The sequence below is a fragment of the Sinohyriopsis cumingii genome, chromosome 4 (genome assembly GCF_028554795.1).
Source record: "Sinohyriopsis cumingii isolate HCF-2022 chromosome 4, ASM2855479v2, whole genome shotgun sequence".
Taxonomy (NCBI): domain Eukaryota; kingdom Metazoa; phylum Mollusca; class Bivalvia; order Unionida; family Unionidae; genus Sinohyriopsis; species Sinohyriopsis cumingii.
The window spans coordinates 23,000,667-23,133,658 of NC_142964.1; the positions used below are offsets into that span (position 1 = coordinate 23,000,667).

At 36.8% G+C, this 132,992-nt stretch overlaps 2 protein-coding genes across 4 annotated transcripts; both read right to left on the reverse strand.

Annotated features, from left to right (window-relative positions):
* Positions 1-4,194: 4,194 nt before the first annotated feature.
* On the reverse strand, positions 4,195-101,193 carry LOC149800809 (uncharacterized). Of its 3 annotated transcripts, none has more exons than XM_089954801.1 (19): positions 100,987-101,193; positions 98,394-98,510; positions 93,647-93,774; positions 86,017-86,045; positions 84,779-85,342; positions 81,219-81,314; positions 60,642-60,758; positions 59,629-59,754; positions 44,578-44,646; positions 37,719-37,843; positions 33,591-33,677; positions 30,351-30,440; positions 26,024-26,116; positions 24,505-24,582; positions 20,781-20,994; positions 17,108-17,251; positions 11,642-11,727; positions 6,962-7,032; positions 4,195-4,844 (listed from the first exon to the last, which is right to left on the reverse strand). In XM_089954801.1, exons 2-19 carry the CDS (start codon positions 98,442-98,444, stop codon positions 4,655-4,657), a joined length of 2,358 nt encoding a protein of 785 aa, XP_089810927.1. In that variant the 5' UTR covers positions 98,445-98,510; positions 100,987-101,193; the 3' UTR covers positions 4,195-4,654. The 3 variants fall into 3 exon arrangements, with proteins under 3 accessions (XP_089810927.1, XP_089810929.1, XP_089810930.1); XM_089954803.1 differs by lacking the exon at positions 100,987-101,193 and adding an exon at positions 100,391-100,806; XM_089954804.1 differs by lacking the exons at positions 4,195-4,844; positions 6,962-7,032 and adding an exon at positions 7,132-7,197.
* On the reverse strand, positions 56,447-59,618 carry LOC149800810 (uncharacterized). Its single transcript, XM_089954805.1, has 2 exons — positions 58,734-59,618; positions 56,447-58,127 (listed from the first exon to the last, which is right to left on the reverse strand). Exons 1-2 carry the CDS (start codon positions 58,758-58,760, stop codon positions 57,747-57,749), a joined length of 408 nt encoding a protein of 135 aa, XP_089810931.1. The 5' UTR covers positions 58,761-59,618; the 3' UTR covers positions 56,447-57,746.
* Positions 101,194-132,992: the final 31,799 nt, after the last annotated feature.

A 132,992-nucleotide genomic window follows, 5' to 3' on the forward strand; every position in this document is an offset into this window, starting at 1 on the left:
TACTGTTCCATTGGTACAGTGTACAAGGCTGTATTACAGCACCATCCTCAATAGTAAATGCATTGAGTTTTGATACATACAGAAAGCCAAAGGGACTGAGGAAATGAATCACGCAGGTGTTTCTGGTTTCACCTATAACATAAGCGGCTTTTAAACCAGGTTTCTTGTCATATAATCGCATCAAGACAAATGGTTGTGGTTGTTTAAAACTTAAAGCTTTAATGACATTTACAGAGGAAGGGCCTGAATGTAAGGATTTTTATCCTAAACCCCATGTGGAGAAATATGGTCATTTGTTTCTTCTTCCAGTGTCTTGGAAAATTCATTTATCTCAAATTTAATTAAGGTAACTGAGTAAATTAATATATATATATATATATATATATATATATATATATATATATATATATATATATATATATATATATATGAAAGTCTATTTTCTTCCTTAATTCCTTGTAGCTGCACACAAATTAATGAATGCAAGGTCAAGGCACTGAGAATTGTTATTGTTGTAAAATCACAAAGAATCACAATTATCATTGTTATCAACTGTATTAATTTTTCATTTGTTTATTATAATACTCAATGTTTACCAATGAATGAACATTATCAATCTGATTACATATATACTGCACTGCAAGGGAAACTAATATCATTATTGGGTCTGCAAGTTTCTGCTGGGACAGCAACTATTTTTAATGAAGCAGTTTTGGATAGCAATGTTCAAATCCTGTGGAGAACCCTGAAGTGTAGATACAAGTAATATTAAATTGGGAGATTTTACAGTAGTACCTTGGTCTGATTTTCTGTGTGGCAATCTTCTTGATGATCTTAATGACGATGCCTCGGATGTTAAATCTGCAGACACAGTAACCAATGAAGAACACTGTCTTCCATAGTCTTCTGCTGCAGAGTTCCACATCGGATGCCAGCACCAATTAAAATCAAAGGACAAATTGCCATTGTGGATATTAATTCCCATATTTTCCATCACTTAACTAAATATTACAATACCCGAGTTGAGAAAAGTTGCTTTTTTAGAGATGGACAATGTTATCTTGTTATTCAGATAGGAATGTTCTATTGCTTCAGGTGGTGCTCTACAGTTTCATATTTTGCATAGGGTTAGAATTTTCAAGAAAAAGAATTTCCCCAGGTTTCATCACTGGTTATGACTGGCTGTTTAAAAAAGACCTTGTGTATGTTAGGTATTGTTCAAAGAACCTTTAACTCTTTAACTACTGATGCCAGATTTATCCGCCATGTAAATATGAGTTGTCTCGAGAGTGACTGATTCATCAGCCGCTTAAGAAATCCAGTACTGGTCCTGGTGACCGGTACTTACGCAGCCATTGTTTTGCTTTCTGTACCTGCATGACAGATAGGTCTACACTGTATGTTCATGTTACAATCGGTCTTATTGGTCAATACTTGGAGGGAAAAGAACATTCAACCAATCAAAGTAGAGTTAACAAATGAATGTTCTTACCAAATCTGGGGATTTTTTGCAATGTTATAGTGCCATTTTGTTAATACATATGTTTAAAGTTTACAGTGGCAACGATGGTGTCTGCTTACGAGAGTGATTCAGGTTCTGAATTTTCAGGAGTTTTGGAAGATGAATCTGACATAAAACACAACTGTTTCATTAGATGCCATGAGGAAATACTCGGGAAATAGTAGAATATAGTGACTAATTAAATATTTTTTTGTAATTACATATATATATATTTGACCAATAACTTCCTATACAAAACTGACATATAAATTTTAGGGTTTACAAATTGTTTTGTGTTGTATATTCATGGATTTTATATCAATATTGTGGATGTTATAAGGATACAGGAATCAAACAGACGTAGTTACAGCATTTATTTATGCATGGTTTTAGTCTATAAATCAGCTTATTATACAGAAAATAACTGAAACAATTAGTCCATATCCCCACATCATCAACTGAAAAGTTATCATTTGGCTGCAGCAGCATTAGGCTCTGGTAGTCAGCCCACAAATCAGATACAGTAGGCTGCAGTAGTTACCCCAGCAGCTAGGTATAGCCAGGCCACAAATCAGATACAGTGGGCTGCAGTAGTTACCCCAGCAGCTAGGTATAGCCAGGCCACAAATCAGATACAGTAGGCTGCATTAGTTACCCCAGCAGCTAGGTATAGCCAGGCAGAGTAGTGAGCTATACACTAGTACCAGTAGTTAAAGAATTAATTCCCTTTATGATTGATGGGAGTAATATGGGTTATGGAGTACACAGCTTGGCCTTACTCCAGATGTGCACATTTCAAAAAAGTGCTAGCTCCACTTGGTCATTTTCACTTCCTGAACTTAGAGGTAAATTGTATAATAAAGAGCCGATAACTTTTATTTTATATATTTGGTAATTTATTCATTGCACTTTCAGAAGCTAATATTGTCTAGTCTTGCAAAATTCATTTTCCCTATTTTAATAGCTGCTACATATAGTGTACTTTAGACTAATTCAGGGGGATTTATTTTAGCACAAGGGAGCAGTCATTTTAGTTAGCAGTGTGCTTAGATCATATACAATTTCCAAAAGTACAATATCCAAAGAAATGTCAGCCACATTACATCAAAGTAGCATAGAGGTATGCCAACATTCTCTCCACTGTGCATGTTTTAAATGCAAACAACTTCAACTTTCATATGTCACACTCACTAAAGTATGTAATAACTGGTGAGCACCCCCTCAGGAAGGGATAATGTTATCTTGCTATTCAAACTGGCATAATATTATCTTGCTATTTGGGGAGAAATAATGTTATCTTTCTATATAGAATAGACAGGGATAATACTACCTTGCTTTTCAGGGAGGAATGATGTCATTTTACTATTCAGAATAGGATAATATTGCTATTAGGGAGGGATAATGTTATCTTGCTATTCAAGGAGGGATATTGTTATCCTGCAATTCAGCCAGAAATAATGTTAACCTGCTGCACAGGGAGGGATAATGTTATCTTGCTATTCGGTGAGGACTAACTATACAAGTAAAATCATATTAGTTGGTTCCCTACGCCACGAATGCCATGGAGTAGAAACTCACCAATATGTACCTGTTAATAATTGAATTACACTTATATTAGGAGTCTTTTTAATTTTGTTATTATGATAAGTGTTAGAGGCTTGCATGTACATAAAATAATTATAGCCTGAACTTCATGTGAAGCTGCTTAGGCTCTCCATGCAAGTACCTAAATGAGTGATGATGACAAAGTGTTAGCAAATTGTAAAGGCAGAACTCTGTTGGCATAGACAGAAGAAATTTTGTTAAATATAAATGGAGTATAGTTTCCTCAGAAGTGAAAAACTCTTCCAACTTGTAATGGTAAATTATCCACATAGATTCTGGCTTTTGTGAGGCCTCTCATGACGAGAGTGTACTTCTTGGCAAGAGCAGAAGTAGTAACTGAGAGGTTCATGGTTTCTGCTGCTAATCCTTATACCTAAGGGGAGATCACTCTGCCTGACTGCCATCTAGGTTGGCAGACAACTTTTGCTCGTTTTAGCTAAAACTGCTAGCTGGATTTGCAAGGCAGTGGTAGTTCTCATAAAGTATTATGATTAGTTAGCATATTTAAAGGTGAAACATTCGTAAAGAACATTTTAATAATATTGCTAAAAAATTCAGCTTGATTTAATCTCATTTATGTGAACAAGTTGTAACAACAAAGCATTACAAATAAATTAAATTAGGCACATGAAATCTTTTTCAAGAAATGGAAATAAAAATTCTTGTAGCCAAATATTTTGCTGATAAAAGATTGAATATTAGAAACTTTAATATGAAGTAAATGGAGCATGACTTACATTTATTCATGTATGGTTTAATTTCAACTCTGAAATGTGACAAAATCAAGCTTATAACTCTTTGTTAAATAAAGTTTTTTAATTACTGGACAAAAACAAAATATCTAAAATTTATAGAAAACATATAATGGATCTATTGATTTTAATAAATAAAAAAGAAAAACTGAATATCTTCCATGCAGAGGCTAGCTCAATACAAAATTTATGAGTAACTCTCTCTCCCTCTCTAATCAGTATCAGGATTTTTCTATGTTTAATAGTATCATAAGAAGCTAAAACTAAGGCCACCCAAGTGGACATAACATTTTCTACCGGAAAATGAGTAGTCGTAAAAAATAAGTTACAAACATATTCTATTTAGAAATGTACTTTAATGTATAATTCAAAGTTTTATTTTGCATTTATTTTTTTTCTCCATTGTGCAGTAAATCTGACAATGTTCTCATGTGTTTAGTACAGTAACACATTAAGTGAGAAATGTAAGGGATGAGTTGAAATCATCTCATCTGATGACTCGGTGATATCAACTCATACATCCTTTACAGTTCCCTCTGTTTGTTGTTACTGCAATGGAACAAATCAATAATTTCCACTGATCACATTCATTACATTTGCCTTAAAAAGTGGTGTTACCGCAATATAATGCAATCATATCTATCATCTAGTTTCTAGTGAAATTAAAATTAACACTGAGTGAAATACATGTATGTAACAGTATATCTGTATATTTTCATATTGTTTGAATATATAACAGTATAAAAGTCACCTGTTTACCCTTTTTACATATACTACAAGCTACAGTAGTGATCTCTCATGAAAAAAGTGTTCTCACTTGGGAACTTTTGTTTGTCAAATTTTTGTTCTTATTGGCTACATTTTGGCTAGAACGGTTTGCAGAAGCTGATGACAATCCTCCCTGACCTCCAAACCTAGATGCAGTTGAGTTGGTTGCTGATGCAAGGTCTCTTAAAGTGTGACCTTGACCTCCAAACCTGGGGGTACTGTAAACAAAAAGAACAAGATGATTAGGGGGTAAGAGGAATGTGGTAAATGGTAGAAGAGATTGACTACAACTGCTCTTGACAAAAACAGAGTGTCCCATAACAGTTTACACGAGATTGACTACAACTGCTCTTGACAAAAACAGTGTCCCAAAACAGTTTACACGAGATTGACTACAACTGCTCTTGACAAAAACAGAGTGTCCCATAACAGTTTACACGAGATTGACTACAACTGCTCTTGACAAAAACAGTGTCCCATAACAGTTTACATGAGATTGACTACAACTGCTCTTGATAAAAACAGTGTCCCATAACAGTTTACATGAGATTGACTACAACTGCTCTTGACAAAAACAGTGTCCCATAATAGTTTACACGAGACTGACTATAACTTCTCTTGACAAAAACAGAGTGTCCCGTAACAGTTTACATGAAATTGACTACAACTGCTCTTGACAAAAACAGAGTGTCCCATAACAGTTCACAGCATTCATTGACATGTAAAGTCTTTGATATTACCCTTTTCCACACCATGTTCTTCATCAACTTGCTGAAATAATGATATCTTTTAAAACAATGTGACCATTCAAAACTGTGACATTATGGTAACCATGCAAGCTATTCAAAACTTTGACATTATGGTAACCATGCAAGCCAATGTTTGAATTTCAGATGATTTTGCAGGCTGAAGTTGTTCCCTTGTAAACTAATTCAATGATGCATAGTTTAGATTTTGCCTTGTTTGTTTCTTTTACAAAATGCTGCCTTGGTAAGCCAGTGAATATCAGAATACCAATTTTCTATTTTAACATGCACAAATATGTATTCTGATTCAAATGTCTGGTTATTTGTTTCAGTTCTAATCTGCACACTGCAAACAGTTTTAAGACACACACACACACATGCAATTTCCATCATCTAACTGTGAGCCCTTGTTAATCAAGTTTTAAGAGTGTAATTATTTAAAAATGACAAATATTTTTTAAATGAGCAGATTTGCAAACTTTTTTATATCAAAGACTGAATTCACATTCATTTGTGGCATACAGTATATACTTGCTCATCAGTTGGACCCAACTTCAAACTGCACACACCTATATCTACCATCACATAAAGTGATGGTAGATTTGGGTCTATGCAATTTTATTTGGGAATAATCAGTAGAACAAACAAACAGACCCTGATCTGCTGGTACATTTTGTGACAGCATACCAGGATCAATGATTTTTTTAACATAAAAGTGAGTATACCAATCCCTTGATAACTCGCGCCCTGATATCTCATGAACCAGCTTATAATGTTGGGTCAGTCATGGATCCCATTTTTTAAACTAGAAAGTACAAACAATATCACCTTATTTGTTGAAAATGAAAAAAAATCACGATCAAAGTTGGTGTCTGAAAACTTGATATATCTATCATTTTATAATTAAAAATAGTTGATATGACCTGTAAATTTGAATCAACATTATGAAATTATCAACTTTTAATAAGAAGTCATGTATTTTGTTAAAATTTCTTTCCAAACAACATTCTTGGTGCACCATAAATAACATTATGCAACAAAACTTGGATCAATGAAATTACACTAATGCCATCTTGAGGCAGCACTTTAATTTTCATTCAACATATGCATCAAGTGCAAGAGATTTTGGAGATAATAAAAACACTGACTTTAATCCTGCGACATATTTAGACCATTTATATTACTGACCATCTTGCTATACTGTTACGCATATGAACTTCGGCAGAGGTGATGTACCATGTAGCTTGGATATGATTATACCCAAGATTTTCATATCACATGTCTCAGCTTAGAATTTTAATATCATAGATTTACCATCTTCTGCAGACCCAGCCAATATATATTCCTCTAAAATATCCACTATCAAGTTTGTAACTGCTGCATCAAGGGAATTGGTAAGTGTAATTAGCATAATAATAAGAATATCACTAATATTAATGTAAACTACTATGACTTATATTACTAAAAATACTAATTATTTTATTAATGGAAACTGAATTCATCCAAGACTAAACTCTCTTGAGGCCGTTGTTGATAAATTAAAGAGGAAAAATGTATGCATAATGACCAAAGTTTAATCACATACTTACCAAATCTCCAGATCAAAACATCCATCATCTCCGAATCTGTAGTATGCTTTGGATCTGTCAGGCCATCTAACCTGATTAATAAATATGCATGCTTACAATAACTTTGGATCTGTCATGCCATCGAATCTGATTAATAGATAAGCATGCTTACAATAACTTTGGATCTGTCAGGCTATCTAATCTAATTAATAAATATGCATGTTTACAATAACTTTGGATCTGTCAGGCCATCTAACCTGATTAATAGATATGCATGCTTACAATAACTTTGGATCTGTCATGCCATCGAATCTGATTAATAGATATGCATGCTTACAATAACTTTGGATCTGTCAGGCCATCTAATCTAATTAATAGATAAAATATATGCATGCTTACAATAACTTGCAGAGTTAAACATTATCTCTATGTCGAAACTCACTTCTAACCCATGGTGGCCAATAACTTTTTCTCCTGTGCTGACCTTAACTTCTAATTGTTTAGTCCATGGTGACCATGACAGCTCATGACAACCTTTTGGCCTGTAGTGACCATGACTTCTAATAATTTTAAACATGGTTAACTTACTTCTAATCTATTTGCCTGTTATGATGGACTTTTTTCTAATCTATTAGCCTGTTATGATGGGCTTTATTCTAATCTATTAGCCTGTTATGATGGGCTTTTTTCTAATCTATTTGCCTGTTATGATGGGCTTTTTTCTAATCTATTAGCCTGTTATGATGGGCTTTTTTCTAATCTATTTGCCTGTTATGATGGGCTTTTTTCTAATCTATTTGCCTGTTATGATGGGATTTTTTCTAATCTATTAGCCTGTTATCATCGGCTTTTTTCTAATCTATTAGCCCATGACGACTATAACTTTTAACTTTTTGGTGACCTTGACATCTGGCCTTTTGCATCAGAACAACCATAACTTATAACCTTTTGACTTGTAGTGAGTATTACCCTGACCTAATGACCTACTGTGACCTTAACATCTAACCTTTTAGCATTCCAATCAACATGGATCATTGTAATAATGTAAAGTTGTATGATCAGTCTTTGACTACTAACTAAAATGAACTTACTTCTTTGACAACGATGACAAAAATGCTGTGATGCATTGCTGATTCAGCCCTGCATTCTTTTCAGATAGAGTCAATTAGTTTACAAAATGGCAAAAATTGAATTTACTGCGACTGATTAGGTCAACCAAATCCTATCGCTTTCTTAAATCATGTATATTTAAATAATCAGGCTACAAAAGAGGGAATTTATGAAAAAGGGGTGGGGAATGGGTGTTTTGCTGAAGAGGGAGTCTAATCTTGTTAATTTTTATTCTGGAGCAAGTTTGGATTATAATTAAAAAGAAAATTCTCTTTTCCTGCATAAATACAAGATATATTTTATCTTGTGGTACCCAAAACTATATATATATATTAATTCATGGCTTCACGACTCATTAAAATATCAAGTTTTTGGTACCACACAAAGAAATATATCCAGTATATATCTAGTATTAACATAGAAGATATCCTAAATGTATCTGTCAGATTTATTCTTACAAACAAAAGAAATTGCCTTTTGATATGTTCAGATAAAAATATGTAAGACATCTGCCTTTCAAAATTGTTTTCTGTCAAATTTGGTCAAATTCACTTTAAGGTGTTTTGAGAAAAAGTCACTTGAAGGTTTCCCTTATTTTTAAAATGGCGACCATATTTAACAGCAGACCGGAATTTTTATTTCTAGTTATGGTGGCCATTTTTGATGGGTGGTTTAACATTAATTGTACAAACCTGAAAGCACTCTATGCCAAAATACTATTTGTCAAAATGTAAAATTCTGTTGAGCTGTTTTTAAGAAGGTATTTAAAGGTTTGTCTATTTTTAGTAACAGTGACAATACTTGATGAGGATCAACATATTGTATATAAATCGGAAAGGTCTTTATGCCTGGATGCTTTCTGTCAAGCTAATCAAGTTCTACTGTCAGTTTTGGAGAATTCATTTAAAATTTTACTGATTTTAGTAATGGTGCTCATATCTGATTGCAGATCAGTATTATTTGTATAAATCTGAAAGTCTTCATGCCAGAATGTTTTCTGTTAAGTTTTGACAATTCTACTTGACAGTCTTGAGAATGAATCATTTAAAGGTTTTCTATATTTAGTAACAGTGACCATATTTGATTAGCATCAGTACTGTTTTACAAACTTGAAATACCAGGATACTATCTTGAGAAGAAGTAATTTAATGGTTAGTTTTAGTAATGGTGGCCATATTTGATAGTGGAGCAATATTATTTCCAAAGCCTTTAAAGTTCTTCATGCCAGGTTGCTTTCTGTCAAGTTTGTCAGATTCTATCCATTAGTTTTGGAGAAGCCATTTAAATGTTTTCATAATTTTAATAATAGTAGCTTTTCTACTTTTTGTAACAGCAGCCATATTAGAAGAGAGATCAGCAAGATTTGTGCAAGATTAAAACATCTTCTTGCCAGGATGCTTTCTGTCAAATTTGATGATTCAGTTGGGTTTGTGAGGAAGCCATTGAAAGCCTTTCATGTCAGATGCTTTCTGTCAAATTTGATGATTCAGCTGGGTTTGTGAGGAAGCCATTGAAAGCCTTTCATGTCAGGATGCTGTCAAATTTGATGATTCAGCTGGGTTTGTGAGGAAGCCATTGAAAGTCTTTCATGTCGGGATGCTTTCTGTCAAATTTGATGATTCAGCTGGGTTGTGAGAAAGTCACTGAAAGCCTTTCATGTCAGGATGCTTTCTGTCAAATTTGATGATTTAATTGGGTCTGTCAGGAAGCCACTGAAAGCGTTTCTTGTCAGGATGATTTCTGTCCAATTTGATGATTCAGCTGGGTTTGTGAGGAAGCCATTGAAAGCCTTTCATGTCGGATGCTTTCTGTCAAATTTGATGATTCAGTTTGGTCTGTGAGGAAGCCATTGAAAGCCTTTCATGTCAGGATGATTTCTGTCAAATTTGATGATTCAGCTGGGTTTGTGAGGAAGCCATTGAAAGCCTTTCATGTCAGATGCTTTCTGTCAAATTTGATGATTCAGCTGGGTTTGTGAGGAAGCCACTGAAAGCCTTTCATGTCGGATGCTTTCTGTCAAATTTGATGATTCAGCTGAGTTTGTGAGGAAGCCATTGAAAGCCTTTCAAGTCGGATACTTTCTGTCAAATTTGATGATTCAGCTGGGTTTGTGAGGAAGCCATTGAAAGCCTTTCATGTCGGATGCTTTCTTTCAAATTTGATGATTCAGCTGGGTTTGTGAGGAAGCCATTGAAAGCCTTTCATGTCAGGATGCTTTCTGTCAAATTTGATGATTCAATTGGGTTTGTGAGGAAGCCATTGAAAGCCTTTCATGTCAGGATGCTTTCTGTCAAATTTGATGATTCAGCTGGGTTTGTGAGGAAGCCACTGAAAGCCTTTCATGTCGGATACTTTCTGTCAAATTTGATGAATCAGCTGGGTTTGTGAGGAAGCCATTCAAAGCCTTTCATGTTGGATGCTTTCTGTCAAATTTAAAGAATTCAGCTGGGTTTGTGAGGAAGCCATTGAAAGCCTTTTATGTTGGATGCTTTCTGTCAAATTTGATGATTCAGCTGGGTTTGTGAGGAAGCCATTGAAACTTTTCATGTCGGATGCTTTCTGTCAAATTTGATAATTCAGCTGGTTTTGTGAGGAAGCCATTGAAAACCTTTCTTGTCAGGATGATTTCTGTCAAATTTGATGATTTAGCTGGGTTTGTGAGGAAGCCATTGAAAGCCTTTCATGTCAGGATGATTTCTGTCAAATTTGATGATTCAGCTGGGTTTGTGAGGAAGCCATTCAAAGCCTTTCATGTCGGATACTTTCTGTCAAATTTGATGAATCAGCTGTGTTTGTGAGGAAGCCATTGAAAGCCTTTGATGTTGGATGCTTTCTGTCAAATTTAAAGAATTCAGCTGGGTTTGTGAGGAAGCCATTGAAAGCCTTTCATGTCAGGATGATTTCTGTCAAATTTGATGATTCAGCTGGTTTTGTGAGGAAGCCATTGAAAGCCTTTCATGCCAGGATGCTTTCTGTCAAATCTGATGATTCAGCTGGGTTTGTGAGGAAGCCATTGAAAGCCTTTCATGTCAGGTACTTTCTGTCAAATTTGATGAATCAGCTGGGTCTGTGAGGAAGCTATTGAAAGCCTTTCATGTCAGGATGATTTCTGTCAAATTTGATGATTCAGCTGGGTTTGTGAGGAAGCCATTGAAAGCCTTTCATGTCGGATGCTTTCTGTCAAATTTGATGATTCAGCTGGGTTTGTGAGGAAGCCATTGAAAGCCTTTCATATCGGATGCTTTCTGTCAAATTTGATGATTCAGCTGGTTTTGTGAGGAAGCCATTGAAAGTCTTTCTTGTCAGGATGCTCTGTGCCAAATCTGGTCATAAATGATCAGATCGCATTTAGAAAAATTCATAAAAGCAATAGCAAATGCTAACAAATGCAAGATGAATACAGTGCATAACAGACACCAAAAATACAAATGGCCTTATGGACAGGTGAGCTAACAATAGGTATTACTAAAAGTCTGCATTCAATAAATCTGTTCTTGTTGGAGATAAAAAAGCTTTTGTATAATGAAAGTAAAAAAAATTATATTGTGCTTCTTTAATCTTGTGATCATTAACTCAAAATGAATTTCTTACAATAACTCGTCCTTCTTTCAAAACACGAAGGACAACTCCTTTAGCCCCAGGTGCTCCATCCTGATCTCCATATCTCCAATCTTGACCTGAAACATTAAGACAGATAATAAGACAGCCATGTGGGTCTGATATTGTTCACCTGGCTCAATGTGCAGGTGTCAAATATAATCAAACTCATCAATGATCTCAATGATATGAGATTATATTCAAAGTCCAGCCTCCAACATGGCAAGTTTGGTCACCTGGATCGTCTCTTTAATATTACTGTATATCTATTATCATCAATCTCTCCCAAGTTTTGAATGACACAAGTATACCAATTTTGAGAAAATCTGAACATGACTTTATGATAGGTAGCAAGCCAAGCCATTCACACGCAAGATCAAATCATTCATTTCTGGATGTCACTCATAATCCATGTCATCAAAGATTTTTATAGTATAAGCCCCAGTACCAAGTTTGATCAAAATCTATTCAGAAATGAGTGTTCACAATTACAACCAATCACAAATGTAAAAAAATTAATAGTGTAATAAAATTTAATTACATCATTTAAATATTACAACAAATCTGTCATTAAATTGCATTGGTCTTTTTCATTCAGACTTATAATGTTTTTGTCCAAAAAAAGTATAACAGTTAACCAAATGTGTAAAACCAAAAATAGATGTGAAGTAACAGTCACCAGAACCTACTGAGGTTTTCAGACCCACTCAAACTATCTAAATAACCAATCTCATCTGGTTTGGCTAGATAGTTATTTTTAGATATCATGCTTATGGGTTAAGAGTAAAACAGATTTTGGTCAAATAAGTCCAGAAAGTTGTAAAAAATGTTTAAAAAGAAATTGAAAATATGCTACAATGACCTAAAAATTCAATCAGTTCATCTATTCGGCAATATAAATTTGCCCACAAAATTATTTTTGTCTACCTCACTTTTCCTTCATCAAGCTGTAATCAAGCTTATTTTGCAAAAGAATCTCCAGAAAAAACAACAAAAATGTGTTAAAAAATTAAAAATACAGTCACAGAAGACCTAAAAAGATTCTTGGACCCACTCAAGATATCTAAACATTCAAACTGATCTAGGTTGACTCAGTAGTTGAGAAACTATGCTACAAAATATACATATATATATATATATATAAAAATGACATGGCCTGGATTGCTGCTCAAAAACAAAACACAAACCTGCCAATCACACACAAAGGAATCACTGAAAGAGTAGAATGAATACCCTGTGGAAAATTATGATTTGTGTTAAGGTGAAACACACAAATAAAACAGATTGATGGTGACTAGTTGTGTGAATATACCTTATATAATGAATAATGTTTGTCTTTTCATACACTTTATGTAACTTTGTTGGATCATTTACATCTCTCTAAACACAAAAAAAAACTTTTAAGCACGTGGATCAAAGTAAAGAAAACATCAATAGACGTCTAGCTAAAATGTGATTTGGAAGAATGGGATTTGGTAAAAATGATTACTGAGACAAAATCTGCATCAAATATGTTTGAGCAATAAACAAGGATATAAGTGATGCACCGTGTAAGTACTGTACTATAGTACAGATTTCCCTGTAAACTCGATAAGTGACCCATGAACTATGAAGCCTTTATTTACCTTTAGTTTATTTCATGTTGGAAAAGTCTGAAAATATTTATATGCAAAATAATAATATGAAATCAATCACATTAGTTTGTAACAGTTTACTGATCTTGCCAAATTTGTCTGGAAATTTGTTGTGTCTTAAAGTGTTGACACCAAAAATGAAATACTTTTTACATGCATATAAGTCTTGGGACACACAAAAAATTGTTATTATTTGTGCTGCAAGAGTTATAGTCATACAAGTATACTGTTATATGTGAGATTGCATTATACTGTGGTATGTTATACAAAATTCTATGCAAGGGAGCCATAAACGTATACTGTGTTATATGTGAGATTGCATTATACTGTGGTATGTTATACAAAATTCTATGCAAGGGAGCCATAAAAGTATAATGTGTTATATCTGTGATTGCATTATACTGTGGTGTACTATATACAAAATTCTATGCAAAGGAGCCATAAAAGTATACTGTGTTACATGTGAGATTGCATTATACTGTGGTATGTTATACAAAATTCTATGCAAGGGAGGCATAAAAGTATAATGTGTTATATGTGTGATTGCATTATACACTGGTGTACTATATACAAAATTCTATGCAAAGGAGCCATAAAAGTATACTGTGTTACATGTGAGATTGCATTATACTGTGGTATGTTATACAAAATTCTATGCAAGGGAGCCATAAAAGTATAATGCATTACATGTGAGATTGCATTATACTGTGGTACGTTATACAAAATTCTATGCAAGGGAGCCATGAAAGTATAATGCATTATATGTGAGATTGCATTATACTGTGGTATGTTATACAAAATTCTATGCAAGGGAGCCATAAAAGTATACTGTGTTATATGTGTGATTGCATTATACTGTGGTGTACTATATACAAAATTCTATGCAAAGGAGCCATAAAAGTATAATGTGTTATATGTGTGATTGCATTATACTGTGGTATGTTATACAAAATTCTATGCAAGGGAGCCATAAAAGTATAATGCATTATATGTGAGATTGCATTATACTGTGGTATGTTATACAAAATTCTATGCAAGGGAGCCATAAAAGTATAATGTGCTATATGTGTGATTGCATTATACTGTGGTGTACTATATACAAAATTCTATGCAAGGGAGCCATAAAAGTATAATGCATTACATGTGAGATTGCATTATACTGTGGTATGTTATACAAAATTCTATGCAAGGGAGCCATAAAAGTATACTGTGTTATATGTGTGATTGCATTATACTGTGGTGTACTATATACAAAATTCTATGCAAAGGAGCCATAAAAGTATACTGTGTCACATGTGAGATTGCATTATACTGTGGTATACTATATACAAAATTCTATGCAAGGGAGCCATAAAAGTATAATGTGTTATATGTGTGATTGCATTATACTGTGGTGTACTATATACAAAATTCTATGCAAGGGAGCCATAAAAGTATAATGCAGTATATGTGAGATTGCATTATACTGTGGTATGTCATACAAAATTCTATGCAAGGGAGCCATAAAAGTATACTGTGTTATATGTGAGATTGCATTATACTGTGGTATGTCATACAAAATTCTATGCAAGGGAGCCATAAAAGTAAAATGCATTATATGTGAGATTGCATTATACTGTGGTATGTTACACAAAATTCTATGCAAGGGAGCCATAAAAGTATACTGTGTTACATGTGAGATTGCATTATACTGTGGTATGTTATACAAAATCCTATGCAAGGGAGCCATAAAAGTATACTGTGTTACATGTGAGATTGCATTATACTGTGGTATGTTATACGAAATTCTATGCAAGGGAGCCATAAAAGTATACTGTGTTATATGTGTGATTGCATTATACTGTGGTATGTTATACAAAATTCTATGCAAGGGAGCAATAAAAGTATAATGCATTATATGTGAGATTGCATTATACTGTGGTGTACTATATACAAAATTCTATGCAAGGGAGCCATGAAAGTATAATGCATTATATGTGAGATTGCATTATACTGTGGTATGTTATACAAAATTCTATGCAAGGGAGCCATAAAAGTATACTGTGTTACATGTGAGATTGCATTATACTGTGGTATGTCATACAAAATTCTATGCAAGGGAGCCATAAAAGTATAATGCATTACATGTGAGATTGCATTATACTGTGGTATGTTATACAAAATTCTATGCAAGGGAGCCATAAAAATATACTGTGTTATATGTGTGATTGCATTATACTGTGGTGTACTATATACAAAATTCTATGCAAGGGAGCCATAAAAGTATACTGTGTTATATGTGTGATTGCATTATACTGTGGTGTACTATATACAAAATTCTATGCAAGGGAGCCATAAAAGTATAATGTGTTATATGTGTGATTGCATTATACTGTGGTGTACTATATACAAAATTCTATGCAAGGGAGCCATAAAAGTATAATGCATTGCATGTGAGATTGCATTATACTGTGGTATGTTATATAAAATTCTATGCAAGGGAGCCATAAAAGTATACTGTGTTATATGTGTGATTGCATTATACTGTGGTGTACTATATACAAAATTCTATGCAAAGGAGCCATAAAAGTATACTGTGTCACATGTGAGATTGCATTATACTGTGGTATACTATATACAAAATTCTATGCAAGGGAGCCATAAAAGTATAATGTGTTATATGTGTGATTGCATTATACTGTGGTATGTTATACAAAATTCTATGCAAGGGAGCCATAAAAGTATACTGTGTTATATGTGAGATTGCATTATACTGTGGTATGTTATACAAAATTCTATGCAAGGCAGCCATAAAAGTATACTGTGTTACATGTGAGATTGCATTATACTGTGGTATGTTATGTTATACAAAATTCTATTCAAGGAAGCCATAAAAGTATAATGCATTACATGTGAGATTGCCTTGGCTGTGGTATGTTATACAAGAATCTATTTGAGGGAGCCAAAAAAGTATACTGTGTTACATGTGAGATTGCCTTGACTGTGGTATGTTATACAAGAATCTATTTGTTGTTGTTGTTGTTGTTGTTGTTGTAGTGTTTAACGCCATTTTTCAGCACACGATAGGCTATACATGGCGGCCAGTATTAATGGTGGAGGAAGAACCCTGAAAAACCCAGGAAAGAACCACCGACCCACGAGAAGCTACTGACAGGCTTTCCCACGTACCCACGCTAGCCGAGCCTTGGACTCGAACCCACGCAGACAGAGAATCTATTTGAGGGAGCCATAAAAGTATACTGTGTCACATGTGAGATTGCCTTGACTGTGGTAAGTTATACAAGAATCTATTGGAGGGAGCCAAAAAAGTATACTGTGTCACATGTGAGATTGCCTTGACTGTGGTATGTTATACAAGAATCTATTTGAGGGAGCCAAAAAAGTATACTGTGTTACATGTGAGACTGCCTTGACTGTGGTGTGTTATACAAGAATCTATTTGAGGGAGCCAAAAAAGTATACTGTGTTATGTGAGATTGCCTTGACTGTTGTATGTTATACAAGAATCTATTTGAGGGAGCCATAAAAGTATACTGTGTCACATGTGAGATTGCCTTGACTGTGGTATGTTATACAAGAATCTATTTGAGGGAGCCATAAAAGTATACTGTGTTACATGTGAGATTGCCTCTATGTTATACAGTGTCATATTCTGATATAATGAAATGAGATCTATGACTAAATCTGCCTCACAATATGGGACAGTTTAATTTTGCAGTGTCTCACAGTAGGGGATTTGCTGACTAAAGTATCCAAACTCCCAATTATCCAAATAGCTTTCATCTTTCCAAACAAGTCTGACTAATGGATGTTCCACTGTACTTACCTCTTTTAACTAAACAGCCAACTTGAATTAACTCATTTTCCTTTAGCACTCTAGGTTCGTCAACCACCAAGACATCATACTTTCCACCGTCACCACAGCGATAACTGCTAACTGTGTCATTATTATCCCAAGTAACATAAACACCTGGAAGGAAAAGAAAATCTTGTAAGATTTCTTTCATATTATGCAGTGATATAAACTTGCATGCTAAGAAAACTGCCAAAAAAGAGAATAACTCGCTTTCTGTTAACTTAAACAATTATACTGCATCATCAAAGACTTCAGGTTGCATCTTGATTTGGTTATACATGTCTGCCATTCTTTTGTATGTGTGTAACTTCCTTAAGTCCTCAACTATTTAATGCAGACAAATAAAATTTGGTCTTATGCACATGACCTGTGCTGGAAGCATCTATCTCTCCTTAAGAGGGCCTCATGGAAGAATAATCCTTGACTAATGAGTCACCCTCTATAAATAAAGCATTATTATTATTATTATTATTATTATCCAAATCTACCAATTTATTTTTATGGATGTACTTTAACCTCCATCTGTCCAAATCTACCAATTCATTTTTATGGATGCACTTTAACCTCCATCTGTCCAAATCTACCAATTCATTTTTATGGATGTACTTCAACCTCCATCTGTCCAAATCTACCAATTCATTTTTATGGACGCACTTTAACCTCCATCTGTCCAAATCTACCAATTCAATCATTTTTATGGATGTACTTTAACCTCCATCTGTCCAAATCTACCAATTCATTTTTATGGATGTACTTTAACCTCCATCTGTCCAAATCTACCAATTCATTTTTATGGATGTACTTTAACCTCCATCTGTCCAAATCTACCAATTCATTTTTATGGATGTACTTTAACCTCCATATATGACAGAGCCCAAGGAATTTCCAAAATCATCTCACCATAAACCTAGAAAAATATCACATAAAATGCCAGATGGGATCCTGCACATCATCACAAGCAATGAGTGAAAATCCACCATGCTCTCTTTTCACCAGCGGCTGTCAGCAATTTGATTTCATTGTTTCTCATGATTACGCTCAAACCTACTTAACAAATGACTGTGGACCAGAATCAAATTTTCTTGGAAGGTTGACCCAACATATCTTTCATGCTAAACAAGTGAGCCAATCAGATTTTCTCTTCCAAATGCAGTCAATTATTGACTGACAAGAGGTCACTTCCATTTAGATATAAAAACTTGTTTCCTTGGCTCATGATGATACCACATTCAGCACCTAAAAGTTAACAATTCACTTTCACCTAACACACCACCTCGACCTAAGCAATACAAGTCCTATACTTCAATAACTTTATTTCCAACACCTTCCTCCTCGGGAATCAATCACCTCTGAATCCCTTGATTATCTGGTTTTACATTAAGTCTGGTATGAAATCTTAAATGTGTTTGTCTATGTAATTGTAAAAGTAATATAAAAAAAATGGTGAGAAATTGTGTAAAGACCCTAAATTATACACAAGTCTCCAAATGATTTGTACAAATATGTCACAGGTCTTCAACCGATTTGTACAAATATGTCACAGGTTTTCAAATGATTTGTACAAATATGTCACAGGTCTTCAAATGATTTGTACAAATATGTCACAGGTCTTCAACCGATTTGTACAAATATGTCACAGGTCTTCAAATGATTTGTACAAATATGTTACAGGTCTTCAAATGATTTGTATAAATATGTCACAGGTCTTCAAATGATTTGTACAAATATGTCAAGGGTCTTCAAATAATTTGTATAAATATGTCACAGGTCTTCAAATGATTTGTACAAATATGTCACAGGTCTTCAACCGATTTGTACAAATATGTCACAGGTCTTCAAATGATTTGTACAAATATGTCACATGTCTTCAACTGATTTGTACAAATATGTCACAGGTCTTCAAATGATTTGTAAAATCTGATATATCTATGCTGAACAGTAGATAGAATGTCAAGTTAAAACATTATTCACATAAATTTATGCAATTTATTTTACCCCCACAATAATAATAAACATTTAAACCACAATTATAAACAAACCACAGCAATAAAACTATTGTGCAATTTTCTCTACAAGCAAAATAGCATCTCCATTTCCACCAAAGAATCATATATGTGTAAACACTGGCATTACTCTATCCTACATGTGAAAACACTGGCATTACTCTATCATACATGTGTAAACACTGGCATTACTCTATCATACATGTGCAAACACTGGCATTACTCTATCATACATGTGTAAACACTGGCATTACTCTATCCTACAAGTGTAAACACTGGCATTACTCTATCATACATGTGTAAACACTGGCATTACTCTATCATACATGTGTAAACACTGGCATTACTCTATCATACATGGGGGTCCCGAGTGGCTGAGTAGTCTAAAGCGCTCTCTGTTATGGATCACTGCCATCTCACCTCTGTCTGTGCAGGTTCGAGTCTCAGATTCAGCTAATGTGGGTATGTGAGAAAGCTTGCCAGTAGCTTCTCGTGGGTCGGTGGTTCTTTCCGAGGTTTTCCTGGGTTCTTCCCCCACTATTAATACTGGCCACCATGTATAGCCTATGATGTGCTGAAAAATGGCATTAAACCCCACAACAACAACAACAACAACTATCATACATGTGTAAACACTGGCATTACTCTATCATACATGTGTAAACACTGGCATTACTCTATCATACATGTGTAAACACTGGCATTACTCTATCATACATGTGTAAACACTGGCATTACTCTATCATACATGTGTAAACACTGGCATTACTCTATCATACATGTGTAAACACTGGCATTATTCTATCATACATGTGTAAACACTGGCATTACTCTATCATACATGTGTAAACACTGGCATTACTCTATCATATATAAATGTTAATTACCATCATGAAAAGAATGAGTAATATAGGCCCCCCCCAATGTTATTTAGTAAACAGCCTTAAATGTCTTACAAGTTGATCCCAAGGGAATAAGGTGGGATACAAAACATGGGAAAAATAGTTACTACATGTATGGTAGCATGAGAACGGTGTTAGTTATGCCAAAATAGGGCATTGTTTATTTGCCAATCAATTGCTGGTGCTTGCATACACTGTAGAGCGTTTCTTTGAAGTTTGTCATAGGGGCATAATTGAAATGATAAGGATTAACTGTTAATTAGTCACACTGGCTTTGCTGCTTGATTACTTATTAAGTCTTACCTTTAGCTATGGTGCTGTTTGGCCACAGGTGACCAGAATATCAAAAGGGGGCATTCCTGGGGGAAATAAGAAATATGTCACAGGGAGAAATTGTGTGTCCTTTGAGAATTTCATATGTAATGGACCTGGAAGATTTGTCAATATTTAACGAAAATGATGACTAACAAATGCTGCAAAAAAAGTGTGTTCTTAGGTCCCAATCTTCTTTTTTTTTTTCATTCTCCTTATTTGGTGTTTGAAACGTTAACAGGTATGCTTTCGTGCAGTCTTGCTAACAAATTTCTGTGAGTAAACATGGAAAAACCAATATCTGGATGGAAAGACATGACCAAATCAAATTGCCCGCATAGCAAGCAGTAGGGGCATAACAAGGAGACAATAGCTAAAAACTGACATTTTTACAGGCAATATCTGATGAAGAAATTAAATTCATACTTCTGTTCTTCATAATGTGTCCTACAACAGTTCCAGGACCATTTCCATCCTGGTTCCCTTTGTCCCAATCTGGACCCCTCCGGACCCTGGATCCAATGGGTGGCAGGTTGACATCTGGAATCTCAATGTGATACTTCTCATAGCTTTTATTAGATTCCTCATTTTCAAACAGTCCTTCCTTCACTGCCTCTTTAGCAATTGCATACACTTCCTCCTGTTATGATAAACAAATCAAAGAATCACTAATGCATTACGTTCATTGAGCTACAAATTGATTGGCACAAGTGGTATTCTGCATTATCAACATGTTTTATTACATTTTCTTATTATATACTTTAAACAATGTCCCTTCCATTCATTGGGTATAAAAGTAACTATTCAATATTTTCCCATACTGAATGCAGACCAGGTAATATTGTAGCCCAATGTTAGCCCAAACTGTTGCCATCCATTTAACAAAGGACTACTTTTTTATACTGAATGCAGACCAGGTAATATTGTAGACCAGTGTTTGCCCTAACTGTTGCCATCCATTTAACAAAGGACTACTTTTTTATACTGAATGCAGACCAGGTAATATTGTAGCCCAATGTTTCCCCAAACTGTTGCCATCCATTTAAGAAAGGACTACATTTTTGTACAGAAAACATTGTCTCCAAAGATGCTGATCATAGGGTAATCACAGTTGCTTTTGTTGTTGTGGGGTTTAGGCGGCCAGTATTAATGGTGGAAGAAGAACCCAGGAAAACCCCAGAAAGAACCACTGACCCACGAGAAGCTACTGACAGGCTTTCTTACATACCCACATTGGCCGAATCCTAGACTCGAACCCACGCAGAGGTGAGATGGCAGTGATCCATAACAGACAGCACTTTAGACCACTCGGCCACTCGGGACCCCTAATCACAATTGCAATACTTTAGATCTTATACTACATTTGAATGTGAAGCTGATGCTAGGAGTAGTGGCTGAAACACAAAGGTAGACTAACCATCTCGATTTTGCTGACAAGAAAATAAAATGACAAAAATCATGCAACTTAAAAGGACAGATACTTGCTTATAAAATGACTACAAAATACACAGATAAGATCTGTCATTGCATAATGCACCAGCAGATCTGAGTCTATGCAGTTTGTTAGAATCAATCTGTAAAACAAACAGCATGGACCCTGATTTGCAGGCACATTATATGGCAGCAGATCAGGGTCTATATTCTTTTGCAAATGGACAGCACTTATAAGCAAGTATATGATATTTTGTATTATCTATAAAGTTGACTTTTGTATCCAAAACCATGGATACCCTACCTGAAACTAAATGAATGTGTTTACATAATGGTAATGTATGATTACTTACAAAAATATAGATACTTCATTTATAAAATGAGGAAATGAAGTAAGATTTCTGCTGACATTTTGTATAGCCACCACTAAGTAAGCATGAAGGGGATTCATTCATTGAAATCTTACTATGAACTAGGTCTTTCAAATTCATTCACATGAAGATAAAAAAATTAATTTTTAAGTTATAATATTATGTTTCAGTTTTATTTCAATGATGGTGTAATAAATAATATCACTTTTTGGTTTGTATTATACAATAAAAAGGTTGTTAGATTTGTTATGAAAAACATTTGTAAGGACTTATTGTTTTGATCGTCTGATGAGCATAGGAGACCATATGGGTTGATGAGCACAGATGCCATATGGGCTAGTGAGTACAGAGAGACCATATGGTCTGATGAGTGCAGAGAGACCATATGGGGTGATAAGCACAGAAACCATATGAGCTGATGAGCATGGAGACCATATGGGGTGATGAGCACGGAGACCATATGAGCTGATGAGCATGTAGACCATATGGGGTGATGAGCACAGAGACCATATGAGCTGATGAGTATGGAGGCCATATGGGGTGATGAGCACAGAAACCATATGAGCTGATGAGCATGGAGACCATATGGGGTGATAAGCACAGAGACCATATGGGCTGATGAGCATGGAGACCATATGGGGTGATAAGCACAGAAACCATATGAGCTGATGAGCACGGAGATGATATGGGGCGATGAGTACAAAGACCATATGGGCTGATGAGCATGGAGACCATATGGGGCAATAAGCACAGAAACCATATGAGCTGATAAGCATGGAGACCATATGGGGTGATGAGCACAGAAAACATATGAGCTGATGAGCATGGAGACCATATGGGGCAATGAGCACAGAGACCATATGGGCTGATGAGCATGGAGACCATATGAGGCAATAAGCACAGAAACCATATGAGCTGATGAGCATGGAGACCATATGGGGTGATAAGCACAGAGACCATTTGAGCTGATGAGCATGTAGACCATATGGGGTGATGAGCACAGAGACCATATTGGCCGATGAGCATGGAGACCATATGGGGTGATAAGCAAAGAAAACATATGAGCTGATGAGCATGGAGACCATATGGGGTGATAAGCACAGAAACCATATGAGCATGGAGACCATATGGGGCAATGAGCACAAAGACCATATGGGCTGATGAGCATGGAGACCATATGGGGCAATGAGCACAGAGACCATATAGGCTGATGAGCATGGAGACCATATGGGGTGATAAGCACAGAAACCATATGAGCTGATGAGCATGGAGACCATATGGGGTGATGAGCACAGAAACCATCTGGGCCAATGAGCATGGAGACCATATGGGGTGATAAGCACAGAAACCATATGAGCTGATGAGCATGGAGACCATATGGGGTGATGAGCACAGAAACCATCTGGGCCAATGAGCATGGAGACCATATGGGGTGATAAGCACAGAAACCATATGAGCTGATGAGCATGGAGACCATATGGGGTGATGAGCACAGAAACCATCTGGGCCAATGAGCATGGAGACCATATGGGGTGATAAGCACAGAAACCATATGAGCTGATGAGCATGGAGACCATATGGGGTGATGAGCACAGAAACCATCTGGGCCAATGAGCATGGAGACCATATGGGGTGATAAGCACAGAAACCATATGAGCTGATGAGCATGGAGACCATATGGGGTGATGAGCACAGAAACCACATGAGCTGATGAGCATGGAGACCATATGGGGTGATGAGCAAAGAAACCATATGGGCTGATGAGCATGAAGACAATATGGGCTGATAAGCAGAGAAACACCATATGGGTTGAGGAGCATAGAGAGACCATATGGGTTGAGGAGCATAGAGAGACCATACAAACACTTTTCAGTACAGCTTCAGTAACTCACACATATCTAGAAGTATGTGATTCACTTAATCTCAAAACTCCAAAGACACTGCTGTGTGGAATTTCTATGTGTTCTTTCCAAGTGTTGCATTTGATTTTAGTGATCTGAGGTAATGATAATATGATAAAATAAATAAAAATTGTATCATGATTTATCATGCACACTTTCTCAATATCTGAAACAGGAAAATATAAACTGCAGTTATAAATAGCAGATAAACTCTGCCTACACTTTCCTCAATTTTTCACACCTTGATTATACTCCAACCCACTTTCATAAATCAAGATTCAGAACTATTACTTTTGCATGTTTATACTGTCCCCTCCTAAACTAAAATGTATCTAATGCTCCTATGTTGAACTTTTCAGATGAAAACAATATTGTGTGTATGCACTGATGGATGGGAAGGATTACAAGCAAGAAAATTCATGTCACATATGTGATAACCCAATTTACCCGTTCTTCTTCTGAATTGCAAACACTCTCCAGGAAACCTTCAATAAACATCCTTGTCATAAAATCAGATGACTTTATCTGGAAAGTAACACATAAATTTAGCCAAAATGCAATTGTGTTTTTATTTCAAACAATCAAAAATATAATGTTATACTATCATGTGCATGCATACATGCAAACTTCTAGGAAGTATTAGTGTAAATTTTACTAACATAAAAAGAATAATCTGGGCATACAAATATATCTTATATGCCATAATTACAGTAAACTAGGAAAAATTACTTAAATATATTTTATATGCCATAATTACAGTAAACTAGGAAAAATTACTTTTATTTCTGCTACTAACTTAGATTTGCAGCTGGTTAAATATTCTTGTCTAAATTGGGTAAAATCCATGTGGATTAGATCCAAAATACAAGACACAAAACATAGTAACAAATTATTTATATAAAAACACTTTAATTAGTCTTAATATCTGCCTTTAGCGCAATGATCATAAAGTGAAGTCCACAAATTCTACTATAAGCATGACGATGTGCCCGGTCTGAGCTGCTGTATTACGTCACTCATAAAGTGAAGTCCACAAATTCTACTATAAGCATGACGATGTGCCCAGTCTGAGCTGCTGTATTACATCACTCTCATATTCTTCTTTTTAAATTTATAAAGTGTACTTGAATTATCTTTTTTCTGATCTGAGATGTTTTTAAGTGCCCAAAGAGAACTTGAATGGTCAACGAAAGTGGGAATGATGGAAGTAACTGTGAAGACTTCACTCAATAGATTTAATTTCATAACACAATACAGCATTGACATTCTCTCTTTGCTTGATTTTGTGGTAACTTACTGGAGATAACAGGAAGGACCAAGGACATGGTAGGTATTACAACTCTATGGTGACCATCTTAAACTAAGTAACAGAACAGAGTAAGAAGCAACAAGCCTTGAAAAATCCAACAAATGACTTATTTCCTAGAATACAAAGTGAAAATGCAACAAAATAAACTGTACAATCTTGCAAATTAAATCCCAAATGATCCTAGAATTACAGATACACATCCTAATTATTACAGCTTTGAATAAACTTTAGTGGGAATCTAAATTAAATCCAGCACCGAAAGGGTTGATATGCCTTATGTATCAAAACTCTTTCTTTAAGCATATTCATAACTGATGACTCAAACTCTACATTATACAAATCTTAAGACCTAACATCATTATCTTTAAGCATATTCATAACTGATGACCCAAACTCTAAATTATACAAATCTTAAGACCTAACATCATTATCTATAATGTTTCCTTCGGCATTAAAATTTTGTTGTCACTTTATCAGTTTTAAAATATCTGGAGAATAAAACTGAATTGTATACATGAAATACTTTTACAGTAGATATAATATTAATCAGACAGAGACATGATTCATATTATCAAAAAAAAACCTATTTTTCTTATTGGATTTGTTAACATTTTATGCAACAACAAAACTAAAATAACTGCATGCAAGTGATCTTACAATTTCTGAGAAAGATTTGTCATCATCTAAGTCCTTTGACTCTGGGAGGGAATGTAACATCTTCAGATGCCTCAACACACCACCTGCATGCAACTGTACAAAGTAGAAATTGTATATATAATTTCTTTGTAATTTTTACCAAAACTGATTAAGACTGTTATTCACAGTTTATGAATCATTATGCCTCTCTGTCTATATATATATATATATATATATATATATATATATATATATATATATATATATATTTTTATATAGAACAAGAGAGAGAAAATTACAAATATACACCAAACGGAATGTAAAGTGCTACCCTGGATTCTAAATGAGAAAGCTTGATAATAATAGCAGATTTGTATAAATATGAATAAATATTATCAATAAGGTTTGAGAATATTTAATTCATATTCTACAGATCTGAACCCAGATCTGTGGGCAAATGACATCCATTGCCTTGCCTGTAGGCATCAACACCTATACCATCTCGACCATGTACACATCACCAAATATGAAGTTACAAAGTCAGTTATATATGCATTCATATGTAGCAGACATACCTGCATGCCAATCGAGTAATTAATTCTCATCTAAGTACACAGTCATTCTGGATTCCTAAGACAGAAATCATGGTATATAGAGTTAATTATAGAAATTTACAAATATACTTCAAACAGAACTGAAAGTATTATCCCCGGATTCTACAGGAGAATGCTTAATAATACTAATAGAATTTGTATAAATATGAATAAATATTATTAGAAATGCAAATTAATAATATTATGTTGAGTATGAATTAAATAAATTTCTAACCTGTAAGGTAATATTATTTATTTGTATTTAAAAACATTCTGTTAGTATTATCAAGTATAATAATGCCCTGAATTTGTTTTAGTGACACTTAAACTGATAATTTGAGTGGTTTCCTCTTTTTCACATTTTTAAGTTACATTAGTTTGAGGTTCCATTATTATTAACGTGTTATGTGTTAATGTTATCAATAGGAATAATATATATATAAAGACATTGCTATGTACCAATGAATGAAATAAAACAAACCAATTAACTAATTCAGAAACAAAAGTCAATGGTTCAGTCACAGGTGACAAGGGCATTAACTCAATAAACAAAGGTGTAACTGGCTGCACCAGTCTGAACAGACAACAGACTGGTGTGTGTGACATAATTACTGTAACACCAAAAAACAACACCATCAAGTAATATCAGTCTAATCTGTGAAATGATTCTCACTTGCTGGTTTAATAGACAAAGATCTCATTCACCCCCAGGCAATACAGATTAACTCCAAAGACAAACAAATCCCAAAAGCACTACCTTGACCTCGGCACCACAATGGTAGTTAGTGACATGTACTTTAGCTGGTTTACAGTCGATAAGTAAATGCTTGAGTTGCTAAGTGTATAAGCTTGTAGCCAGCCTCCTTTTCTTTTCTTTGAATTGTTTTTTTAAAAAAATTCTTTATTTTTGAAGCAGTCATCGTTATGAAGGCCAATGGAATTTATCTCTGTTCTCATGACAGGTTGTTTATAATGTTGGAACAATCTACATGTACTTTACTATCTACAATATATGACACTACAGGCATGACCTATACAATTTCAGAAATTGGAAGCCAGTCATTAGAACAGTCTAAGCAAAGTTGCAATGGATTAAATAAAGATCCGTTTTGGTGTTTATCTGTTTTTGAGATGTGGTCATTCACAGCAGTGTCAAAATGCATATTTTGCCAAGACATCATGTTTGCTCATAAGAAAGGTCGTTCAATAATGGTTAGACACACACACACAGAGTTAAACCCCTTCAAACCAAAATCGGAATCCCTCAATATTTAAGTTATTTTTTAAGTCCCAAATTTTCCTACTATAATAGCATTTTTTTCTCCCCAGAAATAAAAACTTCTCAACTCTGAACACTAAAACAAATTTTGGAATGCTTAAAAATAGCCCATAAAACCTAAACTCAGTTGAAACTTGGAAATATATTTAATTACTAAATTCCTGACACATGCTTGAACAGATTAATTATGGTTAACGGGTACAGTAGTTATCTGATCTGTGAAACAAGGACCCTGGAAATGTTCCAAGGGCACATGTGGTTAAAACAACACTTGACAGGTGCACTGACACAGATTAGGTCTGACAATAGACTAATGTGGTTAAAACAACACTTGACAGGTGCACTGACACAGATTTGGTCTGACAATAGACTAATGTGGTTAAAACAACACTTGACAGGTGCACTGACACAGATTAGGTCTGACAATAGACTAATGTGGTTAAAACAACACTTGACAGGTGCACTGACACAGATTAGGTCTGACAATAGACTAATGTGGTTAAAACAACACTTGACAGGTGCACTGACACAGATTAGGTCTGACAATAGACTAATGTGGTTAAAACAACACTTGACAGGTGCACTGACACAGATTAGGTCTGACAATAGACTAATGTGATGACCTAAGAGCCAGCTTTTATGGTTAATTACATGTATTAGTCACAAAATTCTTGTAGGTAATCCATTTAAGAAAGATTATGTTTATCTGCTGATTATCTAATTGTCATCCATGCTATTCATTTATATACAAGATTAATAGAACACTGTTTGATTGTTTTGTAATCAGGGCTTTTTAACCAGGCAAGTGGCCTCGCTTTTGATGTTTTGCTGACTGAGACTGACAAAGCAGCATTCTAAATGTCAGAGTCACTCAAATGACTTTTTCAATGGGAAGAATCATTACATACATGTATTTACGTAGCAATGACTGTTGTTTCTCTTCACCAACAACAGTGATGTTTTTCATGCCATGCTATGGGTGATAAATTGAAACCACTTGTAATTGATAGGGCTCAGAAATCCAGCTGCTTTAACGACATTAACGCTACAAACTTGCCAGTGACACATGTAGCTAACAGGAAGTCATGGATGACCAAACAGATATGAATAAATAATGTAAACAAAAGATAAGTCAGCCAGTCATTGACAATGCTACATGAAATCTATGTCTGAGTCACATTACTTGGAACTTGTAGTGCATTTTGTGAAAGCAATCAGGTCGATGATGAAAGCAATAAATATAATGATGAAAAGGTTCTGAGTCACTTGGTAGTGATGACATACCCTGAAATTGTAGGCTCCATACCTTCTTCAAGCCAAGCTCTTGAATACTGAATATTATTATAAAGAGTATTTGAGTACCATTCATAATTCCAATAGGCTTATAGTAAGGTTACAAAAGTACCATATCTCATTTCTCAGATGAGGACAATATTTCTTTGTGCAGCAACTGTATTTATTCATCTGACAGGATACAATTTTTAGTAAGAACATATACTATTCAGTTAATTCTTCATTAAATGCATATTTTATTTCAAATAAAACATAAAAAGTAATAGCTTTCTTAATTTTGTGCACTTTTACACACACTGACCCTATACTCTCGTAACTCCATTCTAAACTCTCTCTCTCTCTCTCTATCTCTCTCTCACCCTCCCCCATGAATATTAAATGTCTGTTGGCCAATATACAGTGTACACAACGGCATGCATGCACATGAAAAAATCAACATATAATGTGCTATCACATATAAAGGTCATTCATGTTATAAGTAATTATTGCTATCTTCATATAATGTGCATTGTTATACTCTCCTTAAGACGGCCTCATGGGAGAATAGTCCTTGACTAATGAGTCACCCTCTATAAATAAAGCATTATTATTATTTAACATTAACACAAATTTCATTCAACATCCATCAGTTGCCTAATCAATGTTCCATTAAACTGTCTTTTCTTATCAAACAACTCCCAATAAATCACTTAAAAAAGGCCTAACAGTCAGTAATGGTGAACCGCAAGATTCTAATAAGTGAAATAAAATATAGATTTGCAGTTTTGAATGTAGTTTCCACGCCTAGCCCCATGTCTCTCCCCATCCACACACACCTAAAAAAAAAGACAACAGAATACATTTGTGAAAATAACAGGCAGGGTTTGGAAACAGCTGCCCATCCTAAACTTTATATCTGATTTTTATCTTCTTAAGTCATTCATGAAACTTTGATTTACTTAAAATATTTGATTCCCTTGATGTTAATTTGTTGACCTAGCTGAGTCTGCTCAAAGAGAAGACCATACCACTTACACAGAAACACTGGTCAGAGGAAAGTGGGTATTATTATTCCAGGTTGGATATTACCTAACACTAATATCAAGCATAAAGTTATTGCTTCACCAATGATACAAACTAGATTATATAAGTACATGTACTTGCTTTAGAACTGCATTTACTTTTGAAGTCAATCAGAACTTACAGTGTTTGCTAATTTCTTTGCAACTTTTCGCCCAGCAGTGTAAGGATATACAGTTCCATGTGAAATAGTGGCAAGTTTCTCCAGGAATGCCTGACAAGAAAAATCAGAAAATTATCATATATAAATACTATGGAAAATGAACACAAATTTATTATTAAATAAAGAATCTATTTTACTTTATATTATGCAATTATGCATTTGACACTATGCAGTTCTAAAATGTTCATTTGCATTTTTTAATTTAACAATTTAACAATTTATAGTCAAATCCGATGAATTTTGTTTTACTCTTAAATTATAATAATTCATTTTCTTTCATGCAAAAAGGTTAGATTTAATTTGTTAAAAATTACAGAAACTTCAATGCCAATGAGAAGATAGAGATTTTACATAAATTGGCAATGAAGATGGCATATCAAAAATGCTATGAAACTAAATATTTTATCACATCTACATTTACATATATTTTCTGATTGGTCCAGCATCAATATTTGGCCACAGTCAAGTCTACTTGACACAAGTATACCATTGTCAACTCAAGGCAATCTGTATCATAGAGTGCAATAGCAAATTACTTTCTGGCAAGATTTCAACAAACTTGCCTAAAATATATTACAATGAAAACAAATTTAACATGAGGATCTGAGCTCAGTGGTAATTTTATCATCAGATGTCATATGGCTGGTAAACTTTGGTGGCAATCTTATCATCAGATGTCATTTGGATTGTAAACTTTGGTGGTAATCTTATCATCAGCTGTCATTTGGCTGGTAAACTTTTGGTGGTAATCTTATCATCAGATGTCATTTTGCTGGTAAACTTTGGTGGTAATCTTGTCATTGGATGTCATTTAGCTGGTAAACTTCGGTGGTAATCTTATCAGATGTCATTTTGCTGGTAAACTTCAGTGGTAATCTTATCATCAGATGTCATTTGGCTGGTAAACTTCAGTGGTAATCTTATCATCAGATGTCATTTGGCTGGTAAACTTTGGGAGAAATCTTATCATCAGATGTCATTTGGCTGATAAACTTCAGTGTAATCTTATCATCAGATGTCATTTGGCTGGTAAGCTTTGGTGGTAATCTTATCATCAAATGTCATTTTGCTGGTAAACTTCTGAGGTAATCTTATTATCAGATGTCATTTTGCTGGTAAACTTCGGTGTATTAGTTCTGTTGTCGTGTAAAATCTGTATCAACTCTGTGTACAGTTGATGGTAATCTTGCTTGCATCAATTCTGTTGACATGTTTCTAGTAAAATGTGGAAGTATCAATTCTGTTGACAGGTTGATCCATTCACAACATTCTTTTGGTAGATACCATTAAAACGTGTGTGTTCCTTAGTACTTTCAAGACTGGACTATCGTAATTCACTTCTGTTTGGTTAGTCTCAGTATCTACTACTGAAACTTCAAAACGTTCAAAACCTGGCTGCTCTGATTATCCTTAGAACTGTTCATGCTCTTAACCTTCTTTTCAATGCTACATTTTGCTCTCCGGTGTTACGAATTTATGGTCTTAAACTAAATTATTGTCATCATGTTTTTGCATTGTGATTTAATGGTGTTTGCTTTGTAATCTTGTCATCTGTATATGTTTTTATGTGTTATCTAATATTGTAAAGCATTAAGGAAGTAAAAACATTATTAAGTCTTTAAGTCTGTTCTTGTACTCCAAAATAGGTGTGTTTTATGGGCACTCTTCATGAGATTACGGTGTATGTGTGTCTATGATTGATGGGCAGTTCGTTCCATGTTTCTTTTTGGTACAAAAGAAAATCGATATGAATTTGTTTTAACAGTGGAAATAATGAGAATATGAGCCATAAAGATCTTGTGCTGTACTAAGTACACTTCAATATTATTATTATTATGATTATTATTATTATTCTCTGTTGACATGTTATTGATGTAATTCATTCTAACAGTTCTGTTGACATGTTGCTTGTACACTTCACTATATCAGTTTTATTGACATGTTGCTGGTAAACTCTGCAGTATCAGTTCTATTGACATGTTGCTGGTAAACTTTAGTGTATCAGTTCTACCGACATGTTGCTGGTAAACTTTGCTGTATCAGTTCTATCAATATGCTGCTGGTAAATTTCAATTTATCAGTTTTATTGACATGTTGCTGATGTTATAATTGTATAATTCTTGGTACATGATTTTATCTAATGTTATAAAATATTTATTCGTAGATGTACAGATCATTTTTAGCTAGATTTTGCCTACATGACAAGGGTCTGTTTTAGAACACATAATTAAAAAGGATCTATACATAGATGCTTATGTATGCAATAACAATTACTAATAATAACTTTAATAATAAGATTTAATGATGACTTTGTATTAATTTCTCATTGGTGATGGGTTTTGGATGGATCTAGAAGAATTCAGTAACTTCCCATTGGTTGGGCTAGGTCATATGAATAGGAAAGCTTGAAATAAACTGAGTTGTAAGATCCATCATGTGCGGCATATTGTGAAATAAGTGAAGTGTATATAAGGAGAGAACTAAGCAATCAGATTGATTCCTATTTTGGAATCATCCTCATTTCTTGTGTTCCTGTTGTAAGTCTCCAGACATATTTTATGTTGTACTTAAATATCATTCAAGAGGGACAGCATTGGTTTGGACTGTTCAGTGGAAATATAAAGTGCTAATTTTTTTACTATAATATTATTCTGGAACTATTGTAAATTATTCAGAGGAGTTATAGACAATGCCATTTTGACATCATCAATTTTGACATCATCATGATTCTTGGCAGACAAGTACATTTTTGGTTTTGAAATTTATATGGAACTTTTCATTTATTTGGACCATCACATATATTTATTTGGACTGTCACATACATTTATTTGGACTGTCACATACATTTATTTGGACTGACACATACATTTACTTGGACTGTCAGATACATTTATCAGGATTAGTTTTGGATTGATTTCATAATACTGTAAGCAAACTCCTTTCACATTTTCATTTATAACTTTAATAATTACATTATTTGTTAAGTTTTACAAAACTTGTCAATTTTGTTTCTTTCTGTCACTTAGTTTGTGACCATAGAGTCATAACACTGGTAAACTTTGCTGTATCAGTTCTATTGACTAGTAAGCTATATTATCAGCAAGGAAAAACATCAATGGACAATAACATCCAAATATCCTACAATACAAGGCTTTTAATCCTACAGTACAAGGCTTTTAATCCCCAATTTAAGCATTTTACCTGATTTGCATTTCCCACTGGCACACAATGAAGCCGAACCTCCTTTTTTGCTATGTTCTTTACAGCCTCCAATATTTCACTCTCCTCCTGATGGGTAAAAATTAAACCATTAAAAAAAATGAAAATGAAGGGAAGTATTGTAAAGCTTCCAAAATGAAATGAAAAAGATAATTCAAGTTCAATTTTGTAAAATAAATTTTTTCCATTATTTTCTGAAAAGCGTTTTATTATTCCATCACTATTCTTATTTGCTTTTGAAAATGTTTCAATAGCAAAAAAACCTTACTGTACATGAGACCCAAGTGAGCCAGGTATCACTCACCAAGCTTATGTAACCAAACAGTTTAACATTTTACTATGTAGGCTGATACACATCCAGGTATTACTCACCAAGCTTACATAACCTAACAGTTTATCATTTTACTAAGTAGGCTGATACACATCCAGGTATCACTCACCAAGCTTACGTAACCTAACAGTTTATCATTTTACTAAGTAGGCTGATACACATCCAGGTATCACTCACCAAGCTTACGTAACCTAACAGCTTATCATTTTACTAAGTAGGCTGATACACAACCAGGTATCACTCACCAAGCTTACATAACCTAACAGTTTATCATTTTACTAAGTAGGCTGATACACATCCAGGTATCACTCACCAAGCTTACATAACCTAACAGTTTATCATTTTACTAAGTAGGCTGATACACATCCAGGTATCACTCACCAAGCTTACGTAACCTAACAGTTTATCATTTTACTAAGTAGGCTGATACACATCCAGGTATCACTCACCAAGCTTACATAACCTAACAGTTTATCATTTTACTAAGTAGGCTGATACACATCTGTTCCAAAGATAAGGCAGAATTAATATCCACAGTGTATTGCATATAACTGAAAGCCATCCAAGATATTTAAATGTGAAGAGAAAGACAAAGCTTAATATGTTTTATAGAGTCACATGACCCACACACAATTGAAGATTTTTTGTTACTTTACTCTAGGTCAGTGGTTCCCAAACCCGAAGTAGCAATACAAAATCAGGGTAATGAGGACATTCTGGATGGACACCAGGACATTCTTTTGCAGGTGGGAAAACTCATGAAAATGTGGAAACATGGTTATGAAGCTCAAAAAACAAAATTGTTTTGGCTAGAGCCAAAAAAAGATGGGAACCACTGTGTTATGTAATCAAATTTTAAAGTGTTTCAAGATTCAGGTACTTTTTTAAAAAAATACTGTATACATGTTAAATAATGCACAAAACATGTGATAAGAAGCAATATGGTCAATGTTTTAATGCTGCAATACCAACAGCAGTCAAACTCAATTTCACCAAAAATACAGTTTCCGAATATTTAAGAAGTTTTGAAATGCAGCAATAATTTTTGAAATAATTCTCTGTAAATAAATATATAAACTTAAGACATGGTTTTCTTGAAAATCAATATTTTAAAAAAAATTTGTTGATAAGTGTGTACAGTAATTCTGATTCTTAATTACAACAATGCACGTAGTTCATGCTAACTTATTCTCTAACAATATTTATATTTTATAAGTAAAAATAAGTAAAAATAATAAATTATTCATTTTAATCCATAAGCTGCATTATTTTACAGATTGTTATTGAAATTTACACATTTTGTATTCTAAAATTATGATATTTTTGTATCTGGTTTGTATGATTTTTGGCAAGAAGACAAGCTCTGACAACACTATGCATTATGAAGCGTGTACAAGTCGCAAAGACATATATGTATTCAAATATGAACTACCTTCTAAACTCTATAGACATTGGGAACAATATTTTAGGTAAAACTGTCAATGAAATTATCAATTATATATGGAATTTTAAAACACATTATGTTAAAAAATCAACTCTATATGGAGCAAAAACAAAAGGGGGTTTAGCACTGCCAAACCCAATTTTAATAAAATATGCTAACATAATAAATAGGATCAAACAACTAAATGCTCAACTGAGAACACCTTGGGAAGCCCTATATATACATATTGGTTTGGTTTCTCCATTAGAAACAGGAAAGATATTCATAAAAATAATAAACTAAGTAAAACACTTGAAGTGCCTAAGAAATTCAGAACTATAAAAGAACTGATATACAAATATAGGCACCAAGAAAAATTATGGGAAACAGAGATATACCAAACATACAATTGGTTTAGAGAGGAAATAACAAGGAAAATTACAAATAAAGTATTAGAAGAAAATATTGATGTTAAATGGGAGTATGGAAGCATTGGGCCAGCATCGGATCCCCTAAAATCCAGAGTTTAATGTACGAATACCTCTACAACACATGGTTGACTGGAGAAGTGGCGTTAATAAGGATAATAGTAAAATGTCCACTATGCAAAATAGCAAATTTCACGAAATATCATACAATTACTCAGTGCAAGAAAAGAAAGGATGAAATAATAAAATTAATAATAGAAATCTGCAAAAGAGAAAAATACCAAAGAAACCAAATTCTATTTTTAGATGGAAACTTTGACAAAAAACACCCCATATGGAGCACTAGCACATAAGCAACACAAACAAAGGGTTTAGGAAGTAGAATTAACTATTCCTTTAACTTTCTCTCTAACAACTATACAGCTCCCTTACTGTATAGTAAAACTTAAACCACTTTGGAGAATTTGGCAAAAAATCTAAATAAAAAGAGGGGGCCAAACTCGAGTCGGGAGAAATACAATAAATAAATAAAGTATGGACCCTCACTCAAGTACAGCCCACCTCACTTTAAGAAGCAAAGCATGCGAGGAGCGACACACATAACCACGCACATAAAACAATAGGCTTTCTTTTTTTTAAATATTACATAGTACACCGCTCAGTCGCCCAAATTCAAAATTATAAATAAAGTATATGTACCAATAAAATAAAAGCAATGGTACTAAGAAAACAGGTGAAATTTGACTGGTATTGCTGTTCCAACATGAAAACTATATATAGCACTCATACAACATAGCACATACATACATAGCAAACACGGGATGTAGGAGACCTCTAGCAGAGGTCACAAACACTGCCTAGGGGAGGAAATTCGAGCTAGGTGAAGGAAACTTGGCTCAGATCAACAACCCCATAGAAAACACTAGGAAAATTAAAAATACCCCATCAAAAATTTAATTAAATAAATTTTTGATTGAAATTCTTTTATAAAAATAAACAAACAACACACCTTTGGGGGATACACATACACATAAAACACCTTTTCTTTTTTTTGGACAAATGAGGGGCTATCTATCTGGCATCTAGTGGCATCCATAGTGGAAGAGGAGGCAGCTTCTTGTTCATTTAAGAGATCATAAGATGTCTTCTGATATAAACCTCATGTCAATATAAATTTGTATTCAGGAGGATAACAAGATTTTCAAGATAGCTGCTTGGCAGTTATAATGAACATCAGATCAGTACCATTTACTCCCAGGACCAACACAACATCATAAGGGGACCCCGAGTGGCCGAGTGGTCTAAAGCGCTCACCGTTATGGATCACAGCCATCTCACCTCTGTCTGCGTGAGTTCGAGTCTCGGATTTGGCTAATGTGGTTATGTGAGAAAGCTGGCCAGTAGCTTCTCGTGGGTCGGTGGTTCTTTCCGGGGGTTTCCCGGGTTCTTCCTCCACCATTTATACTGGCCGCCATGTATAGCCTATCTTGTGCTGAAAAATGGGGTTAAACCCTACAACAACAACAACAACATCATAAGAAATCATTCATTAAAAACTACATGTGTTGATATTGCCACTGATTCAGTTGGAATATTGATGTTCAAAATGGCTTTTTGGGGGGTCACGTTAGACAACAGATCAACACCATTTTCATTTAAAACCAACTAGATATAAAAAGTCTTTCAGTGAAAACCCTATACTGGTATGACCATCCACTTCATAAGGAGTAGAGATGACAAGATTTTCAAGATGGCTGCTTTGGCAAATATACATGTATTCTACATCAGAATGGCACCATTTCATTTAGGACCATCTAAATCATAACAAGTGAAAATTCAATCTGAAGGAGCAGTGAGATTTTCAAGATGGCTCCTCTATCCCAATAGAGCTAAAAAATGATAAAATAATAATAATAATCATGATTTACCTCCACTTGGGTTCCACTAGCACTGTCTGGACCTGCCAATATTTTTCCTGAACTTAGTTTTCCATCTGAGATCAAAATGATGCGTGCAAATATCTTAATATCGTTGGCTTGGCAACTGGTGTGATCTGAAATGAAAACACTGTGTGCATGCTACGCTCTTTAAGGATCAATTATCACAGTCAATATAGTTTTATCTGATTGTCTTTTAAATGACTACCATATTTCAGACAACAAAATAAGAAAACAGATTTTCTGAAGTCATCCTTTCAACCCTGTCCACAAGTTTAAATATATATTTTCCAAATTTTCACAATGGTTTGAGTTGCAAACATGAAACTCAATGACGTCACCATGTTTTGGATATCTGTATCATCTTTTAAATTTATAACGGTTTTATCATTTGGGTTTATGAGAGTTATATTTATTTTTAATTCTTTAATTCAGTGGCTGGCATGTGCTATAGTAAAGTACATGTCATGTCTCATTCACAAATCATGACCAACTGCCAAGATCAAGTCAATAACTATTTCAGTAAAGTAAGCCATGCATTAATTTGAATGGAGGTCACAAAAACATCACATGAATCTTGAGTGCATTTGCCCTTTTGAGCTATCATGCTATTTGTTGATTGGTTCAATAATTTGAGAAGGTTTGCTGGAACAGTCAAAAACTATTGGATTACGTGAGAATTCAAGGACTAAAGTAATATTCCACTTTTACGGGATTACACTGAAGTAAACACTTTTAGAACTGTGATTCGTCAGCGGTGCTAGTAATTCAGCCGATAAAACTTTTTATTAGGTATATGTCATTTTGCAACAATCAGCACATATGTATGACATTTGTGCTAAGGAATCTTATTATTTTCATGTATACAAATCTTGTAATTAGTATTGGTGTCATCCAAGTTGATATTTGTTTTGATTTTAGCAATATAATAATAAGATCAAATGATATTTGCATAGTACTTTCAAAACCAGAGGGACTAAAGCATATTATTAAGTAAATATGGGACTCTTTCCTCAGGTGATATAGGGAAAACGCTGTCATACTAATGCCCATTCAAGAAAATATGCTGCCTTCTAAAGAGATGGGCAAAAATGCACCCTGTGTCAAGTAGTACACTGGAGACAGAACTAAACCTGTAAGAACAAAAACAGCCCCTCAACAACTCTTCCATTGAAGAACTGGTCATGAGGCTCTAACACTGGGTGAAAAGTCAATATGGGTTAATGGGGATATTTGTCACAAAAGTCAAGAAAACAATATTCCCTTTAAAACAGGTGTCATCAACAAGAGAAGTGGCAGATGGTCCATCTTTGTTTCCAAGGAGAAGAAAACATCTTCACACGAGTGAGCTTACACAGAAAAGCTCATATCTCTCTACTTGGGAACAAGCAAGGTATGAGACAGACAAGTGAACTAACTCCAGGAAAATTCGTAGAAAACTGGCATCTCAAGAACTGCCATCAACTGAAGTTTTGGTGAAAACGATCTCTTGATTTTGACATTAGCTACATGCAATAAGAAATTATGTCTGCACTATGAAGGTGTCTGCTAACTTAAAGGCAGGTTATACTTTACATAATATTCTGTAAATAAGAACAAATTATAACATAGCATTGGCAGTTACTGAAAACTTTCTATAAACTGATTATATCTGGCCTTGTTGCCCACATTGTTTATATGGCAGAATTTTAAAAGATGTGATTGAAGGCATTATTGTATGATGCAAGAAAGAGGTAATACTATCTAAAGTTACAATGAAACAAAGAATGAAGTCACTTGGATTTATTTATATACAAATTCTTCAATACAAGAGAGTGTCAAAGTTTATGTAAATTTAGAGAGGATGAAGCCAGTGTACTGTCCAAAAGAATCAGGATATCTGCCAGGCCTCTTACAGGTCTCTGTCTGGACAACATCCTACTAAGCTGCTGTAGTCTCAACTGCCTATAGGCCTATATGAAGCATGTCTATTTGCACTAATCAAATCAACCTCATCTCTGTCTGGACAACATCCTACTAAGCTGCTGTAGTCTCAACTGCCTATAGGCCTATAGGAAGCATGTCTATTTGCACTAATCAAATCAACCTCATCTCTGTCTGGACAACATCCTACTAAGCTGCTGTAGTCTCAACTGCCTATAGGCCTATAGGAAGCATGTCTATTTGCACTAATCAAATCAACCTCATCTCTGTCTGGACAACATCCTACTAAGCTGCTGTAGTCTCAACTGCCTATAGGCCTATAGGAAGCATGTCTATTTGCACTAATCAAATCAACCTCATCTCTGTCTGGACAACATCCTACTAAGCTGCTGTAGTCTCAACTGCCTATAGGCCTATAGGAAGCATGTCTATTTACACTAATCAAATCAACCTCATCTCTGTCTGGACAACATCCTACTAAGCTGCTGTAGTCTCAACTGCCTATAGGCCTATAGGAAGCATGTCTATTTGCACTAATCAAATCAACCTCATCTTCAAGGACTAGTATATCCCATGTACACATAATGGCCTAGGCAAGGACAGGTTCATCCAGGATTAGAAATTGAAAATCCTGAAAAATCATTCCAATTAAATATGCTATTTATGAAATATAAATGAAAATAAATAAAAACAATAATAGAAATATACACTTATTCAAATTTGATTCATCTTACATCACCAGATTCCATGTTAAAATAAACATGTGTGTTAATTTTTATGATTATACAGTTGTAAGGGTAATTTAGTTGACAACATATTAATTAGCTAATATTGTCCACCATTGGTTTTTCTATGGGTTGAGGTTATTTCATTTGAATAAACATATTTTTCTGGCCTTTTGACCTTTGAAGGTGTACAATTTAATCTTGTTCATGAATATGATGGAATTTGACTTCAGTTCATGGATTCCCCCTAGGAAATTTTGGCTCACCAGATTTCAGATTGGTTGACTGTTAAAAGGACCCAACCTTGTTGACTAATGGAATGTTCTAGAAATGATTCAATTCTTGTCCTGGTTCTGAAATTGTGTCTTAGTTTTTGTTTATTTATATAAGGTAGTGAATAACAGAACTACAATTTCCACACATGCTATGTCTGGTGCTGGATGATAACCACTACACTGTCTTGGACCTGGCTCCAATATATTAAAGACAAGGCAAGGGTATAACTGCAAAATTGATGCAAAATCCCTCAACCTGTCTGGTTTCACATTTATTATGATCTCCTGTTTTATATATTAAGCATAAAAAAATCCATATATATTTGTGGTACAAAAGGTTTTGAAGTGAAAATCATAACATGTCCATCAAAACGTCAACATTTATTACATCAGGTATCAATCTTTGCAACTCCACCATGGAAAGAGATGCTTCAGTGGTTTTAAAATGTTGTATTGTAGGATTAATTACCGAAGATTTAATTCTGTGTGTAAATGTATGCAGTATTTATTTTTTGCAGAGAGAAAGTTTCACATTCATATGAAGCTGTTAGACATATCATGTTTACAAGAAGAGGTTTTGCATAATGTAGCCCGCATACTTATCAAGTTATCTAGTACTTTTTGGTGATACATACTGTGTACATAAAAGCTGTAAGCTTAGGCACCCACATGTTCAAGAAAGACTTACAAGTTCTTGCAAGAATTAAAGGAGTTTAAAAATTTTTATTGCATCAAGTAAAATTCTTATAACAGAAATCATTTGGAGTAATCATCTGTTCAGAGGTGGAAAAATTGTATGCACAGCGGCCTGGGCAAACAAAATTAATTAATATCCAAATTGTGTATAAAAGCGGCCTGGGCAAGCAAAATTAATACCCAAATTGTGTATAAAATTATGAAGGAAATGTATTTTTCTTGTATGCCTTCATGTTATTCTAAATTTTAGGCAAGTAAGACATTTTAGGATTCTCTATGTCCTGATTTTTACCATGATAGTATGTATATATTTTGGGTTTTTCGAAATGCTGCTTAAGGCATTCATCAAGTTTAAAACAGAAGAATAAAAGTATACTCATTATTTTGCAAGACTTAAATATGAATTTTGTACAGGTGTAAATTTTGTTCTTGTTATCTTAACTGCAATCAAGTTATTTAGTCCGGTCTAATCATTATAATTTTTTTTACTTAAATTGTAAAAAAGGGTAAGTCAACCTTAACAATGTTAAATATTTATTTGTATGCCACTTGTGAAGATCACCTCTTACCTATATAAGTTATACATGTATTTAGATGGTAACATGAAATTAAAATTCCACCACAAGCATTTATTTACATCATTGTATGTATTTTGATAAGTATGGTTGCTTGAATCGCTAAACCAATAGCCAAACACCATTAAGGACAGCAATTCCAAGCTTATCAGGAGACTGTTTTTGCACCTTATAAAAAGGGTAGCCATTCATGATGAAGAAAAAATAAATGACATGTATTATGCTTTGTGTCAGAAAGGTGGCCATATAAATGAGTTGGCCTCTATTGTACGTGTGCATAGTCTTCCTTTATCAACTAATATTTGGGGGATGAATGGCTACAAAAAGTAAAGCTGTTGAAACACATATTTGGGTAAAAAATATAGTCTTTCAATAGAACTATGTATTCAATAACTTGTGCAAAACACTAGTGACATGAAGAAATTAGAATCTGTGTCAGTTATCAAACGTTATCACTTATATTTGTTGATTGTAATACCTCAGCCCATTTCCTACTCCCTGGAAAACTTGAATACCATGTGACTGTAAGGTATTAACTTGGGGAAGCATAACACATGCATGCACACACACACACACACACACACACACACACACACCCCCCACACACACTCTCTCTCTCTCTCTCTCTCTCTCTCTCTTAAATTAGCATCATCGTAAGTGCATATTATCCTTGTATCTCTTCCATTTGATGCAGCAATGTTTAGTTGGTAAAAACACCTACTTCTGATTTGTATTTTTTTGTTTTACAAAATTTACAAATTCACTTGTGTGGCTGACATGTCATATGCATCTATAAGAAATCAGTGCATTTCGTGCAATAATTTACAAAGCACACTGATTCAAATCATCGTCATACTACAAAAACTATCTAAATATAACCATAAAAAGTAGTTTGAAATAAACTGAAATGTTTCCTGTCAAAATAAGAAAGTAAATAGAAAAAGGATCAGAAACAGAAGAAAAGCACACTCACTGCACTGTTGACAAGTAGCTTGCTTTGGTAGCGTGGATGTGTTCTACGTCAGCAACTTCAGTATACACAATATAACATATAAATATGCAAATTTGGGTCAGCTGTAATTCTTCCCACGATCTGCCGATCAATGCCAAGTGCAAGTTTCAAGATGGAGACAGTAAATTCATTATGCTAAGTATGAAGATATCTAAACGCTTGTATTTCATAATGAGAAACACTATGTACTTGATGTTATTCAAAAACTGCTTTCTACATAGTATTTAATCAGTTAATACATGTCACAATATGTCATACAAAAATTCACTCTCAGCTGCATTATCATGCCTTTAAGCTTAAGCTCCTAGATGTAACAAAAGGTAAACAAATCAAGCAACCTACCTACCTATTTATCTATCAACCTACCTACCTATTTATCTATCAACCTACCTACCGATTTATCTATCTACTGTAAATTTCTATAGTTTGTGGGTATCAAAGTTTGTTGTTTGGTTAAGAATTACGTATTTGTGGGTAATTCATTTTGAGAATCCCTCATTTGAAACAAAAATAACAAAATTTTGAGTACCAAATGTATATCTGAATGAAATATAATGCTTACATTCATTTACAAGCAAATGGTATAATCCTTTAACTGCATTAATTAGGGTTTTTTTAATTAGGAAAGTTTTTCACTGTTCTCATTTAACCTCAATGCAGAGATCTTCAGGTGCTAAAAGAAAGTCAGTGATTGCAAACTAAACTTTTTGCTGGTTGATGTGGGGATTAATGTCTTACTGTTTGAACAAGCTCTACTGTTTAGCTCATTATGTGATGTCAATCATTCTATGAACTAGATGCCAAATTTTCAAAAATATCTCAAATAGTTGGCAGCCCATATTGACAATGCTACACAGATGAGAATTTAATTACTTGAGTTATGCTATACTTACTTTCATGCCATTTTCCTTACTGATGTATAACCAGGCAGTCATATGATTGGGTTTTGCAAAATCTGTGACCCATTTCAGTTGGTTGAAGAACAATGATAGGTGAGGGGTGCTAGTTTGTTATGATAGGTGAGGAGTCCCAGTTTGTTATGATTTGTGAGGAATGCCAGTTTGTTATGATCAGTGAGGAATGCCAGTTTGTTAACTTCTGGTACAGACTTTTTAATGAAATGAATATGCTGGTTTGGATTTGGCTCATGTGATTAAGGCAGCTTAATTATTTTTTGCTAATGAATCAAAATGTTGTTATGGTCTGTATGAAAACTTGAAATCAAGCCAGCCTTGAAAATCAGTCTTCAAAATAATCTCTCATCCCTATTTTAAAACATTCTGGCATCATTTTAGTTTGGTATGCTGGTTAAGAAACTAACTTCCTCCTATGAATTAGTTTTAAATGTTTCTGATTATATTATCAAAAATTCAAATATGAATTAAATTAAAAAATATAAATTAAAAACAAACAGCAGCATCATATAGAATATTCCTCAACAAAAATACAACAATGTCTTCATATATCATCAGCACACCCAGATTTAAAGAAACAATTTCACTTAAATGTTTGGTAATTTCCCCTAAAAAATAGGCCTACCAGCAATCCACCATCAATTTTTCTAATATAATACAATTTCTTATGGTTAATAAAAAATATGGCTTATTTGTGAATTTGTAGAACATGTTTTAGATGCTCCCTTACCCATGAGTCCTGCAAAAGACATCAACAGACCTCCAAGGAGTGGTGATGGACCACCAACTTTAAGGCAGTCTGAAACACAAAATGATTGGCATATATTTATATAATCATACATTTTTAAAGAGTGCCAATTACATTTCATATAAACATTTCATCGGTCATTTCATTGATTCAATGTAACACAGTAGCATGATCCAGACAAAGTACCTTACTTCTTTCACTCATTTCATTGATTAAATGTAACACAGAAGTATGATTCAGACAAGGTATCTTACTTCAATCGACCATTTCATTGATTAAATGTAACACAGAAGTATGATTCAGACAAACTATCTTCAATCGGTTATTTCAATGATTAAATGTATGATTCAATGTATCTTACTTCAGTTGGTCATTTCATTGATAAAATGTAACACAGCAGTATGACTCAGACAAGTATCTTACTTCAATCAGTCATTTCAATGATTAAATGTAACATAGCAGTATGATTCAAACAAGTATCTTACTTCAATCAGTCATTTCAATGATTAAATGTAACACAGCTGTATGATTCAATGTATCTTACTTCAGTTGGTCATTTCACTTGATAAAATGTAACACAGCAGTATGACTCAGACAAGTATCTTACTTCAATCAGTCATTTGAATGATTAAATGTAACACAGCAGTATGATTCAAACAAGTATCTTACTTCAATCAGTCATTTCAATGATTAAATGTAACACAGCTGTATGATTCAATGTATCTTACTTCAGTTGGTCATTTCACTTGATAAAATGTAACACAGCAGTATGACTCAGACAAGTATCTTACTTCAATCAGTCATTTGAATGATTAAATGTAACACAGCAGTATGATTCAAACAAGTATCTTACTTCAATCAGTCATTTCAATGATTAAATGTAACACAGCTGTATGATTCAATGTATCTTACTTCAGTTGGTCATTTCATTGACAAAATGTAACACAGCAGTATGACTCAGACAAGTATCTTACTTCAGTCAGTCATTTCAATGATTAAATGTAACACAGCAATATGATTCAAACAAGTATCTTACTTCAATTGGTCACTTCATTAATTAAATGTAACACACCAGTATGACTCAGACAAGTATCTTACTTCAATCAGTCATTTCAATGTTGATTAAATGTAACACAGCAGTATGATTCAGACTTTTAATGGTGACTATGTACAAGAAGATGCAACTGAATTTCAGTTAAGATATGTAAAGTTTCTCATCTTAGCATGATGTCATCAGTGCCACTCTTCATTTCACAAATATCATCTAAAAAAGTAATAACATCTCTTAATGCCACCTTACTTCCAGGACAACAGATGTAAACAGCGGACTTTACATGCCTTCAAGTCTCGGCATTCATTTGGCCCTAACCTTTTACTCCTGGGTAGGCTTCTTCTACAAAAACACCCCAATCTCAGATGTCAATACATTTCTGCCACAAACTGAGGTTCACTCTATGCAATTTTTTTCTGGTAAATTGCATTATGTGTACATGTGCGTATGTGTGTGTGTTTCCATCTTGACTGAATTACATCTAAACCTGCAGTTGTTTCTTACTGGTTTACTATGAATAAAATAATACCCATTACATATCCATTTAACCTTACATGCTTGATCTGGAATTCCATCCAGCTGTTCAATCCATATTTCTGTATTACACACCTCAATTTGAACTATTTAGGTGTCTTCTTTGATTTCCACACATAAATATTTCTAGATGCAGTGAACTGAACTTTCATAAATTCTTATTTGTTTTGAATGTCATTTATGTCATTTATCCAGTAAAGCTACATTAACTGAACCCAAAACATATGTGAACTGGGATGGATGATATGGATGTTCACCATTTATGAGGGCATATGAAGACCATCTGCAATGGCTACATGTAGAGGTAACCCAGTGAGATAAGGTCTTATGCTGCATTGAACAATCCAATGAGTTGCAGAAATTCCCTGGTTGTGATCCATTTCTTCATCAAAGAGGACTCTATGAGTTCAACAATTTGGACCACCCAAAGGTGGGGAAAATATAAATATAAAGTTGTGATTGGTGAGAAATTCCAGACTCAGTAAGCAGACCAAAGGAAATGGATTGGAATGTGAAAACCAATTTTTTCTAGTAAAATATGTTTCTTTGAGAATACTTATCCAATCATAATACCAACAGAGGACTACTACCAGCTTGCAAATCCAGGACTCGCAGATAACACTTTCAGCTAAAAGAAGCTAACAGTTATCTGTGTACCAAGGCAGTGGTTGTACAGAGTAAGCTCCCCTTAGTATAGGTATTGGCAGCAAATCCTGTCAATATCTCAGTTACTACTGGAGCGCTCAAGCTATCAGACAGCAGCTTCAAATAGGGACAATTTTTCCCCTGCAAAACTGGTGGAACCCATAAAGTTGCATTTTATGAAGCTGTTGAGCAACTTGGAAAGGTGACCTGTTGCATTGTGAAATAGGTCCCACCTGACTGAACTGAACTCTAGGGAGGATGAGGATGAAATATCTCTTGGATAACAGCTAGAGAATGTGGATTCCAATCTCCATCTGACAGCCTAAATAATGTCAGAGGACAGTCCCGTAAAATACCATACTGGAGGCAACTGCACTAACCTCATGAGCCAAAATACGTAATAATTTTGTTTGAGTTGGGGTTTGTTCTCGATATGCAGAGTAACTACCCCTCTTTATGAAAGAGTCACCCCAAATATCCAGAATGAAAGAGTCCATGCTGATCTATCTTCCTGTTTTTTTTGAGAGGTAAAAATTGGCATCATCTACCTCAATGCAGTGTTCAGTCCTTTTAAGATACAATTTCAAAGCTTGTACTGGGTCTTGTAGGTGGCCTTCAGCTGAAATGTCCAAAAAAGATAGTGGTTTCATTACAAAAGTCTGGTTATCCATGGATGGGATACTGCTCTTGGTGATGAAAGAGAGTGCCATCATGAGTGAAACTGATCCGGCTTGTCCAAACTGCATGTAATTCAGGTTCAGTATTTTTCTGGATGTGCCTGCCACCACAAATGCAATGTTTAAAAGGTGAGACAGTGATGCCCTTGAAAGTGGTTCAAATGGTGTCTTGTTCAACCAGGTAAGCACCCATGATAGGTTCTACTTTGGGCACAGAGCCAATGGCTTTGCCCATGTATAATCAAAGTTGGAGAGAAGGAGGATAAGTCTTTGTTTTGTCTGATATCCCCTCTTCCATGATAACTAAAGGTATCAGCAATCAGGGAGTGGTAACCCTTTATGGTACTCAGTGCTAACTTTATTCAATGAGCCAGAGGAGGAAATGAAGCTAATTGAGGTGCAGATGACTGGCCTCTCCAGTCCTTTTGTACACCACTGAGTGAAAAATTTAAATTTTCCTTTGTATGCTTACAGAGCGGAGGGCCCTCTTGCTTGAGCAATTCTTTTCATGACTGGCTGTAAGAACTGTTTACTTTTGAGGACCTGTTTAATATGACTCTGACATGGAGGTTCAGTACCTCTGTGTTGGGATGAAACAACTGATATCATGGCTGTTTGAGCAGATGATGGAAAATCTCAGTTTTCTGGGGAATTTCCATTGTGAGATTGATCAGTTCATTAATCCATGACTTCTGAGTGGTGCAATGAGGATGAGGTGGCACTCTGTTTCTCTTGTTTTCTGTATCACCTTTGGAATCAGAGGTACTGGAGGGTAGGTGTATATTTTCAGGATGTTCCAACCTATGAATAGTGCATTGACTGCCAAGGCTTTGGGATCTGGGATTGGTGAGACAAAGGTTGGGAGTTTTGTGTTCCAGCTAGTCATAACAGGTCCACCAATGGTTGGTCCATCGGGCAGATATCTGAGTGAAAACCAAAGGAGAAACCATTCTGTCTGCATTAGATGATTGTTCTGGGATAAAAAATCATCTAGTACATTTATTTGTCCTAGAATATGATGAACTTGGACACGGATTTGTTGTTGATTACACCACTTTAGAAAGTCCAACACCAGACTGCAATGGTCCAAGTAATTGGTTCTGCCTTGCTGTTTGAGATAAGTCATCACTGTAAAGTTGTTGGATAGAATTAGGACTACCTTTCGATTTAAATACTCCTATCACCAGTAAAAAGCTTTCAAAATGACCTTCCTCTCTAGTATACTGATATGTAGATACCGTTCCTGGAGAGACCACACTCCAATAGCTTCCCAAAAAGATAGCAGGTGTGCCCCCACAGCTTTCTGTACTTTGTATCGATATAGACAGTGATTTCTGTCTGTTGTACCTGCAGAGGTGTACCTGTGATTTCTGTCTGTTGTACCTGCAGAGGTGTACCTGTGATTCCTGTCTGTTGTACCTGCAGAGGTGTACCTGTGATTTCTGTCTGTTGTACCTGCAGAGGTGTACTTGTGATTTCTGTCTGTTGTACCTGCAGAGGTGTACCTGTGATTTCTGTCTGTTGTACCTGCAGAGGTTAAGATGGTTCTACATATCTGTCCAGATGGTAAGAAGTTAGTCCAGGGGGCAAAACTTTGGCCTCCATTGGGATAAAAGGATCATTTGTAACAGGCACATATCAAGGCAACCTAGGATGATGAGGTCTGCTTCAGTGTTGAGCATGCCTAGTAGGTTACATAATTCCCATGTGGATAGAGTTTTCCAATACAGTAAAGAAGTCACCATGGTCCAGATTTTTAATGCTAATTCCTGAGGAAGACTTATTCTGTTGACCTATGTGTTGAACTCCAATGAACAAATTGTTGAAATGGGACTAGGTCAGATTTGTCCTGGTTGACAAGAAAGCCCAGATTGGTAAGCAGTGTAAAAAGGATTATCAAGTCATGTTCTAAGACATAACTCACCTGATGTTTCTGCAGGATGTCATCCAGGTAACTTCACATTGCCACAGTAGAGATGGTCCAGATTTAAGCCATTACTCAGTTCATTAGATGAGTGAAGACCCAGGGACTGATGTTGAATCAAAAAGGGGCTGCTCTAAATTGGTATAAGATGTTGCAGTAGGCAAATCACAGGAACTTTCTGGAAGCCTTGATGAAAAAAGATGTCTTTCAGGTTCACACTGATTGGGAAGTTTCCCTCTTAGATGGTGTTCAGAATGCACTGTTGAGTTTCCATTGCGGACCAAGGAGTGTGAATGATTTGATTGGGGGCACTTAGGCTGATAACAGGTGCAGAGTGCCTTTTGCAGCTTGGACCCAGAAAAGTCTGGAATAAAACCCCAGAGAATTTATTTTTCAAATGATTTATACTGCCCTTTTCTAGAGAAGGTTGTTTATTTTGTGCTGAAATGTTGTGGCTTTGAATGGGTCCATTAGGATGTTTGAAGCTGATGGTGGCCTGGACAGTTGTGTTCACTGATCGTCATGGCAAATCTTGTCTCATTCTGTAGCAAAGAAATGAAACCTTCCTCCCAACAGGATCTACAGTAAGGGCAGAGTGGAGATGATGTCATTTTTTAGAGGTGGAGACAGTAGTGTACAGAAACACTGGTGCAAAATATAATTCTGTCTCTGTCTTTTATCCATCTAGGTTCACGAGAACTGTGGTTTTTGATGGGTGGAACTTCAATAGGACAGATTCTCAGAGGTTTGTGTCCAAGGTGTGTCCTTTGTTTCATATTACTGATTTGCAATGTCCGTGTATCAATGCTGTGACTGTGGGGGAGGGAAATAGGTCTCCTTGGTGGATTGTTTGCAGACTTCATTTATCTGGCTCTCAAAAAGGAGATTAGAGGATAAAGGCTGTGATAACTGTAGCTTGGCCTAATGATGATCCTTAAGGAAGGTGGAGGGAGATGGCACTGCATCTCATTCTGCCAACTGTAAATTTATAGCTGCTGTTACGGCATTGGCTAAGGTGTGTTCAGCAGCTCTGTTCAATACTCAGGCCAATCTATAGACCAACACCCATGCATGTCCTGCGGAATTTGAGGTGGAAGAAGGTAAGATATGTTCTGCCTGTTGGAAGATAGCCATGGATACTAAGTCTAACATAGTCAACAGTTACAATATTGCAGTGTGTCATTAAAAAGCCTTTGAATCCATACTTATGGAGTATGGCCTTGTCATCCCCAAAGAAGTGATATTAAAGGCGATTACTGGAATGTCCAAATAAAGTACTGTGTATGGCAATTGTAGAACACTGGTGAAAGTTTGCTGGTAGGCACTTTTTTGAGAAAAATACAGTTGAAGCTCAGATCATGTAATTGATGATGAAGACAGTTCAAAATGTCTGTAAACCTGCCTGAGTGAGGAAGTAATTTGAACTTGGATTATTCCTTTTTTGTCATAATATCAAGGGATGCTGGAGCTCCAGTCCAGGTAGTTGACTGGGTGGGAGGAGGAGGGCAGAACGTTGGAGGTAAAAGGCAGAAAACTTCTTTGAATGAAGCTCTTAAGACTGAGTCTTCACACTACATCATATAGCCTAGAAGCAATGAAAATTTCCAGCATCATTTCTGGTTGCATGAGGTGAAGCTAGCATCTCTTGTATTGCCTGAGAATTAACTGGCAAAGAGCATTGAGGTCTGCTCCTCAGCAAACTCATTGAGTGCCCTGAATTCGATACTGTAACTTCCATGCAATGGAAGAAAGCCATCTTCATAGCTGCCAACCCTCCAGGTTCACAATTAGTGAAATTAGGGATAAAAATTAGTGAATTTTGACATGAATTCGTGAAGCGATCTTCGAGTCTGGGAATATTTGTTGGAACAAATGTAGCATGGTCTCCAGCTGATAAAGGTTGATTGTGTTCGACAAGAAAACTCACAAACAATGCTTCAGCACTGGTAGTTGCAGGTCTTCCATCGATGGCTTAAAATATTTCAGAGCTGAAATCTGATGCAATTTCTTAATTTTCCCAACCTCTATGTGCTTTTTGCTACCAATGTGCTTCCTCACATCATTTCTGTCACAATACCCAATGCTAAAATTTGCGGCACACTGTGTGCAAAAAGCATGATGTATATCCGTCTTTGGTGACAGAATGCACGGCCAATCTTTGGTATATTCCAAACTACACTTTTTGTGCAATACATTTCTTTTTCCTTGTTGGTGAAGACATTTTCAAGATGCGATGCCAAATGGTAATTCAAATCATTGTTTGTGGTGCATGCACGGAGCAAAATTTCAGTTAGTCCCCAGTTTCTCTCAAAAGCATTTGTAAAACTACTCATATACATATAGATTAAAATAAGCTAAAATGCTTGCTACTGGGCCAACTATAGTTCCACTAATATCACGACAAGCAGTACTGGACCATTTCGGCAACTGTCAATATCGTGACTAGCACTGAATGGGAAATCAGTTATTTTGTTAAAGATTTAAAATAAATGAGAATTGGGGAATTCATCATTTTTTTGTACGAGGCATGAATCTGTGGATTGCTAAAAAAGTTGTGAAATTCACACCAAAATCATGAGGGTTGGCATATATGCATCTTTGTGGGGAGGATGTGGTCCAATTCATTAAGTTGGGACGGATTACAGGATGTTTGATCCATGTAACTGGCCTGTTCATCTGCTGTGCAAGATGATACTTTTGGCTGTTTGCTTAGCCCTTTTTCCTAACTGTTCAGTTATATAGAATCAAACCCTGAAGTGGCAAGACCTATAGGTAGTGCAAATTATGAGGAGTCCTGTGGTGTTGAACTAGGTACTGGGGCTGTCTCTGACCACATATATTTTCAGCATTTTGATGCTGAGCATTATTTGTTGGTTTATTTGACTTATCTGTCAGAAATTTCAGCACTGAAGACATGTCAGCCTGTAGATTTATGATGTTATCCTTAGCTGTGTGTTTCTGTGATTTGCCTATGGTTTAATCTGTAAGACAAATAAAGCAGAAAATACAAACCTGTGTAACCCTGCACCCGACTTTTTTTTAAAAACAAAATGTTGGTACATAGCTATACCTTATAATGTTTTACCTGGAAATTAGTGAAAGCAGACAACAATAAAGCCATGAAGCATCCAGGTATAATATAATGACAATACTACATGTAACAAGGCTCAATGATGGCTTACACAGGTAAAATCACAGAAGCTTGATGCCCAAATGCTAAGAATGGATTGGTATGGAAAACTCACCTGTATGTACCCAGTCATAGTGGAATTGCACATATATTAAGATTTTTCTATAAGCACTAGAGACTTGCATGCACATAAAATATAATTATAACACAGACTTTACGTGAAGTCACATAGGATGCATGTGCAAGCAAAAAATGTGTGAAGACATCAAAGTGTTAAAAGATTGTAAACAGAAATTTATCAGCATAGGAAGAGATGAAAAGTTGGTAATATTGATGGAGAATACTTTAATTATATCTGAAGTGGAAAAACTTCTCCAACTTGTAATGGTATATCTTCCAAAAGTAGATTATGGCTTTTGTGAGGTCTCTCATGAAAGTATGCTTCTTAGCATGAGCAGAAGTAGTAATTGAGATATTCATGGGATTTGCAACCAATCCTAAAACTAAGGGGGAGCACTCTGCCTAACTGCCACCTAGGTGGACCGAAAACTGTTAGTTTCTTTTAGCTAAAAGTGTTATCTGGGAGGGCTAGATTTTTGCAAGGTAATGGATGTTCTCATAAGGTATTATGATTGGATAACGTATTTAAAGAAGAAATATTCATCTGTCAGATCAAAACTGATAGCAAACTCATTTGGATGGTTGGAAAAGCAAACTGATCTTGTTATCTCCATTTTGAATTTCAGTGAGAGTATTAACTGATTTAGTCAACTCAGATCAATGATCAGCATGAGTTTGCATTTGGCCTTCCTGACCAGCAAATGCCTGGAGGAGAACCTTGGAGATCGTGATTCTGAACAATCTCCACTACCCGCTTCTTGATGAGCATCCTGATCTCTAGCTGTATATGTGTGTCCTTTACTGGGTCCAACGGTAACTCAAAAATGAGAGGACAAAATGAGAGGGTTTTGGCAAAAGGAGAATGAAAATCCCTTTGAATTGATTTAGATCACCCACTTGCTTTTTGGAAGATTGATCCAATGCTCTGGATGAAGGCTCGGGGGTTAAGAAACTTGTCTCCTAACCGCTTTATAAGAATGATTAGCAGGTTATCTCCATATGTAGGGTTGAGATCATGGCTGGTTTTGGTAGTGACCAGCGAATTACTCTATATTACTTCACCCCTCTGAATCATGTCTTTGAGGATTGGTCAGAGAAGGTTTATAAGGCAATGGTGACTGCACAGTGAGGTGGAGGGGCAGTTCTTCCCTATCATACCACTGTAGGGCAAAGGGGAACCAAAGGGAATGATGCGCAGGGTCAGGGCATAGCATGGTATGTTTGAGGTAGACCATAAGCATGCATCCCACTGCACAAGGTCAAGGTTGATGGAAATGATCAAAACATTTGCTATAGAATGGTGGGACACCCGATAGGGTTGTTCAGCCATGGACCTCATGTGACGTCACGAATCACTACCTCATACCTAAAAATAGGATTAAGCCCCCCAGCTTCAGACAAACATTACAATATGGCGGCTCAGTACCATTACGTTTCACTGACAGAAGATGATGTTCCTGGTTGAAAATTACCTTATGCTTTCATAGAAAATCACTCAGTGGTACAGCTGAAATGATGGTTACAGTGCAGAGATCTCAGCATCTGTGGAAATCTAAGCGATTTGATCAAAAGGTATGTAAAATTCAGTGTGTATATACTGCATGCATTCCATGCTGCAAAAACAAAAGTTTAAGTAAAACGAGCACATCATCCCAACAAACAACAAAAAAATAAGTAGATAGACCACCAAAGCATCATTTCAATTTTGCTCTAAGTGAAAGAGGTGAATTGATTTGTAAAAAAAATGTTCCTTGTATTGAAAATCAGAGCAGCAATGCATGATATTGTCCCCCCACTTCCAATTCATTAGCTCGCAGATGCAAAATATTATTATCTTTTAATCGGCCATGAGAACAAAGATATGTGACCTAATAGTCTCTCTATCACTCCAAGCCCTTATGTGCTTGTATCATTTCTGTATCAAAGGGTAATTCAGTGATGAATTAGTTTGTTCTGTAATATGGGGTATTTGTTTCTGTCAGTTAGGTTCACTGGGTTTTTCAAAGGTGTGGTGTGAAAATCAAATTTTAAATGGTTTGTTTGTTTAACTCTGTTATTATTATTATTATTATTATTATCCATCTATCTTTGCAGGGTCAGACAATGCATAGAAGCAGTAAACAGTCCATTTCTATATCTGTTGATGGTGGTAAATGGTATGACCTCAAATGGAAGAGACTGAGGCACAGCACCAAGACAGACCTAAAGCTTCTATTCCCCCTATCACAGGATGGAATATTTTTCTTTCAGTTGATTTTCCTAAGCATTTTAATGCAGGACATATGCACCATCACATTATAGAATCAGTGCAGTTTACAGGACAAACCCAAAATACTGATGGGAATGAGAATGATGATGATGTGCAGGACTTACATACAGCTAAACCTTTAAATAGAGGAAGAAACTATTTTAAGAGTGGCCATATACAGTCAATGAAAGACTGCGAGAGGAAAGGTAGATATTATTTTAAAGCAAACGTCAAGGCCTCTTATGTAACGAGTACTATGTATGATACAATGGTACAGATTTCTAAAGACAATGGGTTTGGACAGGTGTAGCCATGTTTGTGTGCTTCTCTTTGTAATGCTGGACTGTTGGAAAGAATGGAACTGATGCTCAATCATGCACATTAAAATACTTTGAATGGAATAAGGGACGTAAAAGATATAAGGACCCAAAGTGTGTGTTAGATGTGAATTATGAAAATATCAAGAAACAAAAAGTCAGTGATGTCATACGGTATGATCCAACACCACCATACAGTCAGCATACTCCTCTGAAAGCTGTCACAGATCTGTTAAATGATATTGAAAGCAACTCTAAGTCATCATCAGAAAATATGTGGCAGTCCGTTCTTTATAGGCAATATGCATAATATGAACTAGATGCGGAATCAAAAGCACTTCTGTGTTAAAAAAGGAGTGCTCGTCTCCAAAACATTTTGATACCAAACAGCCCTTACCCACAGGAAATTGTAAAGGAGCAGGGAAGTGCCGAATGGTATTTGGAGAGGCACATTAGGGTCACAGCCTCAGTGAGTAAGACTGTGTTAACAGCAAGCAACCCAGTCTGCTCATTCCATTTTAAATAAAATTTTGTAGGAGGAGATGGCTTTAAAGTCTCGTGCAATGTTATATGGAATAGAGAATGAAAAAAAATGCATTCACAGATTATTTAACTAAATCTAGAATGGAAACTGAAGGATATTCTGCAGTGAAAACAGGATTCAATTCTTGCTTGTAGTCCTGATTGATTAGTTTTAGATCCTGAAGAAGAAAAAAAGTATGGCCTGCTTGAAATAAAATGTCCACAGATTCTTCGGGGAAAAGGTATTAGGAAGTTTGATGAACAAATAACGAGAAATTAACAAAGTGGCTTCTGTATGTGAGGATCCAATGGACATATTGAGTTAAGAAAAAATCACACATATTCAGACACAACTTGGTATAATGGGACTTAAATGGTGTGACTTTGTGGTATGGTCTGGTATACATTTTGAAAAAATAAGAGTAAAATTTGACTCAGATTTTTGGGGATCACATTTGGAAAAGCTAATTTCATTCCATCACAAATGGTTATATCAAGAATTCTTTGAAATGAGAATTCCAAGAAGGCTGATGCCAAAGAGTTTGTGATAAAAAATCAGAACTGCAGATAATTCATTTCACTAGGAAGAATCTTGACGGCAAGAGAAAGATAATGAATCAATCAATTTAATATTGTACAAGACAACTAATACAAATTAAAAGTAAGTATGTATTTGTGAGAAAATGTTTAATGAGGTACAATGTGATATTTACATTGACATGTAGTGTGTGCATGTAACAGGCTGAAATGTGATTAAGAATACATTTTTGTTTTCAATCAAAGTATCATTATTGTGTGTTTTCATGAAAGCTGCATGTTCCAAAATGTTGTCTGCTCTTTATAATTGACAGGTGTATTTTAGAACCTGACATTGTGTTTTCTATTGTGATTTATATGCCAATAAAATTAAATTGTACAAAAATCAACTTCAACAAAGATTTTTCATTTCTTATTCAGGGCTGCCTGTAAATTATTGGAAGGTCATTGGGAGATAATCATTTAAAAAGAAGTTCCTGGAAATTTACAAGACAACAAACGACATAAACAATCTGAGTTACTATTGGTTCCAGACTCAGTGGCATGGTCTTGTGTAATAAATGAAAGCTTTTCACTCTTTCAATTGCCCGTTCCACATGAATTCGATGTTTAACCACATCTTTGGTTAGTGCCTTCTCTTGTGCAGTGAAAACCTTCCTGTCCCTGAATTAGGGATCAATGATAAGTTCAACTTGAATCTCATTAAAAATGTTCTTGATATTAAAGCCCCTATCGGCCATCATAACATCTCCAGGGTTCAAATATTTTAAGAATCCAGATTTAAGTACAATTTCCTTGTCAGAAATGGATCCTTCAAAAACACTGCTTACATACATTATTGCACCATTGGGGGCAACAGCTATGAGTACTTTGTAAGCTGAATGGGCTTTATAGATGGAATAGAGGTTTCCATGTCTTTGAAAATTGCTTGATCGCTGAAAAAAAAATTCTGTGCAATCAATTATACATCTTATATTCTTGTATTTTTTCAAGGATCTGGGCATTTTTTCCTTCACACGGTATCTCTCTGCAAACGTAAAATCCTTCAAGGATAAAAACTGGGTGTACAAAAACTGGACCCATGTTGTTGTAATATTTGACACAGTAGCCTTGCTAACACCAAATCTATAGGCTAGGTCCTTATTAACAAGCCCAATGTCATTAGTGCGTCATTTTTGGGTGACAGGCGACAATTTACACCAGAGCTGACTTTCGATTTGCTGCCTTTGCTGTACCAATATTTCAAATGTTTGACAGCAGAGCTTATAAAGTTCCACAATGTCACAAACTGGACCCATGACAAGCCTGTATAAAATTTACATTTCTGATCATCATCTTCAACTTCTGATATGTCCAAGTGGGTATGACAAATATGCTGCTGTATTTTTTCGGGTATTTCTATTTTTCTATTTGATGCACTTTGTTGTAGCAAATGAAGCACAGATTTCAGCAGCTTGTTCTCATTTTGTAACAACTTGTTCTCACTTTGTAACAACTTGTTCTCATTTTGTAACAACTTGTTATTCCTAAACTAACATCATGTGTATCCTTGAATATCATTGTCTGGCATTCAGCATCTTGAGTGCATTGCATTTCACTCACAATGACACTGTCAGATGTGCTGTCATTATCATGAGAACTTGTCATAAGTGGGATGGTATCCATTTGTCTTGGAGAGTCCACATCTGCAAGAGGCATCCCAGGGCTACAAGCCAAATCAAGCAGTGCTTGTGCTACATCCTGTGTGTCCAATTTCAGCTGCTTCTTAGTCAAACTATTTATGTCTCTCTCTTTGGGTGGTTTTCTCTTGTTGCAGAAATGTCGAATCTGTAAAGAAAAACAAATCAGTAAGAGGAATGGGATCAGAAATGGGAGAGGGTAAGTGATGCATGCTTAGGCTAAGTTTTTGTATACTAAACCTTATTCCCAAGTACACACACACACACACAGACATACACACACACACACAGACACACAGACACACACACACACATCAGTGTGGGATCCAATACTGCATGTGATAGTCCAAATGCACAAGGTTATTACATCATCATGATAACTATAAAGTTTTGTGAATTCCATAAAGCAATTAAGGTGGATTCATAAAACCTGATGATAAGAAAAATAGATGGACAAATGGAATCTTAGTCGGGTATCACAATTTTCTAATATTAACTGGGTCTATTTAGAATGTAATTATGTACATGCCAATTAAACATAGTGAAACAAATTATGTAAATATTATACACACTAGAATACACCCACCCATATTGCAGGATAATGTTATCACAAGACAAATGTCTTAATAACACATTCATATTCACATGCAGATTTTCAGTATGACAAGGTTATTTATTACACGTTTCTTAGGAAACGGTATGTGCAGTAGCATTGGTATGTATTACCTACATGTATATATACATAAACACTTACCTGTATAGGCGTTAAAGTCGCAGGCATAGGGTCGGGATGCTGCTTGCTGGGTCCATTCCCACCAACGAAGTGAAGAGTACAAGTCAAAGTTTTCCCTTCCACAAGCTCTAACCCATCAACGACACCTGTCAAGATCTTTGATTGGGTTTGGGAATGGAATGAAAGTAACTCTCTTCATGTAATCTTTGTTGCCATATCTAGAGTCACTATGGCAAATACCATAACAACAGTGTTTTACAACCATTATTTAAGCATAAAAACAAATGTTATCACTGAGAATACGATGAAAACAACAAGAAGGTTACTCAGGGCTGATTCTATGTTTGTCCAAAAACAATGTGGCAGATGGCGCAATGCCAAGCGGGTAAATAGCTGGCTGAGCACCTTAGCTATCCTCTTGGTCCATACATGAGGCAGGCACAAATAAAGGAGTGATTCTTTTGTCTTTCAAATTAGCACATTCTAAACATATCAAATATTGCCACTACCTGCTAATTACACTGATCAAGGGTCAGCTGGCCACATGTTTGGTTCCTTTGTGGCGTGATGACTTTATCCATCATGAGGGGAGTTAACTCTTACCACTCTTAAGCCATTGCATTAATGCCGTTGGAATAAAGTATTTATTGCGCAACTTTATCCAGGAAAATATATAAATGAAACCACTGTATTGTTATTATTATTGTTACATTTACGAGTATAAGTCTTACACAGATTTTGTCATCAGAATGCTCAAACGAACATTGATTGACTGGTTCTGTTAGTCTAGTAATAGATAGGACCAACATTCAAGACATGGTAGCTTTGATAGCAGGGCATTATACTCCTAATCTAAGGTTTGCAGGTTCAATGCCTACCAATGCCTTCTTGGTATGATATTTGAAATCTGACTTACCTAGAGCAGTTGTGAGAAGGCTGAAGTGATTGGTAAGTCGCTGAACAATCTTGACCTCATGGCCAAACACACACAGTGCCACACTTTCCTCTGTTATGTCATTTTCTTGGAGAGAATGTTCCATGCCTGAAAGTAAGAGTTTAGATTATCCTAGTACTCATGACATAACATTAGCATATCAATCTGGTATATTTATATTTAGCCCACTCTATGTAATAATCTGGTATATTTATATTTAGCCCACTCTATGTAATAATCTGGTATATTTATATTTAGCCCACTCTATGTAATAATCTGGTATATTTATATTTAGCCCACTCTATGTAATAATCTGGTATATTTATATTTAGCCCACTCTATGTAATAAGCTGGTATATTTATATTTAGCCCACTCTATGTAATAATCTGGTATATTTATATTTAGCCCACTCTATGTAATAATCTGGTATATTTATATTTAGCCCACTCTATGTAATAATCTGGTATATTTATATTTAGCCTACTCTATGTAATAAGCTGGTATATTTATATTTAGCCCACTCTATGTAATAATCTGGTATATTTATATTTAGCCCACTCTATGTAATAAGGTGGTATATTTATATTTAGCCCACTCTATGTAATAAATGAAGAGACAATCAGAATATTCAGGATTTTTATATGACTTTACAAAACCTAGTACCAACTGTAAATAATGCAAACCCAAACATTCCTTCACATTACGTACTGGCAGATGAGGGTCTCTGTTGCGTGCCTTATAGCAAGTAAAACAAAGAACAAATACACAAGTCTGCTAGTACATAACAGTTTCACTGTATTTCTCTCATAGCGGCAAGTCTATTTTCTAAGTGTTGCAAAAATTTTCATCTTTGTCAAAGAAAGTTATCTCCAATGATAACCCAACCTATACTTTTCTTCACACTGACAAAGTTGGCCCCATGTGTTTATTATGGGAGAAATGCTGAATACTTCTGCTGGAGTTTGGGTGCATGTAGGGACTGATGCTTACATACCCGCTATAAAATGCCTGATGAAAGTGGTAGCTTGATACCAGGCTCTGCTCTCAGCCATACTAGAAGAGATGTCCAGGCATAAGACTGTGCAAATTTTTCCAACCTTCTCCTTTGGTCCTGTAAGGATTCACAAAGAAAGTTATTGTACATGGTACATGTTTTTGTCAGAATTTCTTTATGATATTCTCTGCAAAAGATAAAATTAAAATCTTGCAATATTTGTTATATTTAGATACAGTGAACAAACCAATTAATAATAATCAGAGTATATTCATGGCATTTGCCACCAGTAATCAGAGTATAAAAGTTGTCCTGCTATCATTTTAAAAGAAATAAAATCTACTCAACTGTATCTTAGCTCCATTTAACCAATGATCACATTTATATGAAAAAATATCACAAACAGTTCTTTTCTTACTAAACACTATATACTTAACAGATGATCTCATCTTCCGACTCCAAGCCTACTTCAGGATATGAATCAATCTCTCTCTCTCTCTCATATATTAATATATATAATTAATTTATCTGATTTTAATATCTTTGCCCTAATTGTTCCAACAATTTATGTCAGGTGAGTCACAACTATTAATAGCGGACTAGTATACCCAATCCAATGATCCAGGAGTGTTTGGGTTACCTCTCACCTAATTACACCTGATTAACAATGGGTAAACAAAACAGAAATAATGAACACTGTCTTTAGGTTAAAACAAATTCTAGTCCACAATTTGTACATGAGGTTAATTTCTAAATAAAAAGTGAATACCAACATTTGACCTTGGTTTGAATCAGTTTTATTCAAGCATCATATGCTGCAGGTATCTAGTTCAGTGTGATTATCACACAGAAGTATCTAGTTCAGTGTGATTATCACACAGAAGTACCTAGTTCAATGTGATTATCACACAGAAGTACCTAGTTCAATGTGATTATCACAAAGAAATACCTTGTTCAGTGTGATTATCACATAGAAATACCTAATTCAGTGTGATTATCACACAGAAGTACCTAGTTCAATGTGATTATCACAGAAGTACCTAGTTCAATGTGATTATCACACAGAAGTACCTAGTTCAGTGTGATAATCACACAGAAGTACCTAGTTCAATGTGATTATCACACAGAAGTACCTAGTTCAATGTGATTATCACACAGAAGTACCTAGTTCAATGTGATTATCACACAGAAGTACCTAGTTCAGTGTGACTCTGCACTAAAATTAAAGAGTCTACACAGTGTTCAAATGGATAAACCAGGTGCCAAAAAAGTGTGCCAGAAAACCCAGACAACGCAATACACAAACATGTCAGAGGACCAGAAAACATGTCAGGGCACTCAGACCATACCAAAACCAGCTATTAGAAAAAAATCATTATGCACACAAACAGATGCAACCACACCAATTAAACAAGATGAGTCTCTTCTACAGGTATTAGATGGGCAGAGCCAAAAGTTAACTAAAGCACATGCTGTAAACACTGACCATCATGTGTCTCATTCGACATCAAATCCAGGTACTGAAGAAACTGTTCTAAAGACAACCTCCAATTACCCACAACAAGGAGCTAAATTAAATACAAATACTAAATACAGCAGTCACCAAACTCTCAGTCAGTCTAGACATGGAAATCAAGAAGTTCAAACAATGCATCTGAACCCCCCACTGGTCAAAATCAACAACATAGTTAAAGACAGATCTCTTCTCATAGGATCATCAATAATCAAAGGAGTAAGAACAAGAGGGTTATATAAAACTGACGTAAAAACTCATAGAGGTGCTACTATTAACACTATTACAGAAAAAATATTGGAAATGGATATGTCACCATATCATACTGTAATTCTTCTCATTGGTGGCAATAATTACAGTAATGGCCAATCTTTTAAGGGCATTGAGGATGATTATGAAAGTTTGTTGTATGCCATCAGGTCCAAAAACGCAGAGTGTAAAATAATCATCTCAGGTCTACCGCCAAGAAGGGATGCACTTATGACTCAACTAAATGACACCCTGAGTATGTTGTGTGAAAATTTCCAAATACTCTTTGTTCCGCAATACTGGACCTTCTTCAAAGACAATCGAGTGAACCAACAATTGTACCAGCGAGACCAAATCCACTTGTCCAACAGAGGTACTGCCATGCTCCTTAGGAATATAGACCAGTACATAAGACTTATAAAAGGGGTTAGGCATGAGTCAGACAACTGCTTGTATTGTGGAGAGCACGGTCATGTAACACAGCGGTGTCTGCATGGAAAACAGATTCGCTGCCATCTTTGTAATGAACTAGGACATAAGCAAAAGTTGTGCACATACCAATAGGTAGAAGGCTATGATGTACAGGCCTATGCAACACATATCCAGCAACAAAATGCATTAGAATATGTGTATACTTTTCAATGCATTAATTATAATTCTATAAACAGGTTTCAGGCACTATCTGATTTGTGTACAAAGTGCAACTTGTTAACATGTAAACAACTGTGTGATACTGTTCAAGTTACTTCTCCCTCTGAGGCCCCCCAAGTGTCTAATATGTCAATGTCTTCTTGTATGTATGTAAATCAGTCTCATATTGAACATTCTCAAATATCCACTACATGTGGTCATGGTACAACAGATGGATCTTGTATGTTATCTTCTTCATATGTTTATGTAAATAATCAAGGCAATGTAAAGAAATCTGTCAAGTCTAAAAACAATATATGGCATACTACCTTGTCTGAAGATCAATCCTCTGATCAAAATTGTCATGTATTTGGCCTCCTCAAAAGAGGTCTGCAAGTAATCAACCTAAATATTCAACACATCCTCCCTAAACTGAATGAGATAAAGTTAATATTACAGCAAACTAGATCAGTCAATATTCTAGGTCTATGTGAAACCTTTCTTTCCGATGATACTGATGATTTGGCTCTCCAGATACTGGGGTTCAACTTTGAAAGAAAAGATAGGGAATCCATGGGGGGTGGGGGTATTCTTCTCTATGTAGACAGTTCCATTAGTTATAACAGACGTGTTGATCTAGAGACCGTTGGGGTAGAGAGCATCTGGATCGAAGTAACCCTTGCCCAATCAAAGCCAATACTCTTATGTTCGGTTTACAGGCCACCTAGTTCCACAGCTGATTGGATTGATAGATTTGAGGTTCAAATTCAAAAAGCATTACTTAAGGAAGATTTAGAAATTATCATATTAGGTGATTTTAACATTGACTATATGAAACCTCCACCATTAACATGGATAAGTAGCTTTGAAACTTACAACTTTACTCAATTAATTAACACCCCAACTAGAGTAACGGATAAAAGTGCTACTATCATTGATCATGTCTATACTAATAAACCTGAAAACGTAAGTGAAATTAAGGTACCAGTGTATGCACTGAGTGACCACTACCCAGTCTGTATAACTAGACATGTTCCGAAATCATCTAAAAATGGCCAACACATTGAAATTCAATACAGGGACTTCAAACAGTTTGATGAGGAAATGTTCTTAAATGATTTAGTTTGCAAACCTTTCCAATCAGTCTGCACTATAGCTGATGTCAACACTGCCTTGGACAAATGGTATCAGATGTTCAATGCAGCCTTAGACAAGCATGCCCCAATTAAAACAAAAAGGGTTAAACACCAAATTACACCCAAGTGGATTACCCCTGAGATCAATGAGGCTAGGCACCTAAGAGATAATTTCCACAAGAAAAAAGACATGAAAAGCTATAGAAAGTGGAGAAATAAAACTAAGTACCTGATAGATAAGGCAAAAGAGAACTACTATAAACAGGCTATTAATGAAAGTAAGAGTACCAAAACATTGTGGAAGCATCTAAAAGAGCTGAACCCACGCAAGAACAGTTGCCTTCCCCCTAGACTTAAGCAAAATGATGATATAGCAACATCTGTACAAGACATTGTGGAAATGTTCAACAATTTCTTCATAAGCATCTCCAGTAAGAGTATTCAGAACCAGACTAATATCCCAATTGAACTTGATGCTCTTCTATTATTTATAAAAGCTAAAATTCCTGATGAAAATTATTTTTCAATAGCTAATGTTAGTGAAGGTGATGTTTTTGATATGCTAATTAAGGTTAATATTAATAAATCCTCTGGATTGGATGGTATTGGTCCACGAATTCTTAAAATTGCTGCACCAGTAATAACAAAGTCACTAACGCATATCATAAATTTAAGTATAATGAGTGGTAATTTTCCAGAAACATTGAAATGTGCAAAGGTTACACCTATCTTTAAGAAAGGAGAAAAGGAGGATCCAGGAAATTACAGACCAATATCAATTCTACCTGTATTGTCAAAGCTATTTGAAAAGCACGTAGCCATTCAGGTCTATAAATTTTTTGAAACATACTCTCTATTTCATAAAGCGCAATCAGGATTTAGAAAGTACCACTCGTGCCAAACAGAACTTACCAAATTAATTGATCTTTGGCTGAAGGAAATGGATAATGGACATATGACTGGGATTGTTTTCCTTGACTTCAAGAAAGCCTTTGATCTTGTTGATCATGAAATTCTGCTGCAAAAGTTGAACTGTTACAGATTTGACAATCCTTCTTTAAACTGGTTTAGATCATACCTAAACCAAAGGTCTCAACAAGTAAGCATTGGCAATATTAGCTCTCAAACTCGCACTATTCATTCAGGAGTCCCTCAAGGCTCAGTTTTGAGCCCTCTCCTCTTCCTTATCTATATCAATGATCTACCATTAAATAATGAATCCACAAACACAGATTTGTTTGCAGATGATGCAACTTTGTATACATCTAGTTCTGATACTGAAGTTATCCAAATGAAATTAAACTCAGACCTTATCAGAGTCCAAAACTGGGCACAACAAAATAGGATGGTAATTAATGAAGGTAAAACAAAATGTATGATTTTGGGGACATCACAAAAGCTATACAAGTCAGGGAACCCAAAACTGTCTCTTGCAATAAATAATCATCCATTAGAAAATGTCAAACATGAAAGGCTTGTAGGTGTGTCTGTAGATAATAATTTATTATGGAATGACCATATTGATAAGCTTTGTAAAACACTGTCATCCAAAATTGCCCTTCTCAGCAGAATCAAGAAATATTTACCTATGGAAACTCGCAATCTATACTACAAGTCATATATTCTTCCAACAATGGATTATTGTTCTAATGTATGGGGAAACTGTGCTAAATCTGAGCTTGACAGGATTTATAAACTTCAGAAACGAGCAGCACGTGTAATTTTAGATGCACCTGTTGATCAGCCCTCAAAAGCATTATTTACAGAACTCAAATGGTTCACAATATATGACAGGATAGATTTTCACAAGGCAGTTCTTTTATATAAATGTCTACATGGAACTGCACCAGAGTATCTTCAAGACTTATTCAGGCCTCTATCAGCACAATACCAGTTGAGATCAATATCACATGGAAACATTCTAATACCAAAACCAAGAACAGAGCAATTTAAAAAGAGTTTTCAATACTCTGGTACAGTTCTGTGGAATAAGCTTCCACTACATGTAAAATCTGCTGAAAATATTAGAATATTTAAGAAAAGATATCATGAGCATGTATGTGTTTCTAACAGATAATGGAATTTAGTATTTTAATACTAAACATGTTAAAATAAACAGTAATTATTGCCATCTTCATATAATGTGCATTGTTATACTCTCCTTAAGAGGGCCTCAAGGGAGAATAGTCCTTGACTAATGAGTCACCCTCTATAAATAAAGCATTATTATTATTATTATTATTATTATTATTATCACATAGAAATACCTAGTTCAGTGATTATCACACAGAAGTACCTAGTTCAATGTGATTAACACACAGAAATACCTAGTTCAATGTGATTATCACAGAAATACCTAGTTCAATGTGATTATCACACAGAAATACCTAGTTCAGTGTGATTATCACACAGAAGTACCTAGTTCAGTAGATTTCTGCAGGGTTAGAATGCATATATCTAAGCTCAGTATGATTACCACAAGGTCAGAATGCAGTCATCTAGTTCAGTATGATTACCACTGGGTCGGAATGCATGTATCTACCTCAGTATGATTACCACGTGGTCAGAATGCAAGTATCTGGCTCAGCATGATTATCACAGAGTCAGAATGCAGTCATCTAGTTCAGTATGATTGCCAGAGGGTCAGAATGCAGTCATCTAGTTCAGTATGATTACCAGAGGGTCAGAATGCAGGATTCTAGTTCAGTATGATTACTGCAGGGCCAGAATCTGGTATCTAGCTCAGTATTTTTATTGCAGGGTCAGAATGCAGGTATCTAGGTCAGGATGATTAGTGATGGGCTATAATCCATGTATCTAGCTCAGTATGATTACTGCAGTGTCGGAATGCAGGTATCTAGCTCAGTATGATTACTGCAGTGTTGGAATGCAGGTATCTAGCTCAGTATGATTAGTGATGGGCCATAATCCATGTATCTAGCTCAGTATGATTACTGCAGTGTCGGAATGCAGGTATCTAGCTCAGTATGATTACTGCAGTGTCGGAATGCAGGTATCTAGCTCAGTGTGATTACTGCAGTGTCGGAATGCAGGTATCTAGCTCAGTGTGATTAGTGCAGGGTCAGAATGCAGGTATCTAGCTCAGTTTGATTAGTGCAGGGTCATAATGCACGTATCTAGCTCAGTGTGATTAGTGATGGGTCAGAATGTAGGTATCTACCTCAGTATGATTACTGCAGGGTCTCAATGCATGTATCTACCTCAGTATGATTACCAGAGGGACAGAATGCAGTCATCTAGTTCAGTATGATTGCCACTGGGTTGGAATGCATGTATCTACCTCAGTATGATTACCACATGGTCAGAATGCATGTATCTGGCTCAGCATGATTATCACAGAGTCAGAATGCAGTCATCTAGTTCAGTATGATTACTGCAGTGCCAGAATCTGGTATCTAGCTCAGTATGTTTACTGCAGGGTCACAATGCAGGTATCCAGGTCAGTATGATTAGTGATGCGCTATAATCGATGCATCTAGCTCAGTATGATTACTGCAGTGTCGGAATACAGGTATCTAGCTCAGTACGATTACTGCAGGATCAGAATGCAGGTATCTAGCTCAGTCTGATTAGTGATGGGCCATAATCCATGTATCTAGCTCAGTATGATTACTGCAGTGTCTGAATGCAGGTATCTAGCTCAGTGTGATTACTGCAGTGTTGGAATGCAGGTATCTAGCTCAGTGTAATTAGTGCAGTGTCGGAATGCAGGTATCTAGCTCAGTATGATTACTGCAGTGTTGGAATGCAGGTATCTAGCTCAGTATGATTACTGCAATGTCGGAATGCAGGTATATAGTTCAGTATGATTACTCCAGGGTCAGAATGCAGGTATCTAGCTCAGTGTGATTAGTGCAGTGTCGGAATGCAGGTATCTAGTTCAGTGTGATTAGTGATGGGTCAGAATGCAGGTATCTAGCTTAGTGTGATTAGTGCAGTGTCGGAATGCAGGTATCTAGCTCAGTGTGATTAGTGATGGGTCAGAATGCAGGTATCTAGCTCAGTGTGATTAGTGCAGTGACAAAATGCAGGTATCTAGCTCTGTGATTAGTGCAGTGTCAGAATGCAGGTATCTAGCTCAGTATGATTAGTGCAGGGTCAGAATGCAGGTATCTAGCTCAGTGTGATTAGTGCAGGATCAGAATGTAGGTATCTAGCTCAGTGTGATTAGTGCAATGTCAGAATGCAGGTATCTAGCTCAGTGTGATTAGTGCAGGGTCAGAATGCAGGTATCTAGCTCAGTGTGATTAGTGCAGGATCAGAATGTAGGTATCTAGCTCAGTGTGATTAGTGCAGTGTCGGAATGCAGGTATCTAGCTCAGTATGATTAGTGCAGGGTCAGAATGCAGGTATCTAGCTCAGTGTGATTAGTGCAGGATCAGAATGTAGGTATCTAGCTCAGTGTGATTAGTGCAGGGTCATAATGCAGGTATCTAGCTCAGTGTGATTAGTGCAGGGTCAGAATGCAGGTATCTAGCTCAGTGTGATTAGTGCAGGGTCAGAATGCAGGTATCTAGCTCAGTGTGATTAGTGATGGGTCTCAATGCATGTATCTACTTCAGTATGATTACCACAGGGTCAGAATGCAGGTATCTAGTTCAGTATGATTACTGCAGGGTCTGAGTGCATATATCTAGCTCACTATGATTACCACAGGGTCAGAATGCAAAACTATGTATTCAGGGTGAATGTTTTGTTTAAAAAGCAAAGCTGTGCATCAAATTTTTCATATGAAATTTAAAAGAGTTTAGTTGGTCAGATTTTTGTCACAAGTAGAGCAAACTCACATATATAAATTTCCATTTAAATGCAGTGGAAGGAAAATTCATTTGCATAAACAGTAACAGGGCAAAAACAGAATTTCAGCTAAATTTGAAGCATTTTTGCAAGTTCACAAACAGGATTCTAATTGGTACAGGATAATTCTGACTGAAAAATAAGACAAACTATCAGCTAGATCCAAAGAAAATTTTACTATGATCATAAAATATTTTTAAAAACTGTCCCAGTATTAGGCAGTTTTCACCATTATGGCACTTGTACTGAATTCAACTTTTTACTAAAAATAGACCATGACATCACTGTGCCCGGCTGCCGCCATATTGTTTTCAGACAAAGCACTGAGAGATGCTTAGAAGCACGTCATTAATTCATGACATATAGGCAAAAATAAAGTTTTTTTCACTCTTCCCTCACTAAGTAATGTTTTGATATATTCTACCATAATATACGAGTGTATACAGTAATAATTTTGTACATTTTGTCTTTGTCATTTTGTCATCCATTTGTATTGTTTTCAAATCTACGTTGAGTAAAGCTGTTGTATGTACACATGAAAGGAATATATATATATATATATATATATATATATATATATATATATATATATATATATATATATATATATATATATATATATATATATGTATGTATGTATGTGTGCGTGTATGTATGTGTGTGTGTCCCAAATGAATGTGATAAAACCAGTAATATTCATTTATATCTACTTTATTTCATTTTTAGTTAGTTTTTGTGTGTAAAATGTGTGTCATTTTAAGTATGGCTGTTGTCATTAGGGACAGCAGTTTTTGTATTGCTGTTCCATCAAAACATTCATACAATTATACTTCCTGACAAAATGTAATTGCATATATCTTTTAATTAATGAACTGTATTATCCACATAGTATAAATATAACCAACCAGTGCTGCTCTTTTCAACACATAACTCTAATGAACATAATACATTGTTTTATGTTCTAAACTGTCGTTCAAAATTACGATTTGTTTGTAAAACAGACATTGAAATAAACATAAATTTTCTCTCCATTTTTCTAAACTTCGTTAACACATCAGAATCAGAAAAGGTTAATAAAATCACTAATGCATAATACAAAAAACAAAAACAAACAAACAAACAAACAAAAAACAAACATTGATACATTTTTTAAAACTTATGGAATTTACATGCAACATTTCTAGATTCTACATGCATAATATCACATCAACTAAGCAGAGCGTAATTTTATGCACTAAACAAAATAAAAGAAATAGCCACTTTCCTACATACATCGCTCTCTATTTATATGTTAAAACAATCACATATAAGAATACTTCATCCATATTATTTAATGGGGGGGGGGGCTGGCAGTTCCCTTGGAATTTTCATCTCAAAATATTCAGGGTATATCTATTGGTGATGAAATACAAGGAATTTGTGTATTATACTGTTCTAGAAGATTCATCAAATTTGATTATATGATTTATACAGTCTGCAGGCTTTAGCGTACCACTGTAACTAAATACTGGAATGCACATCTATATTCAGATGAAAAAATTTAACAACTGATACATGGTTTTCAGTAAGAACAATAATAAGAACATTTTGCCAGTTTGCCTTGTCTGAATGGCTATTTTAGAAACTGACATTGCTTGTGGCATTTCACAGAGGTAAAAATTACAAGTGCCATAAAGGAACTTCTTGCAGACATGTGAGGAAGTAAAATTTTGTGAACACTGAAGCTCAGCCATAAAGACCTAAGTCCACAGTAGAACAAATAATTATTTTTACAAATTGAAGGCACCATGCTTCATACAATTTTGTTATTTAGGGTAAATAAAGGACAGTTAATAGTTAAAAAATTCAGTAGTTGGAAACATTCTCTGGTAAACAGCCTGTCTATCCCCTGCCTCTTTATCTTTCCATGATAGGAAGGTCACTTCAAAGTGGCACAATTTACTCCACAGCAACAAGATTCAGGTTTCCAATTTGTATGCATGTTAGAACAGGGTTTGTATTTTCTTCTTTAATCTCATATTTTAATGCGGTAAAAGATCAATGTCATCTGCAACACAAATAACAGAACCAATTTTGGGCCAAAATGTACAGAAAAATTTCAGTACCATGTCAAAATGTCACTTTTTAAATTTATAAGCTTATGCATTCAAGTTCTTAAATATGTGGACATGACATTTTCATTGAGACTGTCATCTCATGTCCAATCCTACCATTACATAACTCTACAGAGTCTTCAACAAAATTACCAAAGCGAATGGGGAATATTATATTTTGCATAAAGAATAATAATCCTAAAAACACACGAATATCTGCAACTTTTATTTAAAAATGAAAAAGAATTCGCAGCAAAAGGAAAACCCAGCACAACACCAGAAATGTTACAATGAGAGAATTACAGCTCTTATCACCAGGTTTTCCCTGTCACATGTCGAGTGTCTGTCCATGGCATGCAGGGAGTGAATGAGGTATTTGTTTCTCGATGAATTATTAGCATTATCTTGACAGGTAAATTCTACTCTCATTTTAAAAGTTCCTAATGTCTGCTGTTTTACTGATGTTGCAGTCATTAAAACCTAGACATCAAGGCGAAAGTACCCATGTTTGAGATCTGCTGAGCTTTAAAACTTAGACATCAAGGTGAAAGTACCCATGTTTGAGATCTGCTGAGCTTTAAAACTTAGACATCAAGGTGAAAGTACCAATGTTTGAGATCTGCTGATATTTAAAACCTAGACATCAACCTGAAAGTTCCAATATTTGATATCACTTGATCTGATAGAATCATAGCATGCTGGTTATGTCTTTGGTTTACCTACTTAATCAAAATATGCTGTTGGTTGATTAAGTATTTGGCTTTTGTCACTAGATAAGCCTCAATAAATTTATTCACTTTCTAGATGATTTGATTTAACTGGTATATATATATATATATATATATATATATATATATATATATATATAGAGAGAGAGAGAGAGAGAGAGAGAGAGAGATAATAGATGGAGAGAAAGATATATAGATATATAGATATATACCCAAGGTCAGGTCAGAACCACTTCAGTTGCTGTTACACAATTAGTATGGTTATTGTTTGATAATATCTTTATATCTTTGTTGCTATATAATTATATCTGTATATCTTTATTAGTATTAAATAATACATGTATATCTTTATTGCAATATAATTATATCTGTATATATTTATTGCTATATAATGATATGTATATTTTTATTGCTAAGTAATTATGTCTGTACATCTTTACTGCTGTATAATGTCTGTACATCTTTACTGCTGTATAATATCTGTACATCTTTACTGCTTTTAAATTATACCTGTATATCTTTATTGGTATATAATTATATATATTTATCTTGACTGCTATATAATTATATGTATATCCTTAATGCTATATAATTATATCTGTATATCTTTAGTGCTATTAAATAATACCTGTATATAGTTATTGCTATATAGTTATGTCTGTATATCTTTATTGCTATATAACTATATCTGTATATCTTTATTGCTATATAATTATGTCTGTATATCTTTATTGCTATTAAATAATACCTGTATATCTTTATTGGTAGATAATATCATGATATCTTTATTAACAGTGTATATAATTTATCTGTGTATCTGTATATCTTTATTGCTATAAGATAAAATCTGTATATCTTTATTGTTATATAATTATATCTGTATATCTTTATTGTTATATAATTATATCTGTATATCTTTACTGCTATATAATTATATCTGTATATCATTACAGCTATATAATTATATCTTTAGATCCTTACTGCTATATAAAATTGTTTTGCAATAAATGCATGTAATACTTTAACAAGGAATTTAAATAAACAATAAAATACATATACAGTCATTGCATGTATTTTTCCATTTTAGAAAATTCAACCTCAAAAACTGACTGTCCTACATGTACCCGTTATGAGAAACAACCTGTTTTGACAGGCCACTTGTAGATGGCAGAACGGTTATCTTTCATGATAGGTTTTACTCTAACTTTATGTGGGAACAAAAGTACAGTGAATGGTATATTATACACCTTTTGCATTTTAACAGTCATGTATTTTGGCATGAGTTGGACCTAATGCAGTTGACAGTAGGGACATGGTTGACTAATAATTGTCTTAATCTGAATTGTTATCCTGTCAGGTCAAAAATAAATCAACACTATATTATATTATATTATATTATATTATATTATATTATATTATATTATATTATATTATATTATATTATAACTACAATAGAAAGATGTCAAATGTGAAGAATTTTTTTTTAAACAGCTTATAAAACAATCACAACTCTTTTGTCCCATTTTTTTGCATTATTCTTTTATCAGTACAATTTATATAAAGAATAATGAAGATCTGTAATATATAAAATTATTCTCTTTTGCCATTACATTTGACATTGGCAAAATATTATGGAACACGACAATATCTTTCAAAGAAAAATTATTTCATGTTTTGATGTAATGGAAATATACAGACTTTTCTTGCAATGTTTTGTTGTTGTTAGAGGGTTTAACGCCATTTTTCAGCAAAAGATAGGTTATACATGGCGGCCAGTATAATTGGTGAAGGAAGAACCCTGGAAAATCCTGGAAAGAACCACCGACCCATGAGAAGCTACCGGCAAGCTTTCTCACATATCCACACTGACCGAGCCCGAGACTCGACCCCACACAGACAGAGGTGAGATGGCAGCGATCCATAACGGAGAGTGCTTTAGACCACTCGGCCACTCGGGCCCCTCTTGCAATGTGTAGAAAGAGTTGAATAAATATTATATGTCACTACATACTATACCAGTATACATAATCATTTACCGACTTACTAGAGTCAATATGAATGTTTCAAACAGTTAACTGATTTGACACATTTTAATGGCTACTAGTATTCAAACAGTCAATTAATATATATTTGACACATGGTATGGATACTAGTATTCAAATAGTCAATTGTTTTGATAAATTTCTAAGGATAGTAGAATTCAAAAGGTCAACTGATTTGAAACATTTCTAAGGATAGTAGAATTCTAATGGTCAATTGACTTGGCACATTTCTATGGGTACTAGTATTCAAACAGTCAAACTGATCTGACATATTGCTATGAGTACTACTACTAAATAATATTCAAACAGTCCAACTGGGGTAGATGGGATAATCAAGGGGGGGGCGGGAGCGAATGCTGATTAATGCTTGTTACTGGGTAACAAAGGGGAGTGCTGAGGATAACTGTTATGTATATTTTTGATTTAATATATATTAGATTTAATTTAATTGTTTTTTTGTAAGTTTTAAATTCTTTTATTCGATTACTTGCTATTGTAATGTAACTTTATTTACTGGAATAGAGTTCAGTTCTGACTGCCTTTTTTATTTTTGATGCGAACAACTTTATAGAACATTGCATCTATAGCTGACCTAGTTCCTGACTTTGATTCAGAACCAGTAATAGTTTGCAGTAAACTACTTTAAAAAAAGAAATTATATTCTTTCTCAGAGTAAGATTCATAAAGTAGAATTAAGGCCATACTTGGACTATCTGTTAAATAACATGTATTAGTTAGGTTTTTCCAGAGGACTGACCCACATCCAGTCATCTGTTTTGCGTTGTAGCTAGATTTATTGTTGATGTTTTGAGAAATAATAGTCATACTTGCCTTAACACTGGAGACGTCCAGGTGTTTTATATTGTGACCAGTTTTGGGGCTAATTATTTTATTTTATTTTAAAGAAAAGTAATTCTTTTCCCTGGAAATACTAGTGCTCTAAATTAATTCTTGGACAAGGACATTTATCAAAATTTATACAGAATTCAAATTGGAATATTATTTTCTGTGATTCAAATAAGAACTGTTGACACATCAGTACGACGCTGACCACAACATACGTCATCGCCTTCCATTTTGGATTTCATCAAGACTGGAAATAAGTTTCATTAGGGCTTTTGTTTCTAGGACTCCTACTTTTTAATTCTTGGATTATTTTAAATTTGGATTTGACTTGCAAAACCTAAGTTCTTTTTCTCATTTTTAACTTGTTTTTCTAGGGAAATAAATTAATTGTTAAATTTTACAAAGTTTGTTGTTTTCACTCTTTTCTTGTTACTTCTGAAAGAGCCTAAACACATAACAATAACCAAGGGGATAGTGGCCCAAAAAAGTTTGGGAACCACTGCAGTAGAACAAAATTATATATAAATCTTTGAAATGCAAATAGTTAATAATGATAGATTATAGTGTTTGTGGTGTTTGTACTGTTGAATATTGTGGGAAAGACCAAAGTAGAATGGTACAAGCTTGCAAACCCATTGTAATTCTGGCAAGATCAAATTACAATGGTGCAAGCATGCAAGCCCCATGTAATTCTGGCAAGAACACAATATCCAACAGTACAAACATTATAATTTACATATTATGTACCACTATTGTTTCAATGATCAACTTTATTCAAACTGTTTCTAAAAGATATTAAAATGAATCTGAATATGTTTGAAAAGAAACTTGTTTAAATTATTTTTAAGACTGAATCAAACATAACTACAGCAGACGACATGACATGCTGTTGCATCTTGATAAATCTCCTATGACATCATGTTACATAGCAACAAACGTATTGGGTCTTATGTATGTTTAACAGTCCCCACTATTTGACAACATCCAATAAGTGGAAATGTTTAACAGTGCTGAGTGCCTCACATGAATGTTCCTGTCTAAAGCCTGATTGATTTGGGTGTAACAGCAATTGTTTGGTTAAATATGACATGAATGAGTCATGGACATGTTTTTCAATCCATTTTGACAAGTTTGGTAGTATTGAGATTAGTCGGTAGTTATCAGCATCATCCTTAGAACCAGATTTGTGAATAGGAGTTACTTTTGCAGTTTTCCATATTTTGGGGACAGATGAGGTTGCAATACTTAAATTGATTATGAATGTTATGCTATCTACAATAGCAGAGGCAGAAGATTTAATGAGTCATGGACCAATCTGATCAAGTCCTGTAACCTTCTTGGTGTCAAGATCACTGAGACATTTTTAACAAAGTTTTTTGATACTGGTGGAATAGAAAAACATACCTCCTAAGAGATTTTGCTGCTGCAGAACTTTTTCAGTTCATTAAAGTTGTTTTCTGTCACTGGTTCTTTTAACTTTGTGGTAATGTTGGTGAAAAATCCTTGAAAACCTTTGCAATGTCAGTGTCATCAGTGACTATGGTGTCATTTACCAGAAATGAGTGAATTTTATTTGTCTGATCTTTGTGTGTTCCTCCAGCGAGTTCATTGAAGACTTTCCAAATTGAGTTTGTGTTGCTCTTTTTGTTTTCAAGCAATGATTGATAATAAGCTTTTTTAAGCCTTTTTAATCTAACTTGTTATTTTGTTTTTCCATACTTTATATTGTGCATGGTTTCCCATAGCCTTGAATTGGTCCTGTATTTTCATACTCAATGTACTTTCAGTGGTGCATGCTAAGAGATTACATCCATATATAAATCAGTCCACAACCTCAGCGCTTCATCTATGTCATCCAAATTTTGGATCATATTCCATGGAAGTTTATATAGGTCATTGAAAAATTGTTCTTCTTTTAAAAAAAATTAATGATCTGTAAGTGATCGTTTTGTGTGTATTTTTCTTATTTCTCTTGCATTTAACCTTTCTTGTCAAAAAAGTAGGATAGTGTCACTAAGACCAACATTCATTACATTAACACAAGCCACATTGTCTGGTAGGTTGGTATAAATGTGATCAAAAAGAGTGCTTAATATTTCTGTTACCCTTGTGAGCTCATTTACCAGCTGGACTAGGCCTAATGATTCAATAAATTCCATCCAGTTGTTTCTTATCTGAGTATTGAGAAGGTCCTTATTTATATCTCTGAGTATATGTGTTTCTTTCTCCTGTGCAAGAACATTTTCCATTCATTTCAGAAAGTTATCATTCCTAATTGCTTTGGAGCAAAGTGGCCTATAAATGAAACCAACTAGGCTCCTAGCTTTTAACTTGGTTAAACTAAGACTTTTTTTTTTGTCTTCAGTGGGTTTTTATGCAGTTTGCTGGCACAAAACTGTTTTTGTTTGTTTCAGTTTGCAAATGACATTGGTGATCCTAGTCCTATAATAAAACAAGATCAACATGTGCTATGTCTAAGTTTAAGAAAATTAAAAACTAGGGATGTCTGAAAAATGTCTAGTTTTTGTTCATGGAGTTTTCAAGTATTTCTGTATTTTTATTTCTGACCAATGATCTCCCTATGTTTCTGTGTTTATCACTGCTTAAATGTGCACAAAAGCAGAAGAAGAAACAATAATGAGTGCACCACTGCAGCAATTGGATGCAACTATATCTGGTGACAACCCATGTTGGGTGTCATTTGATCCACCCAATTTTAGCCCATTTTAATTATTTTTTTTAGTCATTACTTCTGGAATATATATAAAATAAAAGAATTGAACTTAAACAGTACTGTATATACTCACTTATGAGTACAACTGCAAACTGCACAGACCCAGATCTGCTGTCGCCTAATGCACCAGCAGATCTAGGTCTGTGCAGTTCGTGAAGAACAAACAGTAGAACAGACAAAACAGACCTTGATATGAATGTGGATTGTGCTATAGCAGATGCAGATCTTTGGTGCTTGCAGTTAAATCAAGTATATGCAGTAATATCTTATTCATTCTTAAGTTTAGTGGTCCTTTAAAATAAGAAGTTCTGTGAAAAATTCAAAGATAAAACCAACTTTTTCAAAGTTAAAGAAGCTTTCAAAGCAACCCCTCAAATTCAAGGATTTTTCAAGGTTATACAAACCATGTATAATAGCATGAAAATCTAATCAGATCATCCAAACATACATAAGAATTTCATTTGTCTACTTCATGTGGGTTTTGCTAAATTGTGCTAAAAAGGTATTTTTAAAAATATTCTAGCAAATTTACAAATGAGTATATAAAAAAACCTGAAAATCTAATTAGGTCATCTGTCTATCGATAAGAATATGCCAACCAAATTTCATCCCTGGCATGAAAACATATTTTAACGTATTTTTGTAATGGCTTTAAAATCTGGTCAGGTCATTAACTCATGATCATGATAAAGTGTGTCAAATTTCATGGCTCTAAGTTCTATAATTGTTGTGCTATCATGCTAAAACTGGCTCTGGGATGGAGGTGTGGACATACAGATATGTGGATATATGGATTTATGGACATAGAGATGGACAGCAGCATGGATGGACAGCAGCAAAGCAATATGGCTCCCATCTACAATAAAATTTCTTACACTGAGAAAAGATTGACAAAACATTAATTTTGTGTTTGTGTCCAACCTGTCAGAATTTTCTTTTCCTATGTAAAATTTTTTTCATCTCCATCTCTGAATGAATATGTCAGCAAAGGGAGGTAATTCACTTTAAAATTGGATCTCTGTTCCTTTGAAATAGGTTGTACAAAGGAAACAAACATACAAATGTTAACTAGGGGTGAAACAATACAACTGTGCCATGTATCGATACAATTCACGATACGCAGCCTGCGACATGATACATAAACTTGATGGTCTTTCTGTCTTTGGCAGGTAGGTGGTGCCCTTTCATGTATGTTGACATTCTTGGTTATATTTCCAGCATGCTGACTACAGAGAGACATAGTTATCACACATTTATATGCATTTCTCATTGATGAGAAGATATCAACAGTACTTTCAAACAGACTACCTGTTGGTTGTAGTGAGTTTTATCCAACGTTTTAGGCCAATTTGATGTCACAGTTACATTAGGAAGACATTATGATGTTATCTTCAAAACAGAAGAAATAATGCAATTTTCTCATGCAAAGAAAATCTCACCTAGAACAAATCCAGACATGGGAATGTGGTTGAATACCAACAAAATCTACTACATTTTATTTCCTGTAGATGCAAAATACTGCTGCAGCCACAGATACTTGTATTTGTTAGCAAAGGAGGAGAACTATTGACTACACCCAGTCCTATTCCACAATTTTCTATTAACTTACACAAGGCAATTAACTTTAGCAGTTTTAAATCTGCACCATTGCTCATTCTATGCTAATTTCATTTATTCCATCAGCATTTCATTCACTGGTTAAATATCTCTACATAAAAAAGAAAAATTCTAAACTTGTTTCCCATGTATGATTTGATGAGTGATGATGACAGGTTTTTGTCTTAACGGAGATCTGCCCCTTTATATATAAAAAATGGAGGGGAGGAAGAAATGGTCGCAGGTCAATATTTACCTAATCTTCAATATCTGTCTCTCTTTCTTCCTGCTCCACTTTCTTATAGCTCAAATGAAATCATTATCTTTGACAGGTGTCACCTCTAGTTGTATAAGCATTAATCTGTAAATTATTTCTGAGCATACTCTGCTCCTTTTCTTTGTATCAATATCGTTCTGTGCTTCTTTAGGAAGGGGCATATAGTGTTTGTCAGCTTGAATATGTTGGGAAACTGATCTGTATGACTGTTATGTACAATTTTCCAGAGCTCACAGATATTATCTTTTGGATACATCTGCTCCAAAATAAGATTTTTCACTAACATGAACTTTCTTTGTTAAATCAGTAATTTACTGACTACTATGCCAATTTTTTTATCTGTTCCATAACGCTATATAAGGGTATTTAGTCCGTCACTGCTTGTGCAGTCAGAGGTCTTACAATAAATATCTTTACTTCTTAATTACATTTTATAACCCTTATTTTATTCAATTTATCTTAACCCTGATATGGATACATGTATATTGTTTTGTAATATATCATCCGCAGGGCAAATTTGCTTAATTAAAAAAAGGAAAATTGCATTATGCTTTTAAATTATCTGTATTGTAATTAGGTTCAGCATTCTGTCCTTTAATTTTGAAATACCACTAAAAGGGGTGCTCCATCCAGTATGTACATCTGACTTGTATTTAACACCTTTTCGGGCTCAAAATCAATCACTGACATCTCCATTAACACTTTCCCAGCTCCAATATTCCGATATACTTCATAACTTTAAAAATTACTGTCATTATCACTATCATCAACAAATACTTGCCCAACAAAATCATAATGAATAAGACATTTTGGGTTTTCTAGGTAGCCTGTATTTTAAACACGCATTTGTAAAAGTTTCTTCATAAATTGTTCAAACTATGCCATAATTTTTATTCCTATGCATGTCATTCAAATCAAATTTAGTTTCACAACCATTCATGCCATGCTTGAAGAACCCCGATGTGGAACAATTGCTACTCGTAAAATAGATTGCTCAACAAGAATGGTTAAATAAAAATTATATACTTCACCAAGCACATTTTCATATGTGGGACTTTTGATGAATTTGCGGGAATTTTCGTGTTTCACTGTTCTCCAAGCCCGCGCAATGGTACACCCTAACAGCATCTCTGCTTAAGTACTTAACATATCAAACAACTTTCCCATGAAGTCTCTCTGCTGCTCTGCCACTACTTCCTGTTTGTCACATAGAGAATAAGCTACATTGATTTCTGATTGGTGGTTATTGTTTAACCAGGACAGAAACAGGCAATAACCACAAATGCGAATTCAGTGCAACATATTTTACCGTGAAACACACCGGTAGCATAGCTTTCAAATTGACCAAAGAAGTCAAGATACAATTCAATGTAGAAACTTTGTGTGAAAGTGGTTATTAAATGACGAGTAAAGTACTTCATTATACATGTGGAACATGTTTGGAATGTATAGTATATTCTAAACATACTTCTGGGTTAAGATAATTTGCATGAAATGGGGGGAGGGGCAGATTATGAACCATGTCATTTTGTGTTAACTTGTAGGTGGCAAGCGGTTCTTCTAAAATAATTCATTTCATTTTTACTAATAAACATAAATGCATCTGACTACAAATGCTTTTTCAGATAGATTATACTCTTACAGAATAACCAGGCAACTAAAAATAATTATTCATGACTGGTGAAGACTGAAGTAACATGCATACAATAAGTATCGTTTTGTATAAAGTCTCCATCTCTTGTATAGATATGTGTATTGTTTCAGCAAAAGTATCGACGCATCAATATTTCAATGAATTGTTTCACCCCTAATGTTAACCCTTTTAAATTCACCAGTATGGTAATGAAATGGCTTAGTTTCCAGCCAAACTGATGAAAATGTTTCTATTTGGATATCATAAAAAATTGGAGTTCACCTGCATTAGCTTCTGCCTTGGCAAGTTCAGCCCAATATAAGGCTGGTATCCCAGGTACCAGTATGGTTGTTGTTTGTTTTGGTATCAGCTCTGGACCTGAAAAAAACACAAAAACAATAATTACTGTATTGATCATAAATGGTCAGTGTAAACTGTCCAAGCAGCTTAATGTAGAACTGTCAGTAATGAATACATCAGTGTAAACTGTCCAAGTGGCTTAATGTAGAACTGTCAGTAATGAATAGATCAGTGTAAACTGTCCAAGCAGCTTAATGTAGAACTGTCAGTAATGAATACATCAGTGTAAACTGTCCAAGCAGCTTAATGTAGAACTGTCAGTAATGAATACATTAGTGTAAACTGTCCAAGTGGCTTAATGTAGAACTGTCAGTAATGAATAGATCAGTGTAAACTGTCCAAGTGGCTTAATGTAGAACTGTCAGTAATGAATACATCAGTGTAAATTGTCCAAGCAGCTTAATTTAGAGCTGTCAGCAATGAATACATCAGTGTAAATTGTCCAAGCAGCTTAATTTAGAGCTGTCAGCAATGAATAGATCAGTGTAAATTGCCCAAGAAGCTAATGTAGAGCTGTCAGCAATAAATACATCAGTTTAAGTTGTCCAAGCAACTTAATGTGGAACTGTCAGTAATGAATACATCAGTGTAAATTGTCCAAATCAGCTAATGTAGAGCTGTCAGCAATGAATACATCAGTGTAAACTGTCCAAGCAGCCTAACATAGAACTGTCAGCAATGAATACCTCAGTGTAAACTGTCCAAACAGCTTAACGCAGAACTGTCAGCAATGAATAGATCGGTGTAAACTGTCCAAACAGCTTAAACTGGAGCTGTCGGCAATGAATACATCAGTGTAAACTGTCCAAACAGCTTAAACTGGAGCTGTCGGCAATGAATACATCAGTGTAAACTGTCCAAACAGCTTAAACTAGAGCTGTTGGCAATGAATACATCAGAAAATGCTCTGGTTGCTAAAATTTACTTACCAAGTTCCTCAATAAGAGTAACCTTGTAAAACAAATGTGAGTGTATACTTTTGCTCACCACACACAAGTTAAAATACACACAAATGTAAAACCAGGAATAAATGGAACCCATTTTTTGTTGTAGACCACAGAGCATTTTCAAATTCAGAAAATGACTTCACAGAATTTGCAGTACAAAAAGCAGTAATAAATAGGTTTTGTTCTGTGGCATTTACAACAGATATACATATTCTGATCTTAAATGAAAAGCAGCTGCAACTTTACCAATATATGAATTTGTGAGCACGGCATGTCAACTAGATCTTATTAAATGTCTTTAATGAATACATTGACTTGAAATGACTTCTTTAGAAATAATATCCATGTAACTGATTTTATTGTATACACCACATACATTAAAAATAACAAGGCATTTAAAGTGTTGGTATAAAGCAATTTGATATACCAATATTACTGGTATATCAAATTGTGATCTGCCCATGGCGCAATAATACGCATATATAAAGTCTCACAACCATGTGCAATTATTTCTGGATCAATGATCAATTTCCACACATTAATCATTAGTAACATATGAAAATAATGATAAAAAGTATTATTAATCACTGTTTTCTAAAAGAATTTAATATGGTACACATTGTCATTGCAATCCTGTCTGCTTTCTGTTCCCCCTCCCCTCTCATGTATAATGGACAAACTAGACAGAAATGTGGAGTGAGAGAGAAAAGGAATTTGGGCTGAATTAAAACCCTGAAATAGAAATTACACCAAGTAACGTACCAGAATAAGGTTCATCATAGCAATATGTGTGCACTTTCCATGGGATTTATCGATAGTGATACAAAGTTGCAAACCATGTTGATATTATGCTGTAAATTTCTCAGTTACATTGTACTGTGATGTATTTAATGCTTTGTTGTTGTTGTTGTTTCTTAAACATATTATAATGTTGTAAATCTTGATTATTATTAATTAAATATGAAAATGTCCAAAGGCCTGCCTCTCTCAAGGATTTTCGTTTGTGTGATCCCACAATGTTTCTGGACTTATGAATTATGGTAAAAGTCAAGTCAAACCAACCAAAGGATAAAAGAGATAGAGAGACAGAGAGACAGAGAGACAGAGAGAGAGAGAGAGAGAGACAGAGAGAGAGAGAGAGAGAGAGAGAGAGACAGAGAGAGAGAGAGAGTTTTAGTTTTAAAGTCAAACTGACCAGAGAGAGAGAGAGAGAGAGAGAGAGAGAGAAATTTATGATCGGTGGTAATGTTACTAAAGCAGAATAATGACTTAGATCAACTGATTAAAATATTTTAATTACCTCTTGTTGGTACATCATTTCGCTTAGCTTCTATTCCATATTAATTTCCATGCATCAGTATGTGAATGTCTAAGTGTTCATGTGAATGGCATATTTAACCAAGTGTTTGCAGTGCTCTACTTTCCTCATTAAAACCATCTTTCATGTTTCAATCATAAGTGTGTATTATACTGATTTAATCAATGTAAAGAAAAATAGAAAATAAAAAAAATAATCTACTTTTCAATATGCAAAGGTGATTGTGAATAGCCACAAAAGGCACAGAACTACATTTTATAGTGGACACACTCGCAGATGTGAGTTCATTCACTTGGTCAATACAACGCTGGCTGTTGTAAATCTTAACTCCATTCAAAGGGCAAATATATGTATTTGTATGTGATATAAATAAAACATATGTACAGTATGTATGCTGTATCAATGATATACCACTCATATCAATATTTCATTAAAAGGAAACTCAGCAAGCCTCATTTCCTTTTAACGAAAAATGTATACATCTTGTGGTATATCATTGATAAAGCACACATACTATACATATATTCTCTGTTTCTCTGTCTGTCTGTCTGTCTGTCTCTCTCTCTCTATATATATATAATACAATCAGTTACATGGATATTAATTTGTGTACAGAACAATGAAGACAATAATTATCTTGTACCAACGATAGTTATTAACACCCTGATAACCAAAATGTGAATCTCCACTGTTCTGCAACCTTGTCCATGCCACAATCAATGTTTATGGACCTGTTGCTAAAATAGCCATCAAGGGATTTAGGAAATAAAAACAAATGAAAAAACTCGGACCACCACTATGATGCTGATTTCTGTATGTGGCCTTGACTCCAAGGTCAAAGTGGCAAGCAAGAATGTTACTGGATGAATTATCTTAGTTGATAATGATTGATGCCAAAATTTAACAAAATTCATAGGAAATGAAAAACTTGAACCATAATCTTCACATATTGTTCACAATGACATTGAAGCTAGCTCAAAAATATCAAGTTTATATTAATTTTTTATATGAATGCTTGCAATATTTTATGAATTAAGAACAAAATATATGTACAGTAATTATAGGTATTTTTAATTCTTGAATTTTGACCTTGAAAACTGGTTCAACTACACAGATCTGTTATGTGTGACAACCTCTCTTGAACGCCACTTTGGTTGGCAGAAGGGGTGATACCTCAGATAGTTTTACTTTAAGATAAGATTAAATGTAATACATACATTCATCTTTTGCTGTATCAGCTTGGTGAGTTTCCTTATTGTCTCTCCCCTGTATAGACTTTAACTGTAGTTTTCTGGGTCCAAAATTTGGATTCACTAATGTTAACCCTGTAGTTTTGCTTTCATTGGCCTTTGGCAGTATCTGAGGCTTTTGATATCCATTAGTATTCCCGTCTTCATCTTCATCGATATCACTACCATCTCCATAACATGTAATGTTGGGTCCTGTGTCAGAATTTAATGAATTTTTCATTGCAGAATTTCTGGAATCAGTTTTGACCTTGACTGATGAAGTGTCAACTATTGTTTGTCCTTTTGATGGAGAGCTGGAAGCATTTTCTCCATCACCAAGTCCACTGCTATCACCATCTGCTGCAGAATATGATAGAAATATTTCAGTTTTTGTGTCCATAAGCTCAATGGAACTTTGTGCACGAGATTTAGCACTTGCAATTAGGTTATCAAACTTACAAACAATATCACTGAATGTTCTGCTTAACGGTTCTATCACTTGTTGTCTCCCTTTCTCATTTTCTTTCAAAACATGGATCCTACATTTTAGAGCTGGAAAAAAGAAGAAAAGATAAGTGAATGCCGTAACAATGCAGTACATTAGAAGGAAAACATCCTGGCAAACATCTGTATCATACTGGTGATGTAAAGCATGTAAGCAATGCAAACACTGTACAGTATCTCCATTTATTGTCTATTCCCCAAATGCACTACAACACACTCAAATACCCAAGCCTACCCATAAAATATATGTAATGAAGTATATTTATATACATAGCAAATGTTTAATAGACAATTAATGAAAGTAATCACATTATGCCTCAACATTCTGTTATTGGCTGATTAGAATCCACTCTTACTATGTACATGTGACATACTAGTATTTAATTAACAATTAAAAATAGACTAGACGTGCTTTATTTCCAAAAATGGTATACATAAGAATAAAATGGAAGGAGATACAATTTTGTAATCTACCTGTCTTTCTTTTATTTAGTGTGGCCTGGAAACATACAAAATAAAGAAGGAATATAATAAATTTTATTAGTTTATAATAATAATAATTTAAAATACAGGAAATCTTGGGGTGAATAATATTTAATACTTAAGCACATTTTAATTATGTTTTCTTCTTTTTTCTTTTCTGTTTTACTTTTTTTATTTTGATCAAGTGATTTATAACATAAAAAAATAATCAAATTAAAAACAATAAAAAAAATTCCTACCTTGACAATGTACGTCACTGTTTTTCTCACTGCAAAAGGATACGTACAAAAATTATTTCATTCAAAACATAAGAGACTCAAGTGGCCTTGAGATTGCTAGCCTGCTGAACATTTAAATAAAGCCAAGAGTAAAAACTGGCCAGAAATTAATATGATGCTGTAAACATTTTAAAAGTTTATTCTGTCATTAATATCTTCAGTTGCATTTGCTGGCAGACCAGCATCATTTGTACAAAATTAAAAAGTCTTATACCAGGATGCTTTCGGTCAAATTTTGTCAAGTGCTATTTGTGACTTTTTGAGAAAAAAGTGATTTAAAGACTTTTCTTTTGTAGCAATTAAAACTATGTTGGATGTAGATCTGCATCATTATTACAAATTTTAAAGGACTCTATACATGAGGTTTTTGAGACGGAAACACATTTTAAACCAAATGAATACCATTTGTCTGAATCTGAAAGGTCTTTATGCTACAATGCTTTAAATCAAAATAGTCAAATTTTGTTGCACACATTTTGCAAAGTGAAAGTTTTTTCCAGCCAAGTCACACCAGCCATATCTGCCAGCAGATCAGTATTATACATACATAACTTAAAGGTAGTCATATCAATCGACAGGAGATCAGTATTATATATACATAACATAAAGGCAATAATATCAATGTGTTTTCTGCCAGCAGATCAGTATTATATATACATAAATTAAAGGCAGTCATATCAATTGACAGCAGATCAGTATTATATATACATAAATTAAAGGCAGTCATATCAATTGACAGCAGATCAGTATTATATATACATAACATAAAGGCAGTCATATCAATCGACAGCAGATCAGTATTATATATACATAACTTAAAGGCAATAATATCAATGTGTTTTCTGCCAACAGATCAGTATTATATATACATAAATTAAAGGCAGTCATATCAATTGACAGCAGATCAGTATTATATATACATAACATAAAGGCAGTCATATCAATCGACAGCAGATCAGTATTATATATACATAACTTAAAGGCAATAATATCAATGTGTTTTCTGCCAACAGATCAGTATTATATATACATAAATTAAAGGCAGTCATATCAATTGACAGCAGATCAGTATTATATATACATAACATAAAGGCAGTCATATCAATCGACAGCAGATCAGTATTATATATACATAACTTAAAGGCAGTAATATCAATGTGTTTTCTGCCAGCAGATCAGTATTATATATATATAAATTAAAGGCAGTCATATCAATTGACAGTAGATCAGTATTATATATACATAACTTAAAGGCAGTCAAATCAATTGCCAGCAGATCAGTATTATACATATCAAACTTAAAGGCAGCAATATCAATGTGTTTTCTGCCAGCAGATCAGTATTATATATATATATAAATTAAAGACAGTCAAATCAAAGGTTTTTCTGCCAGCAGATCAGTATTATATATACATAACTTAAAGGCAGTCATATCAATTGACAGCAGATCAGTATTATATATACATAACTTAAAGGTAGTCATATTAATCGACAGCAGATCAGTATTATATATACATAACTTAAAGGCAATAATATCAATGTGTTTTTGACAGCAGATCAGTATTATATATACATAACTTAAAGGCAGTCATATTAACTGACAGCAGATCAGTATTATATATACATAATTTAAAGGCAGTCAAATCAATGTGTTTTATGCCAGCAGATCATTACTATATATACATAACTTAAAGGCAATAATATCAATGTGTTTTTGACAGCAGATCAGTATTATATATACATAACTTAATGGTAGTCATATAAATCGACAGCGAATCAGTATTATATATACATAACTTAAAGGCAAATATCAATCTGTTTACTGACAGCAGATCAGTATTATATATACATAACTTAAAGACAGTCATATCAATTGACAGCAGATCAGCATTATATATACTTCACTTAAAGGTAGTCATATCAATTGACAGCAGATCAGTATTATATATACATAACTTAAAGGAAGTCATATCAATCGACAGCAGATCAGTATTATATATAAATAACTTAAAGGCAATAATATCAATGTGTTTTCTGCCAGCACATCAGTATTATATATACATGACTAAAAGGCAGTCATATCAACTGACAGCAGATCAGTATTATATGTACATAATTTAAAGGCAGTCAAATCAATGTGTTTTCTGCCAGCAGATCATTACTATATATACATAATTAAAAGGCAATAATATCAATGTGTTTTTGACAGCAGATCAGTATTATATATACATAACATAAAGGCAGTCATATCAATAGACAGCAGATCAGTATTATATATACATAATTTAAAGGCAGTCATATCAATTGACAGCAGATCAGTATTATATATACATAACTTAAAGGCAGTCATATCAATGTGTTTTTGACAGCAGATCAGTATTATATATACATAACTTAAAGGTAGTCATATAAATCGACAGCGAATCAGTATTATATATACATAACTTAAAGGCAAATATCAATCTGTTTACTGACAGCAGATCAGTATTATATATACATAACTTAAAGACAGTCATATCAATTGACAGCAGATCAGCATTATATATACTTCACTTAAAGGTAGTCATATCAATTGACAGCAGATCAGTATTATATATACATAACTTAAAGGAAGTCATATCAATCGACAGCAGATCAGTATTATATATAAATAACTTAAAGGCAATAATATCAATGTGTTTTCTGCCAGCACATCAGTATTATATATACATAACTAAAAGGCAGTCATATCAACTGACAGCAGATCAGTATTATATGTACATAATTTAAAGGCAGTCAAATCAATGTGTTTTCTGCCAGCAGATCATTACTATATATACATAACTAAAAGGCAATAATATCAATGTGTTTTTGACAGCAGATCAGTATTATATATACATAACATAAAGGCAGTCATATCAATAGACAGCAGATCAGTATTATATATACATAATTTAAAGGCAGTCATATCAATTGACAGCAGATCAGTATTATATATACATAACTTAAAGGCAGTCATATCAATGTGTTTTTGACAGCAGATCAGTATTATATATACATAACTTAAAGGCAGTCATATCAATTGACAGCAGATCAGTATTATATATACATAACTTAAAGGCAGTCATATCAATTGACAGCAGATCAGTATTATATATACATAATTTAAAGGCAGTCATATCAATTGACAGCAGATCAGTATTATATATACATAACTTAAAGGCAGTCATATCAATCAACAGCAGATCAGTATTATACATACATAACTTAAAGGCAGTAATATCAATGTGTTTTTGACAGCAGATCAGTATTATATATACATAACTTAAAGGCAGTCATATCAATTGACAGCAGATCAGTATTATATATACATAACTTAAAGGCAGTCAAATCAATGTGTTTTCTGCCAGCAGATCATTACTATATACACATAACTAAAAGGCAATAATATCAATGTGTTTTTGACAGCAGATCAGTATTATATATACATAACATAAAGGCAGTCATATCAATAGACAGCAGATCAGTATTATATATACATAATTTAAAGGCAGTCATATCAATTGACAGCAGATCAGTATTATATATACATAACTTAAAGGCAGTCATATCAATGTGTTTTTGACAGCAGATCAGTATTATATATACATAACTTAAAGGCAGTCATATCAATTAACAGCAGATCAGTATTATATATACATAACGTAAAGGTAGTCATATCAATCGACAGCAGATCAGTATTATATATACATAACTTAAAGGTAGTCATATCAATCGACAGCAGATCAGTATTATATATACATAACTTAAAGGCAATAATATCAATGTGTTTTTGACAGCAGATCATTATTATATATACATAACTTAAAGGCAGTCATATAAATCGACAGCGAATCAGTATTATATATACATAACTTAAAGGCAAATATCAATCTGTTTACTGACAGCAGATCAGTATTATATATAGATAACTTAAAGGCAGTCAAATCATCGACAGCAGATCAGTATTATATATACATAACTTAAAGACAGTCATATCAATTGACAGCAGATCAGCATTATATATACTTCACTTAAAGGCAGTCATATCAATTGACAGCAGATCATTACTATATATACATAACTTAAAGGCAATAATATCAATTGACAGCAGATCAGTATTATATATACATAACTTAAAGGCAGTCATATCAATTGACAGCAGATCAGTATTATATATGCATAATTTAAAGGCAGTCAAATCAATGTGTTTTCTGCCAGCAGATCATTACTATATATACATAACTTAAAGGCAATAATATCAATGTGTTTTTGACAGCAGATCAGTATTATATATATATATATGTATATAACTTAAAGGCAGTCATATCAACTGACAGCAGATCAGTATTATATATACATAATTTAAAGGCAGTCAAATCAATGTGTTTTCTGCCAGCAGATCATTACTATATATACATAACTTAAAGGCAATAATATCAATGTGTTTTTGACAGCAGAGCAGAATTATATATACATAACTAAAAGGCAGTCATATTAATCGACAGCAAATCAGTATTATATATACATAACTTAAAAGCAGCCATATCAATTGACAGCAGACCAGTATTATATATACATAATTTAAAGGCAGTCATACCAATTGACAGCAGATCAGTATTATATATACATAACTTAAAGGCAGTCATATTAATTGACAGCAGATCAGTATTATATATACATAACTTAAAGACAGTCATATCAATTGACAGCAGATCAGTATTATATATACAGAACTTAAAGACAGTCATATCAATCGACAGCAGATCAGTATTATATATACATAACTTAAAGGCAGTCATATCAATCGACAGCAGATCAGTATTATATATACATAACTTAAAGGCAGTCATATCAATGTGTTTTCTGCCAGCAGATCAGTATTATATAGACATAAATTAAAGGCAGTAATATCAATGTGTTTTTGACAGCAGATCAGTATTATATATACATAACTTAAAGGCAGTCATATCAACTGATAGCAGATCAGTATTATATATGCATAATTTAAAGGCAGTCATATGAATTGACAGCAGATCAGTATTATATATACATAACTTAAAGGCAGTCATATCAATTGACAAATCAGTATTATATATACATAACTTAAAGGCAATAATAACAATGTGTTTTCTGCCAACAGATCAGTATTATATATACATAAATTAAAGGCAGTCATATCAATTGACAGCAGATCAGTATTATATATACATAACTTAAAGGCAGTCATATCAATTGACAGCAGATCAGTATTATATATACATAACTTAAAAACAGTCACATCAATGTGTTTTCTGTCAAATTTGTTTATAAATCTATTCAACAATTTTTGTGAAGTGCTATTCATTGGAAAATGAAAACCTGTGCACAAATTAAAAGTTTAACAAACATCCTTGTTAGATGTCCCACCTTCAATTAACTTGACAGTCAGATATCTATAGTTTCAAAAGACTGAAAATTAAATCTGCATTTTAATCCACCATTTGGTAGTGATAATAACATAAACTTTCTTCTTGCAAACAGGAAACTTAATAAATGTGTTCAAATCACTACAGAAAATGGAATAATCAACTACATTTCATAGCTGTTATTTAAGCTTGGTACTGACATTCATTGAGGAAAAGTCCTTTGTATTTATTGAAGAATGTAGTTGGCTTGTTTTGATGAAGGTGTATGTGTTATTGAAGGCACTGCTAAAGGCCATCTTTGGAGGACTAAACAAATACCCATTTGTTATTCAAATAATTGTAGAACATACACTGGGGCATTTTTTTCATTTGCTTAGTATTTATACAGAACAATCAGTTCTTCAAATGTAACTAGTTTTCTTTCAGCCAAACTGTTTTCTCAACAACAAAAAAAACGCTCCGGTGGCCTAGTGTTTAGAGCGTCCACCTCAAATGCCAGAGGTCGTGGGTTCAATCCCCGGTCGAGTCAAACCAAAGATTTACAAAATTGGTACTAACAGCTGCCTCGCTTGGTGCTCAGCATTAAGAGGTTAGTGTTAGGCTGGTCGGCCTGGTGTCAGGATAATGTGATTTGGTGGGACATCATGCTACATGTCTGCAGCATGATGCACCAGTGCTAGACATCACTATAAACTGTCACACTGCAGACATTGTAGCGATATGACTGAAAAATTGTTAAAGCTACATTAAAATTCTAAATCACACACACACAACAACAAAAACTACTTACCAATGGTTTGGTCTATTGTAGTTGTTCCAGTTAATGACCTCAAAGGTGATCGACTGTTGCTAGTACAGTAGCATGACTATTTGACTTATATTATAACATACTGTACTAAGGCCAGACATCAGCATAAGAGGATAATGATATAACGAAAGATGGTTTGTCAATACGAGCAAAGGATCTGACTATGTAACAATAGATTCCAGTGCATTTTATATCCATGTCTGTGGCTTCCTTTCAGTGTGCCTTTGAATTTCTACATTCCGAACCCATGATTGTATATACATGGTTTTAACAGCCAAAAATGTTGTCGCCAAAAAAAATTCACAGAATGGTATATTTTGTCACTAATATGGGAATAAAAATCACAATTTGTGACAATGGTGAAGCCCAGCGCTATCCCTGATATAACTACTGTATACAGTCGCTTACAAGTCAAGTCCATCTGCAAACAACATAGACCCAGATCTGCTGTCGCATAATGTACTGCAGATCAGGGTCCATGTTGTCTGTGCTACCAATTACTTCTAACAAACTGCACAGACCCTGATCTGCCTGCACATTATAAGTGACTGTAGATGGTATTCTTCTAAACATGCTAAATTTGTGAATGATCAGTTGTTGTTATTCTAGGGTTTAACGCCATTTTTCAGCACAAGATAGGCTATATATGGCAGCCAGTATAACTGGTGGAGGTAGAACCCTGGAAAATCCAGGGAAGAACCACCGACCCACGAGAAGCTACTGGCAGGCTTTCCCACGTACCCACGCTAGCCGAGCCTTGGACTCGAACTGAATGATCAGTAAATAAATCAGACAATAAATCATCATAAGTACAAGGCAGAAAACTAACTGACAAATTGACATCACCTGGTGACATACCTACAGCAAGTACCTTCTATAATTTCATGTTATGTGGGAATCATCACAAAGTCATATCTGTAGTAGAAATCTGTAAGATTTTGTGTCACACATAAAGGTTAATTTAATTATATAAAATAATTAAACAGTATTACTTTTAAGTATCAAGAAGCTGTAATGTGTCAACTAGCTCATGTATGTTCTGTCAGAATTTTGATTCTATAGAAATAAAATATAATAGAAAATTTAATACTAATGAGTGGCAAAAATGTTTGAAGGGAATCATTTTTACTCAAGTCCAACCATTAAAAAAGCAGCATCCAAGTGCAAACAGCTTCAACCTGTATCTACTGTTGCATAATACACCTGCAGACTTGGTTTATGCCATTTATTAGTACTAATCAATAGAACAAACCCTGAATTGCTGGTGCATTATACAATAACAGATCTAGCTCTATACTGTTTGCAGTTGTATGCAACTTATATGTGAATGTATATGGTAAATACAATATGTTCTTACCAATGGCAAAGTGGACATATATGTAAACCATTTTCAACTGGCTCCTCAAATGACAACATCTGCAGTTTTTCTGTGAGAACTTTATTGGCTTCTGCAAGTTCTCTTAGTTCAGCACTGACCTTCTCCATCTAAAATAATATGCAAATTCGGTGAAATTTGTCCCATATACAATGATAAAGTCATCACATATGTACAATGTTAAACTCTGCCTGTGACTTTTGTGATAGAGATGATTAGTTTCCGTATATACTCACTTATGAGTCCAACTGCAAACTGCTGAGACCCAGATCTTCTGGTGCATAATGCAGATCTGGGTCTGTGCAGTTTGTTAGGTGTAATTAGTAGAAAAGACAACAATGACCCTAACCTGCAGGCACTTGATGCTATGGCAGTTCAAGATCTTTGTTGTTGCAGTTTTACTCACCTTATAAGCAAGTATATATGGTACTGGACAGATATGAAAAATAGCCAGGTTTCATGGCTAGGTCTCAAAAAGCATTTGAGTGAAAGAGGCAGGGATTTCAACATAAACCAGTAGCTAGCAACTTTTTGCCATATATTTTAACAGGAATTGCTGCCTAGAATCCCGGAATTCTCAACAAATTAATTTAAAATGTTTTACAGCATATTGCCATATTCCATAAGAAGCGATTCATCCAATTAAAAACAGCATCTTCATCCATTCCATACAGATTAGTTTAAGCTTAGAAGATGCTTGCTTTTCAGTTTTGGAATCGTTGATTCGATCTACTTAAAAGACAACCATAAATATCTAGTCCCTTTCCCTTCATGTCTAATCACAACCTGGAGTGGTGATCACTAATGGTGTATGATATTACCAGTATACATGTACTGACATACCAATGATATTTTTTCCTTTGGTACATACCATGGTACCTTTTCACTGTACCAGTACTTTCTGTCAGTATGGAATGTACAGAAATTCCCAAGGAATCTTGTTATAACTCTAATAATGGTGTGTTTTCATTATTCATGACAAAATAGTTTTAAAAATTATCCTTTGCTTACAGCTGTATTTGTCAGAAATTAATGGTGACAAATATAGTTCTATTTCTTATCTTTTAATCACATTGTTGACACCTTCATGTATGCCAACACGGTGGCCAAATGAATAGGGATCAAGATTCAGGCAAAATCCGATTGTCAGTAACACTGGTATTTAACACCCCCAAAAAAACACATCATGTTTTATTTTTTAACTGGCTTATGTGAATGTGTTAAGTATATGTATTCCTTTGTAAGACTGTGAATCATCCTATATTTCCTGGAGCACACTTAATTTTTGTCTGTAGTATACGTACTTAATATCAAGTCCACTAAATAATGTCTTGTTTGTTGAGTGTGTTTAATGTTTACTGGCCCTCTCTTACAAATATCTTGCCCAAGTACTGGCATCCCACTCAAAGTGTTCCCAGTTATTATATCAATAGTATAGCTAGAAAATTGTAGGCTTCAGTATCAACACTTCCTATTTTTATTAGCATGCTATCTAATTTCAATATCAACACTTCCTATTTTTATCACTTTCATAGTATCATCTATAGTGTAAGCTTAATCATCCCACTTTAGTTACAGGTTTTAGATTGTAACTTATACAACAATTAACATTCACATAGCAAATTGATCTACAGTAAGGTACTGGCCATTTATTTATGGGGGCGGGGCTGTGATTTTCTTTTGAGCTGAAATATTTTCTTTTCTTTTATGTCAAGATAATTAATCATTTTTCCTAATAATATCATGGATGTATTATGGTATTATTTTCCTATAAATCAGAGCAAGATATTTTGTCAAGTTATTGACAGAATTAATTAAAAAAAAGTGTCTGGCTCCTGCCCCAGAACACTGAATTGTTGGTCGCTAATATAATTGCAGCACATCGTGGTACATACTGTGGTATGTTGAGATATACTTTGGTACCAAAATTTTTCTCAGTACCCAGTTCTAGTGAACACACACTAATAATCAAGCAAGATGGGAACATGCTTGACTTTTGGCAAAATAAAAATATAAAGGTAGTTTATAATAAAATGTCAGAATTCTATAAATTATGCAGTATGGAGCATACAGCATCAAACAAAGACATACAAACAATACCAGTAATGATTAACCTGTATGCTTTCAATCTGACCTAAATATAACAGATAAAAACATGATGATCACAAAATACAACCTGCTTACAAAAGGCAGGACACAATAAAACAATATCCCTCATTCTGAACAGTTTCATGTATAAGGATTCATTACTTCAATTTCATATAATAAAATATTATATACAGTTAAATGTCTCATAAATCCACCTTTGGGAAAAGACAAAGTGGAGTTTAAAGATTGGTGGTTGCTAAAAAGATGTTTACTTCTTCAATATGTTATTTTACTGGTGTCTGGTAAACTATTTACAACACAAATTTTTTTCATTAAAAATGTTTCGTTGTGGGTACTTACCCAATCATAATACCTTAGAAGAACTACTACTACCTCACAAATCCAGCTCTCCCAGATAGAACTTTTAGCTGACAAGAGCTAAAAGTTATCTGCCCACCTAGGTAGCAGTTAGGCAGAGTGATCTCCCCTCAATATAGGGACTGGCAGCAAAACACATGAATATCTCAGTTACTACTGGAGTGTAAGACAAGCTCTCTATATGGATGTAACAGTGGGGAGGCTGGAAGGGTGTATGGGTAAGTAATTACGAAGAAACATATTTTACTAGGAGAAAATTACTTTCTTCTTTAAATATGTTACCCAACCGTAATACCTTAGGAGAATAGGTAAGAGGTGTAGGTACATCCCCTTACCCTGGAGAGGCAAAATCCGATCCCCTAAGGTATGTGAGACAGCTCAAGGTAATCCAACTGGAGAAGACTTCATCTGTTGGGGAGCAGCTTCAAGCAGGGAAAACATTATCCCCCACAAATCCGGCGAAAGTCATTGGGGAGTGATGAAAACTTGATGGAAGGCATTTGTGTGAGCATAAGAGATGGTTGATGCTGGGTTCTTTCATCTGATGATGTAAACAGTTCAAAATGTCTGCGATTCTACCAGACTTAGGAATAACGTTGAAGCTGAAATCTTCCATTTGCATGACAAAACCAACAGATGCTGAAGCTCTGGTCAGGTGGTTCATAAGGTACGAAGAAGCGGGCAGAACTCTGTGGGCAAAAGGCAGAAAACTTCAATGTAAGTTCTGAAGGCTGAATCTTCCCATGACAAAGTGATATCAAGAAGTGAAGACGGAGCCTGAGAGTAAGTATCATTGTCTTTGCTTGCATGAGGTGAGGCTGATGCTTCTGAGATGGAGCTGGTGAAGAGTGTTGATGTCTGCTGCTGACAAAAGTCATGGAGCACCATGAAATAGAAACTCTGATTTCCAATCGGTCACTGATAAAGAGTCCCTTCTATTGACCAAGGGTTGAGAGAATTGAGAGGTGGCATTTGGCAGAACTGAGGTACATCGTAAATGGAGAGTGCTATGAGGCCATATGTGGGTTAGACTGATCTCCATAATTGCCTGTATTCACCAGGTTCGACAGACTGGGCGACAGATTGATTTCCTGGAACTTACTGGGTTGAGGTCTTTGTCCCTTATGATTCCTAAGAGTAGGCCTAGGATGGTTGAAAAGGAATTAGGCCATACTTGTAAGGATTACGTTGTCTGAGTCATCATGTTGGGACAGGTTACAGGATGTTTGATCCATGTGACCAGTCCGTGTATCAGTGGAGCAAAAGGATACTTCATTTTGTTCATCCACTTGCTGTTTATTTTCAAGAGCTGTAGAGTGGAACATGGAGGAGGCAATGAGGAGTCCTGTGGTGGTGACGCAGGTGCCAGAGCTGTCTCTGATTGTGTAGATTTTTGGCATTTTATAACTATAGAGCCCATTGTTGATTTATCTTCCTCATCCACCAAAAATTCCTGCATTGAAGACATGTCAGCATGTAGGCTTATAGTGTCTTTGTCCTTAGCATTGCAATTCTGTGCTTTGCCCATGGTCTAATATGTAAGACAAAGATCAGAAAATAAAAATCTGTTGTACCTGTATCTTATTATTGCACAAAGTCAGTGCAGACCTATGCGTAATAGCATTACATGGAAAAGAGAAGATGAATTTAATAAAGCCATGAAGCAACCAGGCAAAAAATATTTCACTATACTACCTGTGAGAGGTTCAAAGACAACCCATACAGGTAAATGCAATGAAGTATGGCATCTAGATGTTAAATGTAATAACAGAGAAAACTTACTTAGTTGTTGTGGAATTAATATATATATTAGGAGATTTCTAGAGGTCTCAGGGACCTGCATGTAAAAATCAATTAATAGTAACACTTATTTGTGAAGTCACAATTGTAAAGGCAGAAATATTGGAAAGATAGATGAAGTATACTTTCCTTACGAAGTGAGAACTCCTCCAGTTTGTATCAACATTGATTCTGGCTTTTGCGACGTCTCTTGTGGTGAAAGTGTGCTTCTTGCCATAAGCAAAAGTAGTAACTGAGATATTCATGGGTTTTTATGATTGGTTAATGTATTTAACGAAGAAATGTGATTACTTATTACAGATGACCATTAAGGCAAGTCTGAATGAAAATGGTATCATAATATGATACCAACTTAATATTCCACCTGATTCACCACTTAAGTGACATCAATTCACATTGTTTTAATTCTTTCCAAAAGAATATTAGCAAACATTTTATTTAACATAAGATATGGCAATTATACCTGATCCTCTATCTCTTTCCTTCTTGTGGCAGTAGCTGATGTTTCTGTCATTTTCAGATCCCTTCAGTGTACTTTATCAATGATGTTCACTTAATTACATTCTCCAGTTACACTAGTCTGAAAAAAGAGTCCTCACTTTAGTTACACTACTCTGTAAGAAAAATCATCCAGTCAATTACACCTCTCTGGAACACTACAGTCATCATGTCAGTTACACTACTTTGAAACAAGAGTCATCAAGTCAGTTACACTAATCTGAAACAAGAGTCATCACCAGATTACAAATCTTCCCAGCTCCTCACATTGTGCTCCTACTGGAAGTTCCCTATGGTCTAGCAATCTCAATTTTTATACTAACTAGTCTAATACCCTATAGTCAAATACCCTCAGTGTATATACTACATTTTCAGGACACACGATACTAATTATATAGAAAAATGGGAACCAGCCTGGAAATGGGTGAACATAGAATAGAGTATATATGGGTTTGGCTGACAAGGATTGGTTAATAATGTAAGTTATGTTGTAGGAAAAAGAATCTATTGAGAGCTTATCCTAGTTGAAAGTGAAAAAAAAATAGAGACTTTGTTTTATTGATGGAATTTCAGTCCTTTAACAGTCTTGAGTTTGGAACACTCATTACTAAAATTAGCACCTGACTCTTTGGTGCAGAATTGAAAGCATATGTTTCAAACACAAGCAGGTCCAGAAAATGCCGTGGCTCATATCCTTTCCTCTACACAGAAGCTGACATCCAGGTTTCATCTATACTGATAAATATAGGTTTGATCATGAGCACTCAGAAATTTTAAGTTATTGAATTTTTAATATTATGGTGTCTGCATAGGTTTACTATGGGAACTGAATTAGTACCATGAGTCCTTCAACATTTTGTTTCCAATGTAACATAAAAATATCTGAATGCTAAAAAAGTATGTGTAATAAAGGGCACTGCTATGCAAATTGATACATGTACTAAGAGATTTACCTTTAATTATTTGAAAGTTATTGCCTGAAGGCAAAATTGTTTACTGAGCAATTGTCAGACACAGTTTGCTGACAGACAGAAAGAGAGAAGGACATTACAATAGCTATATCACCCCACCACCACAATATTACATACAGGTGAGGGGATAACAAAAGAAAATTAAAATTTGTTCTCTTGAAAAATCATTTTTAGCAGAATCACTTCTGTGATAAGTATCTGATGAAAGCATTATTTCTCCTGCTGGGTTTATTCTACGATGTGCCAAAGCACCATCGAACATGGGATTTTGTCTTGCACACATGAAAGTTCCCAGTGTAGCACCATTAACACATAAAAAGACCTATGGCAATAAAGTCAAAAAGCCTCAATGCTTGACTTTAGACTAAGTCAAGCACACACCTTGAAGCTTATTGAATTGAGTGAGCCAAAGAACCATAAGACAATCAATTTCATTGGCTGACAGAAATGTCTTACTTGATTAGCTTGGGTGCAAATTGAGTACATCGTGGATCATTAATAGAAATTGGAAAGAAGAACAAACAATAATAATATCTAGAGGGAAATGGTTACATGATTCATAATTTTTTAGTTATTTGCACAATAATTGTCATAACAAAATTTCAAGATGAAAATTATAGATTGCTATGGACTTTTGCAATGGCAGTTTGGCATCAGATTAGGTTAAGAAAGTTGCAGGGGGAATCAAGGTAAAGAATTCATGTGCATTTTCATTCATCTCTTTCATGGATGTTCAACTATGAATGGGATAGAGTAACATACAATCTTTTGTAAGTACATTTTATTTTTGATTTGTACATATGACATTTCTTTAAAATTATAATTTAGCATAATACAAAATTTAACTTAAATCTGACTTGATAGCCACTTACTACTGTCTTTTACGTATATAAAGGAAGATATTTTATTGGGAAAAATAGGTACTATGTACGAATTCAAATATAAGACACAACATTCCATACATAAGATATATACAAAGTTATTTAATTACCTCCAATTTATTGGACCTGTGTGCCATATTTTTCCTGCCTCTGTTTTCCCAAGCTTCTAATGTTTATGAATGACGACATTGTTGTGTCTGTCTATATTTGTAGTACAACTTCTTCCTAACAGCTGGCGCATTCCCTGTTACATCATAGCATATGACAGAAACCAGATTAAACAGGATCACCCTTTTAGTGATTGCGTCTAAAAATGTCAATGTACGTTATCAGTAAAATTGCCGTTAAGCATTTCTCGAGCAATTTACACAATAATCCTCAGTGGAATTTTGATGGACAAGGAGCGTAATAAAGTTAATAAACGAAGAGGCATACGTAATCAGATTCTCCAAAAATCACACCCATAGCTACAAAAAGTGACCCAGTTGACATTGGAAAACGCTACATAGCGTTATAAGGTGGTAAGACCTCGACCCCAAAACATAAATAACAGGGTCCATGTTTTACGTTATAGGACTAAAATAATACATGGTGCATGCTGTGGAAACATAGTGAAGAAAAGGAAGAAAAGTTTCACGGTGCTAATCGTTCAATAAATTTCCTTAAGTATACTTTCACTTTAGCATATGTGCTATAGGCTACTTACGTTTGTTACGATTCTCTGGTAAATAACTGAATCGAATCGCATGCAATAAAATCTTTGAAATCATCAAGTGCACAAATACGATTATTAAATCGATAAAACTGTTGTCCCTTCTTATAAACCACGACAATTACATTATTTGCTTGATAACATAAGTTACCATGAAACCGAAAGTATACGAGCTCCGAAACAAATCCCACTGAACTTTTTTTTTTTAAGTGAACTCATTTCCCGGTGCAGAGAAACACCGGAACGCACCGAAACGCCGGAACGCAACAGAAACAACGAAATGCAATATCGTATATACCATAGCTGGAAATTGTGAAATTTGCGACATTTTTTAAAAAAGAAAATAACATTTACTATTAATAGTGTCTAATGCAATTTTTACACAAGTTTAATGCTTAATCTATTACTAATAAATACATATTAGTAATGATTTATTAATAATGCCTGGAGGAATGAACTTGGTGAAAATCAGCAATTTAAATTGCCGCACAGTGTAAGTGTAACTATCAAGAATTATGAGTAGTGAATAGGGATACCCTACGTACAATGGGAATTAGCATTACAGACCCCCCTTGGCGAAAAATCGTGGGACAATCTACGTACAAGGGGAATTTAACATGGCGAAAAATCGTGGGACAATCTACGTACAAGGGAAATTTAACATGGAAATAAATCGTGGGTCACTTTACGTATAAGGGAATTGAATATGGGATTTTTTAAAAATTTTTTTAAAAAAAGGGTAGGCAATGGAAAGGCTATCTCTTTTCGAGAAATATGGGGGCCCTGAAAAGGGCCTTTGGGTTTATGTTAATGTATTCATTAACATAAAGGGCACCGCATTGGTCTTCTTCTTGTCCTTAGGCTGCGTCTCACTGTTGGCCCGTAAATTAGCACTCTTTTCAGGCATCCTTGTCTTTCAACGTAGATCCTACGTATCCACAGGCTGGTGTTTGTCCTGTGGACAAGGGTCCACTTGCACCGGACATACATGAGCATGTCCGTCCTAAACATCATGGTTGACACAAGCGTTGAAGAGTGCACATCGGTCCACATGTTGAGGCGCCGAGAACAGGTGAATCAATGCAGTGAACTGCGCTTATTTATAGGTACAGGAAGGATTGAAACGGATTGAGTTCATTCACCAATCCTAACACGCGTTACAAAATTCAGTCAGCCCGCATCCAATCCGAAGAGAGCAGTCTGTGACGTCACGTAGTCTATATAGATTTGCTAGCGCTTGTGTGCAGTCAATCTATGCGACAGTGATTCAACATGACGGAAACTCAGAAAACGATCCAGTGGGGTGCACCAGCAGGGGAGACCGCCCAAGGGAACCCGGACTTACTTTCAGAAGAGGTGAATTGGGATTTTGTGGATTTTCTCTCCTCGCAAGAATTTGTTCCGGAACCTTCGTTACCTTCTTCATTACCGCAAGTAGTAAAGGGGGTCGGATTAGCGACAATGGGAATTAGCATTAAAAACACCCTTGGGTCCGAATAGCGACAAGGGAAATTTAACATGGAGAAAAATCGTGGGTCCGATTAGCGACAAGGGAAATTAACATGGAGAAAAATATCGTGGGTCTGTCTAGCGACAAGGGAAATTTAACATGGAGAAAAAAAAAATCGTGGGTCCGATTAGCGACAAGGGAAATTAACATGGAGAAAAAATCTTGGGTCTGATTAGCGTCAAGGGAAATTAACATGGGATTTTTTTTTTTTTTAAAAAAAAGGGGTAGGCAATGGAAAGGCTATCTCTTTTCGAGATATATGGCTGGCCCTGAAAAGGGCCTTTGGGTTTTCTTCTGCTTCTAATTTCTTCTTTTCCTCCACCAACTTCTTATTTTATCTCCAACACTCTTTCTCTTCTTTTTTTCTCCTCCTCCTCCTCTTCTTTCTTCTCTTCCTCCTCTTCTTTCTTCCTCTTCTCATTTTCTTCTTCTTTTTCAATTTTTTCGTTCCATGTTCTTATTCTTATCTTTTCCTCTTCATCCTCCTTCTCCTCCTTTATTTCCTTCATCACACCACTAATCTTGTCCTTTGCTTTTCTTAAGTTGTAAATTTCCATCTTTACACGATGGGGACTATAGGAATAATGGTCTTCAACGAATCTTATTAGCATCTGTTCCATTATTCCTAAGTTGTCTAAAACGTCTTGTAAGGTTTGTATTTTGTCCATTTGGTTTGACGCCATCTTCTTTTTATTCTTTGCAGAATGGTTTGAACAACTAACATTGGGGGTTCTTATAGTGAAAGCGCGAACGTGAAGGAAAACATCCCCCTAATAACATAAAATTGATCTTACCTAGATCATGACCAAAAAAAAACAACAACGCGCGGACGTGAAGGAAAACATCCCCATACTTTCTCATTTCATATAATAAAACCCTAACTATACTCTTCACATACGCTAAGAAACCCATAATCTACTATTCACACAAACATACCTGAGCTCTTACAAACACAAACACATACCCTCACATTTTTTTAATAAAGAGTTAGTGTTTATATTCACACTACTCTACCTACACGCATTGGCAAATTAATAGTTATTTCTTTTCTAGAGTATTGGGTAGCCCTGAAAAGGGCTGTTTTTTTGAACTCCTGATGCACCTATCTAATGGTTGCACCTTCCTGGCCTGGCGCCACACACGCATCTTCTTCCCCAGTCTTCTTTCACCTTTCTTCTGGGGAGCGCAGAGGGAGGATGATTCGCTTCAACACCCCAATCCTCTGTCTCGGGAATATTGAACGACATCCTCTCTTCTCTTTTCTTTTCCTCTTCTTCCCTCTCTCTTCTCTCCTCCTCTTCCTTCTTTACTCTTGCTTCTTCTACTATAGCCTCCGCTGATAGTTCGTTTACTATGCGCCTGGCATATTCCAGGTGCATCTGGAGTTCTAACAGTTTCACTATTCTGCTATTCATTCTTCTGGCTGTGTTGATCAATCAACAAGGGTAGCTAGACTGCCCAGCGAGTTTCAATTTATAGTGAAAGCGCGGACGTGATGGAAAACATCCCCCATAACATAAAATTGATCTTACCTAGATCATGACAAAAAAAAAACAACAACGCGCGGACCTAAAAGAAACACTCACTCACTTTTTTATGCTACCCATCACTATTGTAAAATTTTTTATAAATCACTTCAATAGACTATCCACATACGCAAAGCAATCCAATCTAACCCCAAATATACACCTCAAACAGCCCAAAAAAACAAACATCATTTTAATCTACTATCCACACCAACCTACTTTATCACTTACAAACACAAACACACAAACACACAAAAACATACCCTCACATTTTTTAAGAAAGAGTTAGTGTTTATTTTCACACTACTCTACCTACACACATTGGCAAATCGATCGTTATTTCTTTTCTAGAGTATTGGGTAGCCCTGAAAAGGGCTGTTTTTTGTTTTGCTATGGCATTCTTTTTTTAGTTTCTAAGAATGCGATGTCCTCTGAGGATAGACTTTCTGGCGATAGGTCTGCTTCTTCGGAAAGAGAAGAAGAACTCTTTGGTGTCGATACGACAATCGACAAAGCTTCTGTCAGGTTCAGGTTGCTGCTGCTGCTGCTGCTGTTGCTGTTGTTGCTGCTGTTGCTGCTGTCTCTGAAGTCTGTACTTCTCTGTCCATTCTTCTTTTTCCCTGTTCATTTCTTCTTTGAAGAGCTCTTCTATCAGGTCTTCAGTGATTTTTAACATTTTTAACATTCTCACATTCTCTATTTCTTCTGGCTTCGGTATCAGACTGTGTCTGACCCTATGCAAATTCACGTAGGCTTCGTTGAGTTTAGCTAGTTTGGAGCACATCTTCTTAGGAGGATGAGTCGACAATGGATGGTTAGACTGGAAACAACCCGGTTCTTAAAGTCAAAGCGCGGACGTGAAGGAAAACATCCCCCACACGGTTTTTGAGTCGCAACGTTCAGTGAGTGTCATGAGAGGGATAGTAAGAAATGAAAGAGCATCAATCCAACATTCTTATAGCTAAACAAAAGACAAAGGCATTTTTTCAAAACACAACATTTTTTATTCAAAAATCACTTAACACTAAACAACAACATTTCTAACATTTTTTAACATCAAACAATTTTTTTCAAATGACAAACATTTTTTTCTCAATAGACAATCTACTTTGAACAGAGCTGACAACGTTGTGAATGAAATTGTGATTTCCACTGTTGGAAATCATTAGGCCATTGATGGACACTACGTTTCCTAGCTTGAGACAAAAGATAAGCATAATGGTCACAAAACCATCGATCTACTTTCACATCGTTTCTAGCAGAAGAACGAGGATCGAAATGAGTCACTAAATGTTCTAAGGAATAGCCCAGGCTGCGATGATGCAGAAAATACACACAGTACTGTCCACACACCAAGGAATCTGCGCCTTGTAATTTCACGTTATTGAATCGGGTGGTTTGAGCATTTCTTCTCATAAAGTCGATGATATCGTCTTCCAAAGGGGGCAATCCGTACGAATCGAAATATTCCACACATCCTTCTTGAGGAAAGTAGACGGCTACCCAGTGGCTGTGGTTCAAAAGGTAATAAAGTTCCCAGGTATCCATTGTTTTGTGTTTTTTTCTTCTTCTTCACAGGTAATAATAAGTCGTCAATTCGATCCTGACTTTTTGCTTGAAAATGTCTGACGAATAAACGGTTATTCGTTCTGTTTCCTCACTCTGATTCAGGAGAGCTTCGATACGATGGATCTCTTGAGTGGTTAATGGTGGACAAGAATGTTCACGCAAGTCTTTATACCACTGGTGCAACACGTCTTTGTTCGAGATGAGACTCCAAGCTTCGTCCAGATACTCGTCCAATTTTTCTTCTTGGCTCAACATTAGGCATTTATCGTGTTGAATTTGACTGGGATGATCGTTTTGACATCCATAGCAATTTTTCTTGATCAATTCCGTCATTTTGTCAACCAAGTGTTTGGCAAAACAGGAGACTAAATGGGCTTCTTGTTCTGGCCATCTCGATTTCATCATGATCACTTCTTCTTTTTCCACGGTCTCCTCACATTCCATCTTTAAAGTTTCTCCACTAGGTAAAGAGGGATAACAGTCTTCCATGGCTTCTAATAATCTAGAATGACTTCTCTCAAACTGTTGATTTCTATGGTATTATCGAATTCTGCATACAGGATGACGTTCACTGTCTTGTCCAGTTTATCTGCAAACTGAAGTTCCACACGAATCTGGCCGGATTTTATAGGGTGGAAATGTTCCTCGTCGCTGCCTTGGTCTGGAGTGAAATCGAAAGCCCACAAAGCGTAGCCTCCTGCATAATCCTCATACTCAATGCCGTGACTGGTGTTGGTTCCTAATTGGCCGGTGGCTTCGTACAGGGACAAGTACGATCTCAAGTAATTCTTCTTGGCAAAGTCAGGTTCGAAAGGTCGGGTACACAAGGTCTTGCCATCGCGACTGACTTCGATTTTCTTCACGTTGAAGTGTTGAAAGTTGAAAGGATTTTCAGGGAAGGCACCGTTGAAGGCTGAATTCGAGACCATACCAAGGATTAAACGCTTGGGTAACTGTCCTTGAAACAGATGATCTTCGATCATGGAATGATGTCCAGCAGGAATGGTGAACGTTTTCACTTCCACACGTCGTATGGGATACTTGGCGGTCGTTCTGCTCAACGTTTGACTGATGTCGTTACCTACTTTGGGTAACACTTCTACGCGTCGTACGTAGAGTTTGGCCTCTTCGATTTTGCTTTTAGGAGCCTTAGCAGCCTCAGCCAACAAATGGAAAGCGGTACTGCTGCGATTCAGTCTCAAGCGGACATTCACCCCGTTCAGCAAATATTTCTCTTGCAACCACATGTCCAAATGCAAACGATCCATCAGTTCTAAACTCCTCTTGTCTAAGATTTTGCTTTCTCTTGCCTCAAAGCCGGGATTGGTTCCATCCAATTTTGCGAACTTGCCCGCTTCGTCAGGTACCCACAGAACACAGGCATTGAGATGACTATCCTTGGCATCTGTTCCGTACGTCAAGAGATTTTCCAGGTAGGCACGGTAAGGGTAAGTATCCATGCTGCTGCTGACTAGTTTGTTATTCAAGTACAAATCCACTGAGCTGAACAAGGAATGCATGAAATTGTTGACGGGAGCTATTTCTTCAGTGTCTTCTATTCCATTACCATCCTTATCTAGAAAATTGGACTTTTAAGTACAAGTAACTGCTATTCAGATCGATGTAATCTTCGGGTTGTCCTTTGATTTCAAACTCGATGGGAGCGGAATCGATCAATGAGGAGACGGGATGAAATTCCACCCATTGGGATTCTTGCATGGTCATCATGGTGGGGGGCATGGCAAACAGATCCAGTTCCGTCTTGGAACAAGCGCAAGACTCTCGGTGCATCATTTTGTTCTGTGTTTCAATAATCGAAAACGTCTAAGTCTCGAACGGTTCTTCTTTTCTTGGCCTTTCTCGCTTGAAGTCTGGTGAAAGGGTGTTTTCTTCTTCGTCGTCTCTTTCTGCCTTGTCCTTGCTGAATGCTTGACTCGGTAGCGTGCAGGGCATTTATAGGTGTGTCTCGTCGGCCTAAAATGTCTTTGCCCGTTTTCAGCAAGACATTTTTGCCAGCCCTCATGAAGGCTTCTTTAGGGTTTTGTTTGTCGATGATGACATTTTGGAGAAATTCTTTGCCTTGCGTCAGTGCCGCATCTTTCAAGGCGTGCAATCCGCGTGTCACCATCGGTTTCAACACCGGGGCCACCGAACGAAAGGCCGATTTTAACATGTCTCCTAAACCGTGTCCTCGCTGCTGAGCCACCCCTCGGTACACTGGATACATGACTTACTTACTTACGAGTCGTGAGAGAACCGTTTTCGAAAATGGAGTTTCACCGTGACTTTTCCTTTGGTGAATGGAATATCTTGTCCCAGATCTCCTTTTATAGCAATGTTGACCGTGTCCAAATACGACTTACTGACAGGCAAATAGTGAGGATGGACAAATTCGCGGTGGACGTGGTAAGTGTTTCCACCTTCTTCGTCAGCGTTCGTGGCAGAATCCACTTTGAAAGGAATGACACGCAGTAACGGTACGGAGGTGTGTCCCACCACGTTGTACTCCACCACATCGGAATACACAAAGATCAAATTAAGTCCTTGGTTCATTTCTACCGGGGTACGAAAATACTTGACAAAAGAATCGTTGTCGAAAATGCCTGGTGATTCGCCTTTTTGTTCTACTTGCTTCCTTATCTCCATGTCACCGCCCAACATGTCAAACAATCCAGGACAAAATACAATGGTTACGATTTTAGGCTGTTCAAATTTCATCAAGAAGCGACGAGCTACTTTGTGGTACTCCATGGTGACACTTTTGTTCTTGACATTGACATTGGAACTCTTAAAAGCTTCCCCAAACACACCATTAAACTTGGTAGCTATGGTGTTGACCAAATGTTGACCGCTGAAATAATAGCCTCCGGGAATCAGCACGTTCTAGGTCCACGTTTTAGTTTTGTCATTATAGGTTTTATTGGTATATGTGCTACTAGTCTTATCCAACTCTTGTTACAAATGTGAGTCATGAACTTCCACATGAAAACAATTTTGCTGGGGAATGACATTGAGGACTTGGGTTGGGTGAATCATTTCTACCAAAGCCACTTCCCAATGGGCTTCGTGATCTAAGGGGATGGCTTGAGGTAATTTGGCCGTGTAACAGCACAACGTGTTCTTGGGAAACACCTCCATGGAACTGTCACTGGGTAAGGTTAAGTAAAATTGGTTTTGGTGACTCATAATTCCAGAGTTCTGTGGCTGTCCGAGGGGTTAGTGGATGTCAGAGGTGTGTCTCCGCCCAAAATGGGGTTCTGGTTGTGGTTGTTGTTGTTGTTGGAGTGGTGACTGGCACTGGCACTGGACACAACATTCCCGTTCGAGGAGAATTTCAGGGAGGGATTGGGAAGCAGGTAACCGATGCAACTGCTCAATAAAATGGTCCACAATTGTTTGTCTCCTTGTTGCAAACTCAAATTGGCGATGGCTGCCCCGATGACACAATACACCACGAAGATTTGGCAGAAAAAGACGATTTGCGTTTTAGGCACACGTTCTCCACACCACACCCACAAGGGTTGTTTTTGTAAATCTTCCACAGAAGAACTAGGTGAAGAAGGAGTGGTCGACGTAGCTGCGTCTGATGTGTGAAAGGGCATGATGGTCACTTCTTCTTTTTATAGTCGATGACTTGCGAAGCGTCGATCCAAGAATCGAAACTGGGTGGATATCCTTTCCAACGTACTTTGACTTCTTTGACAAGTCGTTTGCCCACTTTACGGGTTCTGCGTTCGAGAATGCTTTCGATGTCGTACACGTCGTCTTCTTTTTTGGTCACACGTTGTAACTCGGGCAAATAAAACGTTCCTTTGAGCACTTCTCCGTTCATGTCTTCCAATTTATAGACGGCAGGATGACGGCCATGCACTCGTCCAGTGACGCGAAACAATTCGGTCGTCCAGTTAGGTAAGTAACCTTTGTCGAAAGTGCGTTTGGTTTTGCCAATGCGCACCCAATCTCCTACGGCCAACTCTCCACTTTTCTTAGGGACAGCCCTCGTCGGGGACGTACCGAACAGGCGCTCAAACACCAGCACTTCGTTGTCGGGAGTCACGTCTTGCGGGGCACGTCCGATGCTTCGATGGTAAGATTGGTTGTACGCTTGCACCAGGTGCGGTAAGATGTCGATGTACTTCAGAGTGTGGTGATGTGTAAAATATTTCCACATGCGTTCTTTCAAAGTGCGTTGAAAACGTTCCACGATGCTGGCTTTGGTTTCGGGATTCTCGGTGGTAAAAAAATGAATGTCACGTTTCTTTAATTCTTTTTGGAAAGCTTGGTTCAGAAATTCGGTGCCTTTGTCCGTTTGCCATCGAAGAGGGTGACGACCGCTTTGTTTCAACACCCGTTGCAGGGCTCGCACTAACTCGCTGCTCGATTTGGAAGTCAAGGGCACGACCCAGGCAAATTTGGAAAAGACGTCGATGACACAAAACAAATATTTGTAGCCACGATTGTAGCTGGCCAAATGAGAGACATCGGCTAAATCGGCTTGCCATTGATGATCGATGCCTTCCACTCGGGTGCGACTTCTGGCAAACTTGCGTCGAATGGGTTTGTGTAAAGTGTAGGTAGCTTGTTCTTGTAACCATCGTTGCACTTGAGGTAAACGGAGACTTTTCAGTCGCGTTTTGGCAGCACGATACAATTTTTGAACTCCTGCGTAACCTGCAGGATGGGAGGGATCGTAGTAAATGCTGGCTAAGACTTTTTCCATTTTTTTGTGTTGATTGGTGTGTTAATAAGGCACCCACTCTTGGAAGAGGCTACTCTTTTTCTCTTGGGGTATTTTCTTGGATTGCAAGGCTTTGCGTGTGCGACCGGCAATAGGTGTCGAAGAGGAGGAGGATGTCTGAGCGGGGGATATCGGTTCTTGTTTCACTTCTGTCTTCACTTCTGTCTTCACTTTCTTTTTCTCTTGTGATGATGAAGGGGTGGCCATCATCTTTTTAATCCATCCAATTCTGGAGGTAGGTGGTGTTGTTAACTTGCGTACTTTTTCTGGTGGAGTTTGAAACCGTTCCTCTTCTTTTCCTTTTTCTGTCTTGGTCACGTGTACTGGTGGTACTGGTACTGGTACTGGTGATGGTGCTGGACTTTTCATCAAGGTCTTAAAATCTTTTAGAGTGGGTAAAGCTGTTTCGTCTAAAGCTTTCTGGTGAAAGAGTTGCAGTCGTTGCAAGAGTTGACCGTACTTTTGCGATTTTTCTGTTTCGGACAAATCTTGGCGATCCATCAAGGATTGCAATTCGTGTTGTAACTGGGACATCTCGCTCAAATTGGGATTGGGAGGTAAATGCGGGGTGCGTTGTTCTTGCCACCGATGGTATTCCATCCATCGTTTGTAAGGCACTAAAGCTAGTTTTCGTCCTTCCATGGGGTTGTCAGGGGTGAATTCTGAGATCTTGGGACTTCCGAGGGCCTTTTTATCTTGCTCCCACCAGTCCTCCCAACATGGTTCCCAAGACTCCTTTCAGTATGGGGCCTAACAAGAGAGGCAAAATGCCTCCACGTTGGACCAACATCTTCTTTTTTTGACGAATGGGAATTTTCTTTTGAACCATTTTCCGAAGAACGTGACGATGTTTGCTTAGGCATTGTTTCTGGTGTTTGGACAAAGGGATCGTGCCTTTCAAACGTTCAAACAACATTCGCACACGGTATCGATGACCTCTTTGGAGGCCGTTTGAATGAGTTTTTTTCGTAGGGGTGGAGAAGCTTTGGACAGGACAGATAACAGGTCCCCATGTTTGACTAAACGTGGTGGCAGTCCTTTCCTTTTCTTTCCTTGGGGTTTTCTGGAGGGTGACATCTTTGAGTCTTTAGGAGCACCAAAAAACACTGATACCCTACTCGGTCACAGGCCTTTTTTATACTGGAACGCGTCGCCACTGATTGTCTTTACGGCGTATTAGTTTGAGGACAGGCATGACACGTCGTGCAGGGGTACGTAACGGACTAAATCGAGCCAGTTCTTGCTTGGACAAATCCAGTAAACTTTGTAACATGCCCGATCTTTCATGGACTTTGATTTTGGGAGAAGGTACTTTGTGAGCAGCAGCCACTGCCGCTAAATTGGAGGGTCCTGCCACTGGGGAAGTTCTTTTGGGGGTCATCAACGGAGAAGTTCTTGGTGTGATCAACGTCTCCAAGTACTCTTCAGTTCCTGGTGACATCAACGGAGAAGTGGACAAACGTGAGGCTGCCGGAGACGCAGTCACCGCTGTGGCAGATCGTGGTTTGCGAGTGTAAGGTTGCGTCCTGGCCGAAGTGCCTCTCTTGCGACTAGTTTTCTTCTTCTGTGGACTTTTCTTTTTGTGAGGACTTTTTCTCTGATTCTTTTTCTGGGGTCTTCTTTTGTTTTTCCGGGGTGGTGGTGTCTGGTAAGAGGAGGGTCCTGCCACTGGAGAAGTTATTCTTCTTGGGGACCTGGTCTTTTTCTTTTTCTTCTTGGGGCTTCGTTGGACTTTTGTCTTGGGGATAACTTTGGGGGCATTAGGATCCCATCTTAAGAGTGAGCGAATGATGACCCCTCCTAGAGTACCGCTCCCTCCAGGTTTCAAAATGATTTGTTTTTTGGTTTGAGTGTCGATGCGGGGATCGGCCAGTTGGACCAAAGCGACTTTGTTTCGATCGAAAAAGCGTTGGGTTTGATGAGGAATCTGAATGATTCCTTGGAGTATTTGACGTGCCGTCACCGTGAACCATCGTAAGACTTCTCTGAGACTAGCTTCTAAGACACGAGCTCGTGTTTGTGGATCTTTTTCTCGACTGATGCCATACAAGGCACGAATCAATTTGACGGGAAGATGCGACTGAAGGGACGTCATGTTCACACTGTGTGAGACAGACGAAAAAGGGTCTGAGGTTTTTATAGATTTTTTTTCATGGGGAGTGAAATGAAGTCGAGGACGGAGACGTGTACAGGACAGGCCCTCCGTCTTGGCACCAGTGGTGAAACAAGTGGGTACGAAATCGCAAATCCTCGGGAGTCGTAGGTTTCAAATCGACGAGTAAATAGGCGTGTGGCGTTTGAGTGGCATCGTCGTACGCCTGAGTCAGCCAAGGCGTTCCTAACTGTTTGGCTAAGACTTGCACTTACGATTTATCTCGAGGGCTTTTAAACAAGACCACGTAATGCGCATTGAGACTGATGGTACGATGGGCTTTACTTTGTTGAAACAAATTTTGGGTGATGTAAATGACACTGGCATTACGGTGATGCCCTTTGCGCGTGAACCACAATTTGATTTCTTCTTCGTCTTCTCCTAACATGTCGTCGAAAATGACCAAATGGGTTTGACGGGAGTCAGAGACGATGCCTCGTCTTCTTTAGGAATGCCTTCCACAAACACGATGGAATCTCCTTGACTTTCTCGCAAGAGACTGTACGCCGATTGCCACTCTTTGTAACACCACACGATCCGTTGAGGCGGCCGATCGATCAAATGATGTTTATGTTCGATCAAACGTTTGACGAATTCGGTTTTGCCTGAACCGCTAGGTCCAGCAATGAGCATGTTAAAGGGATGGCGAAGATACAATGCCTCCCAACTGGCACGATCTAAGTGTTCGTCGATGACTTTGACAGTAGAGGAAGAGGGAGCAGAGACAGTAGAGGTAGCCATGGTGTGAGAAATGTCACTTGTGACACGAAAAACAAACAAGACAAGAGTTTATATACTTTTTTCAGAACACGTTTATGGAATGTTTTTTTTTTCAAACATGAATACGAAAGACAAAAATACATAAAAGCCAAAGGCTTAAGTACAAGGATAAAAGGCACATGATAACTATGAATGTGGAATAAACACAAGTGTCTGTACAACATGTTTTGGGTAATGTTCTAACCAGTTCTATAGTAGGGGGTAAGGTGACACAAGTGTCCTCCCGATAGGGTCTTTCAGGCCTTTCCACGACAGTCCTGTCCTGGGTGACGGGTTCTTCTGGCACCGTCACTAACACGGGTTGAAAAGTAACTTTTTTCCTTGAACAACTCTCGTGCATACTGGGCCACTTCTTGGGTCCAAGCCTCAAAACCCCATTCTTTCCAGGCACGGACATCTGTCCAATTGGGATGTAAGTCACAAGCTACACACACATCGTCATACACGTCTTGGGTAGCTAAAAGTTGACGAATCTTTTTTTCCTGTTGAGGTCGAGAAGTATCCAGATGAAAACGCAAGGCTTTGAGCAAAATGAGTTTTTCGTGACCATTTAAGGCCATTGAGGTGGTAAGTACTGATCGTAAAGAGTCCACAAAGAATCGGCTGGTAAACGAAATCCCAGAAAACAAGTCACTAAGACACACACCACTTGTCGTCCCAAATTGAATGGATACAATTCTTGTAATAATCGATGGTAATGATCCACAGTTTGAATATGGTCATTGAGTTCCTTCCACGGAATCTGTTGGATTACATACGACATAAGTCGTGGCATGGCAGCCTGTTTTTATAGTCTCTTTGTTTCGAAAAGAATACACGTACTTTCTAGCCAGTGATCTTCGTTCTCCAGTTGGGAATGTAAATCTTGCATACTGTAACCGAAACGTCAGAGTTCGAATAGAAGTTTCCTCTTCCGCTAAGTAGATTCCACGTAACAAATGTTGGTAATCCTTTACCTCGTCTTCCTCAATGGGTTGCTCTAGGTGAATCTCGAAGTAACCAAAATGATCAACACGTGAATCATCGGGGGCCTGGAAGTATTGAACAAGGTCTGACCACTGAAACAATTTCTGACGAATCAGTTCTCTTATACCATTCAGGTACCAGTGGTTAAAGATCTGGTGACGTAACGGATGCAATTGTTCTTTACGTTTCACTTGTATTTTCACCAGCTCTCGGTAAATGCGTTCTCTCAACTCCACAGGCAAAGCACGAATGTTCTCTAGCAAAGTATCCATGAATAGGTCATACTAAATCCTCTTTGGTCTGACACAAGAAATGTACTCTTTGCACAAACATGGTTTCACTTCAGTGTCGAATTTAAATCGTTGAGTCACTAATCTACACATTACAATTCGTTCAGAAGTTTCCTCTTTCACTAAGTTGACATTGTGTTCAAGATGTTGGTAATTCGTTAACTCTTCCTCTGGAATTCGATGCAGTACGTTGACAATGATGTAACTACAATCGTCCATACCAAACCAATCCTTTTAAAAACTAGAGGATCTTTGATCAATGTCTGCCCGATGGAACACTTTCAATTGAATCAATCCTTGTATAGCCTTCAGGTACCAGTGGTTCAAACACCGGTGACGTAACGGATGCAATTGTTCTTTACGTTTCACTTGTATTTTGACCAGTTCTCGATAAATGCGTTCTCTCAACTCCACAGGCAAAGCACGAATGTTCTCTTGTAAAGTATCCATGAACAGATTATTATGGTAAGAAGTTACTTCAATGTCTCGGTCCCACTAAGGGTAAGTAATGACAATTCGGTGACCATCGAGCATGTTCTACGTAGGCCGAATCTTGCGGTTCCCAGTGGTGAAGTGACACACCGCAACTGAAGCACTTGACTTTGTCTCCTTCGCCCAAGTAGAAAAATTCGGCTCTGGCTAATTCTTCGGGGGTCGGTCCTCCCAGATACTTTGGCCATTTTCCTTTGAACGATTGAAGACGATTTTCAAAGTCGCAGTATTCCGACAAACGCACAGGGAACGAATATTCGTCTTTCACAGGTTCGTTACGATGAGGGTTGAGTGACATGGGCAGGAGTTTGCTCAGGGCTGGATGACATCCGTAGGGGGTAGACGTGAAGGTGAACATTCCCCTTTAAAACGAAACCCAGTAAAATGTCCAAGAGGACGAGCGGCATCACTTTCGCATCCCACAGGTTTGACACGCACAGCATCACTTTCCATGATAGGGGTAGGGACACTAAAGTTCCCATGATGCTTTACGGCATCGCTCAGATCACAACGTACAGCATCGTACCCATCGCAAGGCTCACAATCGCACTCGTCTGCAAACTCCGTTACACAATTACAATGGTAACCACATGGACAATCGCAGTTTCCTTCCGGACATTTTCCGTCGCAATGCCTGGGTCTTATCCATCCAGTATTAGTCACACTAGAGAAAGATACAACTTTTTTACAATCCCCAAACTGGAACGATGTCTCTTTCAAAGTATTCATCTTGTTCGCTCGGTCTTGGTAGTCACAATGAACTATCGATCTTGACCATAGCCCTTTTTTATACTAGTCGCAATGCAGTCTCCAGCTTGTACATCTTTCCTTTTTTACGTTTTTTATGTCCTGTTCTGGAAGGTACCGTCTCTAAGGTACCGTCAACATTGTACCGTAGTGTGATGGGTGGAAAGGCCATAGAAAGGTAAGGGCAGTGCGGAGACCATCGAGTATGCTCCAGAATAGCTGAATCTTTATAGATACATAGATCCATTCGTAACTTCAGTCCGCAAGCGAAACACTGTACCTCGTATCCCAATCCTGACTCAGGTCCCAAGTAGACAAATCCTGTTCTAGCTAAAACATGCGAAGAAGGTAATCCTTCCCTATCCGTAGGCCATTTCTGAAACGTGTCCAATCGACGGGCACAATCACAATAGTCAGGTAAGAAGACTGGAAAATGGTAGGGTTTGAACTTGGAGTTCTCATCGGGTTTCTCACTCGATTCTTGCTGTGACGAAGTCATCTTTCTGGTGAGTGACTATCCTCTTACAACCAATGTTTTATACCAACGTGTCCATACGGTAAGGTGAAATGATTGGGAAGTCGAACTCGCTTCTGGTACACGATTTGATAAACTTTTTCCAAAGGTCGACTGACGATGTGGTGAGTGGGTAAACGTACAATCTTGTTCGGTTGGTAAGTGGTCACTTTAAAGTTTCCATCCTCTCCCGATTGCAAGGCTTCTTTCAATACCCCAAAACTGACCACACGACTGGTACGATGATTCAGAGTCAGTCCTTTCACTTTGCACGTCGTGTGCACTTCTCCTTGTTCGTCCCGGTATTCGTAGCCGTAATTTTTGGGACCGCCACTGACGCAACTTAGAATCTTGTCGTCGGGATGCTCGTCTGTCCAGGCTCCTAAACGGTCTCCTTCGATGTTAGGGTGCTGTTGACTCGGTCGATCGATGTAAATGCAACTGTCCGTGTCAAAGTACAGGACACGTTCTCCTAACAGTTCTAAAGCTTCGTACAATTTTAAGCGAGCATGAGCTGTCACGTAAGCCGCAATGATGACATTTCCAAAAGGGTCGTCTTGTACAAAGTCCAGATCTTCTTCGTAATTGACCAAGATCAAATCCTCGCGAACGACGTCTACATGTTTCATGTATTTGGTTTTGTCGTGAATCATCTGGAAGTAGCGGGAAGGTTCTGTCAAATATTCCGTCTTGGGTAAACACGGACGTTGTGCCATTTTACCCCACAAGCAATTTAACATCACTTTGGCAAACGATCGCCTGCCTTCGTTTTTCTCGATGTGGTCTAAAGAGATGCCTTCTTGTTCATAGTATTTCTCTTTGAATTGTATTTGGTCTTCGGGAGTGTGACACCAGGAAGGATAGCCGCTGGCTTCTTGTTTCAGTTTCAAAAAGGCATCCACGTAGTCTGCGAAAATGCTTTTCTGCGTGGGGTCACCCTTGTGGTATTGTTGTGTCTTGGGAAAGTGGCAAATTTCGTACACTTCTAACAGTTGGTATCCCATGTCCAAAGCTTTGAACAATTCTACGCTGACCCATGTCCCCGTCAAGGCGCGTTCTTCCTGGGTGTGATGACAAGGCTGGTCTTGGTTGCACGTTTCAGCACAAGTACGGCACAAGGGAAACATCAGTTTGCCTTGACAATGGTGAGGTAAGACGGGATGGTATAGGTTCGTGGGAGGCAAAACTTTGCACTTGATGAAGCCTTCGTATTGTCGAATGTTTTTCAGGTCGATGTGTTCGGTGAACAATTGTGGGTGCCCTGCAAGAAAGCGACAATATTTGCACACGTAGGGATACAGCGAACACACATCCAAGTATTTGATTTCTTCTCCTTTCTCTTCGTCGGCTTGGTACAGCAAACAGGTGGCATTGGTCCTTCCTCCGTACAAACTATCCCTCGGGTTTAGGGGGTCCATCAGCTTGTAACTTTCCACGGCACGTTTAAACTCGGGATCGGTTTTCAAACGGTGATCGTATTCGTGTTTCCACATTTCCACCACTTGGTATCCTTCCTGTTCTAACTTTAGGCGTCGCTGACAAGTGTCCTGGTACAAGTCTTCCATGGTTCGTTGTAAAAACTGATTTTTAGTGTCACGGTCAGGGTAACAGACGGGACATCCGTGAAATAAGCAACCGTTAAATTCGTACACGATCTTGGGGTTTTCTAAGTCCCAGCCATCGACCGAATACGTTCCGATGGTCTTTTCGCCCCCTCCGATGCGGGCATGCTGAATCCACTTGTCTTCCTTGTCGCACAAGTAATGTAACCAACGTAGGGCTTTGACCGAGTATTGACGTTTGACATAGTGGGTCGTTTGAGGACTGATGACAGCCACGGTGTTTTCAGGCATGAATCGTTGGCGGTACACTAAGGAACACGCTTTGGCAATGGTGCAAGCTTCTTTCAAAGGATCGACCCCTCCGTGTTCCATGAACAGTTCTCGAAATTTTCCACAGCAACGCCGTAAAATGTCCACGTCAGAACGACAATACTTTAGCATTTCTTCCTGAAAGTCGAAGGGGTCAGAGGCGTGAGCCTGGTACCAAGCGTAGAAATCTTCTCGTTGTTCGGTACGCATGTTGTCGGGGTCGTAATAGTGAGCCTCTGGTAAATGGGGTAGAACGGCATGTTGGTTGGCCTCCGTATTGAAAAAGTGTGGAAAGTACCCTTTAGCCATTTCTGTCATTCCAAACGTTTTAGGCATTCGACTCAAAGGCATGGCCAAGTAACTCATCGAATCTTTAAACTGTACTTGTCCCACTTGCATGAAAATGATTTTGGCTCCGTTCAAAGTCACTTTAGGACGCTCGGTGCCTTGTTCCGTATAGTACCTCAAAAGAAACTGTCCATCGTATCCGGAGAAATTGTGAGCCATCACCGTGGCATGACGATGACAATCTCCGTAACGTTCGATGTCCTCTTGGCTCCACGTCTTGTCGATGGGGTCTAAGACCCATCGAGCGAAATCGACTAGCGTGTTCGGTCCCCGAAAGATTTTTTCACGTCCTCCAGGAATCTTGCTGCAGTGAGGGCAATGACTGAAGATAGGTTCTTGAATGCACTTCTCGCACGCTCGATGAGCCACGCAGAAATTAGGAATGTGAATGCCAGTCTCTTGCATGCATTCGAAATCGAAAAAGATGAAATTGCCTTTTTTATTCTTGTGACCGTCCTCTTTCTCTGGTGGGGGTTGGTATTTTTGCATGTAACATTGGTGTTCCAAGTCCACGATGTGGTGACAAATGTGACATTTTTTCTTTCCTGAACATATGTGTGCCTTGGTATTATTAGTACGTTTGACTTGTTCACACGTAGGGCACAATCTCAGGAGTTGACAAGCACATTTCTGCTGTGAACCTTGCGTTTTCAGATGTTGTTGGTAACAGGTAGGGCTGACAAACGTGCGCAGACAAGTTGAACAAGGCACTGGTTCTTCGCTCAGACAGGGTGAAGAGGCCAAACATCCTGAGCATTTCCATCCACAGTGTTTGTGTTGCTCTCGATTATTATAACCATAGTCACATTTCTCACAATAATAAACATATCCCAGGAATCCAGTGATACTGGTAATGGTATCGAAATGTTCATCGTGATAATAGACATGAATGTATTTTCCGTCCTTAAAGTCTTGGCCTCGAAACAACAGAGGTCCGCGCACTTCTTGAGGGTGCACTTTCAAGGTGTATCGAGGAGCTAGGGCATCTTGCAATTTTTGCATCTCAGGAATGCCACAGGGTGTATCTTTGGACAGTCCGGCTTGTTGTAACAGGAGTTCTGCTTCGTTTCGTTGTTTGGCTCGATCGGATCGTTGAATAGTTTTCCAGGCTCTTTTCCATTCTGCCGTGTCGTTTTTGTTGGCATAGGTTCGTCCCACCACGATGGCACGGGCTAAACACATCTGGTCTTGAGGGTTGTGAATTTGGACGAGGCTCTTTTTGGTACTGCGAAGTTCGTTCACCAGTAACACCTTATTGCGTTGTCCAGTCCCTTGAGGAAGAGAGACGTGAGCCATTTTCAGTGTGGCTTTACCATCGGTGATGTCAAACTGGTCATTAGATTGTTGTACGTGTTGAATCTTGTCCATGATTTTGGAAGGGGTCAGTTCTGCGGGTCTGCTAAACTCGATCCAAACAGGGGATTTCAAACCGTCGTGATCTATGGATAGTGTCAAGCGATCGTCTTCTTCGGGTTGACATTGTCGCTTGAGTGAAGTGAGCAAAGAATCCCACATCTCGGTGATAAACACTTCTGCTTTCTCCAAGGGTACGTCGGCCTTGAAATCTTTAAACTTCACCGTGTAGGTGTAAGCCGTGGTTCTAAATTTTCTAGAGGAGCGCTTTTCCGTCTCTCGAATGGAATAGTATTTTTCAGGGTTGACTAAGGGTGGTGAACTTGGTTTAGAGGGTTCGGATTCTGGTTCACTCATGTCCTCTTCAAAATCACTGGCATGAATTTGTGCCAAGATTTCAGCTCTGGTTCGAGGCGATAGATCACGTTTCTGCCTCTTACTTTCTTCTTCTTTCTTCTCAAATGAATAGGATCGTTTCATCTTGAGTGAAAAACGTCAAATGACTCAAGTTCAAACACCATAGACTAATTTATAGTCATAGCAGACCAGCGTATATAAAAGGGTGCGTGTCTTATCCTTTCACTATTCATTTCACTCTCTAGCCGAGCACAACGATGGAAGAGACTAACCAGATGGGACGTTTCGTCAGAGCTTTGCGAGGGGTCATTAGAAAATTCTCTTCAGACCAGCCTACGGACTACTCTCCTTCCTTTAGAGATAAAAGTCAAGATACTTGCTATATCTGTCAGAAGAAAGGGCATTGGTCTTCAGAGTGTCCAGACCGTCAAAAAAGAAAAAAAACAGGGGATAAAAAAGACAAAAGTCAAGATACCTGTTATCATTGTAAAGAAAAAGGACATTGGTCTCCAGATTGCCCAAAAAAGAAACAAGAGGAGTCAGAAGAAAAGAGGAATTCTTCAGAAGAAGAGAAGGATTCTTCAAAGGAAGAGAGGGATTCTTCAGAGGAAGAAGAGGAAGAAAAAAGACAATTCTATTTAAATGAGGCAAAGAAACACGAGAAGAAAAGAAGAAGGGAAGAAAATGAGAAGAAAGAAGAGGGAATGACGGTGAAGAAATTGAAAAAACAGAGAAACTAAAGAAGGAGAAAAGAAGAGGTCAATGAACTTTTAATTAAAGTGTTATGTTATGAATTGTGAATTGGATTGTAACAATGGAGAAAAGAATAAATTAGGTATAAAAAGGTAAGTGTCTTTGAGTTATGATTTTAAAATAAGAACGTACACTCACGCACTCATACACAAACACGTACTATAAGGGTAAAATGGGCTGTTGAATATTTTTTTGAGTTATTAGCAATTTGAAATTCTATATCTTTTCGAGAAATGTGGCTGGCCCTGAAAAGGGCCTTTTATTATTTCGGTGCAGGGGTGAGTTTAACCAATCAACTTTAACTGCCTTATGCCTTTGCCACGGCCAAGGCCTACTTCTGAACTGCGTAATGTTGATGATTGGGTTGAAATCACTAAGGGTGGTACGGTAGGCTTAGTCACAGGGTTAACGTGTTTAGCTCGGGAAGGTCGTATTCTCTTCGGTCGTGATAAAGAAGTCTGATACATTTGTTTCAGACTTCTTAACTCCGCTAAAATGTCCAACAGTACCGTGACCGTTTGATTTTCACCCTCTTGTTTCTTTGCTGCTACTTCTTCTTGCTGTTGCTGCTGTTGTTTTTTTCTTACCTCTTCTTCTTGCTGCTGTTGCTGTAGGACAAAAACTTGTTCGGCTTCCTTTTTGTCGTTGTATAAATTTCTCCAATTCTTCTTTCTGTCTCTGTCTAAAATTTTCCACTTGCGGTAATGAAGAAGGTAACACAGGTTCCGGAACAAATTCTTGCGAGGAGAGAAAATCCACAAAATCCCAATTCACCTCTTCTGAAAGTAAGTCCGGGTTCCCTTGGGAGGTCTCCCCTGCTGGTGCACCCCATTGGATCGTTTTCTGAGTTTCCGTCATGTTGAATAACTGTCGCATAGATTGACTGCACACAAGCGCTAGCGAATCTATATTGACTAAGTGACGTCACAGACTGCTCTCTTCGGATTGGATGCCGGCTGACTGAATTCTGTAACGCGTGTTCGGATTGGTGAATGAACTCAATCCGTTTCAATCCTTTCTGTCCCTATAAATAAGCGCAGTTCACTGCATTGATTCACCTATTCTCGGAGCCTCAACATGTGGACCGACGTTGAATCTTCAACCCTTGTGTCAACAATGATGTTCAGGACGGACATGCTCATGTATGTCCGATCCAAGTGGACCCTTGTCCACAGGACCAGCAGCAGCCTGTGGATAAGAAGAGTCTATATAGAGAGACAAGGTTGCCTCAAGAGGACTCTGATGTATGGCCCTGCTGTAAGACGAAGTTTGAGGACAAGAAGATGTCGCAAATGCCCTTTATGTTAAGGGCATATTAACATAAACCCAAAGGCCCTTTTCAGGGCCAGCCATATATCTCGAAAAGAGATAGCCTTTCCATTGCCTACCCCTTTTTTTAAAAAAAAAAAATCCCATGTTAATTTCCCTTGACGCTAATCAGACCCAAGATTTTTTCTCCATGTTAATTTCCCTTGTCGCTAATCGGACCCACGATTTTTCTCCATGTTAAATTTCCCTTGTCGCTAATCGGACCCAAGGGTGTTTTTAATGCTAATTCCCATTGTCGCTAATCCGACCCCCTTTACTACTACCGCAAGTGGAGAATTTTAGACAGAGACAGAAAGAAGAATTGGAGAAATTTATACAACGACAAAAGGAAGCGGAACAGGCTTTTCTCCTACAGCAACAGCAACAAGAAGAAGAGGTAAGAAAAAAACAACAGCAACAACAGCAAGAAGAAGTAGCAGCAAAGAAACAAGAGGGTGAAAATCAAACGGTCACGGTACTGTTGGACATTTTAGCGGAGTTAAGAAGTCTGAAACAAATGTATCAGACTTCTTTATTACGACCGAAGAGAATACGACCTTCCCGAGCTAAACACGTCAACCCTTTGACTAAGCCTACCGTACCACCCTTAGTGATTTCAACCCAATCATCATCAACATTACGCAGTTCAGAAGTAGGCCTTGGCCGTGGCAAAGGCATAAGGCAGTTAAAGTTGATTGCTTGAACTCACCCCTTCACCATGAAGAAAAAGGCCCTTTTCAGGGCCACCCACATTTCTCGAAAAGAAATACAATTTCAATTTGCCAATAACTCAAAAATAAACCCCACCCATTTTAACTTATAGTACTTGTCTGTGTATGAGTGCGTGAGTGTAGCTTTTTATTTTAAAATCAAAACTCAAAGACACTTACCTTATATCATTAATTTATTCTTTTATCCATTGTTACAATCCAATTCACAATTCACAACATAACACTTTAATTAAAAGTTCATTGACTTCTTCTGTCTCCTTGTTTAGCCTCTCTGTTTTCTAAATTTCTTCACCGTTTTTTCCTCATTTTCTTCCCTTCTTCTTTTCTTCTCCTGTTTCTTTGCCTCTTGTAAATAGAATTGTCTTCTTTCTTCCTCTTCTTCCTCTGAAGAATCCCTCTCTTCTTCCGAAGAATCCCTCTCTTCTTCTGAAGAATTCCTCTTTTCTTCTGACTCCTCTTGTTTCTTTTTAGGGCAATCTGGAGACCAATGTCCTTTTTCTTTACAATAATAACAGGTATCTTGACTTTTGTCTCTTTTAACCCCTGTTTTTGTTCTTTTTTGACGGTCTGGACACTCTGAAGACCAATGCCCTTTCTTCTGACAGATATAGCAAGTATCTTGACTTTTATCTCAAAAGGAAGGAGAGTAGTCCGTGGGCTGGTCTGAAGAGAATTTTCTAATGATCCCTCGCAAAGCTCTGACGAAACGTTCAATTTGGTTAGTCTCTTCCATTGCTGTGCTCGGCTAGAGAGTGAAATGAATAGTGAAAGGACAAGACACACACCCTTTTATATACGCTGGTCTGCCATGACTATAAATTAGTCTATGGTGTTTAAACTTGAGTCATTTGACGTTTTACACTCAAGATGAAACGATCCTATTCATTCGAGAAGAAAGAAGAAGAAGAAAGTAAGAGGCAGAAACGTGATCTATCGCCTCGAACCAGAGCTGAAATCTTGGCACAAATTCATGCCAGTGATTTTGAAGAGGACATGAGTGAACCAGAAATTGAACCCTCTAAACCAAGTTCACCACCCTTACTCAACCCTGAAAAATACTATTCCATTCGAGAGACGGAAAAGCGTTCCTCTAGAAAATTTAGAACCACGGCTTACAAATACACGGTGAAGTTTAAAGATTTCAAGGCTGAAGTGCCGTTAGAGAAAGCAGAAGTGTTTATCACTGGGGTGTGGGATTCTTTGCTCACTGCACTCAAGCGACAATGTCAACCCAAAGAAGACGATCGCTTGAGACTTTCCATACAACACGACGGTTTGAAATCCCCTGTTTGGATCGAGTTTAGCACCCTTGCAGAATTGACCGCTTCCAAAGTCATGGACAAGATTCAAGACGTACAACAATCTAATGACCAGTTTGACATCACCGACGGAAAAGCCACACTGGACATGACCCACGTCTCTCCTCCTCAAGGGACAGGACGCAAAAAGATGTTATTGGTGGACGACCTTTGCAACACCAAAACAAGTCTCGTCCGAATTAACAACCCTCATGACCAGATGTGTTTAGCCCGTGCCATCGTGGTGGGACGAACCTATGCCAACAAGAACGACACGGCAGAATGGAAAAGAGCCTGGAACACTATTCAACGTTCCCATCGAGCCAAACAACGAAACGAAGCAGAACTCCTGTTGCAACAAGCCGGACTGTCCAAAGACACACCCTGTGGCATTCCTGAGATGCAAAAATTGCAAGATGCCCTAGCTCCACGCTACACCTTGAAAGTGCACCCTCAAGAAATGCGCGGGCCTCTGTTGTTTCGAGGCCAAGAATTTAAGGACGGAAAATACATTCATGTCTATTATAACGATGACCATTTCGATACCATTACCAGTATCACTGGATTCCTAGGATACGGTTATTATTGTGAGAAATGTGATTATGGTTATAACAATCGAGAGCAACACAAGCATTGTGGATCGAAATGCCCAGGATGTTTGGCCTCTCCACCCTGTCTGAGCGAAGAACCAGTGCCTTGTTCAACTTGTCTGCGCACGTTTGTCAGCCCTACCTGTTACCAACAACATTTGAAAACACAAGGTTCACAGAAGAAATGTGCTTGTCAACTGCTGGGATTGTGCCCTACCTGCGGACAAGGCATATGTACCAATACTGCCAAGGCACACGTATGTCGAGGAAAGAAAAAATGTCACATTTGTCACCACATCGTGGACTTGGAACACGAATGTTACGTGCAAAAATACCAACCCCCGTCAGAGAAAGAGGACGGTCACAAGAAGAAAGGCAATTTCATCTTTTTCGATTTCGAATGCATGCAAGAGACTGGCATTCACATCGCTAATTTCTGCGTGGCTCATCGAGCGTGCGAGAAGTGTATTCAAGAACCTATCTTCAGTCATTGCCCTCATTGCAGCAAGATTCCTGGAGGGCGTGAAAAAATCTTTCGGGGACCGAACACGCTAGTCGATTTCGCTCGATGGGTCTTAGACCCCATCGACAAGACGTGGAGCCAAGAGGACATCGAACGTTACGGAGATTGTCATCGTCATGCCACAGTGATGGCTCACAATTTCTCCGGATACGATGGACAGTTTCTTTTGAGGTACTATACGGAACAAGGCACCGAGCGTCCTAAAGTGACTTTGAACGGAGCCAAAATCATTTTCATGCAAGTGGGACAAGTGCAGTTTAAAGATTCGATGAGTTACTTGGCCATGCCTTTGAGTCGAATGCCTAAAACGTTTGGAATGACAGAAATGGCTAAAGGGTACTTTCCACACTTTTTCAATACGGAAGCCAATCAACACGCCGTTCTACCCCATTTGCCTGAGGCTCACTATTACGACCCCGACAACATGCGTACCGAACAACGAGAAGATTTCTACGCTTGGTACCAGGCTCACGCCTCGGACCCTTTCGACTTTCAGGAAGAAATGCTAAAGTATTGTCGTTCTGACGTGGACATTTTACGGCGTTGCTGTGGAAAATTTCGAGAACTGTTCATGGAACACGGAGGGGTCGATCCTTTGAAAGAAGCTTGCACCATTGCCAAAGCGTGTTCCTTAGTGTACCGCCAACGATTCATGCCTGAAAACACCGTGGCTGTCATCAGCCCTCAAACGACCAACTTTGTCAAACGTCAATACTCGGTCAAAGCCCTACGTTGGTTACATTACTTGTGCGACAAGGAAGACAAGTGGATTCAGCATGCTCGCAACGGAGGGGGCGAAAAGACCATCGGAACGTATTCGGTCGATGGCTGGGACTTAGAAAACCCCAAGATCGTGTACGAGTTTAACGGTTGCTTATTTCACGGATGTCCTGTTTGTTACCCTGACCGTGGCACTAAAAATCAGTTTTTACAACGAACCATGGAAGACTTGTACCAGGACACTTGTCAGCGACGCCTAAAGTTGGAACACGAAGGATACCAAGTGGTGGAAATGTGGGAACACGAGTACGATCACCGTATGAAAACCGATCCCGAGTTTAAACGCCTCGTGGAAAGTTACCAGTTCATGGACCCGCTGAACCCGAGGGATAGTTTGTACGGAGGAAGGACCAATGCCACCTGTTTGTTGTACCAAGCCGACGAAGAGAAAGGAGAAGAAATCAAATACTTGGACGTGTGTTCGCTATATCCCTACGTGTGCAAATATTGTCGCTTTCCTGTAGGACACCCACAATTGTTAACGGAACACATCGACCTGAAAAACATTCGACAATACGAAGGCTTGATCAAGTGCAAAGTTTTGCCTCCCACGAACCTATACCATCCCGTCTTACCTCACCATTGTCAAGGCAAACTGATGTTTCCCTTGTGCCGTACTTGTGCTGAAACGTGCAACCAAGACCAATCTTGTCAGCACAGCCAGGAAGAACGGGCCTTGACGGGAACCTGGGTCAGCGTAGAATTGTTCAAAGCTCTGGACATGGGATACCAACTGTTAGAAGTGTACGAAATTTGTCACTTTCCCAAGACACAACAATACCGCAAGGGTGACCCTACTCAGAAAGGCATTTTCGCAGACTACGTGGATGCCTTTTTGAAACTGAAACAAGAAGCCAGCGGCTATCCTTCCTGGTGTCACTCTCCCGAAGACCAAATACAATTCAAAGAGAAATACTACGAACAAGAAGGCATCTCTTTAGACCACATCGAGAAAAACGAAGGCAGGCGATCGTTTGCCAAAGTGATGTTAAATTGCTTGTGGGGTAAAATGGCACAACGACCGTGTTTACCCAAGACGGAATATTTGACAGAACCTTCCCGCTACTTCCAGATGATTCACGACAAAACCAAATACATGAAACACGTGGACGTCGTTCGAGAGGATTTGATCTTGGTCAATTACGAAGAAGATCTGGACTTTGTACAAGACGACCCTTTTGGAAATGTCATCATTGCGGCTTACGTGACAGCCCATGCTCGCTTAAAATTGTACGAAGCTTTAGAACTGTTAGAAGAACGCGTCCTGTACTTTGACACGGACAGTTGCATTTACATCCATCACCCGATTCAACATCACCCTAACATCGAAGGAGACCGTTTAGGAGCCTGGACAGACGAGCATCCCGACGACAAGATTCTAAGTTTCGTCAGTGGCGGTCCCAAAAATTACGGCTACGAATACCGGGACAAACAAGGAGAAGTGCACACGACGTGCAAAGTGAAAGGACTGACTCTGAATTATCGTACCAGTCGAGTGGTCAACTTTGGGGTATTGAAAGAAGCCTTGCAATCGGGAGAGGATGGAAACTTTAAAGTGACCACTTACCAACCGAACAAGATTGTACGTTTACCCACTCACCACATCGTCAGTCGACCTTTGGAAAAAATTTACCAAATCGTGTACCAGAAGCGAGTTCGACTTCCCAATCATTTCACCTTACCGTATGGACACGTTGGTATAAAACATTGGTTGTAAGAGGATAGTCACTCACCAGAAAGATGACTTCGTCACAGCAAGAATCGAGTGAGAAACCCGATGAGAACTCCAAGTTCAAACCCTACCATTTTCCAGTCTTCTTACCTGACTATTGTGATTGTGCCCGTCGATTGGACACGTTTCAGAAATGGCCTACGGATAGGGAAGGATTACCTTCTTCGCATGTTTTAGCTAGAACAGGATTTGTCTACTTGGGACCTGAGTCAGGATTGGGATACGAGGTACAGTGTTTCGCTTGCGGACTGAAGTTACGAATGGATCTATGTATCTATAAAGATTCAGCTATTCTGGAGCATACTCGATGGTCTCCGCACTGCCCTTACCTTTCTTTGGCCTTTCCACCCATTACACTACGGTACAATGTTGACGGTACCTTAGAGACGGTACCTTCCGAAACAAGACATAAAAAACGTAAAAAAGGAAAGATGTACAAGCTGGAGTCTGCATTGCGACTAGTATAAAAAGGGGGCTATGGTCAAGATCGATAGTTCATTGTGACTACCAAGACCGAGCGAACAAGATGAATACTTTGAAAGAGACATCGTTCCAGTTTGGGGATTGTAAAAAAGTTGTATCTTTCTCTAGTGTGACTAATACTGGATGGATAAGACCCAGGCATTGCGACGGAAAATGTCCGGAAGGAAACTGCGATTGTCCATGTGGTTACCATTGTAATTGCGTAACGGAGTTTGCAGACGAGTGCGATTGTGAGCCTTGCGATGGGACCGATGCTGTACGTTGTGACCTGAGCGATGCCGTAAAGCATCATGGGAACTTTAGTGCCCCTACCCCTATCATGGAAAGTGATGCTGTGCGTGTCAAACCTGTGGGATGCGAAAGCGATGCTGCTCGTCCTCTTGGACATTTTACTGGGTTTCGTTTTAAAGGGGAATGTTCACCTTCACGTCTACCCCCTACGGATGTCATCCAGCCCTTAGCAAACTCCTACCCATGTCACTCAACCCTCATCGAAACGAACCTGTGAAAGACGAATATTCGTTTCCTGTGCGTTTGTCGAAATACTGCGACTTTGAAAATCGTCTTCAATCGTTCAAAGGAAAATGGCCAAAGTATCCGGGAGGACCGACCCCTGAAGAATTAGCCAGAGCCGGATTTTTCTACTTGGGCGAAGGAGATAAAGTCAAGTGCTTCAGTTGCGGTGTGTCACTTCACCACTGGGAACCGCAAGATTCGGCTTACGTTGAACATGGTCACCGAATTGTCATTACTTACCTTTAGTGGGACCGAGACATTGAAGTAACTTTTTACCATAATAATCTGTTCATGAATACTTTACAAGAGAACATTCGTGCTTTGCCTGTGGAGTTGAGAGAACGCATTTACCGAGAGCTGGTCAAAATACAAGTGAAACGTAAAGAACAATTGCATCCGTTACGTCACCGGTGTTTGAACCACTGGTACCTGAAGGCTATACAAGGATTGATTCAATTGAAAGTGTTTCATCGGACAGACATTGATGAACGATCGTCTAGTTTTAAAAAGGATTGGTTTGGTATGGACGATTCTACCTACATCATTGTAAACGTACTGCATCGAATTCCAGAGGAAGAGTTAACGAATTACCAACATCTTGAACACAATGTCAACTTGGTGAAAGAGCAAACTTCTGAACGAATTGTAATGTGTAGATTAGTGACTCAACTATTTAAATTCGACACTGAAGTAAAACCATGTTTGTGCAAACAGTACATTTCTTGTGTCAGACCAAAGAGGATTTAGTATGACCTATTCATGGATACTTTGCTAGAGAACATTCGTGCTTTGCCTGTGGAGTTGAGAGAAAGGATTTACCGAGAGCTGGTGAAAATACAAGTGAAACGTAAAGAACAATTGCATCCGTTACGTCACCAGATCTTTAACCACTGGTACCTGAATGGTATAAGAGAACTGATTCGTCAGAAATTCTTTCAATGGTCAGACATTGTTCAACACTTTGAGGTCGCTAATGATCGACATGTTCATAATTATGGTTACTTCGAGATTCACCTACAGCAATACATTGAGGAAGACAAGTTAAAGGATTACCAACATTTGTTACGTGGAATCTACTTAGCGGAAGAGGAAACTTCTAAACGAACTCTGACGTTTCGGTTACAGTATGCAAGATTTAGATTCCCTACTGGAGAACGAAGATCTCTGGCTAGAAAGTACGTGTATTGCATCCAAAAAAAAGAGAATATAAAAACAGGCTGCCATGCCACGGTTTATGTCACATGTCATCCAACAGATTCCGTGGAAGGAACTCAATGACCATATTCGAACCGTGGATCATTACCATCAATTATTACAAGAACTGTATCCATTCAATTTGGGACGACAAGTGGTGTGTGTCTTAGTGACTTGTTTTTTGGGATTTCGTTTACCAGCCGATTCTTTGTGGACTCTTTACGATCAGTACTTACCATACCCCCCATGGCCTTAAATGGTCACGAAAAACTCCTTTTGCTCAAAGCCTTGCGTTTTCATCTGGATACTTCTCGACCTCAACAGGAAAAAAAGATTCGTCAACTTTTAGCTACCCAAGACGTGTATGACGATGTGTGTGTAGCTTGTGTCTTACATCCCCATTGGACAGATGTCCGTGCCTGGAAAGAATGGGGTTTTGAGGCTTGGACCCAAGAAGTGGCCCAGTATGCACGAGAGTTGTTCAAGGAAAAAAGTTACTTTTCAACCCGTGTTAGTGACGGTGCCAGAAGAACCCGTCACCCAGGACAGGACTGTCGTGGACAGACCTGAAAGACCCTTTCGGGAGGACACTTGTGTGACCTTACCCCCTACTATAGAACTGGTTAGAACATTACCCAAAACATGTTGTACAGACACTTGTGTTTATTCCACGTTCATAGTTATCATGTGCCTTTTATCCTTGTACTTAAGCCTTTGGCTTTTATGTATTTTTGTCTTTGGTATTCATGTTTGATAAAAAACATTCAATAAACGTGTTCTGAAAAAGTATATAAACTCTTGTCTTGTTTGTTTTCGTGTCACAAGTGACATTTCTGACACCATGACTACCTCTGCTGTCTCTGCTCCCTCTTCCTCTACTGTCAAAGTCATCGACGAACACTTAGATCGTGCCAGTTGGGAGGCTTTGTATCTTCGCCATCCCTTTAACATGCTCATTGCTGGACCTAGCGGTTCAGGCAAAACCGAATTCGTCAAACGTTTGATCGAACATAAACATCATTTGATCGATCGGCCGCCTCAACGGATCGTGTGGTGTTACAAAGAGTGGCAATCGGCGTACAGCCTCTTGCGAGAAAGTCAAGGCGATTCCATCGTGTTTGTGGAAGGCATTCCTAAAGAAGACGAGGCATCGTCTCTGACTCCCGTCAAACCCATTTGGTCATTTTCGACGACATGTTAGGAGAAGACGAAGAAGAAATTAAACTGTGGTTCACGCGCAAAGGGCATCACCGTAATGCCAGTGTCGTTTACATCACCCAAAATTTGTTTCAACAAAGTAAAGCCCATCGCACCATCAGTCTCAATGCGCATTACGTGGTCTTGTTTAAAAGCCCTCGAGATAAATCGCAAGTGCAAGTCTTAGCCAAACAGTTAGGAACGCCTTGGCTGACTCAGGCGTACGACGATGCCACTCAAACACCACACGCGTATTTACTCGTCGATTTGAAACCTACGACTCCCGAGGATTTGCGATTTCGTACCCACTTGTTTCACCACTGGTGCCAAGACGGAGGGCCTGTCCTGTACACGTCTCCGTCCTCGACTTCATTTCACTCCCCATAAAAAAATCTATAGAAACCTCAGACCCTTTTTCGTCTGTCTCACTCACAGTGCGAACATGACGTCCCTTCAGTCGCATCTTCCCGTCAAATTGATTCGTGCCTTGTATGGCATCAGTCGAGAAAAAGATCCACAAACACGAGCTCGTGTTTTAGAAGCTAGTCTCAAAGAAGTCTTACGATGGTTCACGGTGACGGCACGTCAATTACTCCAAGGAATCATTCAGATTCCTCATCAAACCCAACGCTTTTTCGATCGAAACAAAGTTGCTTTGGTCCAACTGGCCGATCCCCGCATCGATACTCAAACCAAAAAACAAATCATTTTGAAACCTGGAGGGAGCGGTACTCTAGGAGGAGTCATCATTCGCTCACTTTTAAGATGGGATCCTAATGCCCCCAAAGTTATCCCCAAGACAAAAGTCCAACGAAGCCCCAAGAAGAAAAAGAAAAAGACCAAGAAGAATAACTTCTCCAGCGGCAGGACCCTCCTCTTACCAGACACCACCCCGGAAAAAGAAAAGAAGCCCCCAGAAAAAGAAACAGAAAAAAAGTCCCCAGAAAAAGAAAAGTCCACAGAAGAAAACTAGTCGCAAGAGAGGCACTTCGGCCAGGACGCAACCTTATACTCGCAAACCACGACCTGCCACAGCGGTGACTGCGTCTCCGGCAGCCTCACGTTTGTCCACTTCTCCGTTAATGACACCCAGAACTAAAGAGTACTTGGAGACGTTAATCACACCAAGAACTTCTCCGTTGATGACCCCCAAAAGAACTTCCCCAGTGGCAGGACCCTCCAATTTAGCGGCAGTGGCTGCTGCTCACAAAGTACCTTCTCCCAAAATCAAAGTCCATGAAAGATCGGGTATGTTACAAAGTTTACTGGATTTGTCCAAGCAAGAACTGGCTCGATTTAGTCCGTTGCGTACCCCTGCACGACGTGTCATGCCTGTCCTCAAACTGATACGACGTAAAGACAATCAGTGGCGACGCGTACCGGTATAAAAAGACCTGTGACCAAGTCGGGGTATCAGTGAACTTGTAAAAGATGTCACCTCCAAGAAGCCACAAAAGAAAGAGACAAAGGCAGACGCGTCATCCGACAAAGCGCTTAGCCAAGCATCGACGTTACCCTAAGAAAAGACACAGTCGTTCCAAGAAAAAGAGGCGTCAACAAAGGGGAGGATTCCTTGGCGATTTTGGGAAAAACATTGTCACCTTTATGACAAAGCGATAGTCCCAAAAAAAAGATAAAAGGGTGTGTGTTAAGTCATCGACGTTAGTGTCTGTTTGGTGAAT

Bases quoted from the DNA above. Each gene is read 5' to 3' on its own strand.
- LOC149800810 (XM_089954805.1), bottom strand. From the start codon at position 58,760: ATGCCTGCGACTTTAACGCCTATACAG. The intron at 58,128-58,733 runs GTAAGTGTTTAT...TTTTCTTTACAG, and splicing joins CGACTTTAACGCCTATACAG to ATTCGACATTTCTGCAACAA.
- LOC149800809 (XM_089954801.1), bottom strand. From the start codon at position 98,444: ATGACAGAAACATCAGCTACTGCCACAAGAAGGAAAGAGATAGAGGAT. The intron at 93,775-98,393 runs GTATAATTGCCA...ATATTATTTTAG, and splicing joins GGAAAGAGATAGAGGATCAG to ATGGAGAAGGTCAGTGCTGA. The intron at 81,315-84,778 runs GTATGTATTACA...TGTTTTTTTCAG, and splicing joins TGATACAGCAAAAGATGAAT to GTCCAGAGCTGATACCAAAA.